Below are 144,179 nucleotides of genomic sequence, written 5' to 3'. Positions count from 1 at the left end.
AGCTCCCATCAATGAGAATTTGAGGCATAGGCTGATGAGAAGAAGAACTACACTGTTGTCTGTGTTGTGTCTACTGGTCCTGTTCTGTATGTATTTTAACATCTTTGTAATTACTGCATTGTACTCTCTGCACTAATGTTCTGGAGTCAAATACGGAGTCAAAAAAGGGTAAAAAAATTTTGAGTTTGTAAAACAATACTCACAAATGTAACAGACTTTGTAACTGTGTTTGAGTAACTACATACACGTTAAAATCCACAAATGTATACGTCAAATTTAAAACAACAACTACAATAATAATAACTTAAATTCACAGATGTGTAAAAAAGATTTGCATTTGTAAATGAAATGTTGTGAATGTGTGAATCAGTAAAATACTTAAAATGTGCAAGAGCAAACTTTTTTAAAGGTTCCAAATGTGACAGTGGGAGTTTTTGAATGAGATGGAAAAAAACACACATTCGCCTTCTCTGCTGTGTGCGCGAATCTCTTTTTGCAGTTGCAAATTAAAGACCCTGTTTTAACGGCCAATTGATGGACCAATAGGAAAGCTTTAGCTGGACCAATCAGATCCCAAGGTTTGTTTAACCAATCGGATTTGTTGCTGTCAACCATAGCGCTTTTCCACCAAAAGAACTCTGGTTCTTGAACCAGTTCTGTTCCTGATTCTAGGAACATTGGTTCTTTCCAGTGAACCACCGCATTTCTACACATTTTGAGGGGAACCAGGAATACGTCATGAATGGAGACACTATGGCTGAGTTCAGAGGCATCCTGCTGACCTTGTGAACAGTGGAGAAACGTAACCAAGAGCCCAGAGCTTCAAATACAGCGTTATCGCCCAGTGGAGCTTGACAGGGTCATTCACAACGTTTCATATAAATAAATAATAGGAAAAAACAGGAACATGCCCCATTTTTATGCGTTTCTGGTGAAGTTAGGCGCAATTGCATGTGCGTTGATCAAAGCCGCGGCTCTTGTTTACATTTCTCTGCTGTCCGTAGAAACGTGGCGGTTCGCGGACCTGAGTTCATTTTGTGGAAAAGCGCTATGGTTGACAGCAACAAATCAATGTTCCAATTGGTTAAACAAACCTCACAATCTGCTTGGTCCAGCTAAAGATTTCCTATTGGTCCATCAATTGGCCGTCAAAACAGGGTCTTAAATACGCATCTGCAAAAAGAGATTCGCACACGCAACAGAGAAGGAGAATGTGTGGATTTTTCCATCTCATTCAAAAATTCCCCCAGTCACATTTGGAACTTTAAAAAGGTTTGCTCTTGCACATTTTAAACCGTTTGAGAAGTTACTGATTCACACATTCACAACATTTCATTTACAAATGCAAATCTTTTTTGCACATTTGTGAATTTAATTTATTATTGTAGTTGTTGTTTTAAATTTGTGCATTCCAATACATTTGTGGATTTTAGTTTTACGTGTATGTAGTTGCTCAAGCACAGTTAAAATTTCGTGTATGTAGTTGCTCAAAAGCAGTTACAAAGTCCATTACATTTGTGAGTATTGTTTTAAAATGCACCAGAGCAAAGCTTTATGTTCCAAATGTGACAAAAAATGCACACATTCAACTTCTCTGCTGCTTGTGTAAATCTCTTTTCACAGTTGTGAATTTTTGACCCTGATTGGCCAACTGATGTACCAATAGGAAAGCTTTAGCTGTACCAATCATATAGTGAGGTTTATTTAACCGATCAGAACATTGATTTGTTGCTGTCAATCACAGCGCTATTTCACCAAAAGAACTCTGGCTCCTAGACCGGTTCCATTCCTGATTCTTGGAACCTTGGTTCTTTCCAATGAACTGCTGCGTTTCTACACGTTTAAAGGGGAAACAGGTATACGTCATTAGCAGGGGAGTCGCTGTGCCTGAATACAGCACCAGCACCAAAGACTGTTAGACTCATTGTTAGAGTCATTGTTTATTCTTTGTTTACCATGAAGTCAGACCCGAGTGAGATATAATACTGTGTAAATGTTGCCGAGTTCAGAGCCGTCCTGCTGAGCTTGTGAACAGCAGAGAAATGTAACCGAGAGCTGCGGCTCTGACCAACACAAATGGAATCGCACACAAACAGCACCAGAAACAAAAAAACAGGGCGTGTTCCTGTTTTATTTCTTTTTATTTATTTATTTGAAACGTTGTAAATTACCCTGTCAAGCTCCGCAGTGCAATAACGCTGCATTTGAAACTCAGCTGGGAACAAACTTTTCTAGGTCACGAACCAGTTTGTGTAGATGGAAACATACCAAACGGTTCCAAATTCACCTTGCGAACTGGAACCGTTCTGGTTCCTTTTTGGTGGAAATGCACTATCAGAGATATAATAGAGTAGGGGTCCCCAATTACTTTTACTCAAGGGCCACATCCAACAAACATCGTAAAGGCAGGGTGTCATTCTCATATTTTTTCATACAGTACTTTACAAGATTTATTATTTCAGTTAATATATTAAGTCTATGTAAATCGGTAGGCCTTACTAACTACAGTTATTTTATTTTACAAACACTTCAATGAGAGAAGTGATAGTGGTAGGTGGAAACGAGATACCTGAATTTTTGTATTTAAATTGTATCAGCAGCAAATTGCAAGAATGCAAACCCCAGCCTTGTATGTGTAACGAGACCAATGGCCTGATGTGGCAGCAAGTCCAGTTTATATTATTACATTTATTCAAACTAGGAACTATGACTAAACGTTAACTACATCAGTGGCATAGCCACAAATTGATCTTTGGGTGGGCCTGTGTAAAAGTGTGTGTGCACAATTATTCTTTCTATAATAATAAGCAGTGTGATTTATGAAATTGTAAGCTGCCAACTTTCTGAAACCAAATTTAGGGACACATTTATAGCTTTACTATTTTAAATACTTCACTAATTACAATTTATATAAATAAATCATTGACAGTTAATACAAGTTAGGACCAATGAGAAGCATGTTCTGTGGAGTACCTGCCCCTCCCTCTGGCTAAGGGAGACCTGCAGAGCTTCTGTCTGTTTCAAACTATAAGTTTTTACAGTCTAACCTCAAAACAATATAATAAATGGTGTCCTGTGTTGGTTCAATACCAAACACGGCTTTCAGTGTCCAAATATCGAACAAAGTTTGGGAACTGTACAGAACGTGGGTGGCAGGCACATGCAAGACCAGTAGAGATAGGTGTTATGGGATTTGTAGCCAAGTTTGCTGCATCCATGCATGTGAACTTCGATATCAGGTGCCGAAAACTATGGGCAGCTGTGGAGGAGTTATCAGAACCAGCTGAAAATCTAGTCAGCAGTTGTGGAAAAGAAAAAAAATACTTAGGGAAAATGCATATTACTTAGAGAAATACACTGTAACGTAAACTGTAGTTCAGAAAATGTTGTCTGTATACTGACCTGTGAGTGTACTGCTATAGTAGGAGTGTCTCCCTAGAAGTGGTCCCTACGATGCTAGACCTGACAGTGTGTGTCACCAATACAAACTGAAAGAGCTGTGTCAGAAAAGAAAATAATAACAAATTCAAACTAGACCCTCAGTGACACCAGTCATGAGGTAACATACACTGTAGTTCAGAAAAGCTGTCTGTATATTGACCTGTGAGTGTACTGCTGTAGTAGGAGTGTCTTCCTAGAAGTGGTCCCTACGACGCTAGACCTGACAGTGTGTGTCACCAATACAACTTTAAAGCGCTGTGTCAGAAAAGAAAATAATAACAAATTCAAACTAGACCCTCAGTGACATCAGTCATAAGGTAATGTACAGTGTAGTTCAGAAACGCTGTCTATATATTGAGATGTGAGTGTACTGCTATAGTAGGAGTGTCTCCCTAGAAGGGGACCCTTCTATGCTAGACCTGACAGTGTGTGTCACCATTACAACCTTAAAGAGCTGTATCAGAAAAGAAAATAATAAAAAATTCAAATTAGAAACTCAGTGACATCAGTCATGAGGTAATGTACACTGTAGTTCAGATAAACTGTCTGTATATTGACCTGTGAGTGTACTGCTTTAGTAGGAGTGTCTCCATAGAAGGGGACCCCACTATGCTAGACCTGACAGTGTGTGTAACTAATATAATCTTAAAGAGCTTTATCAGAAAAGAAAATAATAACAAATTCAAACTAGAACCTCAGTGACATCAGTCATGAGGTAATGAACACTGTAGTTCAGATAAACTGTCTGTATATTGACCTGTGAGTGTACTGCTTTAGTAGGAGTGTCTCCCTAGAAGGGGACTCCACTATGCTGGACCTGACAGTGTGTGTCATTAATATAAGCTTAAAGAGCTGTGTCAGAAAAGAAAATAATAACAAATTCAAACTAGACCCTCAGTGACATCAGTCATGAGGTAATGTACACTGTAATTCAGATAAACTGTCTGTATATTGACATGTGAGTGTACTGCTTTAGTAGGAGTGTCTCCCTAGAAGGGGACCCCACTATGCTAGACCTGACAGTGTGTGTCATTAATATAAGCTTAAAGAGCTGTGTCAGAAAAGAAAATAATAACAAATTCAAACTAGACCCTCAGTGACATCAGTCATGAGGTAATGTACACTGTAGTTCAGAAACGCTGTCTGTATATTGACCTGTGAGTGTACTGCTATAGTAGGAGTGTCTCCCTAGAAGGGGACCCCACTATGCTAGACCTGACAGTGTGTGTCACCAATACAACCTTAAAGAGCTGTATCAGAAAAGAAAATAATAACAAATTCAAATTAGAACCTCAGTGACATCAGTCATGAGGTAATGTACACTGTAGTTCAGATAAACTGTCTGTATATTGACCTGTGAGTGTACTGCTTTAGTAGGAGTGTCTCCATAGAAGGGGACCCCACTATGCTAGACCTGACAGTGTGTGTAACTAATATAATCTTAAAGAGCTTTATCAGAAAAGAAAATAATAACAAATTCAAACTAGAACCTCAGTGACATCAGTCATGAGGTAATGTACACTGTAGTTCAGATAAACTGTCTGTATATTGACCTGTGAGTGTACTGCTTTAGTAGGAGTGTCTCCCTAGAAGGGGACCCCACTATGCTAGACCTGACAGTGTGTGTCATTAACATAAGCTTAAAGAGCTGTGTCAGAAAAGAAAATAACAACAAATTCAAACTAGACCCTCAGTGACATCAGTCATGAGGTAATGTACACTGTAATTCAGATAAACTGTCTGTATATTGACATGTGAGTGTACTGCTTTAGTAGGAGTGTCTCCCTAGAAGGGGACCCCACTATGCTAGACCTGACAGTGTGTGTCATTAATATAAGCTTAAAGAGCTGTGTCAGAAAAGAAAATAATAACAAATTCAAACTAGACCCTCAGTGACATCAGTCATGGGGTAATGTACACTGTAGTTCAGATAAACTGTCTGTATATTGACCTGTGAGTGTACTGCTTTAGTAGGTGTTTCTACCTAAACGGGGACCCCACTATGCAAGACCTGACAGTGTGTGTCACTAATATAAGCTTAAAGCGCTGTGTCAGAAAAGAAAATAATAACAAATTCAAACTAGACCCTCAGTGACATCAATCATGGGGTAATGTACACTGTAGTTCAGAAACGCTGTCTGTATATTGACCTGTGAGTGTACTGCTGTAGTAGGAGTGTCTCCCTAGTATGGGAACCCTCTATGCTAGACCTGACAGTGTGTGTCACTAATATAAGCTTAAAGAGCTGTGTCAGAAAAGAAAATAATAACAAATTCAAACTAGACACTCAGTGACATCAGTCATGAGGTAATGTACAGTGTAGTTCAGAAACGCTGTCTGTATATTGACCTGTGAGTGTACTGCTTTAGTAGGTGTTTCTCCTTAAACGGGGACCCCACTATGCTAGACCTGATGGTGTGTGTGTGCACATTTGACCAAAACCTTTTCAATAGTTCCGTCCTGAGAGGGTCCCCACAACGTAAGGCCTGAAAGTGTGTGTAACCAGTACCATCCCTAAGGCCTCACCCAAAAGCAATGAACTATCACAATTTTGTACCAGAGAAATTAACTTCAACTGACCACAGTGACCTGCCTCACTAAAACCTATTTCAGTGACTATATGGACATGAAACCTTTTTAAATACCTCCAAGTCAGAGGACGGCGCTCCAGCGCTGAGCACAGGACCGGAAGCTCAGTGGGTTTGTTCTACCATGTCCATCGTGTCAGCGGTGTCCTCTCATGCCTTCTACAGAGATTTCAAACAACAGTAAAACATTTCGGTGAACACCACACACAAATACATTAGTATTTAAAGTGCAATACATTTTACAACATGTTTAATCTCTCATCAGTTAAACAATTGCTGAGTCAAATTGACTTGACATGGATACACCATGGTATTAAAAAACGTAAGACACATTTGTCCTGACACAAGTAACAATTTCAGATTATACCACCAATACAACCGCCAATACAACCTGAAAGAGCTGAATCAGAAAAGTAAATAACCATTTTAAACTAGACCCTCAGTGACATCAGTCATAAGGTAACGTACACTGTAGTTCAGAAACGCTGCCTGTATATTGACCTGTGAGTGTACTGCTATAGTAGGAGTGTCTCCCTAGAAGGGGATCCCTCTATGCTAGACCTGACAGTGTGTGTCACTAATATAACCTGAAAGAGCTGTGTCAGAAAAGAAAATAATAACAAATTCAAATTAGACCCTCAGTGACATCAGTCATGAGGTAATGTACACTGTAATTCAGATAAACTGTCTGTATATTGACATGTGAGTGTACTGCTTTAGTAGGAGTGTCTCCCTAAACAGGGACCCCACTAGGCTAGACCTGACAGTGTGTGTCACTAATACAAGCTTAAAGCGCTGTGTCAGAAAAGAAAATAATAACAAAATCAAAGTAAACCCTTAGTGACATCAGTCATGAGGTAATGTACAGTGTAGTTCAGAAACGCTGTCTGTATATTGACCTGTGAGTGTACTGCTATAGTAGGAGTGTCTCCCTAGAAGGGGACCCCTCTATGCTAGACCTGACAGTGTGTGTCACTAATATAAGCTTAAAGAGCTGTGTCAGAAAAGAAAATAATAACAAATTCAAACTAGACCCTCAGTGACATCAGTCATGGGGTAATGTACACTGTAGTTCAGATAAACTGTCTGTATATTGACCTGTGCGTGTACTGCTTTAGTAGGTGTTTCTCCCTAAACGGGGACCCCACTATGCAAGACCTGACAGTGTGTGTAACTAATATAAGCTTAAAGAGCTGTGTCAGAAAAGAAAATAATAACAAATTCAAACTAGACCCTCAGTGACATCAGTCATGGGGTAATGTACACTGTAGTTCAGATAAACTGTCTGTATATTGACCTGTGCGTGTACTGCTTTAGTAGGTGTTTCTCCCTAAACGGGGACCCCACTATGCAAGACCTGACAGTGTGTGTAACTAATATAAGCTTAAAGCGCTGTGTCAGAAAAGAAAATAATAACAAATTCAAACTAAACCCTCAGTGACATCAGTCATGGGGTAATGTACACTGTAGTTCAGATAAACTGTCTGTATATTGACCTGTGAGTGTACTGCTTTAGTAGGTGTGTCTCCCTAAACTGGGACCCCACTATGCAAGACCTGACAGTGTGTGTAACTAATATAAGCTTAAAGCGCTGTGTCAGAAAAGAAAATAATAACAAATTCAAACTAAACTCTCAGTGACATCAGTCATGAGCTAATGTACAGTGTAGTTCAGAAACGCTGTCTGTATATTGACCTGTGAGTGTACTGCTATAGTAGGAGTGTCTCCCTAGAAGGGGACCCCTCTATGCTAGACCTGACAGTGTGTGTCACTAATATAAGCTTAAAGAGCTGTGTCAGAAAAGAAAATAATAACAAATTTAAACTAGACCCTCAGTGACATCAGTCATGGGGTAATGTACACTGTAGTTCAGATAAACTGTCTGTATATTGACCTGTGAGTGTACTGCTTTAGTAGGTGTGTCTCCCTAAACGGGGACCCCACTATGCTAGACCTGACAGTGTGTGTCACTAATATAAGCTTAAAGAGCTGTGTCAGAAAAGAAAATAATAACAAATTCAAACTAGACCCTCAGTGACATCAGTCATGAGGTAATGTACACTGTAGTTCAGATAAACTGTCTGTATATTGACCTGTGAGTGTACTGCTTTAGTAGGTGTGTCTCCCTAAACGGGGACCCCACTATGCTAGACCTGACAGTGTGTGTCACTAATATAAGCTTAAAGAGCTGTGTCAGAAAAGAAAATAATAACAAATTCAAACTAGACCCTCAGTGACATCAGTCATGGGGTAATGTACACTGTAGTTCAGATAAACTGTCTGTATATTGACCTGTGCGTGTACTGCTTTAGTAGGTGTTTCTCCCTAAACGGGGACCCCACTATGCAAGACCTGACAGTGTGTGTGTGCACATTTGACCAAAACCTTTTCAATACTTCCGTCCTGAGAGGGTCCCCACAACGTACGACCTGAGAGTATGTGTAACCAGTACCATCCCTAAGGCCTCACCCAAAAGCAATGAACTATCACAATTTTGTACCAGAGAAATTAACTTCAACTGACCACAGTGACCTGCCTCACTAAAACCTATTTCAGTGACTATATGTATATGAAACCTTTTTAAATACCGCCAAGTCAGAGGACGGAGCTCCAGCGCTGAGCACAGGACCGGAAGCTCAGTGGGTTTGTTCTACCATGTCCATCGTGTCAGCGGTGTCCTCGCATGCCTTCTACAGAGATTTCAAACAACAGTAAAACAGCCTTCAGTTAATGAAATATCACAATTTAATATGAAATATTTGGTAACCACAAATGAGACTATCAGTGTAATTTAATGAATACACAATCTTTTATTTTAATCTACATATTATGCATAACCTAGCTTCAGTTCAAAAATTGAAAAGTTTTAAAAACACATTAGCATTTAGCAGAAAATAAAAATAAAAAGCTGAATTTTACCAGTACTCCTTATATTACAAATAACTACTCTACAACTGCTTAAAGGCTGCTAATTTAAAACATTAAGTGAACTATACAGGCAAAAAAAAAAAAAAAACATAATGCACAATTTAATCTAAAAGAAAAGATTATACTAGAATTACCTTTAGATGAGTTTAGAGATACCTTCCAATACATTGGTGTTGATAGTGGCACTGATGATATTCTGTGCTGCTTCATCAAGTGCTTTCACTCTCCTCCGTCTCAATTGTACTGTCCTCCTGAAACTCAGAATATGCGTAAATGTAGGCAGACAAATCATAACCTAGCCACTGAAATACATTGCATTGTAATGCTGGTCCCAAGCGTGTATACATAGGGAAGGTTGTGTCAGAAAGATTATCTTTTGTATAAACTATGTCAAATTAACAATGCAGATCACTAACAAGAGTTCCATATCGGATCAGAGAAGGCCCGAGTTAACAACGTCCACCATTGGGATTGTTTCCTGCCAGTGTACCAGTGGAAATTGGGATACTGTTGGTCACAGGAGGAGAAGGAGAGGGGGAACAAGAACAAAATAAAGAAGAGGGTGAGGAAGGTGGAGGTGAGAGTGGAAACACTGAACGTTAGCACTATGACTGGTAAAAGGAGAGAGGTAGATGATATGGTGGTAGAATTTGCCCCAAAAAATGCAAATGGCAGTAGTAAATACTTATTTTCAGAAGAAGGAAGAGCATAGGGTGACATTTAAGAGTGGAGGAAGGTCTACACATGTGGACTATGTTTTATGCAGGCGAAGCAACCTGAAGTAATTTAGTGACTGTAAGGTGGTGGCAGGGGTGAAGTATAGCAAGGCATCATCAGACGGTGGTGGTAGGTAGGATGTATTTGGAGGTGAAGAAAAGGAAGTGGGTGAGGGCTAAATCACAGATCAGATGGTGGACGTTAAAGTAAGAACAGTACGGTGTGTGATTCAGGGAGCAGGTGAGGCAGATGCTAGGTGGGGTGGACGAGGTGATGGACAGATGGGCAGAGACTGCAAAAGCATTGAGGGAATCGGCTACAGGTACTGTGTTTGTTGTATGGACAGAGGAAGGAAGGGAGGAGACTTTGTGCTGGAATGAGGAGATCATGCAGGAAATCTTAAGAAGGAAGTGGTCGACAAAATAGAATTGGAATCTCAAGAGAGATGTCTAAAGAAATAAAAAAAAATGCAGCATCAAGCAAACGGAGAAGTGACAAAGGCTAGGGAAAATGCACGTGAAAAGTTGTATGAGAATATGGATAGTGAGGTTAGAATAAAAGACATGTATCGACTGGCGAGATGAGAGAGGAACAGGATGTGAGGATGTACAGCATGTTAGGATGATAATGAATGTAGAAGGTATTGTGCAGACTAATGAAGAGATGATATTTGAAGGATGGAAGGAGTACTTTGAGGAACTGATGAATGTTTGTGAGGAGAATAGGGAGCATGTTAAGGTTAGTCTGGAGCTATGGAGGAACACAGTAATTCATTCACTCACTTACTGTAATTATACATCTAAATGTGAATAAACAGTTCTCGTATTCTGAGCTTAGATGCAGATCAGTCGAGGGGTCAGTGCATTACTCTCCTTTTTCTCCTCCCAGATCTTTCCCTTGTCCTCTTTCCACCTGCCCAGGAACGGCTTCTGCTGTCTCCCTCTCCAAAATCTCTCTCTCCCTAAAAGTAAACAAATACAAACAAACCAAATGTTACAAGCAAGTCAGGCTTATAGTACACACCAAATGCTCACTGACTTTCAAATGAAGGAGTTGCAAATATAATCATAGGCTACACTGTCAAACACATTGTTTTAGATTTGCAGATTTTTAACATCAAAGCAATTTTACATGATTTAAACTAATTACAAAAACCCACATATTGGCACTTTAATTTAACTTTCACGTCTGTCTTTCTCTCTCAAGTGAATGCACTGAAAATACAGTTTTAATAAAACTCTGATTATATGATTCTAATAAAATATCATGTTTACTCTCAATATTAAACATTTACAAATGAAGCGTCACCTTAAACACTTGCCTCTAACTGGCCTCTATAATGTAAACAGCTGAAGTAACTGTCTCTCTGTCTCCAACACGCATTCATGGAAACAGAGTCCTTTAAAAACTTCATTTTACAAAACCAGCCGAATATTCTCTCTATAACCAGTATAGCGTTAGCTAAAGCACGAAAGCTGTTGTTAACGTCACATTTAAGAGCCTCTTTCTCTCTGCACTACTCTCACACGGAAATATAGCCCTTTAAAACATTTGAAACAGATTAATAACTCCCATTCTCTCTATAAACACACAAATAAGACTAAAATAAGCGTCACATTACCGAGTAAAGCCATATATTTAAGCAATTTTACGTGATTTAAAGTATTTACAAAAACCCACATATTGGCACTTTAATTTAACTTTCCCGTCTGTCTTTCTCTCTCAAGTGAATGCACTGAAAATACAGTTTTAATAAAACTCTCTAACTGTCTCTCTGTCTCCAACACGCATTCATGGAAACAGAGTCCTCTAAAAACTTAATTTTACAAAACCAGCCGAATATTCTCTCTATATCCAGTATAACGTTAGCTAAAGCACGAAAGCTTTTAACGTCACATTTAAGAGCCTCTTTCTCTCTGCACTACTCTCGCACGGAAATATAGCCCTTTAAAACATTTAAAACAGCTTAATAACTCCCATTCTCTCTATATACACACATAAATACGACTAAAATAAGCGTTACATTACCGAGTAAAGCCATATATTTAAGCCGTTTATTACCTTTCAGCTCGTCCTGTGCACGACCCCGCAGACTCTTCGTGGAACAGAGGGATTATGGGAAGTGTAGTTCCTTTGTAGTTCCGAGTTGCTTTTCCTTCATTCAATGTAGAACGGTGAAAACTACAAACCGCCATTTTATATTCGCTTCCATTACACAGAGCCATTATCTTCAACCAAATGTTCGGCTGAGCTATTTTAATACATAAAGAGTGGACTATATTTACACGTATATGAATTTTACTCTTGAACGTGTCACCATTAAAGACTTTATAACGCTGATGTTTGAACTAAAAGTTTTAATTTAAACAATTTAATTCGCCTCCTCACTAACTTACAATATACTACACCAGGATTAATATTTTGTAACTAAATGTATGTCCATGTACATTTCTTGTTAAGATTATTTTCTATGTTTAAAAGACTAACTAGTTGTGTACGGTGTTTTATTTGTGTTTACCTTGGAGAAGGAGCCATTAATGCAGTGTTTAAAGGACCCTAGTTCATTTAATATGAGTCACTGTCAGTGTTGCGTAGACGCAGTAGTGAAGTGTGTACGGACCCCCACGATCTGTGTGTTCATGCAATACCACCGAGTGCCACCGGGGGCGTGGTGAGCAGAGTCACACACAGATGAGACACACGGCTGTCAGGTTTGTGTGAAGCATGGGGGCCAAAAAAAAAACTGCACCACCCATATCAGCATGGCCTCCTGAGTCAGCTGACCCATTTTGGCTGAAAACATTGTGGGGACCAGCAAACCGGTCCCCACCATGTTTTTGGTCCCCACACCGTGAGTGTGCTAACAGGTTGCGGACCCCACCATGTAATATAAACAAACACACACACACACACACACACACACACAACCACACATAAATGACCTCATGTTTTAGAGATGTACTCTTAAGGCACATATTTAATGCCTGTCAGGAGCGCTGCCATGGAGGGAACATTAGGATAATTCTAAAGGCCTGGCACTGACAGGTGGCCCTTTTTTTATTGATATTATATTAATACTATTGCTTTGTGTAGGCTTTTGAAATAAAACTGTTCAGGAATCAGGAAATTTAACATGGTTGTCCATTCATTATCTGTAACCGCTTATCCAATTTAGGGTCGCGGGGGGTCCAGAGCCTACCTGGAATCATTGGGCGCAAGGCGGGAATACACCCTGGAGGGGACGCCAGTCCTTCACAGGGCAACACAGACACACACACACATTCTTAACATGGTTGTGATTTGCTATAATTTTTTTCTTGATTTATTTATCAAATTGTCATTTCACCCCTCTTAACTTTTTACTACACACACACACACACAAATAACCTCATGGCTTAGAGATGTATTCTTAAGGCACACATTGTAATGCCTGTCAGGTACCTTGCACTGACAGGGGACAGGGGGCCCATTGAGAGATATTGATGTTATATTAATATCATTGCCTTGTGTAGGCTTTTGAAATAAAACATATATTTCCATCTGTTAAAATCAGGAAATAAAACCTGGTTGTGATTTGCTATAATTCTTTTTTTGATTTATTTATCATATTGTCATTTCACCCCTCTTAACTTTTTACTAAATGGTACATTCTGATTCTGGCAGCACAGAACATGAGTGCTACTTCTACACAGGTACACACTTGAGTCAGCCAAAAGCAGGCTTGAACCTAAACTTAGCACAAAAATTAAGGAAATTTGCGTTTGATAGATTATTTCTTTGTTGTGTTTGTTGCAATAATGCTATTTTGCAATAAATCTTATACTGTTGCAAAGACTGTTAATTTTACTTTTAAATGGTACCACATTTGTAAGGAACATGCATTTGTGGGATGAGCAGCAGAGCTGAGTATATGGGGTGCTCCCATTAACAATGTGCCAAATCCTCTCTGCCAATGCCAAACAGCTTATTCTGCCATTGACTCATTTATTGTTTGGTGGACTGGATGACTGAAGTTTGAAGAAACAAGACATACTGGCAATTTAATAATTTATTTATTTTAAAAAAGGACACTCAGTAGCATGTGGAAGAACCATACACAGCCTGGCACCTCCCCCTCATGCTGGTCACTAACCTGGTCACACTGACAACTTACATTTGTTGCAAGTCAGCTAACGTGGTTGTGTTGGTCACTTTGGTATGAACGGCACGCCCAAGCTGATCCCACAAGTGTTCAATGGGGTTGAGGTCAGGATGCTGGTAGGCAATTCCATCCTCTCCACTCCCAAATCTGTTCCAGATTGTCTGGGCAGAGAGCCATTGGCCATATCATCCTGAAAACCTTGACTGCAAATCTCTAGAAGACCTAAGTACCTAAATGCTGACAGGGTGAGGAAATGATCTTCTTGGGGTGTTGTCTTCTTTGGATGCCCACAGCTTGAAACTGCCCTATCGCATGGGCCCTACCCAGATTAGTTAAATGTGGTATGCAGATTCTTGGAGCAGACACTTACTGATCACTGTAGCAAGGACCATGCTTACAGGTGCTGCTAATCAGCATCTGGGGGTACCAGAAGCTCAAAAATAGTGTCAATAGCAACATCAAAATAAGTAATACATTTTTCATAGACACAACCCATATACTTAGCCCTACTGCTCATCCCACAAATGCATGTTCCTTATACACGTGATACCATTTAAAAGGGAAATTAACAGGCTTTCCAGCAGCATACGATTTATTGCCCAGAAGCATTGCTACAACATAGAAATAATTTACCCAACACAAATTGCCTTTTGTGCTTAGTTAGCTTGCACTTGAAAATTTTACATCCTCTACCATGTATTTTCCAGGGGTGGGTGCATGGGGAGAGGGGGTGCATCTTTCATGGGGCCCAAGATTTCTACACCCCTGATGCCTGTAAGACTACATTCAAGTATTTGGGGATTTTTAATTAAAATACAAAAAATAAATAATTGTTTTTCTAAACTATTATTACTTTCATCTATTATTTAGAATCCATGTACAATAGAATTAGCAGTTAATTTGATAAGTTTCCCAGTAATTCCTTCTTTGGTATTGAGTTCAGGTCTCATCAGAATAATAAATCACTTTAGAGCAAATAGAGCAGCTGAGGCTAAGATGGCAAATATCTCCACAGCCACAGTATATTTTCCTGGAGAGCTGTGGTGTGTCGGTATGAAGCAGAGATTCACTGCAAAAATTATTAGCGTACTGAAAGTAATGAGCTTTGTTGGCTTTGTTAAATATATCTGGACCAAGCAAACTAAGTCCTTCCTTCCAGGTTTCCCACCCCCTTATATACCCCATTAGCCCCAATCTGGACTAGACCAACATGAGTATATAGGACTAGGGGTGTACTCCTAAGAACATTAAAATACAAACACATTTAAGTCCCAAGATAACCGGTTAGATCTTGATGCATGCATACAATCCTAGATGTTATAGGTAAATATATTCATTCAGTTATATAACAAAAGGTATTAACCATGTTGTTCCCCTTTACAGGTTCACTGCACCGGCACCAGCTATTTACCCTAGTCCACTTAGGACAATAAAATCTGGGTGACCCGCTCCTAAAAGGATACGGGTAAGTACCAGTTTTCTATATTTAATTTGTTCTTTTTTGAGACTTTACAAAGGAAGTGTCTTTGGTATGTTGTTTTAGAGAGATGGCGATATGTTGAGCCAACCTGCATCATCACACAGAGGATGACCTGGCCTGCAGTGCAACCAGAAATAAAGGCTCTCTGCTGAGGAGGACCAAATTGTTGGAGAGATGTAGACCCAGGCCCGCCAGTACCATTTTATAGCCCATGAATACCAGGAACCAGAAGAAGTATTGTTTGAGTGACAGCGATGGCAGAATACTCAATTCCAGGTTGTTTGCTTTGACAATGGGTGTGGTTCGATACAGGAAGAAGAAACACCAGATGCTGCAGCAGCACCAAGGAGGGACAAATCAAATTAAATCAAATCAAATTTATTTGTATAGGACTTTTTACAGCTGATGTTGTCAAAAAAACAGCTTCACAGGATTCCTGTAAGACAAAGTTTTGTCATGAAATCTCCCCATGTGCCAAGGAAATCTCCCAGCAAGCCAAGGGCACCAGTGGAAAGGTGCCCTGGAAACCTATCCTCCTCTGGTTAATCTATTGGTAATAATAGTTAGGAGTCCATGAAAACTTCAGTGTTAGAGTGGGAAGCTCCAAGGCAATTGGTAGTGGCTGGAGCATGGGCAGCTGGTCTAAATCATGGAGCAGGACCTCGACAGTCATCCATCAGTGTCCAGCCAGACAGGTGGGCGGTCGTTTGCTCAGAAGAAATAAAGGAATGAAATTAGTTTGTATCTTTTTGAGTGAATGTAAAGCAGAAAATGTGAATACTTCCAGAGTGTGCCTAATTACTTTGGCAGATCTGACTATGACAACTTTAACTAAAAGGAGAGAACCCGAAGGACACATAGACATGGGATTATCCTGAAACACAAACATCCTTCCACCCCACCGTCCACAAACCTGAGTGATCATGTGAAGCGGCAGGATGACAGCACAAGCATCTCAGGACACCCTGGGTCTGCCACCTTTATCTATGGGGAAGCATTAACTACCAAACGCTAAACTAAACAAATGGGTTTTTAGCCTAGATTTAAAAATTGCAACAGTGTCTGAGTCCCAAACATTTTCTGGAAGATCATTCCAGAGTTTGGGGGCTTTATAAGAAAAAGCTCTTCCCCCAGCTGAGGCCTTCTGAATTCTGGAAACTATTAAAAGTCCAGTAATCTGTGATCTGAGTAATCGTGGAGGCTCATAATAGTAAATAATATCTTGAAGGTATTCAGGAGTGAGCCCAATGTAGTGCTTTATACATTAATATTTTGTAATCAATATAGAATTTAACATGTAGCCAATGAAGTGATGATAGAACTGGACTGATATGTTCAAATTTTCTAGTTTTAGTGAGGATCCTGGATGCAGCATTTCTGAACTTGTTGCAGTTTACTTATATTTCTGCTGGTGCATCCTGACAGTAGAGTGTTACAATAGTCAAGCCTTGAAGTAATAAATGCATGTACTAATGTTTCAGTGTCCTGCAGGGATAAGGCATTTCTAATCTTGGCGATGTTGTGAAAATCTAAAAAAGCTGTCCTAGTGATACTGCCTATGTGTTGATTGAATTATAAATCTGTGTCAATTATGATGCCAAGGTTTTTTCTGGTGAACCAGGTTAAACTGGAAAGTCAGCAAGATTTAAAATTAAATCTGATAATTTCTTTCTTTCCACCTTTGGACCCAAAAGCAGGACCTCTATTTTGTTGCTATTTAGAAGGAGGAAGATACACAACATCCAGCCTTTCACGTCTTTTACACAGTTCTCTATTTTCTTTAAACTCCGTTTGTCATTGGGCTTGGCTGAAATATACAATTGCATGTTATCTGCATAACAGTGAAAGTTAATGTCATGATTTCCTATATCTGTGCCTAGCAGTAATATGTATAATGTAAATTATAACTGTCCTAAAATAGAACCTTGTGGAATTCCAAATCTTACTTTAAAATAACTGGAAGACAAATCATTTACTTTTACAAAGTGGTAACATTCCATTAAGTAAGGTTTGACTCATGATAGGGCTGTCCCTGTTATTCCAACCATGTTTTCTAACCTTTCTAGGAGAATATTGTGGTCTATCATATCGAAAGCTGTGCTGAGGTCAAGAAGTACCAACTGAGATACGTGGCCTTAGTCAGGGGCATTTGTTATCTTAACTAGAGCTGTCTCAGTGCTATGATATGGCCTGAATACAGACTGGAATTTTTCAGATATACGATTCTTATGTAGATATGAACTAAGTAGTTGGGCCACGGCTTTGTCTAAGAGCTTGGATAGAAGTGGTAGATTCGAAACAGGCTTGTAATTAGACAATGTATCAAGATTTGGTTTCTTGATCATAGGTTTAATAACTGCTTGTTTAAAAGCTTTGGGTACATGGCCCAAAATTGATAACAGCTGGTAGTAGTTCTTTGAGTAATTTTGTGGGAATTGAATCAAGTGTGCAAGTTGTACAGTTTGCAGAGGTGATAATCTTCTCTAGTTCTAACTGGGAGTGTGTAAAATGTTTCAAGTCTTTCTTTTATAATTACGTTACGTTTTATATCACCCACATCAGATGATAGCCATGTCAGATTTAATGCTGTGGGTTGAGTTTGTTGTCTAATATTCTCTATTTTATTATAAAAAAAAGTCCATAAAGACTTTACTCATGAGAGTTGCCAGAATTTGAGGTTCAGTATCTGCCTGATTTTTTTGTAGATCTGGAAAACACACTAAACTACTCTAGGATATTTTTTATTATTGTAGATCAGCGAGGCCAGATATGCTGAGCGAGCTTTAGTGGGAGCATTTCTATACTCTATAAGGCTGTCCTTCCAGACAGAGTGGAACACTTCCAGCTTGGTTGATCGCCATTTCCATCTAGTTTCCATGCTGTTTGTCTTAATGTAAGGGTTCTGTCAATTTTCTAAGTAGTCATTTAGGTCTAATGGAGTGGGAATTGATGTTATAATAATAATAATAATAATACATTTTTATTTGAAAGCACCTTTCAAGAGACCCAAGGACACTGTGTACAATAGATAATAAAAGAAAAAATAAAAGTTAAATAAAAAGGTTGATAGTTTTGGGAGGTTTTCTAAAAATTGTAGGGCAGTAGATGGTTTTATTATACGCTTTGTAGAATAGTGAGGGGACGTACATATATTATGGCTAAGACATAGCTTATATGAAATTAGGTAGTAATTAGAGATTGCTGAGATTAGCTGTAAGCTTGTCTATATTAAGACCTAGTGTCAAAACTAAATCAAAAGTGTGACTACAATAGTGTGTAGGCCCTATTACATTTTGAGTAATAGCAATAGAGTCTAGGATTGAAGTAAATGCCTTTTGTAGTGGGTCATCCGCCTTCTCAAAATGGATAATGAAATCTCTTACAATTACCATCTAGGTTTGCAGTGAACTTACTGAATTATTTAAGAAATACTGAGTAAGTATGTGGCCTGTAAATGTTACATAATAAAATTGCATCCTTTTTTGTGACCATATTTGTAATAATGGTGGAAAGAACCACAAAAGAAGTGAAGGTTGTTTAAGACTGATATCTAGGGCATTTTGGTAAATTACACATACTCCATCTCCTTTGCCTCATAATCTTGGGCTATGTACATAATTATGGTCTAGAGGGGTGGCTTCATGGCTTAGTGCTGAATATTCATTTGGACTAACCCACGTTTCTGTGAGACTAAAAACATCAAATTTATGATCAGTTATATTAACATTTATGATGACTGCTTTTGAGTTTAGTGATCTTATATTGAGTAACCCAAATTTTAATTCTGAGGTGTTGCTGCTATAATCTGAATATGATTAGATTGTTGAAATGGGCTGATTTTGTTTTTCTACATTTACATTTAATTCAGGGCAAAGACACAGTCTCAATACAGTTGAACCTAGGTGACGCCTCAATGCAGTTTGCAGACGGTCGGTTTAGCCTGTCTGTCTGCGGCCTGGTCCCGGCTGTGGATTGTCAGCAGCTGTTTACCCTACTCTGCCAACTAACTAAAAGACTGTGCTATGCTGCAAGAAAGTAAGTCAGCACCCTCCCTCGAGGGGTGGATACCATCCCTACCTATAAGACCAGGCTTGCCCTTGAACTGTAACCAATGGTCTATAAAACCTACTTGATTTTCAGAACACCACTTGGACATCCAGCAGTTTAATGCCAAATGTCTGCTCTAGGCTTCAGCACCATGCCACATTGGGATGGGCACAGAGCAGATTATCGGACATCATCTGGGCCATTTTAATCACCTCTTTAACATTACCCTTAGTTACTTCAAAGTGCTGCAGACGAATATCATTGGCCCCTACATGAAAGACTATTCTCAAATATCTCCTATTAGCTAATAGTCTATGGTTGCCACTAATCTCCAGCACTCTGGCTCCTCATAAACAGCCAATTGTAACTGCTGGCACCCCTAAAGGAGTAGCTCATTTCATGCTTCGAACGTTATAGTCTTCTATAACCTGAGCACTTTTAACAGGCTCTTCAGCAGGTGCTTCACTGAAAATTGTTTGACACACAAATTGGAGGAGTGTGGTGTCCCTGTAGGCTAGCTTTGGCCTCAGTTTTAGCATCAGCCTTAGCTTTTTGGCTATGTCGCAAAGACATCACCCTTTCTCCCCACTGTGAGGGCTCTATCACCAGAGTTGAGGGCATGCTGACTTTCCCTAAGGCACCCGGAGATGATAGCACTAAATCTCACTGTTTATCCTTTGATAATAATAAGCCCCTTTATTCAGTTATGAGAATGATACCAATAATCTCTTGAAATCTCTATGCCAGCTCCATTTGCTCAGGGTTGGATCAGTAGTACATAGAACACTTTATGCATGTTATGGCACCTAAGCAAAACAAAACACACTATCCTAGATGATCTTGGATTTTAGGAACCTGTATTTTTAGAGGACTTGCCAACTGTAACTATAACACTGAAATTGTTTCAGATGAAATTATCCAGATGATCTGGTTTCAATATCGATAAAAAAAACTTAAAATACAAGAACTATAGTTACGTGTTCTGCCTTAAACTGTTTGTTTTCTGCACAATACAACCACTGAAGTCTTAAAAGTAATTAAGAGTAATTTCATGTAAAAATATTAATTGCAGAAAATACGTTGATTCAAATTTCTTTTCTGGTGCCTTAAAATACCCAGCTGTACCTCTCCATCCTTCCTGTTTTAATAAAATGTCTTTGAGCAAATCTTTATATAATGGACATTTTAGAGGGCTGAACTCTGCACACATCACATATGTTTAATCTCACCATAGCCAACAGAGTTCCTTTAAAGAATGAGGGATTTAACATCAAATCAGTATGAACAATTTTTAATTATTTATTATTATTATTATTTTAATGAGGCAGATATTCTAAAAATTTAAAGGCATAACTCATAACAATGTTCATTCACAGCCATGTGCAGTATATAATGTCTACCAGATGTGTTGATATATTCCCCTTCAGCACAGGACAGGCAATAAAAACAGAAGACTAGCCGACCTGGCCACCTGACAAGTCAACTCCCTGGAGGACAAGATAATGTGCACAGGGACATGGGCACCTGCAGAGTGATAAAAAATAATAAGAGAAAGCAGGCTTCATTTTCATTTCACACAAGACATGATAGGTCATGCTTATTAAAAGGTCTTTCTTTATACATTTTAATTTAATGGCCAGACTTATACTACCAACTCACTGATAATGAAAATAAGCCTGTGTCAAACTCAATATATATCACAAGGTGTGCCTCACTCTGACACTGAATTTTGTCACTTTTTATAGACTCACCCGGTTTTGCCCTTTTGCCCATTGAAATGTTGTCCAATTCAAGTTACTTCCCACGAGGAGATGAACCATCATAACTGCCCACTCTCTGGAACCTTATTACACCTTTACCATCTCTCTGCCAGATGTCATACAGTGGGACTGGTTCACCATTATGATAAAAATACACTTTTTCTCCAAACTGGTTGGTGAAGTTCCCTTTCTTTAGATGGTGAAGTAGCTATTACAATTAAAATTTGAGTTGTTCAATGTTGAACAATAGTAGTAGAAAATGAAATAAAAAATATAATGTACATGGCAAAAAGGATTATATTATAAAAGTTCAAGACGTGAAACATTATGGCATCTATTATCAGTAATCATAATAGATGCCATAATGACATGGCAATAAATATGTAGAGTGGTTCAAATAATGTGTTACTAATTATTTTGTACTAACAATTCCTTTTATCTGTTCAGATGTAAAGTCTGACAAGTGTTACATCTGAACTCATAGAGTTCTGCACTCCAGCTGGTTGTGCAGAGCATGGGCAATGGCATATGCATATGGGTTCACCTATCCAACAGGGATTTCGGCTTCATGCTCATTCCGAACCTGCCCAATATATATATATATATATATATATATATATATATATATATTGGGCAGGTTCGGAATGAGCATGAAGCCGAAATCCCTGTTATATATATATATATATATATATATATGGATATTTAAAGCACTGTTAAACAATCATCATGACCTTCAGAAACCTGGGAGCCACAGAGTACACCATGCAGTCCAGTTCATCTCTGATGCCATTTTTATCAATGCTGTGGATAACTGGACTCAGCTCTGTGGCATGTAAAGTTGACCAAGTCAACTGCAGGCTGTGGACACAGTCTCTGTTACCTGGCTTTTATTTGAAAGGAGACTTTGTGATTGGAGGAATATTCTCCTTTCATCACTATTTAAAATTAGAACAGAATGCCTACACCAGACAGCCACCACAGCCACGGTGCTCTGTGAGGTTATTTTGAAACATTGTGGTGTCTTCTTGTCTCATACAGTATGGATTTCAGGGAGCTGCGCTTCGCCCGCGCCATGGAATTCGCCATCCACGAGATCAACAACAGAACAGATTTGCTACCGGGAATTAAGTTACGCTACAAGATACACGACTCATGCGCAGCCGTGCCCATGGCGATCAAAGGCGCATTTCAATTAGCAAATGGTGTAGATCCACCCCAGTAAACATTTAGCCGTTGATTCAACGTTGAAATAACGTACTTGACTGACGTCTAATCAACGTTTTCTTAAGGTTGAAAATTAAAGTTGAAAATACGTCAAAACACAGACGTTGAAAAGACGACTAAAAAAGTCACATTAAAGACGTCATTTTAAAGCCGTTATTTCAACGTTGAAATCACGTAGCTAAATGTCGTTCAATCAGGGTTTTTTTAAGGTTGAAAATGAAAGTTGAAAAGACGTCCAAACACAGACGTTGAAAAGACGACTAATAAAAGTCACATTAAAGACATCCTTTTAAAGCCGTTATTTCAACGTTTAAATCACGTACCTAAATGTTGTTCAATCAGCGTTTTTTTAAGGTTGATAATGAAAGTTGAAAAGACGATTAACAAAGTCACCTTAAAGACGTCCTTTTAAAGCCGTTATTTCAACATTGAAATCACGTACTAAATGTCATTCAATAAACACTAAATTAAAGTTGAAAAGACATCCAAACATCAACTTTGAAAAGAGGAGTAACAGAGTCACATTACAAACACATTAGCACTTAATGGTTCCTAATAGTTTATCCATTATTTCTTTTACTAGTTAGCATTATGTAACACTTCTATTAGTATTTAATTGTACCTGTCAGTTCACAATCCCGGTTGGAAAAAACATTACACCCATAGGTAAAAGCAAAATATTTATAAACATGTTGGCAAATTTTTGTAATTAGCCCAAAATATGTGACTCAAACATAGCATGGCATACAAGTATAAATAAATATATATATATATATATATCAGTGGCGATTGCTCTAAGACTGCAAGGGAAGCTCAGCTTCCCCTAAAATGTACAAAAATAAGTGATCAAATATATGCTGTTGTGTGTACATGTCATTGAATAAATATGTACTACAACGCGCTTTGCGTCCACATAGTTCAATTGCGAAGCCACGAAGTGCACCGAAACGAGACAAGTGATTGGATAAATGCTGGGCTTTGTCCCGCCCATCGGACGCTCAGCGTCTCTGGGGGTCTAAGGGGCAGTGGGCTGGCCTCGGCTGGTCCGGACGCTCAGCTTCTGCATGATGATTGGATGATCTGGCTGAGGCTGAGATCCTTTTTGATTGGCAGCGAAATTAGCGAATCAGCAATCCTTTGGTGTAAAGATCCGTGGGAGCACAGGCGGACACACTTCACATGGGCCAAGGCCGTTTAAGCAGCCTAGCTCTGCGGGCCATTGAGAGGACACTAGTCAAGTTCCTGGAAAAGACGCCTTGTTGGTACGACAGGGTCACAGATCATTTTCTTAAAAAGGAATGGAGGGTAGAATTTACGTATAAATAAGCCGACATATTTTATGATGTAGGCAGAAATTGAGCTTCCCCTCCTTGAAAGACCAGCATCCGCCACTGGTATATCAGAGGGGAAGCTCACCATGCTTTTCCTTTTTTTAATGTTACCTTTCTGGTTCTTTTTTTATGCTGAAACGTGCACCAGCAACACTTTATTTTTGGAACCTAGACTGATGATGATCACACTTTTAAAAATATTTTTTTTCCAATGTACTCATCAGGATTCTGTATAGTTTACTCAAAAGAACCCTAGGAAAGAAGTCATAGCATAAACAATAAAGGCAAATTTCACATCATACCTAATTATTAACTAAACATTTTGGCATATCAGTCCCCAAATAAAAGTACAATCAGTAAAATGAATATGATTTGTTTTCTGATACTGTAGGCAAAAAAGCCTAAAATTACACTGCATGCTCATATCCTGAAAAGGACAAACAGCAAAAGGTTATTACCACTGAGATTAACGTTGAGTACAAACCACACCTCCTCTGCCCAACTCACACCCACTGTTAATGGACATCATGGAATTGGATTGTATGGATATTTAAAGCACTGTTAAACAATCATCATGACCTTCAGAAACCCGGGAACCACAGAGTACACCATGCAGTCCAGTTAATCTCTGATGCCATTTTTTTCAATGCTGTGGATAACTGGACTCAGCTCTGTGGCATGTAAAGTTGACCAAGTCAACTGCAGGCTGTGGACACAGTCTCTGTTACCTGGCTTATATTTGAAAGGAGACTTTGTGATTGGAGGAATATTCTCCTTTCATCACTATTTAAAATTAGAACAGAATGCCTACACCAGACAGCCACCACAGCCACGGTGCTCTGGGAAGTTATTATTGTTATTTAATTGTCACTTGATCATTCTATTACTCAAAATGTAATTACTTTAAGTTTAAAAAAAACATTGTGGTGTCTTCTTGTCTCATACAGTATGGATTTCAGAGAGCTGCGCTTCGCCCGCGCCATGGAATTCGCTGTACCTGCTGTCATTGGGGTGTCTGGCTCCACACCGTCTATTAGCATAGCATTCTGGGTCTTTTTGGAATACCACAGGTGCGCATCATATTTTAGAACTGTACTTTTTCCTCAACATTTAACAATAGTAAGTGTAAATAAAGACCGAGGATGTATGTGAAAATATATGCACAGTTCAACAAACTCATAGACTTATGTCAGGAATTTTCTGAAACGTCCCCATGTGAGCATATATCTGTCCACCGGTCCACAGGCTGGCACATCACTGACTGTAAACCACTACTGGTCCAATATCGCACCACTCAGATTACTGTCCTGTACAGGATATTACTCACTGATAATCTCCTCAAACAGATTTTACATTCACAGAGACTTTTATTCTGGAAAACAAAGTAATACAAATATGACCAACAACTATGAGAGATATGACAAAGAATATACGCCTGATATAAACAATATGCTGAAAATGTTGACACTGTACTGGACTAAAGTTGTTTAATCTAATTTATAAAGAATAACAAAAGAACCTAATGAATGGAAGATTAGTCAATTGGACCGTGAATGGAAAAGTGGTAAAAAAAAGCATTTTGTTTAAAAATCTGCTTAATTACCGGTAGTCCGCCCAGATTGATGTTTGAAAATAACAAATACTAAAATATATACTTAAAATTACATTTAACAGGAGTCGAAACTTGTGTGTCTCGTATAAGCTTCATTCAGTTTATTTTTAATGAGTTTTGAAATTTGTGGTGAGAATCTTGTGATTTTTTTTGTTCCAGTCTGAAGAAGGTAATTAGAAGAATTTTGCACACATTTTCAAAAAAAAAAAAAAAAAAAAAAAAAAAATATATATATATATATATATATATATATGTATATATATATATATATATATGAATGTATGATAATGATTAAAAGAGTTTTCTATCCCAAGTAATGTAATAAATAAATGTTCATATCCCAGTGTTAGTAATTCAGCAGTCGCTGAAAATCGACTATTAACGTTTCCTTCATCTTTCTTACAACGGCTAAATAACAGGTCAGTCACTACGCCACCTGCGCGTGAGCGATAAGCGTCAGTTCCCTTCCTTCTTCAGGACAATACCGAGTGACCACCACCAAGCGGCAGCGCTGGCCAGAATGGTCAAACATTTTGGCTGGACATGGATTGGGGCAGTGCGCAGTGACTCGGATTATGGAAATTACGGAATGGCCTCGTTTCTAAAGGCTGCGCAGGAGGAGGGGATCTGTGTGGAGTACTCGGATGCCTACTACAGAACCCAGCCGCGCAGTAAAGTGGAGAGAGTGGTGAACGTCATCCGCAGGTCAACAGCCCGGGTAATTGTAGCTTTTATGGCCTCGGGCGACATGAAAATACTCTTGGAAGAACTTGTGAGAAATCCGCCGCCACCTCTTCAGTGGATTGGCAGTGAGTCATAGATCACTAACCCAGATTTTCTGCAGTTTAACATGTTCGCTGGGGCGATAGGGTTCGGTGTTCCCCGCTCAGTGATCCCAGGTCTCCATGAGTTTATTTTAGACCTCTCTCCAGCACAAGCTCTCAAATCACCACTGTTAACGGAATTCTGGGAGAGCTCGTTCAGCTGTAGCCTGACTGGTTTCTCTGAAAGCATGAGGGAATGTGACGACAGCGAGGACATCCGCGCGCTGCAGAACCCGTACACAGACACGTCGCAGCTGCGTATCACTAACATGGTGTACAAAGCTACATACGCCATAGCACATGCCATTCACGGTATTATTTGCAATGACACGCAGTGCGACAAAAGTATTCAGTTCGAACCATGGCAGGTATAAAGCTGCTACATTTAATTCCTTTGTGATTAATATTATCCATTAATGGTAAAGCAGAACTTTGTCACGTGTTGAATAGTGATTCAGTATCCTATTTCAGTGGTTCTCAAACTTAGACCAAGTACCACCCATTATCAAACCAAAAAGTACTGCTGTTGATTTTTACCACAGAAACATGTGCGCCCCTGGTTCTTCCTCTGTTCTGGGGTCATTAGGCAAAATCTTGCTTGAATCTTTGCATGTTTTTCTTGCTTTTTATTTGAATGCTTAACACAAAATTACCTAAAATAATTACTAAAAATTATAGAGAAAATACAAATAACTGGGCCTAAACTAAACGTTTTAAACACAATTATACATTTATGAGACCATATAAAATGTATGGGCAAGAAGCGTTTTGAAAAAAAAAATCAGTTTAATCAGTTATGTGCTTTAATAGGCTATAGGCGAAAACAGTGCGGCGCTCGGGGCAGGTGTTTTCTTCTATTTTAGTTTTACGTGTACAGAATTCTTGCTTAGTTTTTCCTCGATTTTTTGCCTCTGAATTTAGTTATTCTGGGCTTCGGAGTAATTCTCGGGCTTGACCTCGGCTTATTTTTTCTCGTTTTTGCTTTGCTCTTTATATAATAAAATACAAATTACACACGTCTGTCTCTAGACTTTGCTTCCGTCCAGTAAGCAACTGAATCTGGGTTTCCTTACACGGATTTCTAAAAAAAAATGGGGGATCGCTTTTCCTCACGGGAAAACAAAAGCGGAGGAACGCTAACCTAGGGAGCCCCTAAAGGACATGTGGGGGCATTTTTTTTCTTTTTTTATGATACATTAGATGTTTTTTAAGTACATATGGGGATTTTTTTTGGTACATTAAATTTTTTCCCTTGCATTAATTATCTCAGGATCTTTTTATTTGTGGGGGAAAAAAATTAAAAATTGAGCAATACAGGTGACACTTTACCTGCGCATTACCGGATTTGCCCTATATTGGCACAAATAGAGGAATGTTGCCTGAATAGTGTATTTGTGTCATCTACAGGGCAAATCCGCTAATGCGCCAGTAAAGTGTCCCATGTACAGCTCAATTTTTTTTCCCCTCAATTAATTATCTAGAGATCCTGAGATAATTATCTTGAGCTCCCGAGATAATTAAAATAAGAGAAAAAAAATTCCCACATGTATTAAAAAAACATTCTGATATATCACGAAAAGAAATTCCCCATCTCTTTCATTTTTTTTTCACATGTCCCTTCGGGGGCTCCATACTATCCCCCCACACCTGCCATTCCTTTTCAGACTTAATCAACTAAGGTGTAGCACTTTGTATTTTTCTACAACACAAATTAATTTCATTGGGGCATAATTATGAAAACTGTGAAATATTATGTAATTTTCAGATAAAAACTGTAGATTTTCATTTATGAATAGCTTCCTAAATTTACTAGTAAATTTGTCTAGGTCATTGGCATACCACCTCTTGTTCCTTCACATACCACTAGTTTGAGAACCACTGTCCTATTCAAATTGGTATTGCCATATTAATAGACATTTATTTTGCTCTATAAAATTATTTATATGTTATTGTGATAAAATACGTATTTTCCTTTAATTATGACACTAGAAACAAAATCTCAGTTTACACATTTTGTAAATGTCCAACAATATGGGGCATTTATTTGTCACTGGCAGATAATCACTTAACAATATCAAATATCAGCATCTGCCCAGAATTCCCATATCCCTAGTGTATACAGAATTCAGCAGACTACATGTGAGCATTGCTTACATCAAAATAAACTCACACAGCCCTGATGTTTACTGCAGATAATCCACCAACTCAAGAGAGTGAGCTTCACTACAAAGAACGGATTTCAGGTCACTTTTGATGCTAATGGAGATCCTGCGGCTAATTATGAACTCATAAACTGGCAAGTTAAGAAGAATGGTGGTTTAGATTTTATGACAGTGGGCCACTATGATTCATCTAGATTGAGAGGCCAAGAATTTAGCATTACCAAAGCTATCAGCTGGTTAGGGGGGCGGAGGGAGGTACTGTACCACATATACTCACTCATGACTAAGCTGTTTTCCACTGTGTGTACAATATTGATTCTGTTCAATTTTATTTCCCTTAGGTGCCAGTGTCTGTGTGCAGTGAGATATTTCCTTTGGGCACCAGGAAAGCTGTACAGAAAGGAAGGCCAGTCTGCGGCTATGACTGTGTACCATGTGGTGAAGGAGAGTTCAGTAACAGAACAAGTTGAGTATCATAATGCAACATGTTCATCCCTATATAATCTCTTCCAGCTTGATCTTTACCATTAACATAATATGAGGGCTCACATACATTGTACAAGAACCCATCATTAGATGGGTGATTCTGCGTGGGCTCCGGACCCAGTGATGCTGAACTGGATAAGTGGTTGCAGAAAATGAATGAATGAATGTAAGCTTGCATTTATGCACCAATCCAATAGCATAACTAATGTGCAGGTGGTATTTGCACCCAGGAGGCCATTTGTAAAAAATTTTTATGGGTTTTCAGGTACAGAATGATGCAAGAAAATAACAACAAAGCATATCAATTTAGTTTTCTTACACATAACACAGACCCTCCTAATGTTTATTCATTGATACATCATTTATTTTTGATCTCATTTACATATCTTTCACAACCTGCAGCTTAATAATATTTATTATTTTTGCATTATAAATGGGTGGCATGGTGGTGCAACAGGTAGTGTTGCAGTCATACAGCTCCAGGGTCCTGGAGGTTGTGGGTTCAAGTCCCACTCAAGGTGACTGTCTATGAGGAGTTTGGTGTGTTCTTCCGGTGTCCATGTGGGTTTCCTCCAGGTGATCCGGTTTCCTCCCACAGTCCAAAAACACACATTGGTAGGTGGATTGGCGACTCAAAGTGTCCATGAGTGTGTGTGTGTGTTTGTGTTGCCCTGTGAAAGACAGGTGCCCCCTACAGGGTATGTTCCTGCCTTGTGCCCAATGATTCCGCATAGGCTCCGGACCCACCGTGACCCTGAACTGGATAAGCAGTTACAGACAATGAATGAATTAATTATAAATATTTAAAACAAATACGTATGATGCATGGCAAAGTTTGCTTTTCTGATTTCCTAGAATCTCTGGATTGTGTGCAATGTCCTCCTGAGTTCTGGCCCAGTGCAAAGCAAGATAGCTCCCGAAGCCTGTAGAGTTCCTGTCCTGGGAAGACACTCTGAGCATCATCCTAACAGCATTCTCTATCACTGGGGCTCTAATCGCTGTGTGTGTAGCTGCTGTTTTCTACAGACACAGAACTACTCCCATCGTCCGTGCTAACAATTCAGAACTGAGCTTTCTGCTTCTCTTCTCTTTGGCCCTGTGTTTCCTCTGCTCACTTACTTTCATTGGTCAGCCCTCTGAGTGGTCCTGCATGCTTCGCCACACAGCATTTGGGATCACATTTGTCCTCTGCATTTCCTGTGTTCTGTGGAAAACTATAGTTGTGTTAATGGCCTTCAGGGCTACATTTCCAGGCAGTAATGTCATGAAGTGGTTTGGGCCTCCACAGCAGAGACTCAGTGTCCTTGTCTTCACTCTCATACTGGTCATTATTTGTGTGCTTTGGTTAACAATATCCCCTCCTTTCCCCTTCAAAAACCTAAAGCACTACAAAGAAAGTATAATCTTAGAATGTCGCTTAGGTTCAGCAATAGGATTCTGGGCTGTACTGGGCTATATAGGATTTCTGGCTCTATTGTGTTTTGTTTTGGCTTTTTTAGCACGAAACCTGCCTGATAACTTTAATGAAGCCAAGCTCATCACATTCAGTATGCTTATATTCTGTGCAGTTTGGATTACCTTTATTCCAGCTTATGTCAGCTCCCCTGGAAAATTCACTGTAGCTGTAGAGATTTTTGCTATTTTGGCCTCAAGCTTTGGTTTGATAGTTTGTATTTTTGTTCTTAAAGGTTTCATAATTGTTTTTAGGCCAGAGCAGAATACAAAGAAGCATGTCATAGGTAAAGTTCCATCGAAGGCTCTTTAAGACCCTCATGTAAAAAGGAATGTAGCTGTAAGGCCCTTTTAAATGACTAGACTTATGTAAATACATGTATTACATAAGTATATGAAATTTAGCTGCAACAGATGCAGACACGCAAAAAGACACACACATATATTCAACACTCAAATATGAGAACACTCTAAATCTTATATAGTACTGGCATGCTTGTCACACACACACTATATATATATGACTTTTGAGTCGCCAATCCACCTACTAACGTGTGTTTTTGGACTGTGGGAGGAAACCAGAGCACCCGGAGGAAATTCACGCGGACACGGGGAGAACACACCAACTCCTTACAGACAGTCACCCAGAGCGGGAATCAAACCCACAACCTCCAGGTCCCTGGTAAATATACATACAGGGGTTGGACAATGAATCTGAAAAACCTAGTTTTAGACCACAATAATTTATTAGTGGGCAGCATGGTGGTGCAGCAGGTAGTGTCGCATTCACACAGCTCCAGGGGCCTGGAGGTTGTGGGTTCGATTCCCGCTTTGTCTGTGAGGAGTTGGTGTGTTCTCCTCTTGTCCGCATGGGTTTTCTCCGGGTGATCCGGTTTTCTCCCACAGTCCAAAAATACACGTTGGTAGGTGGATTGGCAACTTAAAGTGTCGATAGGTGTGAGTGAATATGTGTGTTTGTTTGTGTTGCCCTGTGAAGGACTGGTGCCCCCTCCAGGGTGTATTCCCACCTTGCGCCCAATGATTCCAGGTAGGCTCTGGACCCACTGTGACCCTGAATTGGATAAGGGTTACAGATAATGAATGAATAATTTATTAGTATAGTGTAGGGCCTCCTTTTCCGGCCAGTACAGCGTCAATTCGTCTTGGGAATGACATATACAAGTCCTGCATTTCCTGACTCGCTCCTCCAAAACACCCCAAAGTGGCTCAATAATATTTAGATCTGGTGACTGTGCAGGCCATGGGAGATGTTCAACTTCACTTTCACATTCATCAAATCAATCTTTCTTGCTGTGTGTATTGGTGCATTGTCATCCTGATATTCTTGGGAATGACATATACAAGTCCTGCACAGTGGTCAGATGGATTTTAAGCCATTCTTCTTGCAGGATAGTGGCCAGGTCACTACGTGATGCTGGTGGAGGAAAACATTTCCTGACTCGCTCCTCCAAAACACCCCAAAGTGGCTCAATAATATTTAGATCTGGTGACTGTGCAGGCCATGGGAGATGTTCAACTTCACTTTCACATTCATCAAACCAATCTTTCTTGCTATGTGTATTGGTGTATTGTCATCCTGATACACGGCACTGCCTTCAGAATACAATGTTTGAACCATTGGATGCACATGGTCTTCCAGAATGGTTCGGTAGTCCTTGGCATTGACGCGCCCATCTAGCACAAGATTTGGGCCAAGGGAATGCCATGATATGGCAGCCCAAACCATCACTGATCCACCCCCATGCTTACAATACATTTTTCACATTGTCCACAGACAGATTTGTGCTCCTTGCACCATTGAAACTGACACTTGGCGTGTATATTGACCCTGTGGAGCTCCACACGGACAGTTATGGTGGAAACAGGAGAGTTGAAGTGCACATTTAATTCTGCCATGATTTGGATACAATCCGGGTTAGCACCTGAACATCCCTTTCAGACAGCTTCTTCTTGCGCCCACAGTTAATCCTGTTGGAGGTGTTTTGTCCTTCTTGGTGGTATGTTGACATTACCATGGATACCATGGCTCTTGATACATCACAAAGACTTGCTGTTTTGGTCACAGATGCATCAACAAGACGTGCACCAACAGTTTGTCCTCTTTTGAACTCTGGTGTGTCACCCATAATGTTGTGCGCATTGCAATATTTTGAGCAAAACTGTGCTCTTACTCTCTGCTAATTAAACCTTCACACTCTGCTCTTACTGGTGCAATGTGCGATTAATGAAGATTAGCCACCAGGCTGGTCCAATTTAGCCATGAAACCTCCCACACTAAAAAGACAGGTGTTTCAGTTTCATTGTCCAACCCCTGTATATATATATATATATATATGTGTGTGTGTGTGTGTGTGTGTGTGTGTGTGTGTGAGAGAGAGAGAGAGAGAGAGAGTGTGACTGTGACTGTGACTGACAAGCATGCCAGTACTATATAAAATATAGAGTGTTCTCATATTTGAATGTTGAATATTTGAATGGGTACATATTCATGAATCTTACGGTACATCTATGAGGATGATAACAGTAAATGACAAACAATTTTAATATGATTCATGAGTGTTTTTTTTTTTTTCCCAGATTATAATTTATAATAAAGCTTCTGACTGCAGATGTCCTATGGTCATTTCAGTCTATAAAGTTACTAGTGTAAAACATCAGAGGTGAGCTGACAAAAGAATTAGCAGTTCATTTGATAGATTTCCCAGTAATTCCTTTTTTGGTATTGAGTTCAGGTCTCATCAGAATAATAAAGCATTTTGGAGCAAAAATACAAAAGAGCAGCCCAAAAGCTGAGGCTAAGATGGCAAATATCTCCACAGCCACTGTATATTTTCCTGGAGAGCTGTTGTATGCCGGTATGAAGGAGATCCACACTGCAAAAAATATTAGCATACTAAAAGTTATGAGTTTGGCTTCATTAAATGTATCTGGAAGTTTCCGTCCTAAAAATGCCAGAACAAAGCAAACACAAGATAGAAGGCCAATATAACCCAGTACCAGGTAGAAGCCAAGAGGCCAGATATCTTTGCACTCTAACACAATTTTCCCACCCTGGTAGGAAGTGTTCTTGTAGGGGTAAGGTGGGGCTAGTGCCAGCCAGCTCAGGCAGAGGATGACCTGGCCTGCAGTACAACCAAAAATAAAGGCTCTCTGCTGAGGAGGACCAAATCGTTTGAGAGAGGTAGACCCAGACATGGTGGACCTGAAGGCCAACAACACGACAATGGTCTTGACCAAAATGCAGGAGATGCAGAGGACAAAGCTGATGCCAAATGCTGCCTGTCGGGCCTGGCAGGACCACTTTGAAGGCCGGCCCATGAACACCAAGGAACAGAGGAAGCATAGTTTGAGTGACAGCAAGAGCAGGAAACTCAATTCTGAGTTGTTTGCTTTGACAATGGGTGTGGTTCGATACAGGAAGAAGACTATTGAAACAGATGCTGCAGCAACACCAAGGAGGGACAAAGTTATGAGAATGATACCCATAATTTCTTGAAAGGAAAGGAACTCCTCTATGCCAGCTACGCAAGCCATCCGCTCAGGGTTGGACCAGTTGTACATAGCACTTCATGCACTCTGTGGCTCCTGAGCAAAAACAAACACACTTTCCTAGATCTTGCAATTTTAGAAATCTGTATTATTAGAGGAATACACAGATGCACCTTTCCATTCAGATGTTTTTCTTAAATTTATTATAACAATCTTTCTATGAGTGAGACTTTAGAGGGACTGAACACTGCACCTTTGGTTTCTCTCACCACCACGAACAGAGTTCACTATGGGGGACTTCAAACTTTTTTTTCTTTTAATGAAGCATAAAAATTAATGGCAAGAAAAAAAGGCAATTAAAGGTGCTTTAACAAGGATCATTCACAGCTAAGTGCAGTATCTAAGGTCTACCCGACGTGTTGGTGTATTCCCCTTCAGCACAGGACAAGCAATCAAAACAGCAGCTGGGCTGACCTGGTTGCCTGGCAAGCCGAGTTCCTGGAAGACAAGGTAATGTGCACAGGGACACGGGCACCTGCAGAGAGATATTCAGAGTGATAATGTTGTAAAAAATTGTGGCTAATCAGGTCTCATCTTCATTTGACAAAAGGCATAATAGGCCATGCTTATAAAAGGGCCTGTTTTATACATTTTTATTTAAATGGCCTTATACTACCGAACTTACTTATAATATATGAAAATAAGCCAGTGCCTATCTTAGACACGGTGTGCCTCATTCTCACACAGAATATTGTCACTTTATATAGACTCACCCGGTTTTGTCCTCCTGCCCACTGTATTGAAATGTCGTCCAATTCAAGTTGCTTCCCACGAGGAGATGAACCATCATAACTGCCCATTCTCTGGAACCGTATTCCACCTTTACCATCTCTCTGCCAATTTATGATGTCATACAGTGGGACTGGTTCACCATTATGATCAAAATACACTTTTTCTCCAAACTGATTGGTGAAGTTCACTTTCTTTAGGTGGTAAAGTAACTATTACAATTAGAATTGTGGGATGTTCAATGTTGAACAATAGTAATAGAAAACCAAATAAAAAATATATAATGTGCCTCATGTTTCATAACGTTAATGTCATGATGGCAAAAAAGATTATATGACGAAAGGTCAAGACATGAAACATTATGGCATCTGTCATGATTATTGTACATATGTAGAGTGATTCAAATAATGTGTTACTAAATCTCCTGTGCTAACAATTCCTATTACCTCTCCAGGTGTAAACTCTGACCCAGTGTTACAGCCTCTCTGATCTGACTTCACAGATGTGCATTCCAGCAGACTGTGCAGAGCATGGGCAATGGCATATACTGCTTTATATACATTATAAGAAACCTGAACTGGAGTAGCACTTGTGTAGCTGCTCTCGACCAGCCTTAGGTCCTCCAGGCCACTACAGAGTGGCTGACCCAAAGCTTCATTGCCTTCATAAGTCAACCTGCAGCCAAATTGCTCCTCCCAAAACTGGTTAGTAAAGACAGACCTGGGGTCAGGTGAGGGCTTCACATGCAAGAGAAATTCAGTCAGCCCAGAGATGTTGATGCCACGGAAGGAAAACCCTAGAGTCCCAGATAGCACAGACTGATACTCTGGTGCTGCGAGGATTTTAGCTGTCACCCAGGCCTCACTAGCCACCCACTGCCAGCCTGTCAGATTCCTGCGTGCTATCTGTGAAAGCAGCTTCAGTAGTTGGCCTTCTGTCACAAACACTAAAATAACACGAGCTGTGGATGCCTCCAGGGCATCAGCTATGGCACTGATCTGTGTGGGAGTGGGCATTTTGGGGATGGTGTGGTGGAAGGCCACACATCCACCCCATTCCTCCATTAACTCAGTGAATGCCTGGATACCATAGAGACTGTAGTCTTCATCTGTGCCTATTGTGCCCACCCACTGCCAGCCAAAATGGGCCATCAGCTGCACCAGGGCTTGTACTTGGAAGGCATCACTGGGAACAGTGCGCAGGAAAGACGGGTATTCATGCTTATCAGTTAAACATGTGCAGGTGGCAAAGTAGCTGATCTAGGAACAGTAAGAGAGAGGAAAAAGTGAGGGGAGTTACCTGACAAGTCTGATTTTGCAATTTTCATACATTGCAATAAAATGGACTGATACAGATGTAAAGTTTGCAGGAAGTCATGATGGAGAGGAAGAACATAAATTCAATCTGTGGAGAAGCAGGTGAGGATTAATTCAGTACAACTGCAGAAGGAAATCATTAATAAGATGCAATAATTAAAAAAAAATTATAATCAATGATCATGTTCTTCTTAAAAAGTACAAAATGCTGTCATGCTCCACAAAGTAATTAAACCTTTATATTTTTAATGTTTATATATTAGACAGCAGAATTGAAAATAATGCTCTAATTTTATGCAACTCATGCTAGTAGTGCCACCACTTTTTAAACAATCATTATAACAACCCAGTCTCACCAGGGGGATCTCAAAAGGCCCTAATATATGGGCTACTGCTCGTGTTGGTGAAGATGATGCCAGGCCTATGACAGCAGGAACTGGAGCTCTAGAGAGGCAGTGAGGGGCACTTGCAGACTCCTCTACTTCAGAAGAACCGTTGATCAGAGAGAGTGCACTCTGCAGACTGGTGTGGACATGATCACAGCTGTCCAGGATCCGGTAACCAAGTGTCACCCTTGGCAAAAGTGTAGGGTTCATGTTTATCTCCTCAATTGCAAACACCATAGTTTGAACCCAGCGGAAGGCTCTCAGGCCAAACCTGAGAGAGAGAGAGAGAGAGAGAGAGAGAGAGAGAGAGAGAGAGAGAGAGAGAGAGAGAGAAAGAGAGAGAGAGAGAGAGAGAGATGCACAAAAAACACTATGAGCAATCTGATAAAAAAGTGATGCTGAAAACGTAATGGAAAAGTAATCATGGGAAATCATGGCATAACTCACTAAATGAGTTTCTTGTCATCGTATATGTTGTATTTTGCATTTAGAAAACTAAGTTATGGTCAAGTGTGCTGTCCTTAAAACAGATGTCTATGACTGTCATACACTTTGTAGTGGAGCATGCTTATCTATTAGACACAATGTCATACACTCCTAGATTCCCCTAGTCTTTGACATGCACTAACTGACTCAAAGCACTCAGAACCAGGCAAGAGGAAAAGACAGAAGGACAGCAATACCAGCTCGCACACTGGCATCATCCCAAGTGTCACAGAGGCTCATTGACAAGATGGTCACAGACTCCATCCAAAGAGCATGGAAAACTAGAAGATGCTTCCTTATAAAAGACATAAGAGTCATTTCATTTGGGAACACAGATGATTGACAGTAAATCTGGCCAATGATGGCTGAGATTACAAAAGATGAACCAAACCTACAAAATGAATTAACAAAAGTATATTATGCCTTGTTTTTTTTCTTTTAAATTGTATTATTTAAGGCCTACAGCAGAGAAACGTATCAAATTAAACTCTTGGGATATGTACTAGGAGTCATGGAGTTTATAGTACAAGCTTATATTTTATTAACCAAAACTACCAGTAAACCAAACTGCAGATTTTTATGTTGGGACATGAGAAAATATCAGTAGTTTTCTTTTGTGAATAATTCACCTTTTATCCCCAACATATGTTTCTATACCATAAAATTATTAAAAATGTTTTAGGCAAACATCTCATCTAAAATGTTTTTCATTAAATAGCAACAACAAATTAATTCATGTTATAGCTTTCTGTAATAACTGGTATTTCAGATGTGTGTATTATAAATGAATGGAATAATTATTTAACCAAATGGAAGAATTATTAGTGCAAGTCCAGTTTAAAAACATCAACACACAATAAATAAAACAATAAATAGGTTTATATATACAGTGTAAATTCTAACCCAAAAAATTTTTTGTAATTATTATAATCTTGCATATTCATCACTCACTACAGAATATTGAGACCAGTGGCGAATGCTGGTCTTTCAAGGAGGGGAAGCTCAATTTCTGCCTACATCATAAAATGTGTCGGTTTATTTATACGTAAATTCTACCCTCCGTTCCTTTCAAGAAAATGATCTGTGACCCTGTTGTACCAACAAGGCGTCTTTTCCAGGGACTTGGCTAGTGTCCTCTCAATGGCCAGCAGAGCTAGGCTGCTTAAACGGCCTTGGCCCATGTGAAGTGTGTCCGCCTGTGAGTGCTTTGTGACGGTGGAGGGACTCAGCAGCACCCGCTGGACAGAAACTACGATAGAAGTCAGAAAGAGTGATAGAAGTCAGTATCCAAACACAAGCAGCTACAAAAAAAAACCCCACCCGAAATAGAAGCTCGATTTGTCGCTAGTCGTTTTTAACAAAGAAAATGCCGCTAAGAGGATTAAGAAAGTCTCCGGTTCAACTCAGTACAGAATGAAAATTTAATGCTCCCACGGAGCTTTACACCAAAGAATCGCTGATTCGCTCATTTCGCTGTCAATCAAAAAGGGATTCAGCTTTAGACAGATCATCCAATTATCATGCAGAAGCTGAGCGTCCAGGCCAGCCAAGGCCAGCCCACTGCCCCATAGACCCCCAGAGACACTGAGCGTCCGATGGGCAGGAAAAAGCCCAGCATTTATCTAATGACTCGTCTTGTTTCGCTGCATTTCGCTGCTTCGCTATTGAACTCTGTGGACGCTCAGCGTCCACAATGTTTAAAGCACTGTGAAGCTGCGGGAATTATTGAGAGGAAAGCCGCGTATTTACCAGTGATAAGAAGCTGATTCTGAACAAAAGTTGTAGTGCATATTTATTCAATGGCATGCTCACACAACAGTATATATTCGATCACTTATTTTTTGACATTTTAGGGGAAGCTGAGCTTCCCTTGCATAAAGCAATCGCCTCTGCTTGAGACAGTAGACATTAAGTCAGAATAAGCAGACACAGGATTTAGTAGAGAGAGAAAACATTATTAACAGAGAAAACATTCTTTTGAAATGGTTTTAACATTCTACATTTTTTACACAACATGAAAACAATTAGATTGCAGATACATGTATAAATATATCTGGAAACTCATATGTATGTGCATATATGTATTTTAATGGGAAAGTTCTGTATGGAGAGCCCTCATGTATACATGAAGGAGGGTCGGTTTCAGTACAGTTTCAGCCTGGTGTAGCATTTCCATCTGCTGGGCATTATAGAAAAAGCAGTGTTGAGGAAAAGCCTCCTCATAGTTCAGCAAAAGAGTAAACATATTTGGATACAATATGTGGTCAATGTCTTTCCCTACATACCCTGTTTGCCCTCTTTGACCCTGTTCTTGAACACTCAGGACATGTATGATTTGGGTGGTCGATCATTCTCAGCACTGTAGTAACACTGACGTTGTGGTGGTGGGTTAGTGTGTGTTGTGCTGGTACAAGTCAGGCACCGCAGTGCTGCATGTGTACACTGTCCACTCTGTTAGACACTCCTACCTTGTTGGTCCACCTTGTAGATATAAAATCAGAGACAGTAGCTCATCTGTTGCTGCAGTTTGTGTTGGTCATACTCTAGTCCTTCATCTGTGAACACAGGACACGATCAGCTGATGTTCTTGGTTGATGGACTAAGGGGTTTAAAAACTCCAGCAGCACTGCTGTGCCACTTGTGTGTGCCACACACTAACACATCACCACCACATCAATGTCACTGCAGTGCTAAACATTCATTCATTCATTATCTGTAACCGCTTATCCAATTTAGGGTCGCGGGGGGTCCAGAGCCTACCTGGAATCATCGGGCGCAAGGCGGGAATACACCCTGGAGGGGACGCCAGTCCTTCACAGGGCAACACAGACACACACATTCACACCTACGGACACTTTCGAGTCGCCAATCCACCTGCAACGTGTGTTTTTGGACTGTGGGAGGAAACCGGAGCACCCGGAGGAAACCCACGCGGACACGGGGAGAACACACCAACTCCTCACAGACAGTCACCCGGAGCGGGAATCGAACCCACAACCTCCAGGCCCCTGGAGCTGTGTGACTGCGACACTACCTGCTGTGCCACCGTGCCGCCCAGTGCTAAACATGATCCACTAAAATAAATCATACCTTTTTGACATGACTGGTAAATAATAGGGAAAATGGGAGTATTCAAAGCAAGAGACTGACCACTCTCTAAAGCTGTAGAAGTACAAAGTGTTCCCATTTGGTCAGTGGATAAAATGGACTTGTGTTTTCATAACGTACTGATCACTCTCACAACAGCACACAAGCCAACTATAGTCATTAACCTGTATGCCCAGGTGTATTCCCTGCTTAAAGCCCATTATTTTGTATTTAAATCTGTCAAGAGTACCATCTGTTTCCTTAAAGTTTAACTGTAAATGATTAAATACCTGCGAGGAAGCCTGTAGAGTTCATCAGGCACACCACCTGCACAGTGAGAATACTAATATAATATTAAATATTAAATTCATCCTTTAAAATGTTGTCTTTGTATTATTTTTAAATCATGGTTTAAACAATTTGCAAATCATTTTGTTTTTATATATATTTGGCACAATGTCCCAACATTTTATTTGGAAATGTGGATTGGACATTACAATCATGACCAATTAGCACTACAGTAGACACAAATTAGTAAATATGTACCCCCACTAAATCTGAACATAATGTTTCAATAAATAACATGAAATTAAAAAAGTAAAAGTCAGCAGTGTCATTTTCTTCACAGAGGCCCACATGACCCCACCTACTATATAAAACACTAGCCTTCAACCCATGTTTAGCATAAACCAAGGAAGAGAAGTGTAGGCAATAGAAAGAGGGAGAGGTTTTAAGTGGACGAAGACAAACATGTTCCTTGTTTCATACCTGTTTCTATTCACAGCCTTCCTTTTGTTCATTGCTTCACCAGCCTCAGACTCCTGTCAGCTCTGGGGGCACTTCAAGCTGAATGGGATGCACAAGGATGGAGGCCTGATTCTGGGTGGTCTGTTTGCAGTCCACTTCCTTACTGTTTTCCCAGAGCTTAACTTCACCAGTGAACCGGAACAACCCTACTGTGAAAAGTCAGTGGTCATTGACTGGGTTAGGCTGAGGAGTGCTAATATAATAATAATCATTATTAGAAACATTTAATTGTGATTTGAATTGTTTAAGAACTCTATCTATTCAATATCTCATATCCAAATCTCTGCAATGTCAAAAGTCATTGACAGAATATTGTCATCTCCTGCAAAAAACAACAACATGCTTGTCTAATATTACTTGTTCACTCATACACAACCTCCTTCTCTGTGATGCTTCAGGTTTGATATGGCAGGTTTCCAGCAGGTACAAACTATGGCTTTTGCTATTGAAGAGATCAACAGAAATCCCAACATACTGCCCAACATTACTCTAGGATACCACCTGTATGATAACTGTGTGAAGCTGGCGGTTGCATTCCGGGCAGCCACAGCCCTGCTCAGTGGCACAGATGAATCCATTTCCAGCTCAGACTGCTCTGGATATGCCCCAGTACTTGGGATAGTTGGGGACCCAGGATCAACTCACTCAATTGCTATCTCTAGTGTGCTGGGACTTTTTCGAGTGCCCATGGTACAGATTCAGGGAAACATTTGTTTGTTTTTCATGCATAGGAAATGTAACCCTGTGAAAACGAAAATGTATGCTTAAAAATCCTGTCCTTTCATGGCATCTTTTGTATAATCATTTTCTCTATGTCGCTGATTGTGACTGCATATTTTTTTATATGCAAATTTTTTTTTCCTGTCTTTCCTGATTTATTTCTCCTTCTCTCCTCAAGGTGAGCTATTTTGCCACATGCTCCTGTCTCAGTGATCGGCATAAGTACCCCTCCTTCTTCAGGACCATCCCAAATGATGCCTTCCAAGTGCGTGCCATTGTTCAGATCCTAAAGCGATTTGGCTGGACCTGGGTGGGCCTGGTCTATAGTGATGATGACTATGGGATCAATGCTGCACATGAATTTCACTACGATGTACAGGTGCAGCTCAGCGGCTGTGTGGCCTACTCCGAAATGTTACCAAGGGACAACAATCGCAGAGACATAAGGCGCATTGTCGACGTGATTAAAACCTCCACAGCAAGAGTGGTGGTGGCAGTCTCCACTGGGGCCTACCTAGTGCCACTTATGGATGAAGTGGCTCTAAGAAATGTGACTGAAAGACAGTGGATTGCCAGTGAGGCCTGGGCTACTTCACCCATCTTCCTCACTCAGCGTCTTCTGCCTTACCTTGGGGGAACACTCGGGATTGCCATCCGCCGTGGGGAGATCCAGGGACTCAGGGAGTTCCTGCTTCAGCTGCGCCCTGACAGTGATCCCAAAAACAACATGGTACGGAACTTCTGGGAGGAGATGTTTGGGTGTACATTTGATTCTGAAGGCACTCAGTTCAAAGCAGAAGGGGAAAGGAAAATGTGCACAGGAGAAGAAGACATCAGCAACACAAACACAGCATACACTGATATGTCTCAGCTAAGGGCTTCTTATAATGTGTATAAAGCTGTTTATGCTCTGGCACATGCTCTACATGACTTTAAAAGTTGTGAAGAGGGAAGGGGGCCTTTTAATGACCATGGATGCAAAATCATACAAACCCTTCAGCCGTGGCAGGTGAGGAAACACTGTGACAATTGTATCTTGGGGAATAATGTGCAATGTATATGGTGAAAAAGACAATAAAATGATAAATAGACTGGCAGATTTCTAAACTTTCCTTAATAATATCACCACTTATATATTTAAAGGAAAATAATTATATGAGAAACAGAAATGATAAAAAATGAACATAAGTTCTCAAATATAAAACTCAACTGTTATAGACTGTAGTCCATCTGTTGCTCTGAATACATTATTTGCCCTCTTTCACCCTGTTCTTCGGTAGTCAGAACCATCAGAGAGCAGGTACAATTTGGGTGTAGCATTATTCTTAGAGCTGCAGTGACACTGATGTGGTGGTGGTGGTGTGTTTATGGCGGCATGGTGAAGCAACAAGCACTGGCCATGTCACACAGCTCTAGTGTTTTGGGCTTGAGTGTTCAGACCCTCTACAATTTCTTTTAATACGAAGAAGCAATATTTGACAATGACTTGAACTTTAATTGTATAGATTCTGTTTTGTAATTGTTTCATTAATTGTAATTATTGTCCTCTCTGCCTCTCCCTTTTGTAGGTTGTCCATTACTTGCAGAAAGTGAACTTCACTATTGGATTTGGGGACCATGTATCCTTTGATGAGAATGGCAATGCTTTGGCTATTTATGATGTCATGAACTGGCAGCCAAAAAAAGACGGGTCAATCATGGTCCATACAGTTGGCATGGTATATGAGTCTGTGCTTGCAGATCAAGTCCTGACGCTCAATGAGCATGCACTATTTTGGAACTTTGAAACAAAACAAGTAAATCTATATCAATCATAATTATACTCCTAAATGTAGATGTACAAACCGGATTCCAAAAAAGTTGGGACACTAAACAAATTGTGAATAAAAACTGAATGCAATGATGTGGAGATGGCAAATGTCAATATTTTATTCATAATAGAACATAGATGACAGATCAAAAGTTTAATCTGAGTAAATGTAACATTTTGAAGGAAAAATATGTTGATGTTGTTGTCAAAATTTCAACAAATCCCAAAAAAGTTGGGACAAGTAGCAATAAGTGGCTGGAAAAAAGAAAATGAGCATATAACGAACAGCTGGAATAGCTAACTAACACTAATTAGGTCAATTGACAACATGATTGGGTATAAAAAAGCTTCTCAGAGTGTCAGTGTCTCTCTGAAGCCAAGATGGTAAGAGGATCCAATCCCACCATTGTTGCACAGAAAGATAGTGCAGCAATACCAGAATGGTGTTACCCAGCGTAAAATAGCAAAGACTTTTAAGTTATCATCATCAACCATGCATGACATCATCAAAAGTTTCAGAGTATCTAGAACAATTGCTGTGCATAAGGGTCAAGGCCGTAAAACTCTACTGGATGCTCGTGATCTCCGGGCCCTTAAACGTCATTGCACCTCAAACAGGAATGCCACTGTCAAGGAAATAACAGAATGGGCTCAGGAATACTTCCAGAAAGCATTGTCAGTGAACACAATCCACCGTGCCATCTGCCGTTGCCAGCTGAAACCCTGCAGTGCAAAGAGGAAGCCATTTCTAAGCAAGCTCCACAAGCTCAGACGTTTGCACGGGGCCAGGGATCTTTTAAAATGGAGTGTGGCAAAATGGAAGACTGTTCTGTGGTCAGATGAGTCACGATTTGAAGTTCTTTATGAAACACTGGGACGCCATGTCATTCGGACCAGAGAGGACAAGGATAACCCAAGGTGTTATCAACGCTCCGTTCAGAAGCCTGCATCACTGATGGTATGGAGTTGCATGAGTGCTTGTGGCATGGGCAGCTTGCATGTCTGAAAAGGCACCATTAATGCAGAGAACTATGTTCAGGTTCTAGAACAACATATGCTCCTATCTAGACGTCATCTCTTTCATGGAAGACCCTGCATTTTTCAAAATGACAATGCCAGACCACATTCTGCAGCAATCACATCATGGCTATGTAGGAGAAGGATCCGGGTACTGAAAAGAGGAAGGTGCGACAAAGAAGGCCCAAGACGATTGAACATTTAGAGGCCTGTATTAGACATGAATGGGAGAGCATTCCTATTTCTAAACTTGAGAAACTGGTCTCCTCTGTCCCCAGACGTCTGAGTGTTGTAAGAAGAAAGGGGGATGCCACACAGTGGTAAAAAATGGCCTTGTCCCAACTTTTTTGGGATTTGTTGATGCCATGAAATTTTGAAACATATTTTTCCCTTAAAATGATACATTCTCTCAGTTTAAACTTTTGATCTGTGATTTGTGTTCTATTCTGAATATAATATTAGATTTTGGCACCTCCGCATCATTGCATTCAGTTTTTATTTACAATTTGTTTAGTGTCCCAAATTTTTTGGAATCCGGTTTGTAGCTCATATACTGTAGCATATGTCAAATATGAATGTTATTCAAACACAATATGTAATATTTACTATTTTTTAATGCCCATTTTATGTTTGCAAAGGTTTAGAACATGTGCAAAAAAAATTAACACTTTTCCTTTCTCATTAGGCACCCAGGTCTGTGTGTAGTGAAGGTTGCCCTCTTGGGACCAGAAAAGCCAGAATGAGTGGCATGCCCATCTGCTGCTTTGACTGTCTGCCCTGTGCAGATGGAGAAATCAGCAATGCAACAGGTAAACTGTTGTACTTGATACAAAACAAGCATATTATTAATTGTTAAATTTGCACTCACAAACAATGTTTCTTCTCTCTTTTTGTCATAGATTCTATTAAGTGCACTGAATGCCCTGAAGAATTCTGGTCAAGCCCAGAAAAGGATCGCTGTGTTCCTAAAGAGGTGGAATTTCTGTCATATGAAGAACCACTGGGTATTTCCTTGACAACAGCCTCTCTGTTTGGCTCTGCCTTCTGCGCAGGAGTTCTGGGAGTATTTGCATATCACAGACACACTCCTGTCGTTCGGGCCAACAACTCAGAACTAAGTTTTCTGCTGCTGCTGTCACTCAAACTGTGCTTCATGTGTGCACTTCTGTTCATTGGGAAACCCCAGCTCTGGACATGCCAGCTGAGGCATGTGGTGTTTGGCATAAGTTTTGTACTGAGTGTGTCCAGCATCCTGGTCAAGACCATGGTGGTGGTAGCTGCATTTCATTCATCTCAACCAGGAGGCCAAAGTGCCATGAAGTGGTTTGGAGTGGCCCAACAGAGAGGGACAGTGCTGGTGCTCACAGCCCTCCAGGTGGCTATATGTACTGTCTGGCTGTCTACAGCATCTCCAACTCCCCATAAAAACACCCACTACATAAGTTCCAAAATTGTATACGAGTGTGCTGTGGGTTCGGTGCTGTGGTTTGCGACTCTCCTGTGCTACATTGGTCTGCTGGCTGCTGTGAGTTTCCTGCTGGCCTTTTTGGCAAGGAACCTTCCTGATAATTTCAATGAAGCTAAATATATCACCTTCAGCATGCTCATATTCTGTGCCGTGTGGATCACATTTGTACCTGCGTACATCAGCTCTCCAGGGAAGTATGCTGTGGCCGTAGAGGTCTTTGCTATTTTAGCCTCTAGTTTTGGACTGCTGGTGGCCATATTTGCCCCAAAGTGCTACATCATCCTCTTACATCCTGAGAGGAACACAAAAAAGGCTGTTATGAGCCGAGTAACAAAGAAGAAAAAGCTATAGAGTATTTAATATAAAATAGTAGCACAAAGGGAAGGCAAAGACTTCATACAAATGTGTACTTCAAACTATATGACTATTGACTATATTTTCTAAATATTATCACTTTGTATATTGTTACTCAAAAATAAAGCCTGTAAAATTTATTTTACTTTATTTGCTTATATGATAATCTACTCTCATATATGTATAATCCATAAGATTTTTTTTTTTAATTGCTACAGAGTCTCATACCTATATTACATCACAAAATCATAACATTAGCAAGCATGCTAAAAGACAAAAATGAAACAGTAAAGTAATTAACAGTACGAGTTATAGAGAGGTAATGCTTGTCAAATACAAATTATTTAAACCCAATATTCCAATTAAATATATATAAGTTTAATTTTAATACTTAATACTTTTATAATGATATTTGGCAATTTTGAAATTGATGCGTAAAAATAGTTCATTGGCAACAGTTCTATGGATAATTTTATCATTACAGATTATTTAAAAAATAAGGCCATAAAGATGCCATACAATTCAATGTTATTATATTTAATATCACATGTTAATTTATGCAAGAATTTATTGCTGAGTTCAAGGGCGGAAGGAGATGACAGCATGTCAGAAAATCAATATACTCAAGTCCTATCAGAACTATTTCCATATCTCACTATGGGAAATGCCTGGCGTGACAGATTACATGTTATTCTCCCCCTTTAAGTGGTGGACAAAGTACACAAAGCATGTACTTGAGTTAAAGTAAAGATACTCAAGGTAAAATATTACTCCAGTAAAAGTATAAGCCCTCATATTAGATCTCCACTTAAGTAAAAGTACAAAAGTATTTACCTTCAAATGTACTTTATAATGCACATTGTTTGGATCACAGCAGTGTAATCTGACATCAGATTCAGACAGCAAAGAAAGAAGATAGGTATCTACAAATCATTTGGCTCAGTGCCATATCAAATGGCAAAATGAATTCTTCCATGTACCACATAAGATTTAAACAGACTAGGCTGATTCGATTTTCTTTCCTGGTAATACGCCTAGAAAAATAGATTAATTTTAAATTTGCCATAAAAATTTGGGGGCTCGTTGTCTGGCATATCTCGTGTGTCTGGTGTCTTCCGAGTGGGGAAAAAAGGCGGATTGAAAGAGCCAATCCAGCCATCCACCAGAATCCTCCAGAGAGGGGAGGTGGCTCCGTTTCGGGTCCACCGGCACCGCTGATATTGAACTTGGCACGGGACACCAGGAGGGAACACCGATTGAACCGCGGTAAGGTGTTGATGATTTTATGTTTCCAGAGCTGACGAGCCCCTAGGGCAGGACATTCTATTGAGTAAGGTGCCTTTAGAAAGAGTCCGCTAGAGAGGAACATACAGGTGACATCAGGTTTGTTTCTATGGGAGAAACAAGAGCAGTTTCTATGAGAGAAAAAGAAAAAAAAAGAGTTTTATCAACCTGGGGTTGGTATAATAAATTTTTTTATATATATACATATAAGGATTTTTTTTTTCAATTTTGATTAATTAATTCAATTAACTTGAGATTTATTTTAAAATACAATTATGGGGTGTTGTTACAGCAAAACAGCACAGAACCAGGCTCAGGAAAAAGATAAAATTAATAAGGCTGCATCACAATACAGATACATGCTGAAGGAGTATGGCCCAAATAGTGTGAGGCAGATGGGAGAATGGGTTAAACTGGGGTTTCCTGAGGGAGGAAGTTTCAGTCCAAACCAGCTGGAACGGTTGACAGACGAATTAACACATAAAGAACAGGAGACTGAATTACTCAGACAGAATATTCAGCTTAGTGGGTGTGGGTGTTGTAAAAAACTTCCAGAGCCGTTTGTAGTGGACCGGCAGGCGCTACAAATGTGGAAGGGAGAAGCAGATAAAAGAATTCAGGAAAAGAACAGAAATGCAAGGAAGAGAGAAGTTAATGAGGATGTTAAACCAAATGTTTGTGCTGATTCACCAATATCTAACAATTGTGCAAATGTTTGTGCTGTTCTTCCATGTACACCTGTGCTTGTTCTGGCCCTTCCACCCCCTCCTGAGTACGACCTATATCCGAAAATCAACTGGGACCTGGACGTGAATCCACATCGCCCAGCGCATGCCTCAGCACCTTCTCCTCCTCCGCATTCACCTGCACTCCCTCCACCCGCCATGACACAACCGACCTCTCAACAACAGCTGCAGACTCCGCCAAGGGACCCTCCCATCCAGGCAGGGCGAAGGAGGACGAGACTGATGAGGAAACAGAGCCACTGTTCCCAGGCCCTCCTTCTCCAGACACACTTGAGAGAATCACAAAGCTGAGCGTAAAGCCCAAAGCCAGAAAAAAGGGACAACGACAAAGGAGACGAGATTCCCGGCCTAGTCGAGGCCATGAACCAGTTTAGCATGCCGATGCTTGAAGTTCCGATGGGTGAAACCATTGGACAGGTGTTCAGACCATGGACTTTTGCTGAGATTAAAGAGGTGGCCGCTTCTCTCCCTGAGGTCACTGATGGAGGAGAGGAATTCTTCAAATGCTTAAAACAGTTCTGTGAGACTTTCCGTCAGAGCCTGCACGAGCTGGGAAGAGTGCTGGCCGTCCTTATGGGAGTTGACTGGACGAGAGTGCAAGGGTATCTCATGACGGGACTGGACGTTCAACCCAACAGGAAAGAGTTAGGTCAGGTGTAGCTCGCCAAATTTGATGCATTGTGCGGACACATCAAAGGGAAGTATCCGCTCCAACACGACCCACGAAGAATTGCAGAGTGCCAACAACAGCCAGACGAATCAGTGCGGTCCTTCCTTTCCTGCCTTCTGGAGGTGACAAGGAAACATGGAGGTGGTGGACCACCAACGGAGGACTGGGAGAGTGCGGATATAACAGCCTGGGAAAGCCAGCTGAAATACCACTTTGTGTGCAGGTTACGCCTGTGTTGAAACCAACTGTTTAGATGTGGACGTGGGCCGACTGAAAGAGGTGGAAAAGTTTGCAGCACATGCAGAAAAACTCCTGAACGCCAAGAGAGAAAAACGGTGAGAAAAGGAGGAGCGCAAACTGGTTGATGCACAGCTGGCATTGTGGAAGCAGGCAACAGACCACAATCAAAGAGGTGAGGGATGGTGCAGAGGTCGAGGCAGGGGTCGAGGATTTGGAAGAGGCCATGGCAGCGCTGGCAGAAGCGCACAGTGTTTCATCTGTGGAAGCCCTGATCACTTCATAAGAGACTGTCCCAACAGACACGAAGACCAGAGATAAGCCTCCCAAGCAATGGAGCCTTCTGACTGAGAGGAGGCCTTGGGGGTGGAGGAGCTGAACGGGGATGGAGTGCCTGGATGAACACCACAATAGATAAGTGAACAATTGTTATTATTAACACAAACTGATTCTTATGCTCCTCCTTGGATCACCACCTTAACGTGGTGGAGGGGTTTGCGTGCCTGCGTGAGCCTAGGAGCTATGTTGTCGGGGGCAATAGCCCCTGGTAGGGTCTCCCAAGGCAAATTGGTCCTAGGTGATGGGCCAGACAAAGAGTGATCCATAAAGACACAGATGAAAAAGACAACGAGGACACAGCCTCCCTTGCCCGGAGCAGGGTTACCGGGGCCTCACCCTGGAGCCAGGCCTGGGGGAGGGGCTCCTTGGCGAGCGCCTGGTGGCCGGACTTTCACCTATGGAGTCCGGCCGGGCTTAGCCCGAAGGGGATACATGGGTCCACTCTCCCATGGGCCCACCACCTGTGGGAGAGGTAGTAATCCGGGTCTGGTGCATTGTGGATCGGGTGGTGGTCGGGGTCGGGGGCCCTGGCGTTCTGATCCTCGGTTACTGAAACTGGCTTTTGGAACATGGAACGTAACCTCTCTGGTGGGAAAAGAGCCTGAGCTGGTGCGCGAGGTTGAGAGGTACCGACTAGATATAGTTGGGCTCACCTCGACACACAGTATGGGCTCTGGAACCAATCTCCTCGAGAGGGGCTGGATGCTCTTTCACTCTGGAGTTGCCCAGGGTGAGAGGCGTAAGGCAGGTGTGGGCTTACTCATAGCCCCCCGGCTTAGCGCCTGTACGTTGGGGTTTACCCCAGTGGACGAGAGGGTAATTTCCCTGCGCCTTCGGGTTGGGGAAAGGGCTCTGACTGTTGTTTGTGCTTATGCACCGAACAGCAGTTCAGAGTACCATGCCTTCTTGGGGACCCTAGAGGGAGTGCTGGAGAACACTCATTCTGGGGACTCCATTGTTCTGCTGGGGGACTTCAATGCTCACGTGGGTAATGACAGTGAGACCTGGAGGGGCGTGATTGGGAGGAACGGCCCCGCTGATCTGAACCCGAGTGGTGTTCAGTTATTGGATTTCTGTGCTCGTCACAGTTTGTCCATTACGAACACCATGTTCGAACATAAGGGTGTCCACAAGTACACCTGGCATCAGGACACCCTAGGCCGCATTTCGATGATCGATTTTATAGTCGTATCATCTGACCTGCGGCCATATGTTCTGGACACTCGGGTGAAGAGAGGCGCTGAGCTGTCAACTGATCACTACCTTGTGGTGTGTTGGATCAGATGGCGGGGGAGGATGCCGGACAGACCTGGCAGGCCCAAACGTGTGTTGAGGGTTTGCTGGGAACGTTTGGCAGAGGAACCTGTCAGAAAGATCTTCAACTCCCACATCCGGCAGAGCTTCGACTGCATCCCGGGGGAGGCTGGTAACATTGAGTCTGAGTGGGCCATGTTCCGGACCTCCATTGTTGAGGCGGCTGAACGGAGCTGTGGCTGCAAGGTTGTCGGTGCCTGTCGGGGTGGCAATCCCCACACTCGGTGGTGGACACCCCGGGTGAGGGGGGCTGTCAAGCTGAAGAAAGAGTCCTATCGAGCCTGGTTGGCTCAGGGGACTCCGGAGGCAGCCGACAGATACCGAGGAGCCAAGCGGCTTGCAGCCTCGGCGGTCGCTGAGGCAAAAACTCGGGTGTGGGAGGAGTTCGGTGAGAACATGGAAAACGACTTTCGGTCGGCTCCGAGAAGTTTCTGGCAAACCGTCAGGCGACTCAGGAGGGGAAAGCAGTTTTCCACCAACACTGTATATGGTGGGGGTGGGGAACTGTTGACCTCGACTGGGGACGTCACCAGACGGTGGAAGGAATACTTCGAGGATCTTCTCAATCCCACCGGCACGTCTTCCGCAGAGGAAGCAGAGCTTGGGGACCCCGGGGGGGGCTCGTCTATCACTGGGGCTGAAGTGGCCAAGGTGGTAGGGAAACTCCTTGGCGGTAGGGCCCCGGGGGTGGATGAGGTTCACCCCGGGTTCCTCAAGGCTCTGGATGTTGTGGGGCTGTCCTGGTTGACACGTCTTTGCAACATCGCGTGGACATCGGGGGCAGTGCCTCTGGACTGGCAGACTGGGGTGGTGGTTCCCCTTTTTAAAAAGGGGGATCGGAGGGTGTGTTCCAACTATAGGGGGATCACACTCCTCAGCCTCCCCGGTAAGGTCTATGCGGGGGTACTGGAGAAGAGAGTCCGACCGATAGTTGAACCTCGGATCCAGGAGGAACAATGCGGATTCCGCCCCGGTCGTGGAACACAGGACCAGCTCTTTACCCTCGCTAGGATCCTGGAGGGTGCATGGGAGTTTGCTCAACCAGTCTACATGTGTTTTGTGGATCTGGAGAAGGCATTCGACCGTGTCCCTCGGGGTATTCTGTGGGGGGTGCTCAGGGAGTATGGGGTACTGGGCTCTTTGTTACAAGCTATCCAGTCCCTGTACAAACAGAGCAGGAGTCTGGTTCGTATGGCTGGCAGTAAGTCCGACTGGTTTCCAGTCGGAGTTGGACTCCGTCAGGGCTGCCCGTTGTCACCGGTTCTGTTCACAATTTTTATGGACAGAATTTCTCGGCGTAGCCAAGTGGCGGAGGGTGTCCGGTTTGGTGGTCTCAGGATCCCATGTCTGCTTTTTGCAGATGATGTGGTCTTGTTGGCTTCATCGAGCCGGGACCTCCAGCTCTTGCTGGACCAGTTTGCAGCCGAGTGTGAAGCGGTAGGGATGAGGATCAGTACCTCCAAGTCCGAGTCCATGGTACTCAGTCGGAAAAGGGTGGAGTGCTCTCTCCAGGTTGGAAGTGAGATCTTGCCTCAAGTGGAGGAGTTTAAATACCTCGGGGTCTTGTTCACGAGTGAGGGAAAGATGGAGCGTGAGATTGACAGGCGGATCGGTGCAGCGTCAGCAGTAATGCGGGCTCTGTACCGGTCCGTTGTGGTGAAGAAAGAGCTGAGCAGAAAAGCAAAGCTCTCGATTTACCGGTCAATCTACGTCCCAACCCTCACCTATGGTCACGAGCTTTGGGTAGTGACCGAAAGAACGAGATCGCGGGTACAAGCGGCTGAAATGAGTTTTCTCCGCAGGATGTCTGGACTCTCCCTTAGAGACAGGGTTAGGAGCTCGGACATCCGGGAGAGACTCGGAGTGGAGCCGCTGCTCCTCCACGTCGAGAGGAGCCAGTTGAGATGGTTCGGGCATCTGGTTCGGATGCCTCCTGGACGCCTTCCTGGAGAGGTGTTCCGGGCATGTCCAACGGGGAGGAGGCCCCGGGGCAGACCAAGAACACGCTGGAGAGACTATATGTCTCGACTGGCCTGGGAACGCCTCGGTATACCCCCGGAGGAGCTGGCGTCGGTGGCTGGGGAGAGGGAGGTCTGGGTTTCTTTCCCCCGACTGCTTCCCCCGCGACCCGGACCCGGATAAGCGGTGGATAATGGATGGATGGATGGATGATTCTTATGTTTCTGATTCTTCTACTGTGTCTTATGTCATGCTTAGAATAAAGAGTAGCAAGGATAGAATTTAGCTTTTAGTAGATTTATGAGCAACCACTTTTGAGCTTCATGTTTTTCAATTAGACCTCAGCATAAGGGGTGTATGGCCAAAGTTACAGATGTAGTAACAGAGTCTTTGGGATGTTCCATGTAGACAGAGAGAAAAAAAATGTTTTTGTTTTTTAAGTTTCACCCAATTAATCTCCTGGGTAGGGATTTAGGGATTTAATGTGTAAATTGAGTATTTAATATATACTGAGTCTATGTGGGCATCGAGGTCTGTGTGGAGGATACAGTGGTGTATGTCATGGTGAAACAGGCATGTGGTTTGCTGTTATACATATGAGTGGAAGCTGGGAAAGCTTGGTTTTATCAGCAGATGTACTGTCCACTGTTAAGTCTAAATTTCTGCAATCCACTGACCTCCTTACAGACTGGATCGATGTCATGTCAGGAGAGGACCTTCATTGCACTGTGCACATGCATGAAGGGCCTGATGAATATTTTTTGATAAAGGAACTGAATGGGTTTTAAGTGAAAAGCTAAAGCTTGTTTATTCTGTAGTGGGAAAAATTGTCACTCCGTGGCTCAGATCATCCTCTCACCCTCACAAAAGCAATTGTTTAAACTGTTTGTTCAAAAGAGAAGTATTTTTTTGCATTCTGAGCCTCATATATCCCTGTCTAAACATCTTGAGGATGGGTGGAGAGATCTGGGTCCATGGCAGTGCAAGTGCACCTTCTTGAATGATTGGTGGGATCATGGAGAAGGTGTGAAAAAAAAGGGTGAAAAATTCTGTTCCGCATCTAATACACAGCTGTGGTTTCTTTTTTCTCAATTGACATGAACACACACAAACCAGAGTTGGGGATGATATGCGCCCAAACTGTAGTAGTTAATCCTAAAAGGAACTATCAACAGAAAAAGCCTCTCAAGCGCGTCACTATTGAGGGCATCACATCAGTATTCAATTCGCTCGTCACTGCTGGTGTGATTGTTCTCCGCCCTAAATCAGCGATTCATACCCTAATTTATTTGGTGAAGAATAATAAATGTTAGTGCTTCAGGGGAATTATGACCAGTCAGAACAAAAGGCAAGATAACTTATTTTTTTAACTAGTCATAATTTAATTTTAGATATCTGAAATGAAAGTTTCATTCATTATCTGTAACCGCTTATCCAGTTCAGGGTCGCGGTAGGTCCAGAGCCTACCTGGAATCATTGGGCGCAAGGCGGGAATACACCCTGGATGTGCCTTCACAGGGCAACACAGACACACACACATTCACTCAAACACTCACTACGGACACTTTTGAGTTGCCAATCCACCTACCAGTGTGTGTTTTTGGACTGTGGGAGGAAACCGGAGAACCCGGAGTAAAGCCACGCGGACAACACACCAACTCCTCACAGTCACCCGGAGCGGGAATCTAACCCACAACCTCCAGGCCCCTGGAGCTGTGTGACTGCGACACTACCTGCTGTGCCACCATGCTGCCCTGAAATAAAAGTTTAAGTGAGTAATTAAATTCATACATCTTGTAATTGAACTCATTGGTAATTTTGATGTAATTTACACTTGTCAAAATGTAATTTAAAGTTATATCAAATTGTTATTTCACCTAGAAAAAATATAATTATTCATTCATTCATTAACCGCATTCAGTAACCGCTTATCAAGTTCAGGGTCATGGTGGGTCAAGAGCCTAGCTGGAATCATTGGGCTCAAGGATTATAGGGAATACACCCTGGAGGGGGCAAACATATAATTAGAGATATCTTAATTTACAAACCAGGTTCCAAAAAAGTTGGGACACTAAACAAATTGTGAATAAATACTGAATGCAATGATGTGGAGGTGCCAACATCTAATATTTTATTCAGAATTGAACATAAATCACAGATCAAAAGTTTAAACTGAGAGAATGTATCATTTTAAGGGAAAATATGTTGTTTCAAAATTTCATGGCGTCAACAAATCCCAAAAAAGTTGGGACAAGGCCATTTTTTACCACTGTGTGGCATCCCCTTTCTTACAACACTCAACAGATGTCTGGGGACAAAGGAGACCAGTTTCTCAAGTTTAGAAATAGGAATGCTCTCCCATTCATGTCTAATACAGGCCTTTAACTGTTCAATCGTCTTGGGCCTTTGTTGCACCTTCCTCTGTATGATGCGCCAAATGTTCTCTATAGGTGAAAGATATGGACTGCAGGCTGGCCATTTCCAGATCCTTCTCCTACATAGCCATGATGTTGTGATTGCTGCAGAATGTGGTCTGGCATTATCGTGTTGAAAAATGCATGGTCTTCCCTGAAAGAGATGACGTCTAGATGGGAGCGTATGGTTTTTTCTCTGACCGAGCGATCTTCGCGCTTAAGTGTTTCACAATTCCCGCCTCTCTAGTGCTTCTCATTGGCATGTTTCAACTTGGCCTGTTTGAATTGTTTTAATTCCAGCTGCAATGATTGGCCAGGAGACGCAAACAAAGTGCGTCATTGAAACAGTGGGATGTGCTAACGCCGATGGCTGTCTGGCAATGGCCACACATTGAAACTGTGGGATGTGCTAACGCCTGATTGGCCGACGGCTGTGAGTGTTTCTGGGGCCGGGCCTTACAATGGCTCCTCTGAAACGAGTCGCTTCGTTCTCTCTTTCTCAGTTCTACAGCGAACAGACAACGATTAAATGGTAAGTGCTGCTTCTCATTCATTGCTTAGACTTTAGTAAAACTTTTTTTTAAGATTAAGGTAGCTGCCTTGTTGGTGCGCGTGTCGTTGTATACAGCGCAGCGTTCAGTAAACGGCTTGTGTAAACACTCTTTTATTTTCATAATCTGCTTTTTCTCAATTAAATTACACCGATTTTGTAAAATGTAGTAAAACTGTAAGTGTTAGTTGTAGGGAATGTGTTCTGGTAACGTTAGTTTTCGTTGTAGGTTTGTTAAACGTGTTTAACAAAGGTTTACAATTGTGTTTACGTGAATAAATTATATTTCTTGGAATCCCAGACGTTACACTATTAATCAGTATAACGTAGGCAAAACATCTGAGTTGTTTTTGTTGTTGTTTAGTGATAAAATAAGCAATTATAAGTATTAGGTGTACAAAACCCATTAGATGTTGTTTTTTAGTGATTAAAATATTCTATTACAAGCATCAGGCAAAAAAAAACATCAGTTGTTTAGTATTAAAATGGTCAGTTATATATATTAGATGTATAGTTTTAAAATATTGTATGTATTAGGTGTACATAACTCTAACTTGTATGAAAGAGACCATTTCCACTAATGCCAGCTTCTTTAAACCTCTTCTCTGTGTGTAATCATGTGTTTTGTGGATCTGTTTACCAAATTAATATTAGTTTAATACAATGAAATGCTCCCTTTTTTTCTTTCTGCAGTGTGCCTCTTAAATGCATGAATTTATGTTGTCTTGTCTTTCTGTTGTTATGGACCCATTCAGAGGGAGTCATTCATTATTATCAGCTGCCTTTAACACATCACAGCTATACAATGACCCCACCGTTGACCCTCTGTCATTGGATGATCCCATCCCAAAGGTGGCTGAGGCAGAGACTGCGGCATCTCCTCCCGCAAAGTCCAAAGACGCTTCCGCAGACCCGGTCCTCCCCTCTCAAGCACCGGGAGCAGAAGAAGTAAGTGCTTTGATTTTTACACTATGTGAGCATTTAACCATGCATGGAAACGGGAGCACAATTTACCTGAACGTCTTTGTCTTGTCAGGTTTTCAGAGGGCCGGATGGAGCGCCAGGCTACGAAAGTGTGGTGAGGCCGGCCAGGTACCCGGTGGACTTGCGCGACAAAGCCTGTCTGTCTGAGAAGCAGGTCACTCTCTGGAACCGTCTGCCGGATGTCGACAAGCAACGTGTCTCTTACCAGCCGAGGCACAGGGAGCGGCTTCTTCAGGGACGCTTTAAGGTCAGCCATGCAAAGACCACGGTCTCCAGCGGGGTTGAGAGCTTAAAGTGGTAGGTTAATCATACTTCCGGACAAGGAATTTAATGCTGCGTGATCTGTGTTGGCACATTATGTTTAATAACGTGTTCTGTATTATTCTGTTTCTCCCAAAAGCTGTTTGTTGGGTGAAGGCACGGGACCTGCGCAGTGGCCAGATGCAAGCCGCCTTGTGGAGGCCATCTGCTTGGAGCTGTGTGCCGTTCACCCTCATGGCCGAAGGGATTGTTGGAGCGAGGGTGAGCTGCTGGGCTGCGATCCTGCAGGACTACGGCAGGATCAGGAGGCTGGTCCTGAACAGCCCAGGTCTCGTGCAGGCGACGTAGCTTCAGCTGTATGAGATCAACCAGCGCACCCTCTGTGTGGTAAGACTTTTAAGCCAACTTTGTTTATTAACATCAATGCTTGGAATGCTCTCTTCCAGCAAGCACTGAATAACACTGTTCTCTCTCTTTTTTTTATTTTTTATTTTTTTTTAAGGGCACAACAGCATCCAGAAGAAATAGGAGCAGACGGTGTTGGCGATGGAGATTCCTCTGCCCAAGCAAAGCCTCACAGCTGCCGTTCCATTGCCACAGCCTAGTGAGAAGGTGCCAGAGGAGTACCCTAGGACCTTTGCTTTCCCCACTCCTCCGGACCTGTCGGGGCAAGCGGTTCCACGCTTCCCGCCAAGTTCCACCAGCAAACCCACTACAAATGCTCCAGCTGTGGGCAACCAAACACTAGGGAGTTCGGACATAGCAGGATAGGCAACAGGTCATTCTGTGTCACTGCGGAAGGAAAGACATTCGAGGAGTGGCTGGCTGAGCGAGAGTAGCAGGGGGACCACTGACTTTTTTTCACATGGACGCTGGTATTTACAACAGCAGTACATTTACGTACATCTGTATACATACAATTTTATCCACAATCCACTATATAATTCAGACTTGCTACTTAACCTACATATATACTTATCAATACTGTACTTATATATAGGATGTGACCTTTTGTAAATAAATGAGCCGTTTTTATTTGTATGCAATTGTTGTGAACGTTTTCACAAACTTGGAAAACAAAGTACTTTTATAAGCTTGTAAATAAACTAGTTAAAATGTATTAACGTTTCTCGTGTCACTCAATAAATGTATAGTATTTTACCATTGACAAAGCTCACACTAATACTACTGAAAACATACAATGTTTATACATGCACTAAAAAGCACATTGGAGTGTTTACAAATTCAAAAAGCCCCCGTTCTATTGGAGTCTGTCTTGGCCATTGAGAGCCCACAACATGGCTACTTAGTCCAGAGTTGCTCCTTCTCTTAAGAGGGCAACGGCAGAGCCGAGGGGACGTGGGGCCCACCGGTGCCCCACGGACCCTTTGCTTTGGTTTGTTCTCACGTCTGACGCCCTGGAGCGTGTCCTTGGCCGGTCACAAGACCCACGGTGGCGTCTTTGGGCCAGAACGGTTCGCGGGGGGCCGCAGAGAACATTGGGTGGCGTCTCTTTGCGGATGAGGAGAAGGAACAAAGGTGGGACTAGGGCAGAGACATGTACAATAACAGAGCCACATCGTGGGGAAAACAGACATGACAGGACAAGGACGTGACACTGTATTTTAGACAAGAGTGAGAGCTCCAAACATTGAAAAACATCAACCAAAATAAGAATATTGCTCATGAATGCTCCATAGGTGGGTAATATAGTCTAATTTTTGCTCTTTTGAATGACTAAAGGTGAAAATGACTCCAAATGGGGAGACAGCACTAAATTGAGTTTTGAGTTATAAATAAGTTTGTGGTGATTCAAACAGTGAACAAAAACTTACATAGACAAGTTAAACTCGACATATGTACAAACAAATCTTCTTTTTCTCCCACCTCAAACACACATTTCAAATTAAAAGATGCTTAGTTTCGGAATGTAAACAACCAGAAAGAACTGTGATTGCCCACAGTTGTAGATATTCGCTTTAATTCCTCAGTATGTCAAGAGATTTTGGACAATTTATTGATCCCAATTTTGTTGGAACAATTTGTTAATGGCCCTTTCCTGTTCCAAAATGACTGTGTACCAGTGCACAAAGCAAGGTCGATAAAGATATAGATGAGTGAGTTTAGTGAGGAAGAACTTATTTGGCCTGCCCAGAGTCCTGGCCTCAACTTGATAGAATTTGAATGAATTAGAACAGAGACTGGCAGCGAGCCAGCCCTTCTTATCCAACATCATTGTCGGATTTCACAAATTCACTTTTGGAAAAATGGTCAAAGAATTTTGTAAACACACTCCTAGACCTTGTGGAAAGTCTTCCCAGAAGAGTTGGAGCCATTATAGCTGCAAACATCATATTAAACCCCATGGATTAAGAATGGAATTTCACTCAAGTGTGACTGACCCACTGGGTTTCTCTGGAAGGTGGGAATAATGCTTGAATGCGAAGCTTTATTCAAATTCAGCTTGCTTTTTAATGTACATTTTTTATTTTATGGTAAAGAAAAAACAATACTTTTGATACTTAAAGTGTTGATTAAAAAAGGAATGTTCGAGTTTGTTGAAATTTGTCTTACTGTTAGTTAGAATAATGATTAGTTTTGTTTGGCTATGCTGCTTACTGTAGTATGTTGCAGTAACAGGATGCACTTTTATGCATTTAGTGTTACAATATTGTGTCTTATAATAAGAATGTAAATCAGCTATTAAATGTTTTATATTTTAAATATGAATAAAACTAAATGTTACATTTTATTCAAATATAGCTTGCTGTATTTTATAACACCAATAAGGCAATCTTAAAATACATTTAGCTTATGAAGTTGAGGACCTACAGTAAAGAAATCATTACATTTTTAATGTTTAAAACATGAACTAATAATCAACAAAAAGCTTTCTTCAGGTTCTACTTCCTGTAGTAAGAGGAAAAAGGGCAAACTTTACTGCATTTCACTTGGTGCAAGGCAGGAACACACCCTGTGAGGAACGCACACTCACATATATAGACACTTGATTTGTCAAAATGTCCATCTGCCATCCATCCACCCATTACCTGTAACCTCTTATCCAGTTCAGGGTCATGGTGGAGCCTGCGAGTGTGTGTGATGCCCTGTGAAGGACTGGCGCCTCCTCCAGGTTGTGTTTCTGCCTTGTGCCTAGTGATTCCAACCCATGGTGACCCTGAACTGGATAAACACATAAAGACAATGAATGAATGAATAATATGTTGCAGTAAAAGGGACACCTGTCCTTTCACCTATCAGCATGTGTTTTTGGACAGTGGGAGAAAAACGAAGCACCCGGAAGAAACCCTGACACAGGGAGACCACACCAAACTCCTCACACTCACCCAGAGCAGGACAGTTAAGAAAAAAATAGGATGTTTAAAACATGAACTAATAATCAGCTTTCATCAAATTTGTGAAATTTTGCAGTGAAAAGACACAGTTTAGTGCATTTGGTTTTATATTTTTCTGTCCTCCATTAATGAACCTATAGAAATTTTGACATTTAAAAATGTGAATTCACATTAAATGCTAAAGTTTATGCAAATGTTGTCAAATTTGGCTACAACATTAAAGAAGCCATACAATTTTTCATGTGTTAAATAAAAAAATGTGTGTGTGTGTGCGTTGGTTTTTATGGTTTACAAGGACTTTTCACCTGACTACATACCGACATTACGGGGACATTTGCGTTTATGAGGACAGGGCTGGTATCCTCATAATTCCAGCACTGTTTGTGCTCTTATCTACGTCAGAAAAACTCCCGCTCAAATCTTGGCGCTATGTCCTTTTACACCATAAAAACCAGAATCTCGCAATTTTTTTGTGTTTCCAGCAGTGCTGTAGGGCAAAGGGAAAGGTGGATCCCACTAAACCACGTTTTAACTGGTTTGGCAAGGGATGTCCTCATAAGACATAAACGTGTGTGTGTGTGTGTGTGAGAGAGAGAGACTGGCGCCCCCTCCAGAGTGTATCCCAAGATGGCAGCGCCCAATGATTCCAAGTAGGCTCTGGACCCACCGCGACCCTGAACTGGATAAGCTGTTACAGATAATGAATAAATAAATTAAAGGTAAACTGAAATAATGTGCACACTAAAATAGCATTTCGATTTACAATTCTGGGTCCTGGAGAACATAGGCTTTTGAATATTCTTTTGAATTGTAAATTGTTTTTTTTTTTCTTCTAAATTTAGTTTGCTATAGGTATATGTCTATAAGGTATGCCTAAGTGTATATTTCAACAATGTGGACTCCTACAGTAAATCAGTTGAATTTGAAGTGTTTATTAAATTTAAGTTTTTGAATTATTTTAAATGTGGCTTGCTGTAGTTAGTTACAGTAGAGGTATGCATTGCATTTGATTTTATATTTTGTGTCCTACAGTGAAAAAGCTATTGATTTTTTTTATATTTTAAATATGAATTAAAATAAACTAAAATGTATTCAGTTCCTGCATATGTAGTTTGTTGCAATAATTTGAAATAAAACTTTCATCATTTAAAGTTACAATTTTGTATCTTAGAATAAAGAAGCTATTGAGTTTTTCATATTTGATATATGAATTAAAATCCAGGGTTAATGTTCATTCAAATATGGTTTGCTATATTGAGTAACAACACCAATAAGGCTAACCTAGTTATAAATTAAATATGTGATGCTTGCTCTATTTTGTTACAACTATCAAACACTCATTATATATATTGCAAAGAATGTATTGAATGTATTGAGCATACTAATTTCTAATTTAATTTCAGAACCTAAAGAAAATTGTACTTAATGTTGTAAGCTAAGAGAACAGGCCACTGTTTACGGCATTTGAATTAACAATCTTCTGCAACACATACAGCTATTGAATTATTGAATATGGAAAACCAACAAAAAGTTATTGCTGCGGTGATAAACATTAGGTACAAAATCACGCCTCCTCACACCCCTGTGAATTGGGCAACATGGAAAATAAAAATTACAAAATTACAAAATTACTGCTTTATAATTCACAATGATTTAATATTAATTTGTAAAATAATCATTTAAATAACGCAACACAAAATTACAAATGCTTCAATATTTTTAATAATAACAATAATTTATAAAACATTTGTTACTATATGTAAATAATAGATTATGGATTTCATATTGTCTGCCACTGCAGATACTCCACCAGCTCAAAAGAGTGAACTTCACTACAACAAATGGCTATCAGGTCACATTTGATACCAATGGCGATCCTGCGGCTATGTATGAGCTCATAAACTGGCAAGTTCAAAAAGGCGGAGCCTTGGATTTTGTGACAGTGGGCCACTACGACTCCTCCAAGCCAAAGGGACAAGAGTTCAGTATGAGCAGATCTATCAGATGGGTTGGGGGACAAACAAAGGTATTCATTCACTATTTAAAAATATTCACCTATGAAAAGCATTGTGATCTTCAAATGTCACATATTATTATGCATTGCATTTGTCTGTTGTCTTTCACAGGTGCCAGTGTCTGTGTGCAGTGAGAGTTGTCCTCCTGGCACTAGGAAGGCTGTACAGAAAGGAAGGCCAGTCTGCTGCTATGACTGTATACCATGCACAGAAGGAGAGATCAGTAACAGGACAGGTTGGCTATCAGAACAAATAATGCTGAATTAACCCTCACATCTATAGTTAGTTTTTTCCCCTTTATCTTTGTGAGGTTCTGTCTAGCAATGATTATTGAATATACATTTTCTATCTCTTAGATGCTTTAAACTGTATACAGTGCCCTCTTGAGTTCTGGCCTAATGCCAAGCGAGACAGCTGCCTCCCCAAGCCTGTAGACTTCCTGTCCTGGGATGACACTCTGAGCATTATACTGATATCATTCTCTGTGGCTGGGGCCTTCATAGCTCTCTGTGTGGCTGCAGTTTTCTACAGACACAGGACTTCTCCCATTGTCAGAGCCAACAACTCAGAGCTCAGCTTCCTGCTTCTCTTCTCTTTGGCCCTGTGTTTCCTCTGTTCACTTACTTTTATTTGTCAGCCCTCTGAGTGGTCCTGCATGCTTCGCCATATAGCGTTTGGGATCACCTTTGTCCTCTGTGGTTTAGGCCTCCACAGCAGAGACTCAGTGTCGTTGTCTTCACTCTCATACAGATCATTATTTGTGTAATTTGGTTAACAATATCTCCTCCTTTCCCCTTCAAAAATCTAAAACACTATAAGCAAATGATCATTCTGGAATGTGAATTAGGTTCAGCTATAGGATTCTGGGCTGTACTGGGTTACATAGGACTCCTGGCTTTGTTGTGTTTTGTTTTGGCTTTTCTGGCTCGGAAGTTGCCTAATAACTTCAATGAAGCCAAATTCATCACATTCAGTATGCTCATATTCTGTGCAGTTTGGATTACCTTTATTCCCACGTATGTCAGCTCTCCTGGAAAGTTCACTGTGACTGTAGAGGTATTTGCTATTTTGGCCTCAAGCTTTGGTTTGATTATTTGTATTTTTGCTCCCAAGTGTCATAATCATGTTTAGGCCAGAGCAGAACACCAAGAAACACCTTATGGGTAAGGTACTCTCCAAATCTCTTTGAAACAGTCACAAAATTGTAAAAGACACATACATACACACATACTTGTGTGTGTGTGTGTGTGTGTATTATTTGTTTGTCCCTCATGATGCTTCCGAGAATATCTATTGCTTATTATATTTAATATTAACCTGACAACTATATATCTTGATTTTTTATCATGATTATGTATTCAGCCCCCAACCCCCCCCCCCCCCCCACACACACACACACACACACACGCACAAACACAGAAAAAAAACTTCCTAAATAGACAATTTGAACAGAAACTACAGTACTGTGCAAATGTTTTAGGCCCCAGAGATTATGAGATTTATACAGGTATTTATCTGAGCAGCAAGTGTTTATTGCCCAACATTAGAATAAAACCAAATAACATTATTCCAGTAAGTGTGATATTCTTTACCTTTTTCCAAACATTTTCTATAAAAATTCAGCTAATTATCCTATAACAGCATGCTCATATGATATCTCAATCACACACACACACACAGATATCCAGCATACTTAGAGGGCTCACATGGTTTCTCATGGGTCTGTGTAAGTAAAAATAGTACATGCAAATAATTATTAATTAAATTAAGAAGTGTAAAGGTTTTTCTTCTCTCACAAAATACTTCTATCCCGTTTGTTTATAGAAAATATCATTAATATATATTAAAAGGCCTTTCTTTATATATTTTAATTTAATGGCCAGACTTATACTACCAACTCATTAATAATGAAAATAAACCTGTGTCAAACTCAGTATATATCACAAGGTGTGCCTCACCCTGACACTGAATTTTGTCACTTTTTATAGACTCACCCGGTTTTGCCCTTTTGCCCATTGAAATGTTGTCTAATTCAAGTTACTTCACACGAGGAGATGAACCATCATAACTGCCCACTCTATGGAACCTTATTCCACCTTTACCCTCTCTCTGCCAGATGTCATACAGTGGGACTGGTTCACCATTATGATAAAAATACACTTTTTCTCCAAACTGGTTGATGAAGTTCACTTTCTTTAGATGGTGAAGTAGCTATTACAATTAAAATTTGAGTTGTTCAATGTTGAACAATAGTAGTAGAAAATGAAATAAAAATATAATGTGCATGGCAAAAAGGATTATATTACAAAAGTTCAAGACATGAAACATTATGGCATCTATTATGATTACTGGAACTGACATGGCAATGAATATGTAGAGTGGTTTAAATAATGTGTTACTAATTATTTTGTGCTAACAATTCCTTTTATTTGTCCAGATGTAAACTCTGACAAGTGTTACATCTGAACTCATAGAGTTCTGCACTCCAGCTGGTTGTGCAGAGCATGGGCAATGGCATATACATATGGGTTCACCTATCCAACAAGGATCTCGGCTTCATGCTCATTCCGAACCTGCCCAATATATATATATCAGTGGCGATTGCTCTAAGATTGCAAGGGAAGCTCAGCTTCCCCTAAAATATACAAAAATAAGTGATCAAATATATACTGTTGTGTGTACATGTCTTTGAATAGATATGCACTACAACACGCTCAACTTTTGTTCAGAATCATCTTCTTATAACTGGTAGAGACGCGGCATTCCTCACAATCATTCCCGCAGCTCCACAGTGCTGTAAACAGTTTGGACGCTGAGCGTCCACATAGTTCAATAGCGAAGCAGTGAAGTGCAGCAAAACGAGAGGAGTCATTGGATAAATGCTGGGCTTTGTCCCGCCCATCGGACGCTCAGCGTCTCTGGGGGTCTATGGGGCAGTGGGCTGGCCTCGGCTGGTCTGGACGCTCAGCTTCTGCATGATGATTGGATGATCTGGCTGAGGCTGAATTCCTTTTTGATTGGCAGCGAAATGACAAAATCAGCAATCCTTTGGTGTAAAGATCCGTGGGAGCACAGGCGGACACATTTCACATGGGCCAAGGCCGTTTAAGCAGCCTAGCTCTGCAGGCCATTGAGAGGACACTAGTCAAGTCCCTGGAAAAGACGCCTTGTTGGTACGACAGGGTCACAGATCATTTTCTTAAAAAGGAATGGAGGGTAGAATTTACATATAAATAAACCAACATATTTTATGATGTAGGCAGAAATTGAGCTTCCCCTCCTTGAAAGACCAGCATCCGCCACTGATATATCAGAGGGGAAGCTCACCATGCTTGTTTCTTTTTTAATGTTACCTTTCTGTTTCTTTTTTTTTATGCTGAAACGTGCACCAGCAACACTATATTTTTGGAACCTAGACTGATGATAATTACACTTTTAAATATATTTTTTTCCACTGTACACATCAGGATTCTGTATAGTTCACTCAAAAGAACCCTAGGAAAGAACAATAAAGGCAAATTTCATATCATACCTAATTATTAACTAAACATTTTGGTGTATCAGTCCCCAAATAAAAGTACAATCAGTAAACATTAAAATGAATATGATTTGTTTTCTGATACTGTAGGCAAAAAAGCCTAAAATTACACTGTATGCTCATATCCTGAAAAGGACAAACAGCATAAGGTTATTACCACTGAGATTAATGCTGATTACAAACCACACCTCCTCTGCCCAACTCACACCCACTGTTAATGGACATCATGGAATTGTGGATATTTAAAGCACTGTTAAACAATCATCATGACCTTCAGAAACCTGGGAGCCACAGAGTACACCATGCAGACCAGTTCATCTCTGATGCCATTTTTTTCAATGCTGTGGATAACTGGAAGCTTTGTGGCATGTAAAGTTGACCAAGTCAACTGCAGGCTGTGGACACAGTCTCTGTTACCTGGCTTTTATTTGAAAGGAGACTTTGTGATTGGAGGAATATTCTCCTTTCATCACTATTTAAAATTAGAACAGAATGCCTACACCAGACAGCCACCACAGCCACAGTGCTCTGGGAGGTTATTTTGAATTGATTGTTATTTTATTGTCACTTGATCATTCTATTACTCAAAATGTAATGACTTTAAGTTTAAAAAAAACATTGTGGTGTCTTCTTGTCTCATACAGTATGGATTTCAGGGAGCTGCGCTTCGCCCGCGCCATGGAATTCACCATCCACGAGATCAATAACAGAACAGATTTGCTACCGGGAATTAAGTTAGGCTACGAGATACACGACTCATGCGCAGCCGTGCCCATGGCGATCAAAGGTGCATTTCAGTTAGCAAATGGTGTAGAGCCACTATTCAGCAATACTGCTTCCTGTTTAAAATCCACAGCTGCCGCTGTACCTGCTGTCATTGGGGAGTCTGGCTCCACACCGTCTATTAGCATGGCCAGGATTCTGGGTCTTTTTGGAATACCACAGGTACGCATCAAATTTTAGAACTGTACTTTTTCCTCAACATTTAACAATAGTATGTGTAAATAAAGACCGAGGATATATGTGAAAATATATGCACAGTTCAACAAACTCATAGACTTATGTCAGGAATTTTCTGAAATGTCCCCAGACAGTGAGGATATATCTGTCCACCAGTCCACAGGCTGGCACATCACTGACTGTAGACCACTGCTGGTCCAATATCGCACCACTCAGATTACTGTCCTGTACAGGATATTACTCATTGATAATCTCCTCAAACAGATTTTACATTCACAGAGACTTTTATTCTGGAAAACAAAGTAATACAAATATTACCAACAATATGAGAGATATGACAAAGAATATAAGCCTGATATAAAAAAATATGCTGAAAATGTTGACACTGTACTGGACTAAAGTTGTTTAATCTAATTTATAAAGAATAACAAAATAACCTAATGAATGGAAAATTAGTAAATTGGACTGTGAATGGAAAAGTGGTAAAAAAAAAAAAAAAAAGCATTTTGTTTAAAAATCTGCTTAATTACCGGTAGTCCGCCCAGATTTATGTTTTTTCAAAATAACATATACTAAAATATATACTTAAAATTATATTTAACAGGAGTCGAAACTTGTCTGTCTTGTATAAGATTCATTCAGTTTATTTTTAATGAGTTTTGAAATTTGTGATGAGCATCTTAAGTGATTTTTTTGTTATGCGCACATTTATATATATATATATATATATATATATATATATATATATATATATATATATATATATATATATGAATGTATAGTAATGATTAAAAGAGTTTTCTACCCCAAGTAATGTAATAAATAAATGTTCATATCCCAGTGTTAGTAATTCAGCAGTCGCTGAAAATCGACTATTAACGTTTCCTTCATCTTTCTTACAACGGCTAAATAACAGGTCAGTCACTACGCCACCTGCGCGTGTTTGAGCGATAAGCGTCAGTTCCCTTCCTTCTTCAGGACAATACCAAGTGACCACCACCAAGCGGCAGCGCTGGCCAGAATGGTGAAACATTTTGGCTGGACATGGATTGGGGCAGTGCGCAGTGACTCGGATTATGGAAATAACGGAATGACCTCGTTTCTAAAGGCTGCGCAGGAGGAGGGGATCTGTGTGGAGTACTCGGAGGCCTACTACAGAACCCAGCCGCGCAGCAAAGTGGAGAGAGTGGCGAACGTCATCCGCAGGTCAACAGCCCGAGTAATTGTAGCTTTTATGTCATCCGGTGACATGATAATTCTCTTGGAGGAACTTGTGAGAAATCCGCCGCCACCCCTTCAGTGGATTGGCAGTGAGTCATGGATCACTAACCCAGATTTTCTGCAGTTTAACATGTTCGCTGGGGCGATAGGGTTCGATGTTCCCCGCTCAGTGATCCCAGGTCTCCATGAGTTTCTTTTAGACCTCTCTCCGGCACAAGCTCTCAAATCACCACTGTTAAAGGAATTCTGGGAGAGCTCGTTCAGCTGTAGCCTGACTGGTTTCTCTGAAAGCATGAGGGAATGTGACGACAGCGAGGACATCCGCGCGCTGCAGAACCCATACACAGACACGTCGCAGCTGCGTATCACTAACATGGTGTACAAAGCTACATACGCCATAGCGCATGCCATCCACGGTGTTATCTGTAATGACACGCAGTGCGACAAAAGCATTCAGTTCCAACCATGGCAGGTATAAAGCTGCTACATTTATTTGTGAATAATGTTATCCATCAATGATAAAGCAGAAGTCTCTCACGTGTTGAATAGTGATTCAATATCCTATTCTAATTGCTGGCTATACTGATTTATTTTGCTCTATACGATTAATCATGTTATTATGACAATATATTTGTGTTTTACTTTAATTATGACACTAGAACCATATTTTACCAATGCTATATTGCTAATCCAGCTGAATCAAATCTCAGTTTACATATTTTCTAAATGTCCAACCATATGGGGCATGTTTTTTTTTTTTTTTTTTTTTTTTTGTCACTGACAGATAATCACTTAACAAAATCAAATATCAGTATTTGCCCAGAATTCCCATATCCCTAGTTCATACAGAATTCAGCAGACTACATGTGAGCATTGCCTACACCAAAAGAACTCACACAGCCCTGATGTTTACTGCAGATAATCCACCAACTCAAGAGAGTGAACTTCAATACAAAGAATGGTTTTCGGGTCACGTTTGATGCTAATGGAGATCCTGCGGCTAATTATGAACTCATAAACTGGCAAGTTAAGAAGGATGGTGGTTTACATTTTATGACAGTGGGCCACTATGATTCATCTAAAATGAGAGGCCAAGAATTTAGCATGACCAAGGCTATCAGCTGGTTAGGGGGGCGGAGGGAGGTACTGTACCACATATACTCACTCATTACTAAGCTGTTTTCCACTGTGTGTACAATATTGATTCTGTTCAGTTGTATTTCCCTTAGGTGCCAGTGTCTGTGTGCAGTGAGATATGTCCTTTAGGCACCAGGAAAGCTGTACAGAAAGGAAGGCCAGTCTGTTGCTACGACTGTGCACCATGTGGTGAAGGAGAGTTCAGTAACAGAACAAGTTGAGTATAATAATGCAATATATTCAATGGACCCATCCATATATAATCTCTTCATGCTTGATATTTACCATTAAACTAATATGAGGGCCGACGTATATTGTACATGAACACATCATTTTATATATAGCAAAATTCTAGGCTCATTTTATATATAGTAACATGAAAGATTGATCAAAATGTGTATCAAACTGCAGGTTTGTATCAAACTGCAGCCTCTGCATCCGGTGTTAATGAAGTTGTAAAATTCCAGCAATTATAAGCTTGCAGTGTTCTCAATGTGTTAGCTTGGGTTTCCTCTGGTTGGTAGGTGGATTTTTGACTCAAAATTGTCTGTGTCGCCCTGTGAGGGACTGGCGCCCCCTCCAGGGTATGTTCATGCCTTGCACCCAGTGATTCTGGGTGGGCTCCGGACCCAGTGAGCCTAAACTGAATAAGTGTTTTCAGATAATGAATGAATAAATGTAAACTTGCATTTGTGCACCAGTTCAGTGGCATGTATAGGTAGCATAAGCACCATGGAGGCCATTGTTAAAAACCTTCAATGGGATTTCAAAGACAGAACGATGCAAGTAAATAACAACAAAGCTAATCATTTAGCTTTCTTAGACATAAAACAGACCCTCCTAATGTCTATTCGTTGGTACATCATTTATTATGAATCTCAATTACAGATTTTCACAACTTGCAGTTAAATATATTCATTATTTGTGAATTATAAATATTTTAAACAAATGCATATGACACATGGCAAAGTTTGCTTTTCTGATTTTCTAGACTCTCTGGATTGTGTGCAGTGTCCTCCTGAGTTCTGGCCCAGTGCAAAGCGAGATAGCTGCCTCCCCAAGCCCGTAGAGTTCCTGTCCTGGGAAGACACTCTGAGCATAATCCTAACAGCATTCTCTATCACTGGGGCTCTAATCGCTGTGTGTGTGGCTGCTGTCTTCTATAGACACAGAACTACTCCCATCGTCCGTGCTAACAATTCAGAACTGAGCTTTCTGCTTCTCTTCTCTTTGGCCCTCTGTTTCCTCTGCTCACTTACCTTCATTGGTCAGCCCTCTGAGTGGTCCTGCATGCTTCGCCACACAGCATTTGGGATCAGCTTCGTCCTCTGCGTCTCCTGTGTTCTGGGCAAAACAATAGTGGTGTTAATGGCCTTCAGGGCTACACTTCCAGGCAATAATGTCATGAAGTGGTTTGGGCCTCCACAGCAGAGACTCAGTGTCCTTTTCTTCACTCTCATACAGGTCATTATTTGTGTACTGTGGTTAACAATATCCCCTCCTTTCCCCTTCAAAAACCTAAAGCACTACAAGGAAAGTATAATCTTAGAATGTCGCTTAAGCTCAGCTATAGGATTCTGGGCTGTACTGGGCTATATAGGATTTCTGGCTCTACTGTGTTGTGTTTTGGCCTTTCTAGCACGAAAGCTGCCTGATAACTTTAATGAAGCCAAGTTCATCACATTCAGTATGCTCATATTCTGTGCAGTTTGGATTACCTTTATTCCAGCTTATGTCAGCTCTCCTGGAAAGTTTACTGTGGCTGTAGAAATTTTTGCTATTTTGGCCTCAAGCTTTGGTTTGATTGTTTGTATTTTTGTTCCTAAATGTTTCGTAATTGTTTTTAGGGCAGAGCAGAATACCAAGAAACATGTCATAGGTAAAGTTCCATCTAAGGCTTTTTAAGACCCTCATGTACAAAGGAATGTAGCTGTAAGGCCCCTTTCAACGATTAGGCTTATGTAAACAGTGTATATTAACTTTAGCAAGCACATTTGCAACAGACACACACACACACACACACACACAAATAACCTCATGGCTTAGAGATGTATTCTTAAGGCACACATTGTTATTCCTGTCAGGGGCACCACCATCGGGGGGGGGGGGGGGGGGGTGGGGAGTTAGGATGGCTCAAAGGACCTTGCACTAATTGGGGGCCCTTTGAGAGTCATTGATGTTATATTAATAGTATTGCCTTGTCTAGGCTGTTGAAATAAAACATATAATTCCATCTGTTAAAATAAGCAAATTAAACATGGATGTGATTTGCTATAATATTTTTTTCGATTTATTTATCATATTGCAATTTCACCCCTCTATCTTTATACTAAATGGTATAGTCTGTTTCTGGCAGCGCAGAACTTGAGTGCTACTGCTACACAGGTACACACTTGAGTCAGCCAAAAGCAGACTTGAACCTAAACTTAGCACCAAAATTAAAGAAATTTGCATTTGATAGATTATTTCTTTGTTGTAACAATGCTTTTTGGTAATATATCTTATACTGTTGCAAAGCCTGTTAATTTCCCTTTTAAATGTGCCATATTTGTAAGGAACATGCATTTGTGGGATAAGTAGTAGATAATGAGCCAAATCCTCTCTGCCAATGTCAAACAGCTTATTCTGCCATTGACTCATTTGTTGTTTGGTGGACTGGATGACTGAAGTTTGAAGAAACAAGACATATTGGCAATTTAACCATTTATTTATTTTTTAAAAAAAGGACACTCAGTAGCGTGTGGAAGAACCATACATAGCCACAACAGCCTGGCACCTCCACCTAATGCTGGTCACTAGCCTGGTCACACACTGACAACCTACATTTGTTGCAAGTCAGCTAACGTGATTGTGTCAGCCACTCTGGCATGAACAGCATGCCCAAGCTGATCCCACAAGTGTTCAATGGGGTTGAGATCAGGATGCAGGTAGGCAATTCAGTCCTCCCCACTCCCAAATTCTGTAGGTAGTCTCTGATAAACCCTGCTCTGTGGGGGCTAGTGCTGTCATCTTGGAGGATAGAGTTTGGCCCCAGACTGTGGTGATATGGGTTTGCCACTGGTTGCAGAATTTCATCTCGATATCTCTCTGCACTGAGATTGCCTCTAATGATGACAAGCCTCGTTTTTCCAGTGAGGGAGATGCCACCCGACACCATCACACTGTCTCCACCAAAAGATGTTACTCTATTGGTGCAGCAATCAGCATATTGTTCTCCGCACGTTGACCATATGATCCAACTGCCATAGGCAGAATCTGGACTCATTGCTGAACATAACATTCCTCCACATGTTCAGGTTCCAGTGTATGTGTTGCTGACACCAGCATAAATGGGCCTGACGTTGAAGGTCATGTTAGGCTTTTGGCAGCCCAATGCGACCGGAGATTGGCTGTGTGCAATCTGTTCCAGATTGTCTGGGCAGAGAGCCGTAGGACATATCGTCCTGCAAACCTTCAATGAAAATCTGTAGAAGACATAAGTACTTAATTGCTTACAGAGTGAGGAAAACATCTTCTTGGAGTGTTGTCTTCTTGGGATGCCCATTTTTGTGGAACACCAGCTTGAAACATGGCATTCCAATTCTTGGAGCAGACACTTACTGACCACTGTAGCAAGGCCCATGCTCACAAGTGCTTCCAATCAGCACCTGGGGGTACCAGAAGCTCAGAAGTAGTATCAATAGCAATAGCAAAATAAGCTGTTTGGCAATGGCAGAGAAAATTTGGCAATTTTTTCATGGGCACAACCCATATACTCAGCTCTACTGCTATTCCCACAAATGCATGTTCCTTACACATGTGATACCATTAAAAGGAAAATTAAAAGGCTTTCCAACAGTATAAGATTTAATCTACCAAGCACAAATTTCCTTACTTTTTGTGCTAAGTTTCATTAGCTTGCACTTGAAGATTTTACTTCAATCAATCAATCAATCAAATTTTATTTATATAGCGCTTTTCACAACAAAAAGTCGTCACAAAGCAGCTTTACAGAGATCCGGGTCCAAGCCTCCTATGAGCAAGCCAGGGGCAAGGAAAAACTCCCTCAGCACACGAGGAAGAAACCTTGGAAGGAACCAAGACTCATACGGGAACCCATCCTCCTCGGGTCGACACCGGAGAAACAACAGAGAACAGAAGTAAAAGTGAAATGATGACCGATGAAGGGGTTATAGTAATATAAATGTAGTATATTAGTGATGATGGAGAAGCAGAAAAGAAAATGATGATATTAGTGATGTATGAGTCTGATGAAGGAGGAGGTGATCAGGGATTCTGTGTGAGTTAAAATTAGGTGCAGAGTTAATCTGAGATAAAACAGCATGGCCAAGCATGATAGTGTAGCTGAGACAAGGCCAGGATCTTGTACAGGACACGGGCTGGATCAGGGCAACACCTGGAGAGCAGCAGGACATCTCAAAGCATGAGAGAGAGACAGGAGAAAGAAAGCCAGACAAAGGGAACAAATAAAAATACAGAGGTTAGTAGGGTCATGGTAAAGAACGGGCAAATTTGTCCGGCGAAAAAAGCTTCCACTGGCCAGGCAAGAGAACCCAGCGACAGACAGCGTGTTGGCGGTTACTACAAAGCTAACTAAGAATGCTGTAGTTATGGTGATATGACAGGGTTAATACAGAACAGTGATAATATGAAAACCAGCCCGAACACCAATATAGAAGGAGTAACCTAAAAGTGAGTGATTAACCAAAAGCTTGTTTGAAAAGGTAGGTTTTTAATCTAGATTTAAAAATTGAGAGTGTGTCTGAGCCCCGAACAGTAACCGGAAGGCTATTCCAGAGTTGAGGAGCTTTGTGAGAAAAGGCTCTTCCTCCTGCTGTGTTTTTCTTAAAGCGAGGAACAAAGAGTAGATGGGCATCCTGTGAACGAAGTGTACGTGACGGGCGATAAGGTATGAGAAGTTCAGTAAGATACTGCGGGCCTAAACCATTTAGAGATTTATAAGCTAAGAGGAGTATTTTATAGTATTTATATATAGTATAGTATTTTATATTTTACAGGTAGCCAGTGTAGGGACGAGAGAACTGGGGTGATATGTTCGAATTTTCTAGCTCTAGTGAGCACCCTGGCTGCTGCATTTTGAACTAACTGAAGCTTGTGTAACGCATTGCACAAGCTCCCTGCTAGGAGTGCATTGCAGTAGTCTAGACATGAAGTTATAAAAGCATGCACTAGTTTCTCTGCATCTTTTAATGATAAAATATGCCGAATTTTGGCAATATTGCGTAGGTGGAAGAAGGCGGTTTTGACTGTATTGGATATGTGGGTATCAAATGTGAGAGTCGAATCAAAGACTACCCCTAAGTTTTTAATGATGGCATTGTGTTTTACTGTTGAATTATCAAGATTAATAGCAGCATTTCTGAGTGAATGTATCTGAGTATCTGTACCTAGTAACAAGACCAGTTTTATCAGAATTTAACATGAGAAAATTTTGCATCATCCAGTCTTTAATTTCAGTTAGACATTCTGTTATTTTACGTAGACAAGCAACATCATTGGGTTTGGCTGATATATACAGTTGTGTGTCATCAGCATAACAGTGGAATTGAATCCCATGCTTACGGATTAGTCGACCCAGTGGCAGCATGTAGAGTGTGAACAATACAGGGCCAAGCACTGACCCTTGTGGAACACCATATTTAACTAAAGTATGATTAGAGGATTTATTATTCAGATAAACAAATTGATAACGATCCGATAAATAAGATCTGAACCAAGAGAGGGCAGATCCTTTTATTCCTACCAGATTTTCCAGCCTATCAAGAAGCATCACATGATTTATGGTATCAAATGCTGCACTAAGGTCAAGCAGCACCAGAATAGAGATATAGCCCTTATCATGTGAAAGGAGTAAGTCATTAGTTACTCTTGTTAGAGCCGTTTCTGTGCTGTGATTTGTTCTAAATCCAGACTGAAAAATGTCATGAATGTCATTGTTTTGTAGATAAGAGCACAACTGCTGTGACACGACTTTTTCTAGAATCTTAGCAATAAAAGGGAGGTTTGATATTGGCCTGTAGTTTGCGAGTACAAGACGGTCAAGATTGGGTTTTTTAATAATTGGTTTGATTACCGCTAGTTTCAGAGGTTTTGGTACATATCCAATGTTGAGGGGAGTTTATTATTGTGAGCAATGGTCTAATGACTTTAGGTAAAATTTGTTTAAATAATTGTGTTGGTACAGGATCCAGTAAGCATGAAGTTGATGTAGATGAGCTAATTAAACTAAGCAAGTCATTTTCATCGACAGAATTCAAGTAGTCTAAGTGCACCTCAGAGCTGGCGGGGGGTTCATCTACGAGAGCCGATGTGACTTTGGACTGATTTTGGATTTTGAGGCAAATGCAATCAATTTTATCATTAAAAACATCATAAAGTCATTGCTACAGAAATCAGAGGGGACAATGGGGTTGATTTCCTTTTTGTTTCCAATTAGATTTGATACAGTGCTAAAAAGGAATCTGGGGTTGTCTTTGTTGTTTTCTATAAGGGAAGAGATGTACTGTGATTTGGCTTTAGATAAGGCATGTTTGTAGTCGGAGAGGCTGTGCTGCTATGCAATTCGGAAACATTCTAGTTTTGTGTGTCTCCATTTACGTTCATGGTTACGAGCAGCCAGTTAATGCACGCGTGCTGTCACTGTACCATGGAGCAAGCCTTTTCTCTCTAAATTGTTTGGTCTTGACTGGTGCAACACTATCTAGGATTGTACACAATAAGTGTTGTAGGTTGTGTGTAATGAGCTCAAGGTCATTTGGGTGAGTTGGAAAAAAATGGTGGTAAGGTCTGGAAGCTTGTTGATAAAATCACTAACTGTTGAGGATGTTATAGTGTGCTTTCTTATATAGCATGGTTGTGGACAAATATCAAAGTTTAACGCAATTTCATATGTGATTAGATGGTGATCAGAGATGGTCTCATGTAGCGAGAGATTGGATAGATTCTTTATCTCAATGCCCCGTGTTAACACTAGGTCCAATGTGTGTTTGCATTGATGAGTGGGCCCAGTAACATTCTGAGTGAACCCTAGCACATCCAAAATTGATTCAAATGCAATTTTAAATGGATCATGGTTCTTCTCAAAGTGCATATTGAAATCACCAACAATTAAGGCCTTTTCTGATACGATAACTACACTTGAGAGAAAATCAGCAAATTCACAAAGAAATTCTGTATAAGGGCCAGGAGGACGATAGATTGTGATGAGCATAAATGAGTGCTGCCTTTTTGATGCAGTGACTTTAAGAGTAAGTACTTCAAAGGATTTAGTATCATAACTAGATTTTTGTGTTGTGTCAATGGTAGGGTCATAAATTGTGGCTACACCACCACCACGACCAGATGTTCGTGGGCAACTGTAATAGCTGAAGCCAGGGGGAGTGGACTTATTTAGGGCAATGTATTCATTGGGTTTAGCCCATGTTTCGCAGAGACATAATGCATAGAGTTTGTTATCAGTAATAATATCACAGACAGTGAGTGCTTTGGATGTTAGAGATCGTATATTTAAAAGCCCTAATTTAATGCTGGAAGTGCTGAAATATTGCGTTCGCTGCAGTGCCTTGGTGTTAATTCTAATTAGGTTGTTAAAACTGATTTTTGGGCATTTGTGATAACAAGCTTTGCGGGGAACAGACACAGTCTCAATGCTGAAAAATTTATTAGCGTTAATCAGAGTGGGTGATATGGACATGCTACTCATCATACTAGCAGTAGAGAGATGGTCAGGAGGAACATTAGGAATTTTAATATTGCTTACCTGCTCGCTATCCATTCCACCTACCTGACTGATGTGACTGGGAATGACCAGTCAGTTCCGGCGCACAACCACCTCAATGTTCTCAGAGAGAACTACGGATCCTAGACGGCTCGGATGAAGCCCATCCCAACGATACAGGGCCGGACGCTCACGAAAGCACTCCCAGTTGTCGACGTAGTCCACGCCGACAGTGCCGCACCAATCCAGGAGCCAGGAGTGGAGCCCGAAGAGCCTGCTAAACGCCTTGCATCCTCGACGGTAGGTGGGCAGGGGGCCAGAGACGATGATCCTAGCATCCGTCTTCTTCCGAGTGGTATCCAGAAGCGAACGGTAGTGCTCCTTCAGGACCTCGCTGCGGCGGGCGGAGATGTCGTTCGTTCCCACGTGGAGAACGACGGTGCCGAAGTCCTCGCACTGCCGAAGCGCCGACAGAAGCCGCCTGGCAACATCCAGGACACGTGCGCCTGGGAGACAAGATACGGTTGCATTACTCTTTATCCCCCGCACTTTTAAATGTCTAACTATTGAATCACCAATAATAAGAACACCGTCCTGTTTAGTCTTCGGTGCTGGAGCAGGTGAAGGCCAGGAGCTGAGCACCTCAAACCGGTTGGCAGAAGTGAAGACTTTTTGCGGTGGAGGGGGGGACGCTGGCGTGTAGATGGGTACCCCCGCAAACCGCCGCGGCAGAGGAGCCGGAGAGGCGACGGCCACATAGGGGGCGTCGCGGGCTGCCTCGAGTCTCGTCTTCTCCCGCTGGAGCTCCGTCTGCTTCTCCAAGAGATGCTGAATCCGAGACCGAGCTGCTCGAGCTCCGCGCCGAGCTCAGAAAGGGCTCGTTCCTCGGCAGGCGCCATGAGAGAGAAAAATAAACAATGAGAAATAATATGTACGAAAAAAATGAAGTTAAGAAGCACGGTGGGTTAGGAACGATGAAGACAGCACACTAGGATAAGCAATGCCAAAGAATATGCAATACAGATTGTAAATAAATGTCTAGAGGACTAAAACAGCGACAAACAGCAAACAATTTCAAATCAAGCACGCGAGTAGTCAGCCGGAAGTGACGTACCTGTGACGTGAAGAAATGGGACCATACCATACCACTTCCTCTACCACACATTTTTTTCTGTTGGGGTGGGTGCGTAGGGGGGAATCTTTCATGGGGCCCAAGATTTCTACACCCTTGATGGACTACATTGAAGAATTTGGAGATTTTTAATTAAAATACAAACAATAAATAATAGTTATTCTAAACTATTATTATTTCCATTGTTATCAATAGTGTACTGTACTTATATAAACAAGAGATCCCTTATTTAGTTAGCCTGATTATTAAATATGAGGCAAAATATTTCACCAGGAAAGACAATATGTCTTATACTTCATTTTTCTCTTATTTCATTTCAGTTTTTGATAATAAAAAAATTATCAAATATTAATAAAATATAAATATGGGACTCCAGACAAGCATGCTAGTACCATATAGAGTGTTGAATATTTGAATTTTGAGGGGATGACTGATATGATAAATTTTATTGCAAAATACTTTTTTGCATATAGACATAAAGCTTCTGCCTGCAGGTAACTTATAGATATTTCAGTCTATGAAGTCACTAATCTCAAACATCAGAGGTTAAGATGGCAAATATCTCCACAGCCACTGTACAGTATATTTTCCTGGAGAGCTGTGGTGTGCCGGTATGAAGGAGAGACTCGCTGCAAAAAATATTAATGCACTGAAAGTAATGAGAATGTGTGTGTGTGTCTGTGTTGCCCTGTGAAGGACTGGCACATTCCAGGTAGGCTCTGGACCCACCGCGACCCTGAATTGGATAAGTTACAGATAATTAATGCATGAATGAATGAATGATTGAATGAATGAAAGTAATGAGTTTGGCTTTGTTAAAGGTATCTGGAAGCTTCCTTCATAATCAAAGAACAAAGCAAATACAAGAGAAAAGGCCAATATAACCCAATACCATGTAGACACCAAGAGGCACTTTATCACAAATTTCCCACCCTGGTAGGTAGTGTTCTTGTAGGGGTAAGGAGGAGCTAGTGCCAGCCAGCTCAGGCAGAGGATGACCTGGCCTGCAGTGCAACTACAAATAAAGGGTATCTGCTGAGGAGGACCACATTGTTTGAAGGCTATAAGATTATATGATTATATAAATGTCAAGACATGAAACATTATGGCATCTGTCATTACTGGAACTGACATGGTGATAAATATGTAGAGTGTTTCAAGTAACGTTTTACTAATTATTTTGTGCTAAAAATGTCTTTTATCTGTTCAGGTGTAAACTCTGACACAGTGTTACATCTGAACCCATAGATGTGCACTCCAGCAGGCTGTGCAGAGCATTGGGCAATAAGATATACATATGTGTTCACCTATCCAACATCGGCTTCATTCTCATTCCGAAGCTGACTTGAAAACCTGCCCAAAAATATATATCTCAGTTCACCTCCCTGTTTCATCTTTCATAGGGTGGCTCGTACTAGCAAACAATAATTTATAATGAAAAACAACTGAATAAAAAGCCTCACAAATGGCAGTAAAATTACTTAAATGACTGCTCTCTTGTGGTCAAAGTTGGTACAACACATTCTGACTGCCTCAGAAATTTATTTTCTCTGATGCCCGGAAGGGTAAGCCAAAAAATAATTGCCAGACAGAGGTACACCATGCTTTTTCCTTTTTTAATGTCACTAGCAGATACGTTTTTTTTATGTTTTCATGCTGAGACTTGCACCAGCAACACTATATTTTTGTAACCTAGGCCCATTATTACACTTTTGAATATAATTTTTTCCAATGTACACATCAGGATTCTGTATAGTTCACTCAAAAGAATCCTAGGAAATAAGTCATAGTATAAACAATGAAAGCAAATTTCATATCATACCTAATTATTAACTAAATATTTTGGTATATCAGTCCCCCAAAAAAAGCCTTGTTTTCTGATACTATAGGCAAAAAAGCCTAAAATTACACTGCATGCTCATATCCTGAAAAGGACAAACAGCAAAAGGTTATTACCACTGAGATTAACGCTGAGTACAAACCACACCTCCTCTGCCCAACTCACACCCACTGTTAATGGACATCATGGAATTATGGATATTTAAAGCACTGTTAAACAATCATCATGACCTTCAGAAACATGGGAGCCACAGAGTACACCATGCAGTCCAGTTCATCTCTGATGCCATTTTTTTCAATGCTGTGGATAACTGGACTCAGCTCTGTGGCATGTAAAGTTGACCAAGTCAACTGCAGGCTGTGGACACAGTCTCTGTTACCTGGCTTTTATATGAAAGGAGACTTTGTGATTGGAGGAATATTCTCCTTTCATCACTATTTAAAATTAGAACAGAATGCCTACACCAGACAGCCACCACAGCCACGGTGCTCTGGGAGGTTATTTTGAATTGATTGTTATTTTATTGTCACTTGATCATTTTTTTACTTAAAATTTAAGTTAAAAAAAACATTGTTGTGTTTTCTTGTCTAATACAGCATGGATTTCAGGGACCTGCGCTTCGCCCGTGCCATGGAATTCACCATCCACGAGATCAACAACAGAACAGATCTGCTACCGGGAATTAAGTTAGGCTACGAGATACACGACTCATGCGCAGCCATGCCCATGGCGATCAAAGGCGCATTTCAGTTAACAAATGGTGTAGAATCACTATTCAACAATACTGCTTCCTGTTTAAATTCCACAGCTGTCGCTGTACCTGCTGTCATTGGGGAGTCTGGCTCCACACCGTCTATTAGCATGGCCAGGATTCTGGGTCTTTTTGGAATACCACAGGTACGCATCATATTTTAGAACTGTACTTGTTCCTCAACATTTAACAATAGTACGTGTAAATAAAAACTGAGTATATATGTGAAAAAAATATGCACAGTTCAACAAACTCATAGACTTATGTCAGGAATTTTCTGAAACGTCCCCAGACAGTGAGCATATATCTGTCCACTGGTCCACAGGCTGGCACATCACTGACTGTAGACCACTGCTGGTCCAATATCGCACCACTCAGATTACTGTCCTGTACAGGATATTACTCATTGGTAATCTCCTCAAACAGATTTTACATTCACAGAGACTTTTATTCTGGAAAACAAAGTAATACAAATATTACCAACACCTATGAGAGATATGACAAAGAATATACACCTGATATAAAAAAATATGCTGAAAATGTTGACACTGTACTGGACTAAAGTTGTTTAATCTAATTTATAAATAATAACAAAATAACCTAATGAATGGGAAATTAGTAAATTGGACTGTGAATGGAAAAGTGGTAAAAAAAAGCATTTTGTTTAAAAATCTGCTTAATTACCGGTAGTCCGCCCAGATTGATGTTTGAAAATAACATATACTAAAATATATACTTAAAATTACATTTAACAGGAGTCAAAACTTGTCTGTCTCGTATAAGATTCATTCAGTTTATATTTAATGAGTTTTGAAATGTGTGATGAGCATCGTATGTGATTTTTTGTTCCAGTCTGAAGAAGGTAATTAGAATAATTATGCACATATTAAAAAATAACATGAATGTATAGTAATGAATAAAGGCGTTTTCTACCCCAAGTAATGTAATAAATAAATGTTCATATCCCAGTGTTAGTAATTCAGCAGTCACTGAAAATCGACTATTAACGTTTCCTTCATCTTTCTTACAACGGCTAAATAACAGGTCAGTCACTACGCCACCTGCGCGTGTTTGAGCGATAAGCGTCAGTTCCCTTCCTTCTTCAGGACAATACCAAGTGACCACCACCAAGCGGCAGCGCTGGCCAGAATGGTGAAACATTTTGGCTGGACATGGATTGGGGCAGTGCGCAGTGACTCGGATTATGGAAATAACGGAATGACCTCGTTTCTAAAGGCTGCGCAGGAGGAGGGGATCTGTGTGGAGTACTCGGAGGCCTACTACAGAACCCAGCCGCGCAGCAAAGTGGAGAGAGTGGCGAACGTCATCCGCAGGTCAACAGCCCGGGTAATTGTAGCTTTTATGGCCTCGGGCGACATGAAAATACTCTTGGAAGAACTTGTGAGACAACCGCCGCCACCTCTTCAGTGGATTGGCAGTGAGACATGGATCACTGACCCAGATTTTCTGCAGTTTAACATGTTCGCTGGGGCGATAGGGTTCGGTGTTCCCCGCTCAGTGATCCCAGGTCTCCACGAGTTTCTTCTAGACCTCTCTCCAGCACAAGCTCTCAAATCTCCACTGTTAACGGAATTCTGGGAGAGCTCGTTCAGCTGTAGCCTGACTGGTTTCTCTGAAAGCATGAGGGAATGTGACGGCAACGAGGATATCCGCGCGCTGCAGAACCCGTACACAGACACGTCACAGCTGCATATCACTAACATGGTGTACAAAGCTACATACGCCATAGCACATGCCATCCACGGTATTATTTGCAATGACACGCAGTGCGACAAAAGTATTCAGTTCGAACCATGGCAGGTATAAAGCTGCTACATTTAATTCCTTTGTGATTAATATTATCCATTAATGGTAAAGCAGAACTTTGTCACGTGTTGAATAGTGATTCAGTATCCTATTTCAGTGGTTCTCAAACTTAGACCAAGTACCACCCATTATCAAACCAAAAAGTACTGCTGTTGATTTTTACCACAGAAACGTGCGCCCCTGGTTCTTCCTCTGTTCTGGGGTCATTAGGCAAAATCTTGCTTGAATCTTTGTATGTTTTTCTTGCTTTTTATTTGAATGCTTAACACAAAATTACCTAAAATAATTACTAAAAATTATAGAGAAAATACAAATAACTGGGCCTAAACTAAACGTTTTAAACACAATTATAAATTTATGAGACCAAATAAAATGTATGGGCAAGAAGCGTTTTGGGAAAAAAATCAATTTAATCAGTTATGTGTTGTATGTAATCAGTTTTTATTTATTTATTTATTTATTTTTATTATTGTTATTATCTATTGTACAGTGTCTTTGGGTCACTTGAAAGGCGCTTTCAAATAAAAAATTATTATTATTATTATTATGTGCTTTAATAGGCTATAGGCGAAAACAGTGCGGCGCTCGGGGCATGTGTTTTCTTCTATTTTAGTTTTACGTGTACAGAATTCTTGCTTAGTTTTTCCTCGATTTTTTGCCTCTGGATTTAGTTATTCTGGGCTTCGGAGTAATTCTCGGGCTTGACCTCGGCTTATTTTTTCTCGTTTTTGCTTTGCTCTTTTTATAATAAAATACAAATTGCATACGTCTGTCTCTAGACTTTGCTTCCGTCCAGTAAGCAACTAAATCTGGGTTTCCTTACACGGATTTCTAAAAAAAAATGGGGGATCGCTTTTCCTCCCTGGAAAACAAAAGCGGAGGAACGCTATCCTAGGGAGCCCCTAAAGAACATGTGGGGGGAAAAAAACGAAAGGACGTGTGGGGGCATTTTTTTTCTTTTTTTATGATACATTAGATTTTTTTTAAGTACATATGGGGATTTTTTTTGGTACATTAAATTTTTTCCCTTGCATTAATTATCTCAGGATCTTTTTATTTGTGGGGGAAAAAAAATTAAAAATTGAGCAATACAGGGGACACTTTACCTGCGCATTAACGGATTTGCCCTATAGTTGGCACAAATAAAGGAATGTTGCCTGAATAGTGTATTTGTGTCATCTACAAGGCAAATCCGGTAATGCGCCAGTAAAGTGTCCCATGTACAACTAAATTATTTTCCCCTCAAATAAATTATCTAGAGATCCTGAGATAATTATCTTGAGCTCCCGAGATAATTAAGATAAGAAAAAAAAATTATCTACCAAAAAAAAAATTCCCACATGTATTAAAAAAAAACATTCTGATATATCACGAAAAGAAATACCCCATCTCTTTCATTTTTTTTTCACATGTCCCTTTGGGGGCTCCGTACTATCCCCCCACACCTGCGGTTCCTATTCAGATGTAATCAACTAAGGTGTATGCGTAGCACTTTGTATTTTTCTACAACACAAATTAATTTCATTGGGGCATAATTATGAAAACTGTGAAATATTATGTAATTTTCAGATAAAAACTGTAGATTTTCATTTATGAATAGCTTCCTAAATTTACTAGTAAATTTGTCTAGGTCATTGGCATACCACCTCTTGTTCCTTCACATACCACTAGTTTGAGAACCACTGTCCTATTCAAATTGGTATTGCCATATTAATAGACATTTATTTTGTTCTATAAAATTATTTACATGTTATTGTGATAAAATACGTATTTTCCTTTAATTATGACACTAGAAAAAAAATCTCAGTTTACACATTTTGTAAATGTCCAACAATATGGGGCATTTATTTGTCACTGGCAGATAATCACTTAACAATATCAAATATCAGCATCTGCCCAGAATTCCCATATCCCTAGTGTATACAGAATTCAGCAGACTACATGTGAGCATTGCTTACATCAAAATAAACTCACACAGCCCTGATGTTTACTGCAGATAATCCACCAACTCAAGAGAGTGAGCTTCACTACAAAGAACGGATTTCAGGTCACGTTTGATGCTAATGGAGATCCTGCGGCTAATTATGAACTCATAAACTGGCAAGTTAAGAAGAATGGTGGTTTAGATTTTATGACAGTGGGCCACTATGATTCATCTAGATTGAGAGGCCAAGAATTTAGCATTACCAAAGCTATCAGCTGGTTAGGGGGGCGGAGGGAGGTACTGTACCACATATAATCACTCATTACTAAGCTGTTTTCCACTGTGTGTACAATATTGATTCTGTTCAATTTTATTTCCCTTAGGTGCCAGTGTCTGTGTTGTAGTGTAGTAAGGTACACCACAAATACATATACATATAATTTTATAATTTGTTTTATAGCCTTGACTTTATTCAAACTCCTTCAACCTCTGATATTTGACTTAATGAAATTAATTAAGATTTATAATTGGTTTAAGCAATTAGAACATTAATAATTAGTTTGAGAATGAATAATAATCATGCTAAATGAGTTCTTCCGGATTTTCAGAAATTCTAATGAACAAACTGCACACACTGTGATTTCAAATAATGAGAGTTTTATTAATAAAGAGAAGTATTTAATTAACATAGCACAACCTTGTAATCTCACTGTGTCCGGCAGGGGGAACTGATTCAAGCTTAAAGGTGAGCTAGGCTTTTCTAATTTGGGACTGAAGTTACTAGCTAAGGTTTAATTAATACAAAATTTATCAAGAACTTAATTCGGTTTCAGCTCTGGAAATGCATAAGTTTAGCTTACTTTTCGTCGGTTTTCATCACTCGTTTGGATGCAGAGGCTCTTTGAAGTCCTGGGAATGGAGGCGTCTCACTTAGTCTCGCGGTTCTTACCGCCGAAGTATCCAGGCTGGTTTAGCGTGGAGGTCTTTCTTCGTTGATTGAGTTGTCTCGGGCGTACCCGGAGTGTGATGACGCAGGCGGCAGGATCCTCTCTTCGGCCTTCGGTCCGGAGTGGGAGGGTCCAAAATATGGACGTTTTGGACGAGCGGTTCGCTAGTTATGGCAGCTCCAGAACTGAAACCGCTTCAATAAACTCACTTATTCTAAGACTTCTGATGTATCGGCAGTGTTTCCTTACTCTGGCCACGAATAAGTTCACCTGCTTCGATCAGTTGTGAGATTAAACTTAGATTGGGTTATAAGACATAAACACGATTAAAAGAAAAGAAGATATTCAAATTACTCGACGTATTAGTAAAACTTCATACTCTTAGCTAATTTCGAGACGTCTCTCGTAAGCTTTTCTGAAGTCTCTGAGAGGGTTCCTTTGTTTCGTTGTCGGCGTGGAAGAGACAGCGTTTTTTTGTTGTTCAAGGTTTCTCGTCGGCGTCCTCTCTTTCCACTTCCTTTCGTGGTCCGTTACTTCTGTAGAGTCCTCGCGACTCTTCAAAACTTCGAACTGGATGTGAGCAGTCGAGCTGCTATTTTCAAGGCTGGCGCGGTCACGCCCTAATGGGAGGCGTCCTCTTTCTGATTGGACGCGAGTTCAGTCTCACGTGACTCTCGCTAGGGGGAGAGAGTCGAAGGGAGTTTGAATCATTGATTTTCACATAAAGAATATGAATTTCTCATATCAAAATTCTTATACCCGCTATCAGCATATAACAATGAGTACATTGGACTATTAACATCAGACAGTTACATAAGGTTTCATCTTTACGTCCCATTTATGATGCTATGCTGGGAAAGTATATTAGTTCGTTTAATCCTATTCAGAAGTAGGATTTCTCTTCATGATAGAAAACAGTCCACAATATACACATTTCATTAGGAGGTAGACATTCATCTGAGGGTACAGAAAGTGACATCAATACATAGGTTTAATACACAAATAATCAGAGTTTGATTATTTTCCGCTATTGTTTTCCAGCGACTCCGAGCGAGGCGTAGTTTCGCCAGTGTCCATTTGGTGTCGCTGTTGATTCGTGCTTCAGCTGTTGGTTCACGGGAGTTCACTCGAGGTCACTTTGGTTTGAACATCTGTTGATCTCCGTGAAAGATAAGGATTAGACATTTAGGTGCCATTGTCATAAAAACGGGCCGTAAAAGCTCTCTTCTTTGTTTGAGGTTCCTGTCTCTTTAAGTTAGTTATCTCGACAGTTCCTGTTAGTTAAAAGAGAGAAGGGGGGTGTTGGGGCCATGTGTTACTTAAAAGGGTTCTTTTGATGTCTTTAGATTGGGTGTGTGTGTGGGGGCTGCTATGTTGCAGACGAAAAGTCTTCTGCAGACTGGAAAAGTTTTAATTCAAAACTTTTCATTTCTTGATTGTCCGATATTCATATTTGGCTCATACTCCACTACATTCCCCCCTTTCTTTTCAGTTTTATGGTTCGTCAGGGATCATGGAGCTGAAAAGAACTTTTGCTGTGGAGGAAGGTGAGGTCAGCAAGCATATTCAAACACATTTCCAGAGCTGATGTATTCCTATTAGTGTATGGGTGTATATGGAATGTGTATGTTTGCATGCTGAAGGGATCCTAATTATTTAGGGGCAGGTCTTGTTCAAACGCAACCTCGAGAGCTGATTCTTTGACATGGCCTTCGGCTTCATATCTAAAACTTGGGGGTTCACCTCTCTGGGCTCTCTTATGTCTAACGAATTTGACCATTTTATTAGACCAAGTTTCTAATCTGCTCTGGAGGGCTCGAGTGTGTTTGAAATAGAACCAAGCTATACCAAAGGTCAAAAGATATCCTAATCCTACCAGGGTAACTAGTAAGGTGTCCGGGGTGGACCATGCATAGGTGACAGGCTGAACTGGCCATAGGGGTTGAGACGATAGTTCTCTAAGAGTGTTATCTATGGGGGTTAGGTCAATGACTTGGGTTCCCTCATATTCTAGGCGAGTTAGGGTTTTAGTATCTAGCTCGATGGTGTGTTTGGAGAAGAACTCTGAGATTTCTATGTCGCTCTCATATTGGTCAGGGTTTAGGTGATACAGGGCCAGGTCTCCTACATGTAAGATTGCGTTTACGGGGACGTCTACCCAGAAGGTTTGGCTAGGAAGGAGTACCCTTTCTGAGGTGTCATGTTGATCATAGGTTAGTAGGGCCTCTCTAAAGGGGGTGTTAACCAACCAACGATTTCCAACAATTTCAGCTTGAGTACTGGTTACCAAACGTCGGGGCGTGACGACTACCGGGCATTGAGTATTACTCATCATAGGCTTAAGGCCACAGATCCCATTTGCGCTGTCACGAATGAAAGGTTTGCTAGGGCACAAGTAGTGAATGTCTTTAGTGAGTGTGCACATAAGCAAATTGGGTACCAGGTATAGGTCAGGGTTATCGTCTTGGTATGCTACAAGAGATGTTGTTTTCACACGAACGTAGGCAGAATCTTGCCAGAAACCAACGTTGACAACATCTTTCAAACGGTATATGTTTTCAGGCGCCATTATGGGAAGGTTAATAATGAATGCTAATTCTCGGTCTTGAGGATTAACATAAATTGGGATGGCGCTACCTAAGGTATAGGCTAGGTGGGCCTGGAGATCAGTAACTACTTCTCGAGTTGCTGTGGATAAAATCTCCTGTACTAAGGATAGGGGCACCAGGTAGGGAGGGATTCTCCCCATGGCTAGGCTATCTACAGAGGAGCTGATTTCTTGTAGCATATCAGACAATAACATATTCACAAGCTGGATGTGGGCAAGGTCAAGTTGTACTACTGAAAGCATAGAGTTAACCGTCTGGAGCGTTTTGTTCAAAGCGACACTGTGAGCGTTGAGCACTACGACGGTGCCACGTAGGGTTTGCCCAATGGTTTGCAGGTGCTGCTGCTGTTTGTCTAATTGGGTTTTAATGTTCGGAATTTCCGCTTGCAATTCCCCTACTTGACGTTTAACAGTGGCTACATTGACGGCATTGACGGCGGACGTTCCGAGACTCAGTAGTGATCCCACAGTTGCAGCTGCCATTAGTAATCCGCCTATGAAGCGTTTAGGTCGTTTATTAAAACCATTTAGTTCTGATTGCGTTACGGTAAACTTTTGTAGCTGGCGGAGCATGTGAGTTACGTCGGCTTCAGCATGGCTGATAGCTTCCTCAGTCCATCTAACTCCATTCCGGCCAGTCTGCAGCGTGGTTATCGGTAGGTTTTTGCTACACGCTTCGGCGGGATTCAACCGTACAAATACTCTCTGGGTATGGAGGCGGCAATTAGTGATTAGCAGTCCCGGCTGGTCTTTCAGTATTATTCCTGAGTCAGGACCTGGTTCAATCACTTCAGGGAGCACGGCGGTTCCTAGGGAGCCGACGATCAGGAGAATGAGCAGCGGGGCCATCCTACCGGAAGAGATGCTCATGGTTAGATTTAGGGTATTTACGGCGAGTCGTTTAGATAAATTAAAAAAAATTTTTCACGATACCCCCCTTTTTGATAAAAATTTCCTAGGGTAAGCACTCTACAATAATTGACGATGAGGGACTAGGGTCTTGCACCCTGAGTGTCCTCAGTCTGGTTAGAAGCTCGTTGCCTGCTAAAGAGTGAGAGAAAAAGGGAAAAGGGATAGGAGAACTAAGGTGTGAGTAGAAGGTTATAGTTGTTTGTTAACTAACACCCTTCCTGCCTTTGGTTCTGTCGTTTATGATCTAACACAAGCGTTAGTATCCCCTACAAGTCCCATGGGGGTTGTGTGTGGTCGGATTTGGTTGCGGTGGACCCATTTGAATTCGGTACTGCCCCGAGCTTTGTTTATTTTGATCCTGTAAACAACGGGGGACAGTTTGTCTGTTATCTTATAGGGACCGGACCATCGGGGTAGGAATTTGCGGGCCAAATTCCCCCCTGTTTTTCGCGACCTTCCAACAGGTTGGACAAAGATGTAGTACCATACTTTGTCCCCTATTTGGAGTTCATCGTGGGATGCTTTGTGATCGTAGTACGCTTTGCGACCTTCTGCACTTCTTTCCAGTTTCTGCTGGGCAAAGGCGAAAGTAGCTTTGAGGTGTTTCTGCAGGTCCTCCATATACTGATGAGTGGTGTAGGCTACGGCTATGCTAGCTTCACCTGGCTGATATAACAGATGTAGAGGCAGAGTCATTTGTCTCCCTGTCATCAACTCAAAGGGTGAGACCCCGACCGCGTCGTGTGGGGTCGCCCGTATGGCCATCAGTACGAGGGGGAGTTTGACATCCCAGTCTCGTTGGTTTGCTGCTACGTACTTTTTCAGTATGCTAACAACAGTTCGGTTGGCTCGCTCTACCTGACCTGAGCTTTGAGGATGGTAGCTAATGTGAAGGCTGGCTTTTACTCCTAAGAGTTGCCAGAGCTGCTGCATGACCTCAGCTGTGAAATGTGTCCCTCTGTCAGAGTCGACACGGCTGGGTAGGCCAAACCGTGAGAAGACATGGTTCATCAGTAAGTATGCAGTGGTTAGCGCTGTGTCATTCGGTGCGGGGAGGCATTCTACCCATTTAGTGAATGCACACGTGACTGTGAGGAAGTACTTGTTACCTCTTACTGTTCGAGTGAGTGGTCCAACCCAGTCTATCTGGAGGTTTGACCAAGGGAAGGATACTCCTTTCTTTTGCAGAGGAGCTCTATGAAGAGGATTCGAGGGTTGAAATTGGCAACATACCAGACAGCCTTTAATGTAGTCAGCCACATCTTTTACCATGTGGGGCCAATATGCCACCTGCCTGAGCGCATGGTGTGTTGCTTTGACCCCTTTGTGTCCCGCAGATGGGGAGTCATGGGCGTGCATCAGCATCACCCCCCTGTGGCACTGAGGAACCACGAACGTAGGTGAAGTGTGCGAGTCAGTGGCATGAACTAGCAAGCCTTTGACGACTTGGAGGGACGCTCTGGCGCCGTATAGGTCTTTAAGGCCTGGTATGGTGTCAAGATCTTGTGCTGTAATGGGATTAGTAGATGGGTCAGAGACATGGCTAAGCATTTTCGAAATGGATGGGTCTCGAGCTTGGAGAGTAACTAAGTCAGCGTCCGAAAAAGCGGGGTTAATAGAGACAATGGTAGTTTTGGCATTGTCAGGCGACGCCTTTGTTACAGTTCGAGACCGTGTGACAGCTAGGACTTTGATGTCGGGTGGGTTTGGAAAAAGGGAGGGATCAAATGTCCACAATGTGCCTTCACGGGCCCCTTGCTTGGCTAAGCTATCTGCTTGATCATTGAATTCTTTGTCATTTCCCGGGACTCGGGAGTGACCTTTCACTTTCTTCCAGTAGATCTGCAGGTCATGCGTGTCTACCAAGTGTTCGCATGCCGCGAAAAGCTCTTTGTGTTTAACTGGCTTTTTGTTTGACGTGGTGTAGTTGTTGGTTTTCCACAGTCTCAAGTGGCATGTGAAGCTTAGGCGTGCGTAGTTGGAGTCTGTGCAGATCACCAACGTTTTTACGCTTTTCTGGACCGCAGACTGGATTGTGATGAGAATTCCTGCTATTTCAGCATATTGGGAGGATTGAGCACCCAATTTGAAACTTAGGAGTTCGTGAGGCCATCCGTTTATTCCGATAATACCCACCCCTGCCATCAGGGTGTGTTCTCGGCGGAACGAACAACCATCTACATATGCAGTGACAAGGTCTTTGCATGTGTTAGGATCAAAATAGTGGTGGTTAGCCACGGTAGGTAAGAGGGTTTCTAGAGTTTGTGGCACTTGGGAAGGCATGTCTCCTTCGCATCGCCTGCAGGAAGCAAGGCCTGTGCCTAGGGGGCTCTTGTAGTTTTGCGCGTAACGCACCTCTAAGTCAAAGCTTTGGAGAGCCATTAGCCATGATGCTACTCGAGCGTTAGTTACTACACCCTCTCGAATTCGTTGGCTGTTTAGGAAAGTGACTGGTTGATGATGAGTTTCAACAATCACCTTCTGACCACCTAGGTAGTTGGAGAAATGTTTGACTGCCCACACTGTTGCTAGTAGTGCTTTTTCGCAGTCACTGTATTTGTTTTCGGCAGCCAGCATAGTTTTACTAGCGTAGGCTATGACACGTTTGTCTCTGTCGTGTAATTGGTACAGACCGGAGCTGAGACAGTGGTCCGAGAACCCTACTTCTAGGTAGAATTCTTTGCTACTGTCAGGATAGGCAAGGCATGGAGCCGTGCACAGTTTCGATTTTAGTGCCTGCATGGCGTGTTCCTGGGCTTCGTCCCAGGTGAACGGAGTGTCCTTTTTCAGGAGGTCATAAAGTGGACGAGCTAGGTCCGCATAGTTCTCTATGAATTGTCGTGAGTAGTTGCATACTCCTAAGAAACTGCGGAGTTCCTTAAGATTGGTGGGTGCTGCGAGGTTTGTTACCCCTTGCACTCGACTCACTTGTGGTTCAACACCATCAGTGCTTACGAGCAGACCGACGTAATTCACTTTTGTTCTGCACCACTGACATTTGGAGAGTGATATTTTCGCACCTGCTGTTGTAAGCTGGTCAAGAACATGATCAATCTCGTCAAGGTGTGCCTGTAGGGAGTGGTTACGCATGAGTATGTCGTCCACATATATGAGGGTGCCTCGCTCGCGGGCATCGGGGCATGCTTTGTTTAAGAAAATATTAAACTCCGCGGGTGAGTTGGCATATCCAAAAGGGCACCGAGTGAATGTGTACTGTCGGTTTGCGAAAGTGAAAGCGAGCTTGTGTTGGTCTTCTGCTTGCACCGGGATGGTCCAGAAGCCAGAGGCTACATCGATGGTGGAAAAGTATTTAGCGTTTCGGACCGAGGGAAGTTCTTGCTCCAATTGTGTCATCGGCCATCGAGACAAGGGAACTTGTTGATTTAGTTTCCGATAGTCGATGGTTAAGCGCCATTTACCATTTGGTTTTATGACGGGCCATAATGGTGCCGAGTACGTGCTGTTACAGGGTCGAATTATGCCCTTTTCCAGCAAGTCATCAATGATTTCTTGTACCGGTTCATAGGATGCCAACGGAATTTTGTATTGGCGGACAAACGTGGGTGGTGCTCCTGGACGAGTGGGAATACGTACTGAATGAATGTCAGTGAGACCACAGTCCGTTGAATCTTTGGAAAAAGATTTTTGATATTTAAGGAGCACTTCACAGAGTTTCTCACGTTCTTCTTTGCTTTGGAGGGCGTCGGCCTCCTTTAGAACTTGTTCGACTTGGATACGAAATTCGGAGTCAGATAGTTCTTTTGAAGTACGTGGATTTGAAGTGTTTTCTCCCGCTTCAGGAAGAAGAGATGGTTCCCGGGAGGATTCCGGGGATGAATCTATGGAAAGAACCGTGATCGTCATTTGATTGTCGTCAGCGAGATCTATCCTGCAAATGGCGTCGTTACTCATGTCCAGAGCTGAGAAGAGAGCAACAGCTCGTGTCGGATGAGTGTAGAACACCTTTGATTCTGCATGATCAAGAAGCAGGGATTCAGGCATTGGTCCTATGATCGGAATTCGCAACTCGAAGTCATGGAATTTCGTACTGACTAACCAACCCAGAGGAGATGAGTGAGGGATTGTTAAGGGTTGAGTGGTTTCGTTCCGTACGAATAGATAGGTGGATCTTGCTCGCGTCTCCACCAAAGGTGTGGCTTCGAGGGTGAGGCCTAGTTCGAAGAACTGAGGTGACGGTTGGAAAAGTGCATGCGCGTGGCTTAAGTGTTGGCCAGGTCGCATGACTAAGCGGATGGGTACATTTGCTGCGTTCGCAGGTACCACAAGTGAACCTTGGTTAGTGACCTGACATACCTCGGGAATAGTTTGTCCTGAGCCTAGGTTGCTGAGATCGGAGGACCAGGTTTCCGTTGAAACATCAGTCAAAGACCACAGTACACTATTGAGGGTGTCTACGTGGACGTCGAGGCGCACCAAGAAGTCACTACCAATGTAAACGTCGTGCGGCAAGTTAGGGACGACTAAGAAATAATGGGTGATTACCCTTTTGTTCCACTGGACGGTTAAAGCGCAAATTCCATCAGTGGGTGACATTGCTTTTGACGTCAGGTTAAGAGGAAAGCGACAAGGACTGCTCACCAAAGGAATATTTGGTTGAGTGAGGCGCAGAGTGTTAAAGAGGGTTTGGCTTATGGCGGACTGGTCGGTCCATAGAGCCAGAACTGCATTGTCTACATGATAGTCCTGCATTGTGAGACCATTCACGATGGGAAGGCTTGGAGCGTCTGTTGTGGACGGCTGTGTGAAAGTGCATAGGAATGTGTTCCGTTGTTCTAACATGGCACTAGGGGGCCAGGGAGAGACTGCTGTCTCTGGTGTGGCCGCCATGGGCTCAGTTTCCTCTTCCTCGAAGTGAGGGATCTGACTTGGTGGATCTCCTATTGATTCAGGCCGGATTTCGAGGCGGCAACACTGAGCTTCCCGGTGGTGTGGGGTGCAGATGGGTAAAGGCTCACGCACTTGTGCCCAGATCTTTGACCTTTTGAAGTCAATCAGTGGTTCGAAGCGATTAAGGAGATCTTTGCCGATGAGGAAGGGAATTGTTTCGAGAGGAGACACATGGACTGGATGCACTAAAGTCATTGGTCCAATGGCTAAGTGTATTAGTGCCATAGATTGGATAGTGAGGCCTGCATGTGAATACGGCTGAATTTTAAGAGAACAGTTTTGGAGCTGTATCTCGCGATTTTCACGCCGCGCAATGGCTCGAACCTGGTGGAACAAGGCGGAAGACATGAGCGTGACATCTGATGCAGTGTCCAACAGGGCCTCATGTACTAGCCTTCTCTCCACAATGGTGGACAAGTAGAATTTGCGTGCAACCCCTTTTTCCGTTAGGTGTCCCATGAATTGTCGGACGGGTGTGTCGCCTTCAATGACTGAAGGGTCATTTGGCGTTAAACCTTCTTTACCGTCTAACTGAACAACTAAAACAGCACTGGAGGGTGGTTGCGAGTCACCCCCCTGTATCATCGGGTTTTCAGTGTTTGTTTGGGTCACGAGGAGATTGCACGGTGCGCTAGAAGACGGAGCTTCGCTTGTCACTTCTCCTACATAACTTTCTAACATTTCTGGGGTGTTAGAGGATGGCTTTGGGTTAGACCGCGAAGAGGTGATAGAAAGAACGTCAGGTTTTTTCTTTTTCTCTTTGCAAATCATTACAAGCATTCGGCGGATGTCCTCTAACTCCTTAGAGCTGAGTTCCTTGTCTTTAAGCTTGTCTTTAGCGTGATTTTCTTTATTTTGATACCAGTATTTTTCTTTCTTTTCTCTATAGGAATTAGAAAGCTGTTTCGGAGCTGTTCGCTCATATCCCTTATGGGGATGTGATGGTTTTCCACGGCCCGCACCGCGGTTTTCTACAGGGTAATAGTCACGACCATACCCAGCCCTGTCCCGAGGGTTCCAGAAATCTTTGTCGTGATTTCTGTCTGGCCTGCGAGGAGGGTAGCGCTTGTATTGGTGTGAGGGCGGATGAGGTTTCGGGCCCTCACCGGTCCACGGAGTGGAGGAAGGGTCCAGGGTGGATTTTTGTGGATCGGCCTGGGTGGCACCTTCTAACTCTAAATGTGAGGAGTGGGAGTCGACATTAAAGACTTGGGGTGTTTCGGACCGCCTGTTGGGAATTTGTTGGGATTTTAGGAAACCTCTGAGTGCTAAATCGCGCAGCTGTCTGCTAGACAGGGTGCGAGGGCAAGCTGAGACTCCCAACTGATGACTGGTGTGGGGATGGAGGTTTTGGATAAATAGTGATTTGAAATTTAACTCTTCCTCCATTCCGGAGTCATTTCTAGGTCCGAAGTACGCCTGTCTGAGTCGGTTATAATATTGCTGAGGGGATTCCTGGCGTTGCTGTTTTATGTTCAAAGCAGCGGCCAGTCCGGTCTGTGACAGGTGATTGGAGAATTCTTCCTCCAATGCTTGGCACAGCACATCATATCGCGCTTTTACATAGTCTGGCTGACGTTCAATGAAATTGCTGACGTCTCGGTTGGAGGTCAGTTTAATCACATATAGTCTGTCATCTATGGTGATCCCGGGGAACCTTTGGAGGTAGAAGTCAATATCTTTTAGGTACGAAAAGATATCATTAGAACCGTCAGGTTTGGGATCAAAGCGGGTTATATTACGCGCGATTTTATCTAGGTCCTTGTATGAGGGACCATGAGAGGGTAAAGGTTGAGGGGACCAGACACTGGGTTGCAGTGCTCTGGGTCTAGCAGGGCGTTGTAAGGGACGACTGACAGGAGACACAAGGGAAGGGGAAATACCCGTTGATACCAGAGGAGGTGCTGCAGCAGCTCTAAAGGTTACGGTCCCTGAGTCTGGTTCCTGATCCTCACTATCTTCCTGCTGGTCCTGTCTTCCTATAGCGGCATTAGGTGGCACATCAGGTGTGACCTGGGGCAGTGTGTTCCCTTCAGCTATTTCGCTTTGAAGTCGACTTAGCTCTGCCTCTACCTTTGCCTGCTGTCGCCTTGATACCTCAAGCTCACGTTCGCTGGCTCTGAGCTGTACTACAGCGAGGAGGGCTATCTGACCTAATGCCTCAGTTAGGGGCTTGCCCTTGAGGATGTCGGTTAAGTGGTTCTCTACCCACTTAGCCACCATGTGGTCACGATGGGCCTGTGAGGTTTTCTGCACAGTTTCTGCGAGTCCAGGCATCACATCACTGGTGATGCTGGTCAGAACAGAGAATGCCTCATCCCACAAACCTTCTACATATACTTCCGAAGAAAAAGTCCCTTCTGCCATGTTAGCTGTGTTTTAACTGCGAGGTGTAACTTACTTCTATTTAGTTAGGATTAATTCCGTTAATCCCTTTTCTAACTAAATCTGAACTAAATTCACTGGTACCGAGTGCTCTAAGAGTAACTGCCAGTATGTATGGTGTTAGAGTTCACTTGTGAGTCTCTAAGGGAAGTCTGTTAGTAGAAAAGGGTGGAGTGAAAGTTGCTATACGCAAGTGAATACAAGAAGAGAGGAAAAAAAATTAAAAAAATTTTTTTTTTTTTTTTTTTTTCAATAATTAAAATTATTAAAAATTTTGAATTAAAGAATTGTCGAAAAATTTTGGATTAAAGAATTTTAAATTAAGTGAAATTTTTTTCTACATATAATTTCCAATTAAGGAATTATGATAGTAAAAGAATTTTCCGAATTAAAGAATTATTAAGAATAGCAAGATTAAAAGACTCTCTCTTTTAACTGCGTTTGTGATCTGGTATCAAGTTAAAGTGTCAATCTCTAATTACTGCACACTGTCTGCTGTAGTTGTATCAACTTATTATGCTTCCAAGCCTTTACTTGTAATTATTCAGATGTGCAGAGTTTAGAGACAGCCACTAGAGCTGTGATACCAGGTCTTATCAGTGTGAACTGGTCGACAATTTCAATTGCGATAGCAAGTTTTCTCCACCAGAGGGTACTGAAAGTAAGTCTGAATGGCAACAGCGAGCTTCAGTATTTAAGTTGAACTTAAATTGTAATACCAGACTAGGACACCAGAGGGCGACAAGCAAGTTACAATGCAATAGCAGCAATGGACACCAGTCGGCGCTGGTGGGAATCCCAATCGACACAGTACGGGCAGACACAATATAACACAAGTGGGAATTTCCACTGTAGCGGGAAGTTTCAACACTAGAGGGCGTTATCAGATTAAAATCTAAAATGGGATAAAGATTTTAAACGCTCAGATACTCTATCAAAAATAAAAATAGCAATTTAAAAGGGGAACAGAGATTTTACACTAAGGTATTTTAAAAGAATTTCATCTGTAATGACAACTTTTAAACACCAGAGGGCTGCTAAACACTTATGTTGTCTCGGCGGACAACCTCCCAACCACTAGAGGGTGTACGGGAATCAAACGTCAAGGGTAGCACCACTTGACCACAAGGAGGAGCACGGGAGGACACGCTTCAATAGACGCTAGTTATGAAGTATTTTTCCCTGCAATTACGCACTTATACCACAAGAGGGAATTTGTCTTCCTCTGTTTTGGGGGCGTTTTGAATTTCCCTCCTTAGTTTCAGCTCCGCCCCTTCAAAGGGGTTCGTTCCTTTCTGAATACGCGTTCAGTTTAACTGGAACAGCTGACAAGAGCAGATAGCTCTTCACACAAGCCGTATTTTCGGCTGTCTAATAACCTCCCAATCGCCTAGCGCGCGATCTCGTTATTAACGCTGGTAGCGACCCAGTTTAAAACGAACGGGGGTATTCGGTTCGGTGGTCTCTCGCCGGGATTCGCGGCCAAGGGGTCGAACCGAAGGCAAAGTCTTAAAAGCGGAGTTTCGCGCTATTTAGACGTGCCCAAGGCCTCAATTTAATGCATGCAAATTGGCGCAGAGCCGCGCTCTTTCAAAAACAACCAAGCTTATTTTCTAACCGGTATATATCACAGAACAGTTTTTCAGCAGTAACAAACACAACACGAAATTACCCACATCAAGCTTTGAATCTCAATCGTTATTCAGTAACACAACAGCGTAAAGTATTTCATAAACCCAAGCTGATTGTTTCAGTGTTTTTCAGTTTGTTCATTAAAAAGCCTTTTTCCGGCCTCGCGTGGGCGCCAAAAATTTATAATGTTCTGTATATGTAGTGTAGTAAGGTACACCACAAATACATATACATATAATTTTATAATTTGTTTTATAGCCTTGACTTTATTCAAACTCCTTCAACCTCTGATATTTGACTTAATGAAATTAATTAAGATTTATAATTGGTTTAAGCAATTAGAACATTAATAATTAGTTTGAGAATGAATAATAATCATGCTAAATGAGTTCTTCCGGATTTTCAGAAATTCTAATGAACAAACTGCACACACTGTGATTTCAAATAATGAGAGTTTTATTAATAAAGAGAAGTATTTAATTAACATAGCAGAACCTTGTAATCTCACTGTGTCCGGCAGGGGGAACTGATTCAAGCTTAAAGGTGAGCTAGGCTTTTCTAATTTGGGACTGAAGTTACTAGCTAAGGTTTAATTAATACAAAATTTATCAAGAACTTAATTCGGTTTCAGCTCTGGAAATGCATAAGTTTAGCTTACTTTTCGTCGGTTTTCATCACTCGTTTGGATGCAGAGGCTCTTTGAAGTCCTGGGAATGGAGGCGTCTCACTTAGTCTCGCGGTTCTTACCGCCGAAGTATCCAGGCTGGTTTAGCGTGGAGGTCTTTCTTCGTTGATTGAGTTGTCTCGGGCGTACCCGGAGTGTGATGACGCAGGCGGCAGGATCCTCTCTTCGGCCTTCGGTCCGGAGTGGGAGGGTCCAAAATATGGACGTTTTGGACGAGCGGTTCGCTAGTTATGGCAGCTCCAGAACTGAAACCGCTTCAATAAACTCACTTATTCTAAGACTTCTGATGTATCGGCAGTGTTTCCTTACTCTGGCCACGAATAAGTTCACCTGCTTCGATCAGTTGTGAGATTAAACTTAGATTGGGTTATAAGACATAAACACGATTAAAAGAAAAGAAGATATTCAAATTACTCGACGTATTAGTAAAACTTCATACTCTTAGCTAATTTCGAGACGTCTCTCGTAAGCTTTTCTGAAGTCTCTGAGAGGGTTCCTTTGTTTCGTTGTCGGCGTGGAAGAGACAGCGTTTTTTTGTTGTTCAAGGTTTCTCGTCGGCGTCCTCTCTTTCCACTTCCTTTCGTGGTCCGTTACTTCTGTAGAGTCCTCGCGACTCTTCAAAACTTCGAACTGGATGTGAGCAGTCGAGCTGCTATTTTCAAGGCTGGCGCGGTCACGCCCTAATGGGAGGCGTCCTCTTTCTGATTGGACGCGAGTTCAGTCTCACGTGACTCTCGCTAGGGGGAGAGAGTCGAAGGGAGTTTGAATCATTGATTTTCACATAAAGAATATGAATTTCTCATATCAAAATTCTTATACCCGCTATCAGCATATAACAATGAGTACATTGGACTATTAACATCAGACAGTTACATAAGGTTTCATCTTTACGTCCCATTTATGATGCTATGCTGGGAAAGTATATTAGTTCGTTTAATCCTATTCAGAAGTAGGATTTCTCTTCATGATAGAAAACAGTCCACAATATACACATTTCATTAGGAGGTAGACATTCATCTGAGGGTACAGAAAGTGAGATCAATACATAGGTTTAATACACAAATAATCAGAGTTTGATTATTTTCCGCTATTGTTTTCCAGCGACTCCGAGCGAGGCGTAGTTTCGCCAGTGTCCATTTGGTGTCGCTGTTGATTCGTGCTTCAGCTGTTGGTTCACGGGAGTTCACTCGAGGTCACTTTGGTTTGAACATCTGTTGATCTCCGTGAAAGATAAGGATTAGACATTTAGGTGCCATTGTCATAAAAACGGGCCGTAAAAGCTCTCTTCTTTGTTTGAGGTTCCTGTCTCTTTAAGTTAGTTATCTCGACAGTTCCTGTTAGTTAAAAGAGAGAAGGGGGGTGTTGGGGCCATGTGTTACTTAAAAGGGTTCTTTTGATGTCTTTAGATTGGGTGTGTGTGTGGGGGCTGCTATGTTGCAGACGAAAAGTCTTCTGCAGACTGGAAAAGTTTTAATTCAAAACTTTTCATTTCTTGATTGTCCGATATTCATATTTGGCTCATACTCCACTACAGTGTGCAGTGAGATATGTCCTTTGGGCACCAGGAAAGCTGTACAAAAAGGAAGGCCAGTCTGCTGCTATGACTGTGTACCATGTGGTGAAGGAGAGTTCAGTAACAGAACAAGTTGAGTATCATAATGCAACATGTTCAATGGACCTATTCATATATAATCTCTTCAAGCTTGATCTTTACCATTAACATAATATGAGGGCTCACATACATTGTACAAGAACCCATCATTAGATGGGTGATTCTGCGTGGGCTCCTGACCCAGTGATGCTGAACTGTATAAGTGGTTGCAGAAAATAAATGAATGAATGTAAGCTTGCATTTATGCACCAATCCAATAGCATAACTAATGTGCAGGTGGTATTTGCACCCAGGAGGCCATTTGTAAAAATTTTCAATGGGTTTTCAGGTACAGAATGATGCAATGCAAGAAAATAACAACAAAGCTTATCATTTAGCTTTCTTGCACATAACACAGACCCTCCTAATGTCTATTCATTGATACATCATTTATTTTTGATCTCATTTACATATCTTTCACAACCTGCAGCTTAATAATATTTATTATTTTTGCATTATAAATGGGTGGCATGGTGGTGCAACAGGTAGTGTTGCAGTCATACAGCTCCAGGGTCCTGGAGGTTGTGGGTTCAAGTCCCACTCAAGGTGACTGTCTATGAGGAGTTTGGTGTGTTCTTCCGGTGTCCATGTGGGTTTCCTCCAGGTGATCCGGTTTCCTCCCACAATCCAAAAACACACATTGGTAGGTGGATTGGCGACTCAAAAGTGTCCATGAGTGTGTGTGTGTGTTTGTGTTGCCCTGTGAAAGACAGGTGCCCCCTACAGGGTATGTTCCTGCCTTGTGCCCAATGATTCCGCATAGGCTCCGGACCCACCATGACCCTGAACTGGATAAGCAGTTACAGACAATGAATGAATGAATTATTAATATTTAAAACAAATACGTATGATGCATGGCAAAGTTTGCTTTTCTGATTTTCTAGACTCTCTGGATTGTGTGCAATGTCCTCCTGAGTTCTGGCCCAGTACAAAGCAAGATAGCTGCCTCCCGAAGCCTGTAGAGTTCCTGTCCTGGGAAGACACTCTGAGCATCATCCTAACAGCATTCTCTATCACTGGGGCTCTAATCGCTGTGTGTGTGGCTGCTGTTTTCTACAGACACAGAACTACTCCCATCGTCCGTGCTAACAATTCAGAACTGAGCTTTCTGCTTCTCTTCTCTTTGGCCCTCTGTTTCCTCTGCTCACTTACTTTCATTGGTCAGCCCTCTGAGTGGTCCTGCATGCTTCGCCACACAGCATTTGGGATCACCTTTGTCCTCTGCATTTCCTGTGTTCTGGGGAAAACTATAGTTGTGTTAATGGCCTTCAGGGCTACACTTCCAGGCAGTAATGTCATGAAGTGGTTTGGGCCTCCACAGCAGAGACTCAGTGTCCTTGTCTTCACTCTCATACAGGTCATTATTTGTGTGCTTTGGTTAACAATATCCCCTCCTTTCCCCTTCAAAAACCTAAAGCACTACAAGGAAAGTATAATCTTAGAATGTCGCTTAGGTTCAGCAATAGGATTCTGGGCTGTACTGGGCTATATAGGATTTCTGGCTCTATTGTGTTTTGTTTTGGCTTTTTTAGCACGAAACCTGCCTGATAACTTCAATGAAGCCAAGCTCATCACATTCAGTATGCTCATATTCTGTGCAGTTTGGATTACCTTTATTCCAGCTTATGTCAGCTCCCCTGGAAAATTCACTGTAGCTGTAGAGATTTTTGCTATTTTGGCCTCAAGCTTTGGTTTGATTGTTTTTATTTTTGTTCCTAAATGTTTCATAATTGTTTTTAGGCCAGAGCAGAATACAAAGAAGCATGTCATAGGTAAAGTTCCATCGAAGGCTCTTTAAGACCCTCATGTAAAAAGGAATGTAGTTGTAAGGCCCTTTTAAATGACTAGGCTTATGTAAATACATGTTTTACATAAGTATATGAAATTTAGCTGCAACAGATGCAGACACACACATATATATATATATTCAACGCTCAAATATGAGAACACTCTAAATCTTATATAGTACTGGCATGCTTGTCACACACACTATATATATATATATATATATATATATATATATGACTTGAGTCGCCAATCCACCTACTAACGTGTGTTTTTGGACTGTGGGAGGAAACCGGAGCACCCGGAGAACACACCAACTCCTCACAGACAGTCACCCAGAGCGAAAATTGAACCCACAACCTCCAAGTCCCTGGAGCTGTGTGACTGCGACACTACCTGCTGCGCCACTGTGCTGCCTGTGTATATATATGTAAATATACATACAGGGGTTGGACAATGAAACTGAAAAACCTGGATTTAGACCACAATAATTTATTAGTGGGCATCACGGTGGCGGAGCAGGTAGTGTCACATTCACACAGCTCTAGGGGCCTGGAGGTTGTGGGTTCAATTCCCGCTCTGGGTGACTGTCTGTGAGGAGTTGGTGTGTTCTCCCCGTGTCTGCGTGGGTTTCCTCCGGGTGATCCGGTTTCCTCCCACAGTCCAAAAATACACGTTGGTAGGTGGATTGGCAACTCAAAAGTGTCGATAGGTGTGAGTGAATGTGTGTGTGTGTTTGTTTAAACCTTCACACTCTGCTCTTACTGGTGCAATGTGCAATTAATGAAGATTAGCCACCAGGCTGGTCCAATTTAGCCATGAAACCTCCCACACTAAAAAGACAGGTGTTTCAGTTTCATTGTCCAACCCCTGTATATATATATATATATATATATATATATATATATATATATATATATGTGTGTGTGTGTGTGTGTGTGTGTGTGAGTGAGAGAGAGAGTGAGAGAGAGAGAGAGAGAGAGAGTGTGACTGTGACTGACAAGCATGCCAGTACTATATAAAATATAGAGTGTTCTCATATTTGAATGTTGAATATTTGAATGGGTACATATTCATGAATCTTACGGTACATCTGTGAGGATGATAACAGTAAATGACAAACAATTTTAATATGATTCATGAGTGTTTTGTGTTTTATTGTTTATAAACAGGGTTGAAGTTCTGACATCACTGACACAATATATATATATATTTTTTTTTTTTTCCCAGATTATAATTTATAATAAAGCTTCTGACTGCAGATGTCCTATCCTATGGTCATTTCAGTATATAAAGTTACTAGTGTAAAACATCAGAGGTGAGCTGACAAAAGAATTAGCAGTTCATTTGATAGATTTCCCAGTAATTCCTTTTTTGGTATTGAGTTCAGGTCTCATCAGAATAATAAAGCATTTTGGAGCAAAAATACAAAAGAGCAGCCCAAAAGCTGAGGCTAAGATGGCAAATATCTCCACAGCCACTGTATATTTTCCTGGAGAGCTGTTGTATGCCGGTATGAAGGAGATCCACACTGCAAAAAATATTAGCATACTAAAAGTTATGAGTTTGGCTTCATTAAATGTATCTGGAAGTTTCCGTCCTAAAAATGCCAGAACAAAGCAAACACAAGATAGAAGGCCAATATAACCCAGTACCAGGTAGAAGCCAAGAGGCCAGATATCTTTGCACTCTAACACAATTTTCCCACCCTGGTAGGAAGTGTTCTTGTAGGGGTAAGGTGGGGCTAGTGCCAGCCAGCTCAGGCAGAGGATGACCTGGCCTGCAGTACAACCAAAAATAAAGGCTCTCTGCTGAGGAGGACCAAATCGTTTGAGAGAGGTAGACCCAGACATGGTGGACCTGAAGGCCAACAACACGACAATGGTCTTGACCAAAATGCAGGAGATGCAGAGGACAAAGCTGATGCCAAATGCTGCCTGTCGGGCCTGGCAGGACCACTTTGAAGGCCGGCCCATGAACACCAAGGAACAGAGGAAGCATAGTTTGAGTGACAGCAAGAGCAGGAAACTCAATTCTGAGTTGTTTGCTTTGACAATGGGTGTGGTTCGATACAGGAAGAAGACTATTGAAACAGCAGATGCTGCAGCAACACCAAGGAGGGACAAAGTTATGAGAATGATACCCATAATTTCTTGAAAGGAAAGGAACTCCTCTATGCCAGCTACGCAAGCCATCCGCTCAGGGTTGGACCAGTAGTACATAGGACACTTCATGCACTCTGTGGCTCCTGAGCAAAAACAAACACACTTTCCTAGATCTTGCAATTTTAGAAATCTGTATTATTAGAGGAATACACAGATGCACCTTTCCATTCAGATGTTTTTCTTAAATTTATTATAACAATCTTTCTATGAGTGAGACTTTAGAGGGACTGAACATTGCACCTTTGGTTTCTCTCACCACCACGAACAGAGTTCACTATGGGGGACTTCAAACTTTTTTTTCTTTTAATGAAGCATAAAAATTAATGGCAAGAAAAAAAGGCAATTAAAGGTGCTTTAACAAGGATCATTCACAGCTAAGTGCAGTATCTAAGGTCTACCTGACGTGTTGGTGTATTCCCCTTCAGCACAGGACAAGCAATCAAAACAGCAGCTGGGCTGACCTGGTTGCCTGGCAAGCCGAGTTCCTGGAAGACAAGGTAATGTGCACAGGGACACGGGCACCTGCAGAGAGATATTCAGAGTGATAATGTTGTAAAAAATTGTGGCTAATCAGGTCTCATCTTCATTTGACAAAAGGCATAATAGGCCATGCTTATAAAAGGGCCTGTTTTATACATTTTTATTTAAATGGCCTTATACTACCGAACTTACTTATAATATATGAAAATAAGCCAGTGCCTATCTTAGACACGGTGTGCCTCATTCTCACACAGAATATTGTCACTTTATATAGACTCACCCGGTTTTGTCCTCCTGCCCACTGTATTGAAATGTCGTCCAATTCAAGTTGCTTCCCACGAGGAGATGAACCATCATAACTGCCCACTCTCTGGAACCGTATTCCACCTTTACCATCTCTCTGCCAATTTATGATGTCATACAGTGGGACTGGTTCACCATTATGATCAAAATACACTTTTTCTCCAAACTGATTGGTGAAGTTCACTTTCTTTAGGTGGTAAAGTAGCTATTACAAATAGAATTGTGGGATGTTCAATGTTGAACAATAGTAATAGAAAACCAAATAAAAAATATATAATGTGCCTCATGTTTCATAACGTTAATGTCATGATGGCAAAAAAGATTATATGACGAAAGGTCAAGACATGATTCAAATAATGTGTTACTAAATTTCCTGTGCTAACAATTCCTATTACCTGTCCAGGTGTAAACTCTGACCCAGTGTTACAGCCTCTCTGATCTGACTTCACAGATGTGCATTCCAGCAGACTGTGCAGAGCATGGGCAATGGCATATACTGCTTTATATACATTATAAGAAACCCGAACTGGAGTAGCACTTGTGTAGCTGCTCTCGACCAGCCTTAGGTCCTCCAGGCCACTACAGAGTGGCTGACCCAAAGCTTCATTGCCTTCATAAGTCAACCTGCAGCCAAATTGCTCCTCCCAAAACTGGTTAGTAAAGACAGACCTGGGGTCAGGTGAGGGCTTCACATGCAAGAGAAATTCAGTCAGCCCAGAGATGTTGATGCCACGGAAGGAAAACCCTAGAGTCCCAGACAGCACAGATTGATACTCTGGTGCTGCGAGGATTTTAGCTGTCACCCAGGCCTCACTAGCCACCCACTGCCAGCCTGTCAGATTTCTGCGTGCTATCTCTGAAAGCAGCTTCAGTAGTTGGCCTTCTGTCGCAAACACTAAAATAACACGAGCTGTGGATGCCTCCAGGGCATCAGCTATGGCACTGATCTGTTTGGGAGTGGGCATTTTGGGGATGGTGTGGTGGAAGGCCACACATCCACCCCATTCCTCCATTAACTCAGTGAATGCCTGGATACCATAGAGACTGTAGTCTTCATCTGTGCCTATTGTGCCCACCCACTGCCAGCCAAAATGGGCCATCAGCTGCACCAGGGCTTGTACTTGGAAGGCATCACTGGGAACAGTGCGCAGGAAAGACGGGTATACATGCTTATCAGTTAAACATGTGCAGGTGGCAAAGTAGCTGATCTAGGATCAGTAAGAGAGAGGAAAAAGTGAGGGGAGTTACTTGACAAGTCTGATTTTGCAATTTTCATACATTGCAATAAAATGGACTGATACAGATGTAAAGTTTGCAGGAAGTCATGATGGAGAGGAAGAACATAAATTCAATCTGTGGAGAAGCAGGTGAGGATTAATTCAGTACAACTGCAGAAGGAAATCATTAATAAGATGCAATAATTAAAAAAAATTATAATCAATGATCATGTTCTTCTTAAAAAGTACAAAATGCTGTCATGCTCCACAAAGTAATTAAACCTTTATGTTTTTAATGTTTATATATTAGACAGCAGAATTTAATATAATGCTCTAATTTTATGCAACTCATGCTAGTAGTGCCACCACTTTTTAAACAATCATTATAATAACCCAATCTCACCAGGGGGATCTCAAAACGCCCTAATATATGGGCTACTGCTCGTGTTGGTGTAGATGATGCCAGGCCTATGACAGCAGGAACTGGAGCTCTAGAGAGGCAGTGAGGGGCACTTGCAGACTCCTCTACTTCAGAAGAACCGTTGATCAGAGAGAGTGCACTCTGCAGACTGGTGTGGACATGATCACAGCTGTCCAGGATCCGGTAACCAAGTGTCACCCCTGGCAAAAGTGTAGGGTTCATGTTTATCTCCTCAATTGCAAACACCATAGTTTGAACCCAGCGGAAGGCTCTCAGGTCAAACCTGAGAGAGAGATGCACAAAAAACACTGTATGAGCAATCTGATAAAAAAGTGATACTGAAAAAGTAATGGAAAAGTAATCATGGGATATCATGGCATAACTCACTAAATGAGTTTCTTGTCATCGTATATTTTCTATTTTGCATTTAGAAAACTAAGTTATGGTCAAGTGTGCTGTCCTTAAAACAGATGTCTATGACCGTCAAACACTTTGTAGTGGAGCATGCTTGTCTATTAGACACAATGTCATACACTCCTTTCATGTACATGTCGTTTTCTAAAGACTGTTCGCCGTTAACACTTGTAGTCTCACTCACCCACTACACTTCTTATCCTGAGCTCGAGCTGTAAAAATACGGTCTAACTCTGGAGCTATGTAGTGCAAGGGGAAAAGTCCTCCAAGAATAATATCACCATCTGCATCCAACACATAAGGATCAGATTCCCCTAGTCTTTGACATGCACTAACTGACTCAAAGCACTTAGAACCAGGCAAGAGGAAAAGAAAGAAGGACAGCAATACCAGCTCGCACACTGGCATCATCCCAAGTGTCACAGAGGCTCATTGACAAGATGGTCACAGACTCCATCCAAAGAGCATGGAAAACTAGAAGATGCTTCCTTATAAAAGACATAAGAGTCATTTCATTTGGGAACACAGATGACTGACAGTAAAACTGGCCAATGATGGCTGAGATTACAAAAGATGAACCAAACCTACAAAATGAATTAACGAAAGTATATTATGCCTTGTTTTTTTTTGTTTTTTTTTTCTTTTAAACTTTATTATTTAAGGCCTACAGCAGAGCTCAATCACTGCAGAGAAACTTATCAAGTTAAACTCTTGGGATATGTACTAGGAGTCATGGAGTTTATAATACAAGCATATAATTTATTAACCAAAACTACCAGTAAACCAAACTGCAGATTTTTATGTTGGGACATGAGAAAATATCAGTAGTTTTCTTTTGTGAATAATTCACCTTTTATCCCCAACATATGTTTCTATACCATGAAATTATTAAAAATGTTTTAGGCAAACATCTCGTCTAAAATGTTTTTCATTAAAAAGCAACAACAAATTAATTCATGTTATAGCTTTCTGTAATAACTGGTATTTCAGACGTGTGTATTATAAATGAATGGAATAAATATTTAACCAAATGGAAGAATTACTAGTGCAAGTCCAGTTTAAAAACATCAACACACAATAAATAAAACAATAAATAGGTTTATATATGCAGTGTAAATTCTAACCAAAAATTTTTTTAGTAATTATTATATTGAGACCAGTGGCGAATGCTGGTCTTTCAAGGAGGGGAAGCTCAATTTTGGCCTACATCTTAAAATGTGTCAGTTTATTTATACGTAAATTCTACCCTCCGTTCGTTTCAGGAAAATTATCTGTGACCCTGTTGTACCAACAAGGCATCTTTTCCAGGGACTTGACTAGTGTCCTCTCAATGGCCAGCAGAGCTAGGCTGCTTAAACGGCCTTGGCCCATGTGAAGTGTGTCCGCCTGTGAGTGCTTTGTGACGGTGGAGGGGCTCAGCCGCACCCGCTGGACAGAAACTACGATAGAAGTCAGAAAGAGTGATAGAAGTCAGTGATAAGAAGCTGATTCTGAACAAAAGTTGTAGTGCATATTTATTCAATGGCATGTACACACAACAGTATATATTTGATCACTTATTTTTTGACATTTTAAGGGAAGCTGAGCTTACCTTGCATAAAGCAATCGCCTCTGCTTGAGACAGTAGACATTAAGTCAGAAAAAGCAGACACAGGATTTAGTAGAGAGAGAAAACCTTATTAACAGAGAAAACATTATTTTGAAATGGTTTTAACATTCTACATTTTTTACACAACATGAAGACAATTAGATTGCATATACATGTATAAATATGTCTGGAAACTCATATGTATGTGCATATGTATTTTAGTGGGAAAGTTCTGTATTGGAGAGCACTCATGTATACATGAAGGAGGGTCAGTTTCAGTACAGTTTCAGCCTGGTGTAACACTTCCATCTGCTGGGCATTATAAGCAGTGTTGAGGAAAAGCCTCATAGTTCAGCAAAAGAGTAAACATATTTGGATACAATATGTGGTCAATGTCCCTGCATACCCTGTTTGCCCTCTTTGACCCTGTTCTTGAACACTCAGGACATGTATGATTTGGGTGGTCGATCATTCTCAGCACTGTAGTGACACTGACGTTGTGGTGGTGGGTTAGTGTGTGTTGTGCTGGTACAAGTGGATCAGGCATCTCAGTGCTGCATGTGCACACTGTCCACTCTGTTAGACACTCCTACCTTGTTGGTCCACCTTGTAGATATAAAATCAGAGACAGTAGCTCATCTGTTGCTGCAGTTTGTGTTGGTCATACTCTAGTCCTTCATCTGTGAACACAGGACACGGTCAGCTGATGTTCTTAGTTGATGGACTAAGTGGTTTAAAAACTCCAGCAGCACTGCTGTGCCACTTGTGTATGCCACACACTAACACATCACCACCACATCAATGTCACTGCAGTGCTAAACATGATCCACTAAAATAAATCATACCTTTTTGACATGACTGGTAAATAATAGGGAAAATGGGAGTATTCAAAGCAAGAGACTGACAATTCTCTAAAGCTGTAGAAGTACAAAGTGCTCCTCTTTGGTCAGTGGATAAAATGGACTTGTGTTTTCATAACGTACTGATCACTCTCACAACAGCACACAAGCCAACTATAGTCATTACCTGTATGCCCAGGTGTATTCCCTGCTTAAAGCCCATTATTTTGTATTTAAATCTGTCAAGAGTACCATCTGTTTCCTTAAAGGTTAACTATAAATGATTTAATACCTGCGAGGAAGCCTGTAGAGTTCATCAGGCACACCACCTGCACAGTGAGAATACTAATATAATATTAAATATTAAATTCATTATTTAAAATGTTGTCTTTGTATTATTTTTAAATCATGGTTTAAACAATTTGCAAATCATTTTGTTTTTATATATATTTAGCACAATGTCCCAACATTTTTTTGGGAAATGGGGATTGGACATTACAACCATGACCAATTAGCACTACAGTAGACAAAAATTTGTAAACATGTACCCCCACTAAATCTGAACAAAATGTTTCAATAAATAACATGAAATTAAAAAAAGTAAAAGTCAGCAGTGTCATTTTCTCCACAGAGGCCCACATGACCCCACCTACTATATAAAACACTAGCCTTCAACCCATGTTTAGCATAAACCAAGGAAGAGAAGTGTAGGCAATAGAAAGAGGGAGAGGTTTTAAGTGGACCAAGACAAACATGTTCCTTGTTTCATTCCTGTTTCTATTCACAGCCTTCCTTTTGCTCATTGCTTCACCAGCCTCAGACTCCTGTCAGCTCTGGGGGCACTTCAAGCTGAATGGGATGCACAAGGATGGAGACCTGATTCTGGGTGGTCTGTTTGCAGTCCACTTGCTTACTGTTTTCCCAGAGCTTAACTTCACCAGTGAACCGGAACAACCCTACTGTGAAAAGTCAGTGGTCATTGACTGAGGAGTGAGGAGCTGAGGAGTGCTAATATAATAATAATCATTATTAGAAACATTTAATTGTGATTTGAATTGTTTAAGACTTCAATCTATTCAATATCTCGTGACCAAATCTCTGCAATGTCAAAAGTCATTGACAGAATATTGTCATCTCCTGCAAAAAACAGGCAACAACATGCTTGTCTAATATTACTTGTTCACTCATACACAACCTCCTTCTCTGTGATGCTTCAGGTTTGATATGGCAGGTTTCCAGCAGGCACAAACTATGGCTTTTGCTATCAGAGACATCAACAGAAATCCCAACATACTGCCCAACATTACTCTAGGATACCACCTGTATGATATCTGTGTGAAGCTGGCGGTTGCATTCCGGGCAGCCACAGCCCTGCTCAGTGGGACAGATAATTTCCAGCTCAGACTGCACTGGATATGCCCCAGTACTTGGGATAGTTGGGGACCCAGGATCAACTCACTCAATTGCTATCTCTAGTGTGCTGGGACTTTTTCGAGTGCCCATGGTACAGATTCAGGGAAACATTTGTTTGTTTTTCATGCATAGGAAATGTAACCCTATGAAAATGAAAATATATGCTTAAAAATCCTGTCCTTTCATGCCATCTTTTTTATAATCATTTTCTCTATGTCGCTGATTGTGACTGCATATTTTTTATATTTCCTGTCTTTCCTGATTTATTTCTCCTTCCCTCCTCAAGGTGAGCAATTTTGCCACATGCTCCTGTCTCAGTGATTGGCGTAAGTACCCCTCCTTCTTCAGGACCATCCCAAATGATGCCTTCCAAGAGCTTGCCATTGTTCAGATCCTAAAGCGATTTGGCTGGACCTGGGTGGGCCTGGTCTATAGTGATGATAACTATGGGATCAATGCTGCACATGAATTTCACTACGATGTACAGGTGCAACTCAGCAGCTGTGTGGCCTACTCCGAAATGTTGCCAAGGGACAACAATCACAGAGACATAAGGCGCATTGTCGACGTGATTAAAACCTCCACAGCAAGAGTGGTGGTAGCAGTCTCCACTGGGGCCTACCTACTGCCGCTTATGGATGAAGTGGCTCTAAGAAATGTGACTGAAAGACAGTGGATTGCCAGTGAGACGTCCCATCTAGACGTCATCTCTTTCAGGGAAGACCCTGCATTTTTCAAATTGATAATGCCAGACCACATTCTGCAGCAATCACAACATCATGGCTATGTAGGAGAAGGATCCGGGTACTGAAAAGAGGAAGGTGCGACAAAGAAGGCCCAAGACGATTGAACATTTAGAGGTCTGTATTAGACATGAATGGGAGAGCATTCCTATTTCTAAACTTGAGAAACTGGTCTCCTCTGTCCCCAGATGTCTGAGTGTTGTAAGAAGAAAGGGGGATGCCACACAGTGGTAAAAAATGGCCTTGTCCCAACTTTTTTGGGATTTGTTGACACCATGAAATTTTGAAACATATTTTTCCCTTAAAATGATACATTCTCTCAGTTTAAACTTTTGATCTGTGATTTGTGTTCTATTCTGAATATAATATTAGATGTTTGCACCTCCGCATTGCATTCAGTTTTTATTTACAATTTGTTTAGTGTCCCAACTTTTTTAGAATCCGGTTTGTAGATCATATACTGTATCATATGTCAAATGTGAATATGTTATTCAAACACAATATGTAATATTTACTATTTTTTAATGGCCATTTTATGTTTGCAAAGGTTTAGAACATGTGCATAAAGCACAGACTACAGTTCTGCAAAATTCTGTCAAATTAATTAACACTTTTCCTTTCTCATTAGGCACCCAGGTCTGTGTGTAGTGAAGGTTGCCCTCTTGGGACCAGAAAAGCCAGAATGAGTGGCATGCCCATCTGCTGCTTTGACTGTCTGCCCTGTGCAGATGGAGAAATCAGCAATGCAACAGGTAAACTGTTGTACTTGATACAAAACAAGCATATTATTAATTGTTAAATTTGCACTCACAAACAATGTTTTTTCTCTCTTTTTGTCATAGATTCTATTAAGCGCACTGAATGCCCTGAAGAATTCTGGTCAAGCCCAGAAAAGGATCGCTGTGTTCCTAAAGAGGTGGAATTTTTGTCATATGAAGAACCACTGGGTATTTCCTTGACAACAGCATCTCTGTTTGGCTCTGCGCAGGAGTTCTGGGAGTATTTGCATATCACAGACACACTCCTGTCGTTCGGGCCAACAACTCAGAACTAAGTTTTCTGCTGCTGCTGTCACTCAAACTGTGCTTCATGTGTGCACTTTTGTTCGTTGGGAAGCCCCAGCTCTGGACATGCCAGCTGAGGCATGTGGTGTTTGGCATAAGTTTTGTACTGAGTGTGTCCAGCATCCTGGTCAAGACCATGGTGGTGGTAGCTGCATTTCATTCATCTCAACCAGGAGTCCAAAGTGTCATGAAGTGGTTTGGAGTGGCCCAACAGAGAGGGACAGTGCTGGTGCTCACAGCCCTCCAGGTGGCTATATGTACTGTCTGGCTGTCTACAGCATCTCCAACTCCCCATAAAAACACTCACTACATAAGTTCCAAAATTGTATACGAGTGTGCTGTGGGTTCGGTGCTGTGGGTTGCGACTCTCCTGTGCTACATTGGCTACATTTCCTGCTGGCCTTTTTGGCAAGGAACCTTCCTGATAATTTCAATGAAGCTAAATATATCACCTTCAGCATGCTCATATTCTGTACCGTGTGGATCACATTTGTACCTGCGTACATCAGCTCTCCAGGTAAGTATGCTGTGGCTGTAGAGGTCTTTGCTATTTTAGCCTCTAGTTTTGGACTGCTGGTGGCCAAATTTGCCCCAAAGTGCTACATCATCCTCTTACATCCTGAGAGGAACACAAAAAAAGGCTGTTATGAGCCGAGTAACAAAGAAGAAAAAGCTATAGAACATTTAATATAAAATAGTAGCACAAAGGGAAGGCAAAAACTTCATACAAATGTGTACTTCAAACTATATGACATACATTTTGTAAATATTATCACTTTGTATATTGTTACTCAAAAATAAAGCCTGTAAAGTTTATTTTACTTTATTTTCTTATATGATACTCTACTGTCATATATGTACAATCCATAAGATTTTTTTAAATTGCTACAGAGTCTCTGTATATATTACAGTCTATTTTACATCACAAAATCATAACATTAGCAAGCATGCTAAAAGACAAAAATGAAACAGTAAAGTAATTAACAGTAAAGAGTTATAGAGAGGTAATGCTTGTCAAATACAAATGATTTAAACCCAATATTCCAATTAAATATATATATATATATATATATAAGTTTAATTTTAATACTTAATACTTTTATAATGATATTGGGCAATTTTGAAATTGATGTGTAAAAATGGTTAATTGGCAACAGGTCAGTGAAGTGATTGGGTTTAAAAATAACAGCTATGAGAGGTTTAAATTATTTGCACCTCACTGCATTTAGGTTATATTTATTTACATATACCACCTTTATCAGAAATCGTGTTCATAGTTTATCCTTCTAGTTTCTAAGTGCAATAAATAGGTCAAATTCAATGTTATTATATTTAATGTCACATGTTAATTTATGCAAGTATTTATTGCTGTGGTCAAGGGCGGAAGGAGATGGCAGCATGTCAGAAAATCAATATACTCAAGTCCTCTATCAAATCTCTTTCTATATCTCACTATGGGAAATGCCTGGCGTGACAGATTAAATGTTATTCTCCCCCTTTAAGTGGTGGACAAAGTACACAAAGCATGTACTTGAGTAAAAGTAAAGATACTCAAGGTAAAAATTACTCCAGTAAAAGTATAAGTCCTCATATTAGATCTCCACTTAAGTAAAAGTACAAAGTATTTACCTTCAAATGTACTTTATAATGCACGTTGTTTGAATCACAGCAGTGTAATCTGACATCAGATTCAGACAGCAAAGAAAAAAGATAGGTACTACAAATCATTTGGCTCAGTGCCATATCAAGTGCCATGGCAAAATGAATTCTTCCATGTACCACATAAGATTAAACCAGACTAGGCTGATTAAAGTGTACTTTGACAATTTTCAGTTTTGTTTTAGTACAGGGGAATTTATTACATCATGACAGTGATTGGAAATGGATATTGTAATGGCAAATTTAAAATTAATCTATTTTTCTAGGCGTATCACCAGGAAGGAAAATTGAAAGATCGATGCTCAAAGAATTCTTTAGGGAGAAGAGAGAAATAAGACACGCAGTCAAAGATTCCCTCTTATATCTAAAGAATTCTTTGAGCATCGATCTTTCAATTTTCCTTCCTGGTGATACGCCTAGAAAAATAGATTAATTTTAAATTTACCATAACAATTTGGGGGCTCGTTGTCCGGGATATCTCGTGTGTCTGGTTTCTTCCGAGCGGGGAAAAAAGGCAGATTGAAAGAGCAAATCCAGCCATCCACCAGAATCCTCCAGAGTGGGGAGGTGGCTCCGTTTCGGGTCCACCGGCACCGCTGATATTGAACTTGGCACGGGACACCAGGAGGGAACACAGATTGAACCGCGGTAAGGTGTTGATGATTTTATGTTTCCAGAGCTGACGAGCTCCATGGCAGGATATTCTATTGAGTAAGGAGTCTTTAGAAAGAGTCCGCTAGAGAGGAACATACAGGTGACATCAGGTTTGTTTCTATGGGAGAAACAAGAGCAGTTTCTATGAGAGAAAAAGAAAAAAAAGAGTTTTATCAACCTGGGGTTGGTATAATAAAAAAATATATATATATATACATATAAGGGTTTTTTCTTTCAATTTTGATTAATTAATTCAATTAACTTATTGAATTTATTGGATTTATTTTAAAATACAATTATGGGGTGTTGTTACAGCAAAACGGCACAGAACCAGGCTCATGAAAAAGATAAAATTAATAAGCCTGCATCACAATACAGATACATGCTGAAGGAGTATGGCCCAAATAGTGTGAGGCAGATGGGAGAATGGGTTAAACTGGGGTTTCCTGAGGGAGGAAGTTTCAGTCCAAACCAGCTGGAACGGTTGACAGACGAATTAACACATAAAGAACAGGAGACTGAATTACTCAGACAGAATATTCAGCTTAGTGGGTGTGGGTATTGTAAAAAACTTCCAGAACCGTTTGTAGTGGACCGGCAGGCGCTACAAATGTGGAAGGGAGAAGCAGATAAAAGAATTCAGGAAAAGAACAGAAATGCAAGGAAGAGAGAAGTTAATGAGGATGTTAAAACAAATGTTTGTGCTGATTCACCAATATCTAACAATTGTGCAAATGTTTGTGCTGTTCTTCTATGTACGCCCGTGCCTGTTCTGGCCCCTCCACCCCCTCCTGAGTACGACCTATATCCGAAGATCAACTGGGACCTGGATGTGAATCCACATCGCCCAGCGCAGGCCTCAGCACCTTCTCCTCCTCCGCATTCACCTGCACTCCCTCCACCCGCCATGACACAACCGACCGCTCAACAACAGCTGCAGACTCCGCCAAGGGACCCTCCTATCCAGGCAGTGCGAGAGATAAGGGCGAAGGAGGACAAGACTGATGAGGAAGCAGAGCCACTGTTCCCAGGCCCTCTCTCTCCAGACACGCTTGAGAGAGTCACAAAGCTGAGCGTAAAGCCCAAAGCCAGAAAAAAGGAGATTGCGCCACTAAGGATGAAACTCAGCTTCAGGGACAACGACAAAGGAGACGAGATTCCCGGCCTAGTCGAGGCCATGAACCAGTTTAGCATGCCGATGCTTGAAGTTCCGATGGGTGAATCCATTGAACAGGTGTTCAGACCATAGACTTTTGCTGAGATTAAAGAGGAGGCCGCTTCTCTCCCTGAGGTCACTGATGGAGGAGAGGAATTCTGCAAATGCAAATGCTTAAAACAGTTCCGTGAGACTTTCCGTCAGAGCCTGCACGAGCTGGGAAGAGTGCTGGCCATCCTTATGGGAGTTGACTGGACGAGAGTGCAAGGGGATCTCATGACGGGAGTGGACATTCAACCCAACAGGACAGAGTTGGGTCAGGCATAGCTCACCAAATTTGATGCATTGTGCGGACGCATCAAAGGGAGGTATCCGCTCCAACACGACCCACGAAGAATTGCAGAGTGCAAACAACAGCCAGACGAATCAGCGCGGTCCTTCCTTTCCTGCCTTCTGGAGGTGACAAGGAAACATGGAGGTGGCGGACCACCAACGGAGGACTGGGAGAGTGCGGACATAACAGCCTGGGAAAGCCAGCTGAAATACAACTTTGTGTGCAGGTTACGCCTGTGTTGAAACAACTGTGTGGTTTTTTTTTGGTTCAATTGATGTGGACGTAGGCCGACTGAAAGAGGTGGAAAAGTATGCAGCGCATGCAGAAAAACTCCTGAACGCCAAGAGAGAAAAACGACGAGAAAAGGAGGCGCGCAAACTGTTTGATGCCCAGCTGGCATTGTGGAAGCAGGCAATGGACCACAATCAAAGAGCTGAGGGATGGCGCAGATGTCGAGGCAGGGGTCGAGGATTTGGAAGAGGCCATGGCAGCGCTGGCAGAAGCGCACAGTGTTTCATCTGTGGAAGCCCTGATCACTTCATAAGAGACTGTCCCAACAGACACGGAGACCAGAGATAAGCCTCGCAAGCAATGGAGCCTTCTGACTGAGAGGAGGCCTTGGGGGTGGAGGAGCTGAACGGGGATGGAGTGCCTGGATGAACACCAGAATAGATAAGTGAACAATTTTTATTATTAACACAAACTGATTCTTATGTTTCTGATTCTTCTACTGTGTCTTATGTCATGCTTAGAATAAAGATGACAGTAGCAAGGATAGAATTTAGCTTTTAGTAGATTTATGAGCAACCACTTTTGAGTTTTTCAATTAGACCTCAGCATAAGGGGTGTATGGCCAAAGTTACAGATGTAGTAACAGAGTCTTTGGGATGTTCCATGTAGACAGAGAGAAAAAAAATGCATTTTTGTTTTCTAAGTTTCACCCAATTAATCTCCTGGGTAGGGATTTAATGTGTAAATTGAGTATTTAAATATATACTGAGTCTATGTGGGCATTGAGGTCTGTGTGGAGAATACAGTGGTGTATGTCATGGTGAAGCAAGTTTGGTTTTATCAGCAGATTTACTGTCCACTGTTAAGTCTAAATTTCTGCAATCCACTGACCTCTTACAGACTGGGTCGATGTCATGTCAGTAGAGGACCTTCATTCCTTGAATGATTGGTGGGATCATGGAGAAGGTGTGAAAAAAAAAAGGGTGAAAAATTCTGAAGTGTTCTGCATCTAATAAACAGCTGTGGTTTCTTTTTTCTCAATTGACATGAACACACACAAACCAGAGTTGGGGATGATATGCGCCCAACCTGTAGTAGTTAATCTATTGAGGGCATCACATCAGTGTTCAATTTGCTCGTCACTGCTGGTGTGATTGTTCTCCGCCCTAAATCAGCGATTCATACCCTAATTTATTTGGTGAAGAATAATAAATGTTAGTGCTTCAGGGGAAACTGGAGAGTGGAGATTTGTGTAAGACCTGCAGGCAGTAAATTCTGAGATTAATCCTGAGATTCATCCACCCTCTCCAGAAGTTCCAAATCAGCACATAGTCTTATCCCAGGTACCTGTTATACCTGTTAACAGCACTTTTTTTGTGTGATTAATTTAGTGAATGTGTTTTTCAGCATTCCTGTGCACCCAGAAATCCAGTACTGGTTGGCATTTTTATTTAAGGGTAAATTGTGGACATGGACCCGATTGCCTCAGGGTTATGCAGAATCACTGATCATTTTTAATGCAGCCCTTAAGGCTGATTTGAGGATTTCTTCCACACAATTAACCTCGCAGGCCTCAGAGGCCGAGCGTTCTGCTTGTCGCAAAGCAGGCTGTATTTTCAGGGATAGAATGTGGCAAGTTTTAGATGGTAGGCCTTTCCAACCCTCTGCTTATTTTCCCTATTTTGCAAAATTGTCTAATGGGAGAGATCATGTATCAAAAGGGCTATGGTATCTGCAGTACAGCAACTGTGGTACACAAGTGGGTTCACTATTTGTGCACAAAGGTTTTATGAAAAATGTCTCATATGCGCCCAGCACAATGCAGCTCGAGGCATTAAAATAACATCAGGGGCACATCCTCTACCCAATGAGCCATTTGAACATTTGCAGATGGATTTCATTGAACTCATCCAGTGCGAGGGGAAAAGGTATTGTCTGGTGGTAGTGGATATGTTTTCTAAAAGGGTTGAGTACTTCCCTACCAGCAAACAAGATGCTCAGGCAGTGGCCAAATTTTGATTCAGCACATTATTCCTCGTTGGGGTATTCCTCGACGCATTGGGAGTGACAATGGACCAACTTTTATCAGTACAGCACTCACTCAGTTAGAAGAAAAATTGGGCATTGATGTGAAATTACACTGTGCATATCATCCACAGAGTGCAGGAGCAGTCAAGAGAGAGAATGCAACAATCAAAAGCAAGCTTCAGAAATGTTGTGTAGAAAAAGGGCTCAATTGGGTGCAGGCATTACCACTGGTTTTGATGTATATACGTATGTGAGCCAGAACCAAAACTGGTTTAACACCTATTGAAATTTTGTTTGGATCCACCAGGCCATGTGGACCACGTGGGACTCTTGGAAGACCACATGTTGTCCTATTGTAAGAAATTACTAACAATCATGCGTTCTGTTCACTCACAAGCCTTGCCTAAACCGTTGGAGGGGAAGTTACACTCCTTGAAACAGGAGACTGGGTGGTGAACAGCGGTGGTTGGGACCCTTCCAAGTCCTGCTGAACTGTTAATCTTTATCTTTTGGTTGATGTTGTTGGCACCAGCATTGACTGGGTCATTTCAAGGTTCAGGCTATCCCAGCGACACTATACGGTCAGGTACAAATCTTTGCCATCGAAAAGCTAAATATGCTGTTACTACAGCCACAAATTCATCATGTTAATGTGTGTGTGCGTACTCAGGACATTCCCATTATCATGCCGTTTCCTTACAATGCTTCCATTTGTGCCAAATACATGAGAGAAATGCATCCAGATCCATTAAAGATAGAATGCTCACTGCAGGGGAATAAAAGTAAAATGGATGGAAAAGGATGAAGACATCCTAGATCAGTCAATAAAGGGGGGCTTTATGTGTACTAGAGATTGTGCTCTAGCAGCTGGCTCAAAAACATTCAACTATTCAGTTATACATCGTGAATGTCACATGTTTGGTGATCACTGCTGCACTTTCATTCCTAATCACACAGCAGCAAACAGGTCATTCACTGAGGCGATGAAGGAGTTAACAGCTTTTACTAAGAAGTTGTATGGATTTTCAGGTGCAAACATCAACTGGATGGCATGGTTTGATTCCTATTTTGGCAAATGGGGAGCATTGGGGCAGAAGCTGGCTGTCGCGGTAATCATTTCTCTATTAGTAATAGCACTAATCAGATGTTGTGCTATTCCCTGTATCAGAAGTCCGATCATCAAAATTATTGAGTGTTCTGTTACATTTAGAATGGTGAGTGCAGATGTGTACATGGAGCTTGACGCTGAAGCCTCTGGTCGTGAAAGAAATTCGCTGGATGAGATACCTCTTGACATGCCCCCGCCAATCTATGCCTCATTGGATGGGGAGTAAATCTTCACATTAAACTCACTTTTCATTTTTTAATGCTGATTTCAAGTTGATTTTATGAGTTTAAATAATCATTTGATTTAATCATTTGACATGTAATCATTTAATATGTTTTTTTTTAAGTGCATGAGTTATGATGCCTAGACTGAAAGCTTAGCTAGTCTATGGTTGATGTTATCTTTTGCATTTTCTTTTAGCAATATTATGATTAAAAGTTCACATGCATTGATGTTTTTAAATCATAAAAAGGGAGGAATGTGATGGAAAAATGCAGATTAATACTAATGAGTAATTGTTAATAATAACTAATGACATAATATATTCAGGGAGTAATTGCTTTGATTAATCTTGGTTAATTCTCACTAAATTATGTAGGCCTTAGTGCTTGAAGGTGAAGGGACTTATTGTATTGTGTGGTTACTGTGACCTGTGGGAGGAAGGCGCTGAGCAGATTAGAAGGAAGGCAGTCAACAACTGAAGGACATCTCTCACCATTTTTTCCTGGCAGCTATAAAGTTGGAGATAATGAGGCACCAGTAAGGGAATACTTGGGTTGATGGAACGAGACATGATGTAATAATGGTGTACGTGACTGGGGTTCTATATATGGCTTGGATTTGTTCAATAAACTCGAGAGATAAGAGAGAATATTTGACTGCGTGTCTTATTCCTCTCTTCTCCCCAAAGAATTCTTTGAGCATCGATCTTTCGATTTTCCTTCCTGGTGATACGCCTAGAAAAATAGATTAATTTTAAATTTGCCATAACAGATATAATGCCCTGATGTACAATTTCACCTTTACTGTTAATGATGGAATTTGAGGTAATAATTAGAACTTCTAAATGAGTCAAAGGCAGAGAGAGATTGCATGACAGTTCTTGGCTCCCTCCAAGTAGGGCATGTGTGTATCAAATCATTCATTCATTCATTCATTCATTCATTCATTCATTATCTGTAACCGCTTATCTAGTTCAGGGTTGCGGTGGGTCCAAAGCCTACCTGGAATCATTGGGCACAAGGCAGGAATACACCCTGGAGGGGGCGCCAGTCTTTCACAGGGCTATGGGAAGCCGTTCAGGAAATAATTATAATGTACTTTGTACATATATATTGGTTTATGGAGAAACTACTTGGTTTAATGGCACATACATTGGTTTTAAACTGTTGGTTTGTATATATCGGTTTGTGAGTATATATTGGATTATCAGTTTATACATTGGTTTCCTAGCATATATATTGGTTTGTATGTATTGGTTTGTTGGTATATATATTGGACTCTCAGTACATACATTGGTTTATTAGCATATACATTGGTTTCTTGGCATATAAATTGGTTTGTGGGTATATATATTGGTTTGTGGGTATATATATATATTGGTTTGTGGGTATATATATATCGGATTACCAGTACATACATTGGTTTTCCAGCGTATATATTGGTTTGTGTATATCGGTTTGTTGGTATATACATTGGTTTGTGGGTGCATATATTGGTTTGTTTATATCGATTTGTAGGCATATATCGGTTTGTGGGCGCATATATTGGTTTGTGGGCTCGTATATTGGCTTGTTTATATCGGTTTGTGGGCATATATCGGTTTGTGGGCGCATATATTGGTTTGTTTATATCGGTTTTCCAGCGTATATATTGGTTTGTGTATATCGGTTTGTTGGTATATACATTGGTTTGTGGGCGCATATATTGGTTTCTTTATATCGATTTGTGGGCATATATCGGTTTGTGGGCGCATATATTGGTTTGTGGGCTCGTATATTGGCTTGTTTATATTGGTTTGTGGGCATATATCGGTTTGTGGGCGCATATATTGGTTTGTTTATATCGGTTTGTGGGCGCATATATTGGTTTGTTTATATCGGTTTGTGGGCATATATATTGGTTTGTGTATATCGGTTTGTGGGCATATATCAGTTTGTGGGCGTGTATTGGTTTGTGGGCATGTATTGGTTTGTGGGCGTGTATAATGGTTTGTGGGCGTGTATAATGGTTTGTGGGCGTGTATTTTGGTTTGTTTATATCGGTTTGTGGGCGCATATATATAGGTTTGTTTACATCGGTGTGTGGGAGCATATATTGGTTTGTTTATACCGGTTTGTGGGCATATATATTGGATTCTGTGCTGCATGGTAGAAATTTGCCGCTCAGTGCTGTTCAGCGAGTAGCCTGTTTTGATTGTGCTGCGCGATTTTAATGAACCTCAGTTCGGACAAACTTTTGACATATTCCAGATAAAACCGAGTGGCCCGGTGACCGAGCTCCGCGATTATAAATACTAAATAAAGGTCATAATAAAGATAACAAAGCTCAGACTAGCCGATTGGATTACGTTCTACAACAATGTGTTTTCTACGACGCTGAAGTTAGCTCCTGATTCGCAGAGCCGCGGTGAACGAAAGGGACGGTTCGATGTGTACATAATGCTGCGCACATTGCTTTTAACGCTTCATGGACTAATGAATAGCGCTAAATACAGGAAGTAACAAACTGTTTACCCTCACAACACACAAAACAAGCCATAAACATGTACGACATCTTTTCTTTGTTCCTTTACTCAATCGACGTTTGGTTTGTTTATTTAATACTAAAGGTCTCTTTTGTCTTTCTACCATGCAGCACAGAATCCAATATATATATAAACAAACCAATATATGCTCCCACAAACCGATATAAACAAACCTATATATATATATATATATATATATATATATATATATATATATATATGCGACCACAAACCGATATAAACAAACCAATATATGCGCCCACAAACCGATATATGCCCACAAACCAATATAAACAAGCCAATATACGAGCCCACAAACCAATTTATTTGCCAAGAAACCAATGTATATGCTAATAAACCAATGTATGTACTGAGAGTCCAATATATATACCAACAAACCAATACATACAAACCAATATATATGCTAGGAAACCAATGTATAAACTGATAATCCAATATATACTCACAAACCGATATATACAAACCAACAGTTTAAAACCAATGTATGTGCCATTAAACCAAGTAGTTTCTCCATAAACCAATATATATGTACAAAGTACATTATAATTATTTCCTGAACGCACACACACATTCACTCACACACTCACACCTACGGACACTTTTGAGTCGCCAATGCACCTACCAACGTGTGTTTTTGGACTGTGGGAGGAAACCGGAGCACCCGGAGGAAACCCACGCGGACACGAGAAGAACACTCAAATCAATCAATCAATCAAATTTTACTTATATAGCGCTTTTCACAACAAAAAGTCGTCACAAAGCAGCTTTACAGAGATCCGGGTCCAAGCCTTCTATGAGCAAGCCAGGGGCAACAGTGGCAAGGAAAAACTCCCTCAGCACACAAGGAAGAAACCTTGGAAGGAATCAAGACTCATACGGGGAACCCATCCTCCTCGGGTCAAAACCGGAGACACAACAGAGAACAGAACAGAAGTAAAAGTGTATGACATGATGACCCTGACAACTATTGTTTCATGAATATGGTGGCTGTTTGGGAAATTTGATGGTAATCTTAGGTTGACTAGGTTGAGAGTTAAAACAGAGCAAGTTTAGTAGGTTGTTGATGAATTAAAAAAAAACTTGTGTTAGATTATTTTTGTGAAGAGTATTTACGAATTTTGGTACCTGTTATAGTGCAGCACTAAATTATGCAGAGCAAGATGTAGGTCTAATGACTGAACTGGTGAAGGTAATTGATAGCATTTGATAGATCATGTTTGCCAGGGAAGTTGAAATTGTGGTGTTGGCAGGACAGTTTATGATGTTCCAAACACAGTGCTAGAGAGGATGGATGGGGTTATGAACAAGGCTAAAAGGAAGTGGCTATGGGTGCCGCAGTGTTTAAATAGTTTAGCATGGTAAAGGGAGGGGTGCTGGAGCTACCAATCATGCTTAGTTAAGGAATTTAAATTTTTACACCTAATGGTAACCCCCAACCCCACGCTACACCCTAATTTAAAGGGTACATTTATATGCTGGTTAGGCCATTGTCTGCTGTATAAATGGTTATTAAAAGAGCATTTTATTTACCTAAGAAGTCTTCCTCAATTCCTTGGAGACAAACACTAAAATGCCTCTCAACAGCTGAACAAGTGCATTGATTTTAGATATAGTTACACTCTTAGCAACTTCAAGGGACCAAAGACAGCAGTGGCATGCAGCTCTTATTGGCACTTCAGGGAGAATCACAAAATGTGTGGTGACTTGTCAGTGTAGGAGGGTTGCCAAGTTTCTAAAATCAAAATAAGGAACACAGAGTCTGAGGCACCAGTATGCGCTTGTAAATCCTTTTCGAATGTAGTAAATCAGATAAAATCTATATGTTGTCAGACATTTAATAAGGTAAGACATATTAAGCCAACTGCCATCAAGACTGTCAGTGCCTGTCATTAGCCTTTTTGAACAAGGGCTAAACAGAATGTGTCCATGTATTTTGCTCTATTTATATATATATATATATATATATATATATATATTTATATATATATATATATATATATATATATATATATATATATATATAGTTTAATATAACAGTATCTTTTTAAATTGTTATTTAATTACTTATTTAGGTCTCATATCTGTCTTACACTCTAATAATAGTTTGTTAATGTTATTGTTAATCTATATAACATTTTCTAATATGACTTTTAAAGAATTACTTTTAAAAATCTCATCATCTATGATGTGTTGAGGGAGAAAGAAATGCAGTTTCTCCAGGACACACTGCTAACATTTGTTCTATCTAAAAGCAGATCTGTAGTTCCCAATGTTTCAGCACTGACCCGCTACTCTCAGCACCGCAGCAAAACAACCCCCTGTAGGTGGGACTGTGAGTCCATTGTCTATGAAGTTTACTGAGCATGAAAATGTGCCACAGTGTGTTATTAACATATGTTACTGGGGGTGTGCATCATGTAAGAATGCCTAACTGTTTTAGGTCTCTTACATATTCATAGGTCTCTTACAATTTCTTACATATAAGTCCTTGTAAATGAAAGGTTAAGTACAAAATTTCTTTCTGGAGGTCAAAGGTCCCCCAGTTCTCTCTCCCCGTTACCTACACATAAGCTATTTTAAACAAGAGGCTTATGCTTTGTTTGGACTGAGAGGAGCCTATATAAGTGGGAAGTTTGAACTAAAGGGAGAGAAACAAATTAGTATACTCTCTCTACAGGTTCTTCTGAGCTTGTAAACTGTTCTTTTGTGTAATAAATAAAAATGTATTTGTAACTCAAGGTGTGTCTGTGGAAAGTCTTCTTCGCCTTCAACACAACATTCCAGAAGAAATACACAACAGCTGCAGCACTGAATGATGGACAGATAACTCTGGCTGCTGATTGGCTAAATAAAGTAGATGACCAATGAAAAGTGTGTTCTCTACAGAGCCTATACGGCTCTGGTTAACTATTTAGAAGCCGTGGAGAATCTGACACTAGTGAAGTTTGATACCACTGATTTCCTTTCCAATTTGATACTGATTAAAATTCAAGCTGGTATCAGCAATACTGATCCAATACCAATACTTTGTGCAAATACACCTAATGTGTCTGGTAAATCTAAAAAGTAGTGTATTTCAATCATAGCTTCATAAAGAATACAAGACATCAGAGTATTTTCACTTATTTATTTTAAACTCTGAAGTATATTGCGGTAGCAGCCTCATTTACAATATAGCCTAGCTATAATTTAATGACACCTAGTCTATGTAATTCACTTTACATTATCAATTCTTTAGGAAACCTTACCTGAATAAATATAGACTTTTTGTCTGTGAGATTATCTCAGTGATATACACATTATTACTCCAAGCTTAACTCATGCAGCTATTTGTTGAAATGTGTATATATTTCATTACTTATTTCAAAACAACATTTATAAATTTGAACAACTCCAACAGCAACAGTGCTTCGAGCCACTTAAAGCTCCACATTTTCTCCCTCTGTACCTGGATAGCTGCCCGCAGCACCGAAAGACTGAAGAGAGACAGAGCTGAAATAGCTCCACACATGACTCCGTTTACACTCTGCCATTGTGTCTGTCTACAGACTGAGTGACTGACCGACTGAGCAGCGTGCTCGGGAGAAAAAGTAGTTCCCACTAACTGCGAATCATTTAGACAAGATCTCAATAGTTTAGTTACTTTCCACTTAATTCCACTTTGTTAATGATACACTTTACCTCAAATGACTGAAGTATCAAAAGTATTGTTATTTTGATATGAGAATCGATTTTTTAGAGCATAAAGATCTGGTATCAGAGGTAGCGATATTTCAGTATTGATCCAGACATCACTATCTGCCCCTCGCTCCAGCTGAGAGAGAGCTTGAGCTCTGTGTTTCTGTCTGAAGCCATCACCATAACAGTGTGACCTCAAAAATACAGAACAAAACGTGTCCTGTATCAGTTCATAACTGTTCATTATTTTGTGTCCAAATATGGGAAGATTCCTTATTTTAAGCGATGTTTGGCAACACTAGGAACATTGCAACCATGCTGCAGCGATCATGGCACTCCAGCAGTGCTTTGGCTAGGCCCCCTCTTCTCCAGCAGTGTGTAGCTGATTTCACCAAGTATCAGGCAGGCAGTTACAGAGGCAAAGTGGACTAGTTATAAGATATTAATAAATTGAAACTCTAATTTTGAAAAACTTTGAAAAAAGTAAATAGCTTAGTTTAAGCAGAGTAAATTACTAAAACCAGAAAAAGGAAAGTAAAAAAGTTAGCCCATGCAGAGAGTGAGCATGAGAGAGCTCAACTAAGAGAAAATATTAAATAAGTTTTAACATTGTATATGATGCTTTACACAATATGAAACAGTTAGTTTGCTACCACATATAAAATATGCATGGAAACTGCATATTACTGAGAATATTCTGTACAGACAGCTCTCATACAGGAGAGTCTGTTTCAGACCCTGCTTGGTGCACAGGTATGCAGCTGATTCAAAGCCTAGTCTAACACTTCCATCTGCTGGGCATTCCTGAACAGGCAGCATTTATGATAGGCCTCCTTATGGTTCAGCAAAAAAATAAACATATTGGTGTACAATTTAACTGCATCATCAATTATCTGGAGGAAAATCTACAGAGAGAGAGGGAAAGCAAGGGAGATGTACCGATTCTTTTTTTTTTTTTGAGTACATAATTATAGATATATTCAGAATAATAAATATATTTAGAATAAATACCTCAAAATAGTTTATTACAACTGAGATAAACTGGCTCAGTACATTGATTTATCAGTCTAGTCAGACTTTAGATGGAAATTATCAGTGAACTAAAAGATGTCTTGGGGTATTGCATTAGTTTGATTTTAAATTATAATGAATCACAACAATGAATTTTACAGAGTTCCTTTTAGATATTGCATATTATTATTTTATTAGTAAGTATACTAAAAATTATAAAGTTATTTTTAAACTATTATAAAGTTTAAATTATAACATTTAATTTTAAAATTTAAAAGATTTTTGTGAAGACCTTTTAAAAATGTACTGTCATGTACAGTACTGAATACAGACAATTAAAAAAAAAAAAAAACTCACAGACCCCAGCTTCTGTATAAAACACTTGCCTTATATATATTTTATAAACTTAATACATTTCAACATTTAAAATGTTGTCTTGGTACTATTTTAATGACCTGGTTTAAATGATTTACTTATAATTACACTTTGTTTTTATTTGAATAAAGTCCCAAATTTGGAGTTGTACATTACAATCCAATGTCCAATTAGCACTACAGTAGACAAAACTAAGTAAACATGTACCCGCCAATAAATTTAAACATAATGGTTCCATAAATAACATGACATTTTAGAAAACATGAAAAACAACAGTGCCTACATCTCCACAGAGACCCAAATGCTCCACCTGCCATATAAAACACTTTGCCTTCAACTCATGTTTAGTACATCCAAGGAAGAAGACAAAGTGTAAACAAGAGACAGAGGGAGAGGTGTTAAATGGACAGAGAAAAATATGTGTCTTATTTCATACCCATTTCTAGGCATGGTCTGGGTTTCCCCAGCCTTCCTTTTACTCTCTGCTTTACTAGCTCCAGACTCCTGTCAGCTTCGGGGGCACTTCAAGCTGAATGGGATGCACAAGGATGGAGACCTAATTCTGGGGGGTCTATTTGAGGTCCACTTACTCACTGTTTTCCCAGAGCGTAATTTCACCAGTGAACCGGAACAACCCTATTGTGAAAAGTGAGTGGTCAGGGTTAGACTGAGGATTGCTACTGAACAGGATAATAACAAATGGAGAACTTCATTTATTAACAGCAGAAAAAAAAATCTTTATTATATACATATAATGGTGATTTGCAATTTTAAGTGTTTGACCTGTTCAATATCTCATGACCAAATCTCTGTAATATCAAATGTATTGACAGTATAATGTTACACTTTAACATCTGCTGCAAACAGGCAACATTTTGAAATTAAGCCTCCTTCTCTGTGATGCTTCAGGTTTGATATGGCAGGTTTCCAGCAGGCACAAACTATGGCTTTTGCTATTGAAGAGATCAACAGGAATCCCAACATACTGCCCAACATTACTCTAGGATACCACCTGTATGATAACTGTGTGAAGCTGGCGGTTGCATTCCGGGCAGCCACAGCCCTGCTCAGTGGGACAGATGAATCCATTTCCAGCTCAGACTGCACTGGATATGCCCCAGTACTTGGGATAGTTGGGGACCCAGGATCAACTCACTCAATTGCTATCTCTAGTGTGCTGGGACTTTTTCGAGTGCCCATGGTACAGATTCAGGGAAAGTCTGATTTGCTGTTCATGTTTAGGAAATAAAACCTGGTGGAAAAAAATTCTACTAAAAAAAAATCCTGTCATTTCATGTCATGTTATATATAATAACACTTTCTATATCTTGCTGATTGTGACTGTATGTCTTTTTATATTTTTTTTTATCATTTGTCTTTTATTCTTCTCTTTACAAAAGGTGAGCTTTTTCGCAACATGCTCCTGTCTCAGTGATCGGCGTAAGTACCCCTCCTTCTTCAGGACCATCCCAAGTGATGCCTTCCAAGTGCGTGCCATTGTTCAGATCTTAAAGCGATTTGGCTGGACCTGGGTGGGCCTGGTCTACAGTGATGATGATTATGGGATCAATGCTGCACATGAATTTCACCACAATATACAGGTGCAGCTCAGCGGCTGTGTGGCCTACTCTGAAATGCTGCCAAGGGACAACAATCGCAGAGACATAAGACGCATTGTTGAAGTGATTAAAACCTCCACAGCAAGAGTGGTGGTAGCAGTTTCCAGTGGGCCCTACCTATTGCCACTTATGGAAGAAGTGGCTCTGAGAAATGTGACTGAAAGGCAGTGGATTGCCAGTGAGGCCTGGGCTACTTCACCCATCTTCCTCACTCAACGTCTTCTGCCTTACCTTGGGGGAACACTTGGGATTGCCATCCGCCGTGGGGAGATCCAGGGACTCAGGGAGTTCCTGCTTCAGCTGCGCCCTGACAGGGATCTCAAAAACAACATGGTATGGAACTTCTGGGAGGAGATGTTTGGGTGTACATTTGATTCTGAAGGAACTCTGTTCAAAACAGAAGGGGAAAGGAAAATGTGCACAGGAGAAGAAGACATCAGCAACACAAACACAGCATACACTGATATGTCTCAGCTCAGGGCTTCTTATAATGTGTATAAAGCTGTTAATGCTCTAGCTCATGCCCTACATGACTTAACAATTTGTGAAGAGGGTAGGGGACCTTTTAATGACCTTGGCTGCACAAGCATACAAACCCTTCAGCCGTGGCAGGTGAGGATAAAACGTTTATGTGGAATAATATGGTTTGGCAGTGGCAGTATTATTTTGATAGCAGCTAACACTGTTTTACAATTATTTTAACATATATTGTAATAAAAACATTGCTTATAACTGTTTAATTAATTGAAATTATTGTCCTCTCCACCTGTCCCTTCTGTAGGTTGTCCGTTACCTGCAGAAAGTGAACTTCACTACTGGCTTTGGGGACCACGTATCCTTTGATGAGAACGGCAATGCTCTGGCTATTTATGACATCATGAACTGGCTGCCAAAGCCAGATGGGTTGATTCGGGTCCATACGGTTGGCATGGTGTATGAATCTGTGCAGGCAGATCTTGTTCTCAAGCTAGATGAGCATGCACTATTTTGGAATTTTGAATCACAACAAGTAAATCAATATCCAGCACAATTAAAATCCAAAATTTAGGTGTGGATCATGTACTGTAGAATATGTTATATAGAATATGAATGTGTTATTCTACCCAGGGCGGACTCATATGTAACCAGCATTTTTAAAAATCTACTGTTTGTAATTATTACAATCTTTCTTAATGACAATTTTTTATAAATTTATACAAACACTTTGCACATAGCACACACAACAGTTCTGCAATATTCTGCTAAATGTATTAACACTTCTTTTTTTTCCATAGGCACCCAGGTCTGTTTGCAGTGAAAGTTGCCCTCTTGGCACCAGAAAAACCAGAAAGAGAGGCATGCCCATCTGCTGCTTTGATTGTCTGCCCTGTGCAGATGGAGAAATCAGCAATGCAACAGGTAAACTGCTGCACTTCATATTAAAAAAACATTGCATATATATATATATATATATATATATATATATATACACTTTTTGTCTTAGATTCAATTGAGTGTACTGAATGCCCTGAAGAGTTCTGGTCAAGCCCAGAAAAGGATCGCTGTGTTCCTAAGGAGGTGGAATTCTTGTCCTATGAAGAACCACTTGGTATATCCTTGACAACAGCCTCTCTGTTTGGCTCTGCCTTCTGCGCAGGAGTTCTGGGAGTATTTGCATATCACAGACATACACCTGTTGTTCGGGCCAACAACTCAGAACTGAGTTTTCTGTTGCTGCTGTCACTCAAACTGTGCTTCTTGTGTGTCCTTCTGTTCATTGGGAAGCCCCAGCTGTGGACATGCCAGCTGAGGCATGTGGTGTTTGGCATAAGTTTTGTACTGAGTGTGTCCAGCATCCTGGTGAAAACCATGGTGGTGGTAGCTGTATTTAAGTCATCTCGGCCAGAAGGCAAAGGTGCCATGAAGTGGTTTGGAGTGGCCCAACAGAGAGGGACAGTGCTGGTGCTCACAGCCCTCCAGGTGGCTATATGTACTGTCTGGCTGTCTACAGCATCTCCAACTCCCCATAAAAACACTCGCTACATAAGTTCCAAAATTGTATACGAGTGTGCTGTGGGTTCGGTGCTGTGGTTTGTAATTCTGTTGGGCTACATTGGTCTGCTGGCTGCTGTGAGTTTCCTGATGGCCTTTTTGGCAAGAAACCTTCCTGATAACTTCAATGAGGCTAAATACATCACATTCAGCATGCTCATATTCTGTGCGGTTTGGATCACTTTTGTACCTGCATACATCAGCTCTCCAGGGAAGTATGCGGTGGCTGTGGAGGTCTTTGCTATTTTAGCTTCTAGTTTTGGACTGCTGGTGGCCATATTTGTCCCAAAGTGCTACATCATCCTTTTGCATCCTGAGAGAAACACAAAAAAGTCAATCATGGGCCGAACAACAAAGAAGAAAAAGCTATAGAGAATTAAATAAAAATAAAATTAGCACAAGGGGGAAAATTTCACAAAAATATGTATTAGTAATTACAAACCAGATTCCAAAAATGTTGGGGCACTAAACAAATTGTGAATAAAAACTGAATGCAATGATGTGGAGATGGCAAATGTCAATATTTTATTCGTAATAGAGCATAGATGACAGATCAAAAGTTTAATCTGAGTAAATGTAACATTTTAAAGGAAAAACATGTTGATTTAAAACTTCACAGTGTCAACAAATCCCAAAAAAGTTGGGACAAGTAGCAATAAGTGGCTGGAAAAGGGAAATTGAGCATATGATTGAGCAACGAACAGCTGGAAGACCAATTAACACTAATTAGGTCAATTGACAACATGATTGGGTATAAAAAGAGTTTCTCAGAGTTTCAGTGTCTCTCTGAAGCCAAGATGGTAAGAGGATCACCAATTCCACCATTGTTGCACAGAAAGATAGTGCAGCAATACCAGAATGGTGTTACCCAGCATAAAATAGCAAAGACTTTTGAGTTATCATCATCAACTGTGCATAACATCATCAAAAGATTCAGAGAATCTGGAATAATTACTGTGTGTAAGGGTCAAGGCCGTAAAAGTCTACTGGATGCTCGTGATCTCCGGGCCCTTAAACGTCACTGCACCTCAAACAGGAATGCCACTGTCAAGGAAATAACAGAATGGGCTCAGGAATACTTACAGAAATCGTTGTCAGTGAACACAATCCACTGTGCCATCCGGCGTTGCCAGCTGAAATTCTACAGTGCAAAGAGGAAGCCATTTCTAAGCAAGCTCCACAAGCTCAGACGTTTGCACTGGGCCAGGGGTCTTTTAAAATGGAGTGTGGCAAAATGGAAGACTGTTCTGTGGTCAGATGAGTCACGATTTGAAGTTCTTTATGGAACACTGGGATGCCATGTCATCCGGACCAGAGAGGACAAGGATAACCCAAGTTGTTATCAACGCTCCGTTCAGAAGCCTGCATCACTGATGGTAATGGGGTTGCATGAGTGCTTGTGGCATGGGCAGCTTGCATGTCTGGAAAGGCACCATTAATGCAGAGAACTATGTTCAGGTTCTAGAAAAACATATGCTCCCATCTAGACATCATCTCACTCAGGGAAGACCCTGCATTTTTCAACAAGATAATGCCAGACCACATTCTGCAGCAATCACAACATCATGGCTACATAGGAGAAGGATCCGGGTACTGAAATGGCCAGCCTGCAGTCCAGATCTTTCACCTATAGAGAACATTTGGCGCATCATAAAGAGGAAGGTGCGACAAAGAAGGCCCAAGATGAGTGAACAATTAGAGGCCTGTATTACATGAATGGGAGAGCATTCCTATTTCTAAACTTGAGAAACTGGAACTCCTCTGTCCCCAGACGTCTGTTGAGTGTTGTAAGAAGAAGGGGGGATGCCACACAGTGGTAAAAAATGGCCATGTCCCAACTTTTTTGGGATTTGTTGACGCCATGAAATTTTGAAACAAAATATTTTTCCCTTAAAATGATACATTCTCTCAGTTTAAACTTTTGATCTGTGATTTGTGTTCTATTCTGACTATAATATTAAATGTTGGCACCTCAGCATCATTGCATTCAGTTTTTATTCACAATTTGTTTAGTGTCCCAATTTTTTGGAATCCGGTTTGTATATCGCAAACATATGGTAACTATTATCCCTTTGTATTTGTCCAAAAATAAAGCATGTAAAGTACTTTATTTGCATGTTGGATACTATGATCTCCATATATAAGACTTGTGGGTCAACAGTAACATTTGATGATACATATATTATAAAAATTAAAAAATATATGAAAAATATTGCAGTAACATTTTACATTAATTTTCGCTTATTATTAATTAATTGTAGAATGAATATTGATTAATTTCCTGTTATTTACTCTGTAGTTAACTCTTCATTAGTGAAGATGAAATTGATGATACATATATTATAAAAATTAAAAAATATATGAAAAATATTGCAGTAACATTTTACATTAATTTTCGCTTATTATTAATTAATTGTAGAATGAATATTGATTAATTTCCTGTTATTTACTCTGTAGTTAACTCTTCATTAGTTGTTACTAAGCATTAACTGTTACTTAGTTATTTAATTTACTAGGCATTAGCAATTAAGTGAACTGGTAATAAATAGGTTAATTATATCTTTATTACTCATTATATCTTTGTACTAACTGCTACTTACTCAATTCATAATAAATTAGTATATTAATTAATGTAAAGAAGTAACATAACTTATTTGTGCTTATGCATTAATACCACTATTTATTCTAATGAATAATTAATAATTAGTAAATGTACTACTAATTAGTTTATTATTAAATCTATTATTTTATACTGTATCTTATACAGTAATCCTGCTAACTATCTGTTCATTACCCCTCTTACCTCCACATTTTCTGCTCTGTCAGTTTTTAAATTGGCAGCTCTAAATTGCCCTGGTGTGAATGAATGTGTGTATGCCCATATATGGATTGGCATTCTGTTCTGGGTGATGCAGTTCTCCAGTTGGACGATTGTTTCTGGTAGAGTTTGCTGTGCCACCTCTCGCTGGTGTGTTTTGGTTAAATGTTGACTATAAAGTGTGTTGAGTAGAGGGTTAACTGTAAAAGCGTCTTTCAGCATCTAGAAAGGCTCTGTATAAGTGTAAAGTTCATTCATTCATACAATGCTGGACATGTTTAGAGCATTTACATGATTTATAAATAAGGTGCTCTTTCAAGCTTTATGCTCAAATCTCCACAGTTTTATTAATTAAATGCAGATTAGTTCCTACCTTCATGTCAAAGGTGGTAAAATCCAGCTTTTTTACTTTGATAAATTATAACCATTACTTTATTTACATTTTCCACAATTATATTTACTTCTCTTACTTAACACTTAATTGCTTCTTTACTTAATGATACATAACCATTAATTACTTATTAAAGTCCTCTTACTTAACCAATAATTATTGTTTGGTATCCGCTCAAGTGAAGAGGATAATAAACATATATTTACAATTTTATAATTTATATTTATAATTTTAACCAATAAACCAAACAGGAATCAGGGTAGATTATTTATTAAATGAAGATGTTTAAATATTTTTATGGTATTACATGTACATTCTTAATTATGAACCTGAGGAAATGCATGGCCTACAACAGGAGACAACCATAGCACACATGATGTGCAGATCGATACTGAAATATCGATACCTCCGATACCAGATTTTTATGCTCAAAAATCGATTCTCAAATCTAAATATTGATACTTTTGATACTTCAGTCAATTGAGGTAATGTTAACAGGAACACAGTGGAAAGTAACTAAATTATTGAGATCTTGTCTAAATTATATACGGTGGGTGGGAACTACTTTTTCTTCCACCTGGCTAATGCATAAGGGCAGTGGCAGTCAGTCACTCAGTCTGAAAACTGACTGAAGACAATGCATGAGTCGTGTGTAGAGCTATTTCAGCTCTTTCTCTTCTGTCCTTCAGACACTAGCCAGGTACAGAGGGAGAAAATGTGGAGCTTTAAGTGGTGCAAAGCATTGTTGCTGTTAGACATTTTTAAATATTACTGTTAATAATAAATAAATATAGTTATGAAATAAGTAATGAAATAAATACATGCTTCAGCAAATAGCTGCATGAGTTCAGCTTGTAAAATCTGTTTGAGGTGATTATAAATTAGTTATATCCTGTACAGGACAGTAATCTGAGTGGTCCGATGGTGGACCAGCAGTGGTCTACATTCAGTGGTGTACCAACCTTTTTACGTCAGTGGATCGATATATGCTCACTGTCTGGGACATGAGGTGTATTTGCCCAAAGCATTGGTATCGCTGATACCAGCCTGAATTTTACTCAGTATGGATCGGAAAGGAAATCGGTGGCATCAAACATCACTAAAACAAACTTTGGGTTGCCAGATAGAGCAAAATACCATTTATTTGTAAAAGAAACAAGCCCAAAACATATGGGTATATGTTTTTTTTTTTTTTTTTGTGACAATATAATATAAATAAGTAAAGTAAGAAAGAAACAATTGTTTCATTTAACAGTTAAATTTTTAAACAAATGCCTTAATAAATTAATCAATTAATAAGTAACAGTGAAGAATAATCTACTAATGAAGAGTTAACTACAGAATAAATAATGGGAATTTATATGCTAAAATTTAAACAAAATGACAATAAAATCATTAACTAGTAAAGTTAATGAATAATAATACAACCTCAGTTCCAAGAAAGCTGGGATAATGTGTAAATAAAAACAATGCAATGATTTGCAATTTCCCATAAACCCATATTTTATTCATAACTCGTCAGATGCTGAAAGTCAGTATTTTTACGATTTCATGAAAAAAATTAAATCCCCTCTTCTATTAACTGCCATCTGTAAATTATTCTAAGTGAGGAGGCCAATTGCTGGAATTTTGGCTGACATACTCATAGACTCTGTTTCTTTGCTGGATTTTTCATTTTATGCTGCGCTAAATATTTTTCTTTTCTATTTTTTGGTGAAAGGTGTGGACAGGCCGTTTTCAGCACCAAGACTCTTCTTCTGTTAAGTCATAATCTTATGATTGATGTAGAATGTGGTTTAACATTTTCCTCCTAAAATATGCAAGGCCTTACCTGAGGAGTGTGGTGTGTTCACCCCGCGTCCGCGTGGGTTTCCTCCGGGTGATCCGGTTTTCTCCCAAAAATACATGTTGGTAGGTGGACTGGTGACTCAAATGTGTCTGAGTGAATGTATGTATGTCTGTGTTGCTGGAAGGACTGGCGCCCCCTCCAGGGTGTATTCTTGCCTTGCACTCAATGATTCCGGATAGACTCCGGAATCACAGTGACCCTGAACTGGATAAGCAGTTACAGATAATGAATGAATGATTCATCTGACCAGAGTACACTTTTCCATTTTGCCTCAGTAAATTTTAATTGAGCTTTCGCCTAAAGAATATAGTGGATCATGTTGACATGATGATAAATTTGTGAATTACATGTGAAACTATGTTGAAAGGCAATGATTTCTAGATGTGTTCCAGAGCCCATGCAGTGTTTCCAGTCTCACATTCAACATCTGATATGTGTTATATTTTTTACTGTGAATAAAATGTGGGTCCGCGAGATTTGCAAATAATTGCATTTTTTTATTTATATGAAGGAAATATTAAATAAACATTTAAATCATGGTTTGAAGATTCTACATGATGTTTTACACAGTATGAAACCAATTATATTGCACATACATGTATAAAATACCTGTGCAAACTCATTTGTCTGTGACTATTTGTGTTTTAGTGGGAATGTCCTGTTAGGAAATCCCTCATGTATACATGCAAGAGAGTCAATTTCAGCCCCTACATAATGCACGAGTGTGCAGCTGACTCAAAGCCTGATCTAATACTGCCATCTGCTGGGCATTCTCAAACAAGCATTACATGCATTACAAATGAGTCCTCCTTAAAGTTCAGCAAATTAGTAAACCTATTTGTGCACAATTTCGTTGCATCCTCAATTATCTAGAGAGAAAGCTACAGAGAGATGTACAGAGGCAGTGCGTTTTTCAGACCCCTTAACTGTCTGGTTTGCTACTTAAGGTAATCAGAGTTGAGCAAATCATTTTGATAAACAAATTCAGGTACATTCTATTGGAGTATGTTAGTAAAAAGAACATGTGGTCACTGTCCAATCAAAAACATGTATCTCCATTTTGTCAATTTTAAGTATACTACATTATTTGAACACTGTCCAACATTTAAGTAGCTGTCTTTACATTTGTTTGGACAGCGATCATATTTAAAATACATTACTCAAAATAGTTTATTAGATTATATCGGTATATTGTTTCATTGATATATTAGTCTACTCAGGGTTTATACAGAACCTTTCAATAATCATAAACAACCTGTCTTGAGTTCTTTTGTTTTTACATGACATGCTATGATCTTAAATTATAATGAAGCACAACCCTTCATTGTACAGACTTTTAAAACATTGTACATTATTCTTTTATTAGTAAGCTAATTCAACTAAATAAATTAAACAATTAAAAAGCAAGAATTCACACAGCTTTTTACACAGTACTGAATATAGAAGATTCTTTCAAATGCAATGAATTCCATGGTCATACAAAAAGCATAGCTGAGTCTGAGCATTGTCTAATATCAGATTAATGCAACACATAGTATATTATACTCATGTTCAAAAACCACAGAAAAGACTACGTAAACATATACACTAAAACTAATCACTAAACATAATGATTCCATAAATAACACAAAACTTTGAAAAGTGAAAAACAAAACAGTGCCATCATCTCCAAGGAGGCCCACATGACCCCACCTGCTTTATAAAACACTAGCCTTCAACCAATATTTAGCACAAGCCAAGCAAGAAGACAGTGTGTGAAAGAGGGAGAGGAGGATAGAGAGAAAGATGTGCATGGATTCATACCTGTTTCTATGCATTATATGGAGTTCATCAACTTTCCTTTTCTTCTCTGCTTCACCAGCCTCAGACTCCTGTCAGCTCCGGGAGCATCTCAAGCTGAATGGAATGCACAAGGATGGAGACCTAATTCTGGGGGGTCTGTTTGAAGTCCACTTCCTTACTGTGTTCCCAGAACTTAACTACACCAGTGAACCGGAACAACCCTACTGTGAAAAGTGAGTGGTCATTGACTGGGCAATACTAAGTAGTGATACTGAAGAAGATGACAACAAATGGAGGGGAATGTTCATTTATTATTGGGAGAATAACCATTATTAACAACATGTAATGGGGATTTGAAATTGGTTAAGAGCTTGACTGTTCAATATCTCATGACCATATCTCTGTAACATCATTGAGAGTACATTGTCATGCATTTCCATCAATTGCAAAATAGGCAAAGTTTTAACATTATGAGTGCACTCATCCTTGCTTGTCTAATATTACTTGTTTACTCATACACAGCCTCCTTTTCTGTGATGCTTCAGGTTTGATATGGCAGGTTTCCAGCAGGCACAAACTATGGCTTTTGCTATCGAAGAGATCAACAGAAATCCCAACATACTGCCCAACATTACTCTAGGATACAACCTGTATGATAACTGTGTGAAGCTGGCGGTTGCATTCCGGGCAGCCACAGCCCTGCTCAGTGGGACAGATGAATCCATTTCCAGATCGGACTGCACGGGATTTCCCCCAGTGATTGGGATAGTGGGGGACCCAGGATCAACTCATTCAATTGCTATATCTAGTGTGCTGGGACTGTTTCGTGTACCCATGGTACAGATTCGGGGAAATCAAATTTTTGATTTGCTTCTCATGCATAGGAAATGCAACAAACATAAACATTCTACTTAAACAGTCCTATATTTTCATGTCATCTTTTGTATAATCATGCTTTTTATATCTTGCTGATTGTGACTGTATGTCTTTTTATATTTCTTCTTACACACACACATACACACACACACACACACATATATATATATATATACACATATATATATATATATATATATATAATGATGCAGTTTTGCTCATAATTATACATACATTTGGCAAATTTGTGATATATTTCTTTTTGGCCTTTTAGGTCTATTTTCAGACAATATAAATGATAATACAGCAACTTTTATTTTATTCATGGTTAATGGTTGGGTGAAGCCATTTATTGGGGTTTTATTTTTTAAATCATAATGACAACACAAACTACCCAAATGACCCTGATCAAAAGTTTACATACCCTAACCTTTAATACCGTATATTGTGTTCTTTAACATCAGTGATAGCTTTAAACCATTTGTGGTAGTTTGGATCAGGCATTTTAATTTCTCAGATGGCAAATCTGCCCATAGTTCTTGGCAAAAACGCCTCCAGGTCCTGTAAATTCTTTGGCTGCCTTGAGATCTCCTCAAAATGGCTCAATGATGCTAAGGTCAGGAGACTGAGGTGGCCACTCCAGAACCTTTAGTTTTTCCTAGAGTAGGAATTTCCTAGACTGATTGACTTGGCCCTGTGTTTTGGATCATTGTTATGTTGGAACATACAGAGTTCATCCATGTTGATGAGTGCAAATTTTCCTCCAGCTTTTTCTGACAAAATGCAGCATTCATCCTGTCATAGATTTTGACCAAGTTCCCTGTACATGTGTAGCTCATACATCCCCAAAACGTCAGCAATACATGTCTGTGTTCACAGTAGGGATGTTGTACTTTTCATCATAAACCTTGCTGACTCATCTCCAAATGTAAAAGTTCAGTTTTGGTCACATTACTCTAAACAACTTATCCAGAAATTATAAGGTTTGTGGTGTTTGGCATATTGTAAGTGAGTTGCTTTGTGACATTGTCATAGTAAGGGCTTTCTTCTCAACAATGCAGCTCATAGTAAAGCCTTTCTTCTCAACAATGCAGCTAATTTTTTTCAAATTCAACCTTATTGTACATCCTGAAACAGCCACACCACTTATTTTCAAAGAGACCTATAGATTATTTGTGAGTTTTTCTTTGTATCCCAAACACTTTTCCTGGCAGTTATAGCTGAAGTTTTTGTTAGTCAACCTGACCTTGACTTGGTTTCAACAGAATGCCTAATTTTCCTTTCTTAATTAGAGTTTGAACACGGGTGCATTCTCTATTCCTTGGATATCTTTTTATATGCTTTTCCTTTTTTATAAAGTTCACCTATCTTCTCCCGCAGATTCTTTATTAATTATTTTGATTTCCCCATGGCTTGTAATCCAACAACATCAGTGGCAGCACTGGATGAAACATGCAGTCTGTCAGGAGCCCAGTAACTTTTCATACACACACACACTAATTACAAGGAAAAGCATATATATATATATGATTCCCTCTCTCTCTCTCTCTAAAAGGTGAGTTATTTTGCCACATGCTCCTGTCTCAGTGACCGGAAGCAGTACCCCTCCTTCTTCAGGACCATCCCAAGTGATGCCTTCCAAGTGCGCGCCATTGTCCAGATCCTAAAGCAGTTTGGCTGGACCTGGGTGGGCCTGGTCTACAGTGATGATGATTATGGGATCAATGCTGCACATGAATTTCACCACGATGTACAGGTGCAGCTCAGCGGCTGTGTGGCCTACTCTGAAATGCTACCAAGGGACAACAATCGCAGAGACATAAGGCGCATTGTTGAAGTGATTAAAACCTCCACAGCAAGAGTGGTGGTAGCAGTCTCCACTGAGGCCTACCTACTGCCGCTTATGGATGAAGTAGCTCTGAGAAACGTGACTGAAAGGCAGTGGATTGCCAGTGAGGCCTGGGCTACTTCACCCATCTTCCTCACTCAGCGTCTCCTGCCATACCTTGGGGGAACACTTGGGATTGCCATCCGCCGTGGGGAGATCCAGGGACTCAGGGAGTTCCTGCTTCGCCTTCGCCCTGACAGGGATCCCAAAAACAACATGGTACGGAACTTCTGGGAGGAGATGTTTGGGTGTAAATTTGATTCTGAAGGCACTCAGGTCAAAGCAGAAGGGAAGAGAAAAATGTGCACAGGAGAAGAAGACATCAGCAACACAAACACAGCATACACTGATATGCATGAGCTAAGGGCTTCCTATAATGTGTATAAAGCTGTTTATGCTCTGGCATATGCCCTACATGACTTAGAAAGTTGTGAAGAGGGAAAGGGGCCTTTCAATGACCATAGCTGCACAAGCATACAAACCCTTCAGCTGTGGCAGGTGAGGAAAACATTTGTTTTTCTTGGGAAACAAGGTGAAATATTTATAGTAAATATATAATATCACAGCTACTAATTACATATTTAAAAGGAAAATAATTATATTATGTACATATACACTAAACACTGGATTAGGAGCACCTATTTTGCATTCACACTCAGTGTCCTTTTTAATCAACTCCACTGACTTTGTAGTTCTACAATAATAGAATGTTTTCCACCTGTCTTCCTGCATACATTCTTATCCCCATTTCACCCTGTTAATCAATGGTCAGGATCCACACAGGACCACAACAGAGCAGGCATTATATGGGTTGTAAAGCTTTATCAGTGCTGCAGTGGCACTGATATGATGGTGATGTGTTTATTTGTGTTGTGCTGATATGAGTTGATCAGACACAACAGGGATGCTAGAGCATTTAAAACCCGCAGTTTCACTGCTGGACTGAGAATGGTCCAGCAACTAAAAATATCCAGTCAACAGCACCCTGTGGGCAGCGTCCTAAGTCCACTGATGATGGACCTGAGGACAACCAACCTAAACCATTCAGCAACAGATGATGAAGGTGAGCCAGTGAGGTTGGTGTGTCTAATAGCGTGGACAGTGAGTGGACACATTATTTAAAAATTTGAGCACCCCTGCTGTTTCTGATCTAATCATATCAGTGCAACATCTATTTCCCTGTTGTGCTGAGAATGATCCACCACCCAAGTCACTCCTGCTCTGTGGAGGCTCCATGAACAGGGTGAAATGGGGATAGAAAAGTATGCTAAGAAACAGGTGAACTACAGTCTGTAATTGGTTATGTTCCTAATACAGTGATCTTTCAGTGTGTGTGTATGCTATCAGAGATTATTAATAGAATATATATATATATATATATATATATATATATATATATATATGTATATATATGTTAATCTCTGTAAGCTCCACTGACTATATGGGAGCTCTTTGTAATTCTGTAGTGTGTCTTTGAATACATTACTTGCCTCCAGGACCACTACAGAGCAGGTTCATTGCATTTGTGGGATCATTCTGAGAGCTGTAGTGACACTGACATGTTGGTGGAGTGTTTATGGCATCATGGTGGTGCAACAGGCACCAATAATGTTACATAGCTACAGCATTTTTCGGTTGAGGGTTCAGACCCCTCCTCAGTGTCTGTTAAAATTAGTTTAAATGTGAGAAGCACAGTTTTACAATGACTTGAATACAATTGTAATTACAATATTTGTTGTAAATATTTTTAATTTTTAATTCACTGGAATTATAGTAATCTCTGCCTGTAATTTCTTTAGGTCGTACATTACTTGCAGAAAGTGAACTTCACTACTGGCTTTGGGGACCATGTATCCTTTGATGAGAATGGCAATGCTCTGGCTATTTATGACGTCATGAACTGGCAGCCAAAACCTGATGGGTCGATCAGGGTCCATACAATAGGTGTGGTTGATGAGTCTACACAGGCAGATCAAGTTCTCAAACTAGACAAGCATGCACTATTCTGGAACTTTGAAACAAAACAAGTAAATTGATTTCCAGCTTAATAGGTATCCTGAATGAGTATATTAAAAAATATGCATTCTATAATATGATATCCTACCCAAAGGAGGTTTATGTGACCATCATGTGTTAAAATCCACCATATGTAATAATTATGATGAGACAATATGAGACAATAATTCTGCAATACTGTGTTAAACATTTTCCTTTGGCCTTAGGCACCCAGGTCTGTGTGCAGTGAAAGTTGCCCTCTTGGAACAAGAAAAGCCAGAAGGGAAGGCATGCCCATTTGCTGCTTTGACTGTCTGCCCTGTGCAGATGGAGAAATCAGCAATGCAACAGGTAAACTGCTGCATGTCATACTAAAAAACACATTGTATTATATGTCAAAGTTGCATTGACATACTGTCTGTTTTTTTGTCTTAGATTCGAATGAGTGTACTGAATGCCCAGAAGAGTTCTGGTCAAGCCCAGAAAAGGATCGCTGTGTTCCTAAGGAGGTGGAATTCCTGTCCTACAAAGAACCACTTGGTATATCATTGACAACAGCCTCTCTGTTTGGCTCTGCCTTCTGCGCAGGAGTTCTGGGTGTATTTGCATATCACAGACATTCACCTGTTGTTCGGGCCAATAATTCAGAATTGAGTTTTCTACTGCTTTTGTCACTCAAACTGTGCTTCATATGTGTCCTTCTGTTCATTGGGAAGCCCCAGCTGTGGACATGCCAGCTGAGGCATGTGGTGTTTGGCATAAGTTTTGTACTGAGTGTGTCCAGCATCCTGGTGAAAACCATGGTGGTGGTAGCTGTATTTAAGTCATCTCGGCCAGAAGGCCAAAGTGCCATAAAGTGGTTTGGAGTGGCCCAACAGAGAGGGACGGTGCTGGTGCTCACAGCCCTCCAGGTGGCTATATGTACTGTCTGGCTGTCTACAGCATCTCCAACTCCCCATAAAAACACTCGCTACCTCAGCTCCAAAATTGTATACGAGTGTGCTGTGGGTTCGGTGCTGTGGTTTGCGACTCTCCTGGGCTATATTGGTCTGCTGGCTGCTGTGAGTTTCCTGCTGGCCTTTTTGGCAAGGAACCTTCCTGATAATTTCAATGAAGCTAAATACATCACCTTCAGCATGCTCATATTCTGTGCCGTTTGGATCACTTTTGTACCTGCATACATCAGCTCTCCAGGGAAGTATGCGGTGGCTGTAGAGGTCTTTGCTATTTTAGCTTCTAGTTTTGGACTGCTGGTGGCCATATTTGTCCCAAAGTGCTACATCATCCTCTTGCATCCTGAGAGAAACACAAAAAAGTCCATCATGGGCCGAGCAACAAAAAACAAATAGCTACAGAGTATTAATAAAAATATTAGCACATGTATGGAGCTAAATCAATGACTTAATTATTTGAGCCTAAAATCTGAAAATTTGAAATTTAATTGTTTGAATAGTTTATAATTAAAATATATTTGTATGGCAGTTGAAACATTTTAAATGTTAAGGTGGTGAAATATTCAGACTTGAAAACTTCAGAGTAAAAAATTGTGATTAAAAAAAATACATACATACATTTTCTTTTCCGCTTCTCCATTTCAGGGTCGCAGTAAAAAAAAAAAAGAAAAAAATA

The 144,179-nt window shown here is 40.7% G+C and overlaps 6 protein-coding genes, 2 long non-coding RNA genes and 4 pseudogenes across 9 annotated transcripts in view; 9 read left to right on the top strand and 3 right to left on the bottom strand.

Annotated features, from left to right (window-relative positions):
- Window positions 1-10,630, bottom strand: part of LOC136709939 (uncharacterized) — a 12,459-nt gene extending 1,829 nt beyond the window's left edge. Inside the window, exons 1-4 of one of the 2 annotated variants that reach the window (XR_010804542.1) lie at window positions 9,092-10,630; window positions 8,618-8,719; window positions 6,087-6,188; window positions 3,428-3,497 (exon numbers count right to left, since the gene is read on the bottom strand). This is a non-coding gene — a long non-coding RNA (uncharacterized lncRNA). Of the gene's footprint in view, window positions 1-3,427; window positions 3,498-6,086; window positions 6,189-8,617; window positions 8,720-9,091 lie in introns of those variants that run through there. The other variant, XR_010804543.1, reaches the window with a different exon arrangement.
- Window positions 10,631-21,900: 11,270 nt separating this feature from the next.
- LOC136710041 (extracellular calcium-sensing receptor-like) lies at window positions 21,901-30,506 on the top strand (annotated as a pseudogene).
- A 2,393-nt stretch (window positions 30,507-32,899) lies between these two features.
- On the bottom strand, window positions 32,900-36,452 carry LOC136709249 (extracellular calcium-sensing receptor-like; annotated as a pseudogene).
- A 4,065-nt stretch (window positions 36,453-40,517) lies between these two features.
- On the top strand, window positions 40,518-45,940 carry LOC136709247 (extracellular calcium-sensing receptor-like). Its single transcript, XM_066684355.1, has 6 exons — window positions 40,518-40,732; window positions 40,973-41,264; window positions 41,473-42,303; window positions 42,863-43,090; window positions 44,807-44,930; window positions 45,021-45,940. Exons 1-6 carry the CDS (start codon window positions 40,518-40,520, stop codon window positions 45,938-45,940), a joined length of 2,610 nt encoding a protein of 869 aa, XP_066540452.1.
- Window positions 45,941-56,276: 10,336 nt separating this feature from the next.
- LOC136709250 (uncharacterized) lies at window positions 56,277-57,725 on the top strand. Its single transcript, XR_010804475.1, has 4 exons — window positions 56,277-56,404; window positions 56,493-56,737; window positions 56,841-57,088; window positions 57,204-57,725. It is a non-coding gene; the product is annotated as an uncharacterized lncRNA (long non-coding RNA).
- Window positions 57,726-60,949: 3,224 nt separating this feature from the next.
- On the top strand, window positions 60,950-63,261 carry LOC136709321 (extracellular calcium-sensing receptor-like; annotated as a pseudogene).
- Window positions 63,262-65,948: 2,687 nt separating this feature from the next.
- Window positions 65,949-70,833, top strand: LOC136709248 (extracellular calcium-sensing receptor-like). Its single transcript, XM_066684356.1, has 6 exons — window positions 65,949-66,145; window positions 66,255-66,555; window positions 67,487-68,263; window positions 68,710-68,934; window positions 69,021-69,144; window positions 69,920-70,833. Exons 1-6 carry the CDS (start codon window positions 65,949-65,951, stop codon window positions 70,831-70,833), a joined length of 2,538 nt encoding a protein of 845 aa, XP_066540453.1.
- Window positions 70,834-79,935: 9,102 nt separating this feature from the next.
- LOC136709401 (extracellular calcium-sensing receptor-like) lies at window positions 79,936-101,666 on the top strand. Its single transcript, XM_066684600.1, has 7 exons — window positions 79,936-80,135; window positions 80,235-80,535; window positions 81,434-82,210; window positions 84,213-84,437; window positions 88,708-88,720; window positions 99,752-99,862; window positions 100,753-101,666. Exons 1-7 carry the CDS (start codon window positions 79,936-79,938, stop codon window positions 101,664-101,666), a joined length of 2,541 nt encoding a protein of 846 aa, XP_066540697.1.
- Window positions 101,667-102,996: 1,330 nt separating this feature from the next.
- On the bottom strand, window positions 102,997-106,503 carry LOC136709402 (extracellular calcium-sensing receptor-like). The gene is made up of 5 exons (XM_066684601.1): window positions 106,222-106,503; window positions 104,997-105,809; window positions 104,579-104,806; window positions 104,217-104,340; window positions 102,997-103,901 (listed from the first exon to the last, which is right to left on the bottom strand). The coding sequence occupies exons 1-5, from the start codon at window positions 106,486-106,488 to the stop codon at window positions 102,997-102,999; spliced, it is 2,337 nt and encodes a 778-aa protein (XP_066540698.1). The 5' UTR covers window positions 106,489-106,503.
- A 3,405-nt stretch (window positions 106,504-109,908) lies between these two features.
- On the top strand, window positions 109,909-116,682 carry LOC136709320 (extracellular calcium-sensing receptor-like; annotated as a pseudogene).
- An 11,067-nt stretch (window positions 116,683-127,749) lies between these two features.
- LOC136709319 (extracellular calcium-sensing receptor-like) lies at window positions 127,750-130,057 on the top strand. The gene is made up of 5 exons (XM_066684467.1): window positions 127,750-127,949; window positions 128,211-128,421; window positions 128,702-129,532; window positions 129,702-129,842; window positions 130,028-130,057. The coding sequence occupies exons 1-5, from the start codon at window positions 127,750-127,752 to the stop codon at window positions 130,055-130,057; spliced, it is 1,413 nt and encodes a 470-aa protein (XP_066540564.1).
- Window positions 129,859-143,899, top strand: LOC136709431 (extracellular calcium-sensing receptor-like). Its single transcript, XM_066684669.1, has 8 exons — window positions 129,859-129,929; window positions 130,195-130,318; window positions 137,871-138,024; window positions 138,337-138,628; window positions 140,223-141,053; window positions 142,355-142,582; window positions 142,778-142,901; window positions 142,986-143,899. The coding sequence occupies exons 2-8, from the start codon at window positions 130,258-130,260 to the stop codon at window positions 143,897-143,899; spliced, it is 2,604 nt and encodes an 867-aa protein (XP_066540766.1). The 5' UTR covers window positions 129,859-129,929; window positions 130,195-130,257.
- Window positions 143,900-144,179: the final 280 nt, after the last annotated feature.

The sequence above is a fragment of the Hoplias malabaricus genome, chromosome 11 (genome assembly GCF_029633855.1).
Source record: "Hoplias malabaricus isolate fHopMal1 chromosome 11, fHopMal1.hap1, whole genome shotgun sequence".
In the NCBI taxonomy this organism is placed as follows: Eukaryota; Metazoa; Chordata; class Actinopteri; order Characiformes; family Erythrinidae; genus Hoplias; species Hoplias malabaricus.
This window is presented reverse-complemented; position numbering and strand designations above follow the sequence as displayed.

Excerpts from the sequence above, each read along its gene's own strand:
- LOC136709319 (XM_066684467.1), top strand. The coding sequence starts at position 127,750 with ATGGTCTGGGTTTCCCCAGCCTTCCTTTTACTCTCTGCTTTACTAGCT. Across the intron at positions 127,950-128,210 it reads GAACAACCCTATTGTGAAAA|GTTTGATATGGCAGGTTTCC; the intron begins GTGAGTGGTCAG and ends GTGATGCTTCAG. Across the intron at positions 129,533-129,701 it reads AAACCCTTCAGCCGTGGCAG|GTTGTCCGTTACCTGCAGAA; the intron begins GTGAGGATAAAA and ends TCCCTTCTGTAG.
- LOC136709431 (XM_066684669.1), top strand. The coding sequence starts at position 130,258 with ATGCCCATCTGCTGCTTTGATTGTCTGCCCTGTGCAGATGGAGAAATC. Across the intron at positions 130,319-137,870 it reads AGAAATCAGCAATGCAACAG|CCTCAGACTCCTGTCAGCTC; the intron begins GTAAACTGCTGC and ends CTGCTTCACCAG. Across the intron at positions 138,629-140,222 it reads GACTGTTTCGTGTACCCATG|GTGAGTTATTTTGCCACATG; the intron begins GTACAGATTCGG and ends TCTCTCTAAAAG.
- LOC136709247 (XM_066684355.1), top strand. The coding sequence starts at position 40,518 with ATGTTCCTTGTTTCATACCTGTTTCTATTCACAGCCTTCCTTTTGTTC. Across the intron at positions 41,265-41,472 it reads GACTTTTTCGAGTGCCCATG|GTGAGCTATTTTGCCACATG; the intron begins GTACAGATTCAG and ends TCTCTCCTCAAG. Across the intron at positions 43,091-44,806 it reads GGAACTTTGAAACAAAACAA|GCACCCAGGTCTGTGTGTAG; the intron begins GTAAATCTATAT and ends CTTTCTCATTAG.
- LOC136709401 (XM_066684600.1), top strand. The coding sequence starts at position 79,936 with ATGCTGTGGATAACTGGACTCAGCTCTGTGGCATGTAAAGTTGACCAA. Across the intron at positions 80,536-81,433 it reads GTCTTTTTGGAATACCACAG|GTCAGTCACTACGCCACCTG; the intron begins GTACGCATCATA and ends GCTAAATAACAG. Across the intron at positions 82,211-84,212 it reads TTCAGTTCGAACCATGGCAG|ATAATCCACCAACTCAAGAG; the intron begins GTATAAAGCTGC and ends TGTTTACTGCAG.
- LOC136709402 (XM_066684601.1), bottom strand. The coding sequence starts at position 106,488 with ATGGTGTTTGCAATTGAGGAGATAAACATGAACCCTACACTTTTGCCA. Across the intron at positions 104,807-104,996 it reads CAGAGTTTACACCTGGACAG|CTACTTTACCACCTAAAGAA; the intron begins GTAATAGGAATT and ends TATTTGTAATAG. Across the intron at positions 104,341-104,578 it reads GGGCAGGAGGACAAAACCGG|GTGCCCGTGTCCCTGTGCAC; the intron begins GTGAGTCTATAT and ends ATCTCTCTGCAG.
- LOC136709248 (XM_066684356.1), top strand. The coding sequence starts at position 65,949 with ATGCTGTGGATAACTGGAAGCTTTGTGGCATGTAAAGTTGACCAAGTC. Across the intron at positions 66,146-66,254 it reads CAGCCACAGTGCTCTGGGAG|TATGGATTTCAGGGAGCTGC; the intron begins GTTATTTTGAAT and ends TGTCTCATACAG. Across the intron at positions 69,145-69,919 it reads AGAGTTCAGTAACAGAACAA|ACTCTCTGGATTGTGTGCAG; the intron begins GTTGAGTATAAT and ends CTGATTTTCTAG.